The following is a 144,179-nucleotide window of genomic DNA, read 5'->3' on the forward strand; positions in this document are numbered from 1 at the left end:
CTATGTTACCTTCTAGGAGTTTTACAATTTTGCATTTTACATTTAGGTCTGTGATCCATTTTCAGTTAATTTTTGTGGAGAATGTAAGTAGACTGTTTTTTTGGTTTTCTTTCTTTCTTTTTTTTTTTTTTTGTATATGGATGTCCAGTAGACCCAGCACCATTTGTTGAAAAGATTATCTTTGCTCTATTTTATTGCCCTGCCTTCTTTGTCAAAGATCAATTGACCATATTTTTGTGGGTCTCTTGCTGGGTTCTCTATTCTGTTTCATTGATCGATTTGTCTCTTCTTTCACCAATACTACAGTGTCTAGATGCCTGTAGCTTTAAAGTAAGTCTTGAAGTTTGATACTGTCAGTTCTACAGTTTTGTTCTTCCTTAATATTGTATTGGCTATTCTGGGTCTTTTGCCTTTCCTTAGAAACTTTAGAATCAGTTTGTTGATAGCCACAAAACAGCTCGCTGGGATTCTGATTGGTATTGTGTTGAATCTACAGATCAATTTGGGAAGAACTGACATTTTGACAATACTGAGTCTTCCTATCCATGAATATGGAATAGCTCCATTTATTTATTCTTCCTTGATTTCTCTTATCAGTTGTATAATTTTCCTCAAGGAGATTTTGTACATATCTGATTAGATTTAAACTTAAGTATTTCATTTTTTAGGTGCTAATGTAAAGGGTATTATGTTTTTTAATTTTACTTTCCACTTGTTCATTGTTGGTATGTAAGAAAGTGATTGAATTTGTATATTAACCTAGTATCCTGCAATCTTACCAGTTGCAGAATAATTGTTTATGAGTTCCAAGAGGGTTTTCTTTTTGTCAACTCAGATTTTCTACATAGACAATTATGTCATCTTCAAACAAAGTTTTATTTCTTTTTTCCCAATCTGTATACATTTTACTTACTTTCTTGTCTTATCACTTTAGTTAGGACTTCCAATATGATGCTGAAAAGGAGTGGTGAGAGTGGACATCCTTGTCTTACTCCTGATCTTAGTGGGAAAGCTTCTAGTTTCTCACCATTAAGTATGATGTTAGATGTAGGGTTTTTGCAGATGTTCTTTATCAAGTTGAGGAAGTTCCTATCTATTCCTAGTTTGCTGAGAGGTTTTGTTTTGTTTTGTTTTGTTTTGGTTTGGTTTGGTTTGGTTTGGTTTTGGTTTTGGTTTTCTGTTTTTACCATGAATCAATATTGGATTTTATCATATGCTTTTTTGGGTATCTGTTGATATGAGCATGTTATTTTTCTTCTTTAGTCTTTCGACGTGATAGATTATATTAATTTATTTCCAAGTGTTGAACCAGCCTTGCATACCTGGGATAAACACCATTTGGTCATCGTGTAGAATTCTTTTTATACATTGTTGGATTCAATATGCCAATGTTTTGTTAAGGATTTTTGCTTATGTGTTCCTGAGAGATATTGATCTGTAGTTCTCTTTTCTAATAATATCTCTGCCTGGCTTTGGTATTACAGTAATGCTGGCCTCATAGAATGAGTTAGGGAATATTCTCTCTGTTCCTATCTTCTGAGATTGTAGAGAATTAATGTAATTTTTTCCTTAAATGCTTGGTAGAATTCATCAGTGAATCTATCTGGCCCTGATGCTTTCTGTTTTAGAAGGTTATTAATTATTGGTTTAATTTTTTAAATAGATATGGGCCTATTCAGATTGTCAATTTTTCTTGTGTCAGTTCTAGTAGATTTTATCTTTCAAGGAATTGGTCCATTTCTTCTAGGTTACGAAATTTATGGGTATAGTGTTGTTCATACTATTCTTTTATTATCCTTTTAATGTCCATAGGATCTGTGATGATTCCCTTATTTCATTTTTAATATTAATGATGTGTGTCATCTCTCTTTTTTTCCTAGTTAGCCTCGCAAGAGGCTTACTGATTTTATGGATCTTTTCAAAGAACTAACTTTTCATTTTGTTGATTTTCTTCATTGATTTCCTGTTTTCAATTTCATAGCTATCTGCTCTAACTTTTATTGTTTTCTTCCTTATGCTTGCTTTGGGTTTATTTTGCATTTTAGTTTTGTAGGTTTCTATTGCCATGTCGTCAAGCTCAAATATTCCTTCCTCAGCCATGTCCAGTCTACTAATGAGCCTATCAAAGGCATTCTTCATTTCTGTTACAGTGTTTTTGATATCTAGAATTTCTTTTTTATTCTTTTTTTAGAATTTCTGTCTCTCTGCTCAACATTATCTGTCTGTTCTTGCATGTTGGTGACTTTTGCATTAGAGCCTCTTGCATATTAATTATAGTTGTTTTAAATTAATAATCTGATAATTGCAACATCCCTGTCATATCTGAGTCTGATTCTGATGCTTACTTTGTCTCTTCAAACTGTATTTTTGCCATATAGCATGTCTCATAATTTTTTGTTGTTAGCCAAACGTGATATACTGAATGAAAAGATTTCCAGTAAATAGGACTTCAGTGATGTGCTGGTAAGGTGTGGGGCCAGGTAAAGTATTTTACAGTCTGATGATTAAGTTTCAGTATTTTAATGAGCCTGTGCTCATGGACCATAAACTTTACCAGTGTCTCCCAGTCCTCCTCCCTCATCTTAGTTATGACAGGATGGCTGGGCCGGGGTGGGGTGCTGGAGCTGGGTACTCCCCTTCTCCCTACATGGAAGGCTAGAGCAAACTGAAATGGAGTATTTCCTTTCTCCCAAGTCAGTCAAGCTCTGATAAAACCCCAATAGGTTAGGCTCTGGTGAAATAGATTCTCTAGAGGGCAGGCCTTGTTAAGAACAGAATGCTCTGGCCTATTTAGAAATAGTTACTTTTCTCTTCCCCTTCTGGAAACCTGAGGGGCTTTTCCTCTTTTCTTCACTTTAAGGACCTGGCAGAGCTCCAGGAGGTAAAACTCACAAAAGTGTAGGGTCCCCTCTGGATTTTTTATTTTTTATTTATTTTTAATTTTTTTTTAAGATTTTATCTATTTGACAGAGAGAGAGACAGTGAGAGAGGGAAGGCAAGAAGGGGGAGAGGGAGAAGCAGGCTTCCCGCTGAGCAGGGAGCCTGATGTGGGGCTCGATCCCAGGACTCCGGGATCATGACCTGAGCTGAAGGCAGACGCCCAATGACTGAGCCACCCAGGTGCCCACCCTCTAGATTTTTTAACTCTCAAACTTGTCCACACACTAAGCCTCCAGTAATTCATTAATTACAATTCATGTTTTTCTACCCCAGTACTGGTTACTGTGGAGATTTTTGCTTTGCAGATCTTAGGTAAGTCGTGATTCTCTGGATCTGCCTGTCTCTCCAATTCTGAGGGCAACATTTTGCCCCGAGATCTTGCTTTTTGTGGATCTAAGAAGACTTATAGGTTTTTTAGGTTTGTTTGGCTTTTGGCTTTTTGTTAGGATGGAGTGGTGACTTTTAAATTCTTACGTGCTGGACCAGAAACCAGAATTGCCTGTTGTGTTTTTAATGCCACCTTTCAATGTAGACATTATCTCTGCCATGTTGAGATAAAAATTTTAAAAACAAATGGAAGTAATATGATTTGCATTAGAGTGAATTGCTTACTGAAATATTGGCAGGCTAGAGAGATAAGCACTTCATTGGTATTAACTGTACAATTGATATAATTGTACAAACAGCTATTCTCCCCAGGCAAAGGTTAAGTTTTCTGTACGAAAATGACTTTAACTGTAATGGGTGGAGCAATAATGGTTCACTTTCAGAAGACAGGGATGACACCCCAAGCCATTCCTTTTTATGTTTACTTTGCTCCATATCTGCATCATCATCACCTCATCACATACTTTTGAAAGATAACACAGTTGGCAGAGTCCTCCACGTGTGGAAGGGTGACCAAAGAGTCTTGTGAGGCAGGCAGTCCTCTCTAAACTCCTGCGTGTTGGGAAATCTAGGTGCCATTTCTGTGGCCATTCAGTTTATAGCTCTAAAGTTCTATCCCACTTTGCAGTCTGTCTCACCCAAACTTCCTTCCAACTCTTCCCCAACGTGAGTCTTCTGCTCCCATCAGGCCAGTCTCCAGACTCTCCTTGATGTGCCATGTTCATTTTCAGTTTCTACCCTCACTCATATTGACTCTTCTAAGGAGGCATTCTGCTATCCTCTCTGTCCTCCTTCAGTGTCTGCCCAGTTCAAATCCAGACTTCGCCTCAAAACTCTCCATTACTCTTGCCTTTTTGGACTTGTTCTGACCCTTCTAGTCAGCACCACTGCATTTAGCCCTGTTTTGTTTTATAGCTTCCTCTGATGTATGTATTCAAGTCTTGTCTCCACAATAATAGATCAGCTATTATGTCTCTTTCACACCCTCCTCAGCACTTAGTACTGTGGAAGGCACACAGTGGCTTCTGCTCATTGATGACTTGCTTGCTTGTTGTTTTCCACTTTGCCGTGCCTACTGCTATGGATGTCTGAAATTCTTTGGTAATGGGAAGATCCTCAGAGCTTTGCTTTACTTTAACTTTAAGGCATTTTCTTGGGGAGAGTGGCCTGCCTGTTTATAGTTACCCAAATTGTGCTTGCTATATGGAAACTGTTGAAATGTGCATTGGGTTTAGTATAATTCCACTTAGCTTCATTCTAAGACCTCCTTTTTTTTTGGTGATCCTGGTGTTTCATCTGACTTAAAGATGATGATGCTATAACTATTAAAGAAACACTAGACCCAACTCTGAACACCTCTGCATTGATCTAAAGACTGATGTTGCTTTACCACTATTTCTGCTTACTTAATCTTCTGAGACATCAATTTTATAATTTTGGTTTTCTGCTTTCTCTAGATAGCAGGATTTGTCATTAGTTTTTGCTTGTCTATCGCTCCAAATAGCTCAGGATGTTTTGTATCATGTCTGTGATAAAGTCCAGTATATGACCTCAGTACTGTTCCTATCTATTTTCTTGATCCTTTGCTTGTCATCTTGTGAATATTTTCCATTTTACACCCACAGATGACAGGAATACTTGGATCTTGGATGAATTACATGGTAATTGAGAAGGAGATTAGAAACTTACTCCAAAGACCAATTTCCAAATTCCTCATTGAGTTGTTAGTCCTGGTTGCAAAAAATAAAAACGAACCTACTACACAACCTTCTTTCATATCCTTAGTGATAGAGGGGAATGGTCAGGATTCCAACATCTACAATATAAGACCATATTATTATGAAACCTTAAGTGGATCTTATATGAATCAGCAACAAGATATGTGGCTAGGGTCCAGAAAATTTGTGCTAAGTCTTTTGTCAGTTGATAACACAGTCTAGAAATCTTTATGTTCACTTAATTTTTTTCTGTAACTGCCACAATGCAAAGAGCATGAATGCTTCTTTTCCATGTTGACTAAACAGTTAAAAAATGAGACAAAGAGCAAAATAATGTTATACTCATCCAAGAGTGACAAGAGTCTAGATTATCAGTAAAGTAATGCTTTGATGAGACACACTTACACAGAAAGAATCACTGGTCATTGAAAGAAGCAAGGGGCTCCCTGTGGGAAGTGTTTATAAAAGGATATTTAGAGCTTACCAAGATGGATAAAGCTAAATGACTCTTCTGAAGGAAGAGTGTCCATGCTGACTTAAGAGACTATCTCAGGAAGACTAACTCTAGGGAATTTACAGAGGATGAGAGCTATAACCAGTTACTATGATGTTAGATAAGTCAGCTCAAAGGGCTCAGTAGAAACTGCAGTAGGATTCCTTTAGATCTGGGAGAGGACTGATGGCTTAGACTTGGAGCAGTATTCTTCTATAACGGATGTAGGTTTAAGAAGTCCTAGCTCTTATTAGAAGTGAGCCCTAGAAAACAAGAATTATGTAACACTAATATTCCAGACTTTTCCAGCTGGTGAAATGAGATCACATGAACTCTACTATCCAAATTTCATTAGCTGCAAGGCCCCACCTGCTCGCAGAGGAATTTAACCCCATTCCAAATACACTCCAGTTATTGCTGATCATTCTCAGCGGGGTAGGGGTAGTGGGGGGGTTACCACATGTGCCTGTAAAATTCTCACTCACATTCTTATAGTCGGGACTACTAATCAAGGCACCTCCTCATTGCTTCCATTGCTGATGCCCTTTCTGAAAATAGCACAGAGCTTCCAGTCTTCGAGGTATTGAGATCTGGGCCCCTCACCCAACTTTCTATGAATTTTGTGACTTTGGCTTGAAACAGCATAATTTGAGCCCAGAATCACAGAAGGGTCTTCATGAAAACAGTGCCTTCAGGTTTTGCCTCTCCCTTCCCCACTGGGCCTGAAACCCAAAGGGCTAGCCAAAGCATCAACACTCTGCTTTCCCTCTATTCTTTCCATATCTTTCTCTTTTCTGTGTGCTCCAGAAAAAAAAAAAAGCCAACTTATTACTCTTCCTTCAGCCCAAATTCCAAAGTCTCCATGCATATAGACTTATGCCAATAGGTAAAGGAAGGGAGAGGGAAAACAATCACCTGGTCTCTTTCAGATGAAGTTCTAGCACCAACTTCAGCCCAGTCAAGATTCTGTTATGCATATAACAAAAACATAGACTGTGTTTCTATCAGGGCCTGAGTAGGAAGGGGAAGAGCATATCTGAAGAAGGAAACAGTGATATAAAAGGAACCACCATCTCAGAAAGAGAATTAAACCTTCAAAGAGTCGCTGACTCCCTTTGTCATTCTTTCTTACTGCTCTTTTTAATTTTCTGAGGCTCAATTTCAATATTGAGTCCAAGTCTTTTGTTCCTTCATCTTTAGATCCAGAAGAGGACAGCAATTAATTACTATTCATGGCTGAATAACCACTAACTAAGGTGGGTTTTTTCATCGCAAAATCCTATGGAAAGTGATTGATGACATTGAATTTGGCAGACCCCTTTTCCTTAAATTAATTCTATTTCATATCCAAAGCTGAAGACTTCTGTTCCATAAATCAGTGGAATTTCTCCAGGTGAAGCAGCCTTAACAGGAACACAATATCACCTTCAAACTACAGTTATGGCAATGGTGAAGAAGTGCAAGTAGCCCTTTTTAATTAGTCATTTCACTATGAAGATTTTCAAACCGTGAAAACCATAAAAAAATAAAAGAATAGGCCAACTATTGAAGTAGAAGAATTTACAGACCTGATTTATTAGATACTGTTACCCATGAGGGAAATGACAATGAACCCCACTTCAATTGGTGTGTCGTGAATTGCTGGACAAAATTAGGGAGGAGGAAATTTTTGGAAACTGTGGGTGATGACTCAGGGGATCTAGAAGTCATAAGAAAAATCCTTGACCCTCAAAAGTTGCTGAAAGCGTGGAGAAGAACCTGGAGTTGGTAAAATATAGAGGCTGAAAAGTGCTATAATGAAAACGCAAATGGTTTCATGGACCTAGAGCAGGTGGCTCTCAACTGAGGGAGATTTTGCCACCTAGGGGACACAAGGCAATGTCTGCAAGCATTCTTAAACAATAAACTTTTTGATTTTAGTAGATTTAGAACTATAAAAAGTTGCTAACTCAGTACAGCGGCTTCTGAATACCTGAACTCAGTTCCCCCTACCGTTAACATCTCACATCAGAACTATATATTGTTACAATGAAATAAACAACATTGACACATTATTACTAACTGAAGTTTATGTCTTATTCAAATTTCCTTAGTTGTTACCTATTATCTTTTTCTGTTTCAGGATCACATCAAAGAAACCACACTGTATTTAGCTGTCATGACTCCTTAGGCTTCTCTTGGCCTTGACAGTTTTCTCAGACTTTTCCTTGCCTTTGATGACCTTGACAGTCTGCAGGAATATAGGTCAGAACCTTTGTAGAATGTCCCTGTACTGGGATTTGCCTGATGTTATTCTTGTGATTAGAATGTGGCTATGGGTTTTTTAAGGGGAAGGACAATAGAGGTCAAGAGCTCTTCTCATCTTATCATATCTAGGGCTATCAACGTGACTTATCACTGATGGTGTTAATCTCAACCACCTGTCCAAGATAGGGTTTATGAGCTTTCTCTGCTCTAAAGTTATTTTTCCCCCATTCCATACTCTCTTCTTTGGAAGCAAGTCACTATGTGCAGCCTTTACTTGCAGGATGAGCAATTATGCTCCATCTCATTGAAGGGGAAATAGCTACATAAATTATCTGGAATTCTATGTGGGAGATTTGTCTCTTCTCCTATATTGATTTATTCATCATTCATTTATGCTAGTATGGATGCCTGGATATTTATTGCAGACCTTTTAATTTTTTGTAAGATTATGTTTTTTAAGTGACCTCTACACCCAGCATGGAGCTCGAACCCACAACCCCGAGATCAAGAGTTGCATGCTCCACTGACTGAGCCAGCCAGGCAGCCCCCACCCCAGGCATTTTAATCTTTATAATGGGGTCTGGGGAGGGTGATTATGGCATCTAGTGGGCAGAGACGAGGGATACCTATAATGTGCAGGATAGATCCCCACAACAAAGAGTTGTCTGACCCCAAATGTCAATGGCACCAAGGTTGAGAAACCCTGCTCTAGAGCCTCTGATGTTCTCCTCTGTTAGATGTTGCATATGGAAATACGACTCCAATTTTATAATTGAAGTCAGTGAATAAAAGTTGTGTTTTCAGAGAACTTTGTTGCAATGCATAAAATGAGTAAATCTTTTGGTGTCATAAGAACATAAAGTAAGAGATTTAGTACCTCTAAGGCTCTGTATAACCAAAATGAGCTGAAAAGTTGAGGCAGCGACCAAGACTATTCAAATGCAGTGGTATCCTGCCCCCACCACCCTGCCATCGAAGAAAAATTCTGGCTCAATGTGTACATATTGGTAGTCTGCATTGAATGAATTTGCTGAGTATTTACTTAGCACCAGTGTATGAGTTTGGGGAATCAAAGAGAGGCTTTGAAATGAGTCTGGAGGTAGGAAAGGTGAAATCAAAAAGAAAATGCCATTTTCTTCAAAGTCTGCCTTCTCTCTACATGGCACCTTTTCACTTCCTTACCCTGCACTAGAGCAATGGTACTCAACCCACGTCAATATTTCACCCTTCCCCCCCCGAAGACACTTGTCAATATCTGAAGATGTTTAGGAGGGATCACAACCTTGGGGGAGGGGTGCTAACTAGCACCTAATGGGTAAAGACCAGGGATGCTGTTAAACATGCTACAATACACAGGACAGTTCCCCAAATAAAGAATTCTCCAGCCCCAAATGCCAACAGTGCCAAAGTTGAGAAACCCTGGACTAGAGAGGAAGAAAACAGTCTTCCAGATTGATCACATTAATTTCTCATGATCAGAGAGAGGCATAGTTGTCTTGATATATCCCCTTTTAAGTTGTGTGTGTGTGTGTGTGTGTGTGTGTGTGTGTGTGTGTGTGTGTGTGTTTCAACAACCCCTTTTAGCTCCAGCTTTGGCCAGGTTACTATTGGTGTTGAAGGACATTTCAGAGCATAGGTATACCTGAGTAAAATCAAACTTTTTACCCTAGCTTATAAAGCTCCGAAAAACCAGGCCTTCCCCACCTTTGTGTCTTCTTTCCATGGCCCTCTGCCCTTGGTTCTCTTGACCCATCCAGCTGCCCAAGGCCCAAGGCCAGACTGGCTTTATGACCTTTGCACTTGATGACCCCTCTATCTGGACTACTCTTCCTCTAGACCTGGGTGGGCAAGGCTGGCTCTTTTTCATCATTCTTATCTCAGCTCAAACATCATCTTCTCGGCAAAGTTAATCGCCTAAATCTAAAGTACAGTCCCTTCCCCTACACACACCTATTTTGGGTTTCATTTTATTTTGCCCATAGCACTTACCACTTTCTGAAATTATCTTGTTTGTCTGATACATTACCATGTAAGCCTCCTAGGGGCAGGGACTTTGTCTTTTTAGCTCAGCTTGGATCTGTGTGCTCATACCCAGTCTGGCACAGAGTCCAGGTTAAATAAATATCTGTTGAATGACTGAATGGACAAAGGCAGGGGTTGGGAGTAAATACTTAAAATTTCTTGAAATTCTGAATTCATAGGGAATGTTTTGTGCTTCATTAATCTCTTAAGAAAAAAATGGAAATTGGGGAGTAAAATCTCAAAATACGGAATGTTCTAAAAGAACTATTTGATCATAGGGGAAGAGAGGAAAAAATAAAACAAAATCAGAGAGTGAGACAAACCATAAGAGACTCTTAATCATAGGAAACAGACTGAGGGTAGCTGGAGGGGAAGTGGGTGGGGGATGGGGTAACTGGGTGATGGGCATTAAAGAAGGCATGTGATGTAATGAGCACTGGGTATTATGTAAAATGATGAGTCCCTGAACTCTACCTCTGAAACCAATAATACGTTATATATTAATTAACCGAATTTAAATGTAAAAAAATGAAAAAAAAATAAAAGAACCATTTGTAGTTTGAATGCCCCCTCAATTAGGAACATACTACATAGTTTATTAATTTCATTAAATCACAAAATGGTTACAACTTGTTATATTGTATGTCAATGAAGACTTTATTCAAGTAATTCTGAATTTGGTATTCCATTAAAATTTTCTTCCTAGATTTTTTCCCATATAAGAGAAGCAGAGAAACCAATGAGGACAGAGGAAAACACCACTGCTGAAGCCATTAGGTTTTAGGACTTAGGGTTTCACACAGATATAGAAAACATTGTCCTAGAAAAGGAGCCAAGAGAAGTGAGCAAGAAAAACACCCTGCCACTCACCAAATATAAATTTTACCCCCAGGGAACTTTGTCTACTCAGTTTTATTTTCTGAGATATTACCATCAGCAGTGTCTTCTTGGACGCTTCATTTCGTGAACTTTTGAAAACAGAAAGTTCATAGTCATTTTTTTAGCTCTTATAAATAATGTTCCTATGAACATGGGTGTACATATGTTTGTTTGAGTACCTATCGTCAGTTACTTTAGATATATACCTTAGGAGTGGAATTGCTGGATTATACTGTAACTCCACAGTTCACTTTTTGAGGAACGGCTGAGCTCTTTTCCACAGCACCTGTACTATTTTGCATCCCTGCTAGCAAGATGGGAGGTTTTCATTTTTTCCCATATCCTCGTGCAATACTTGAGATTCTACTTCTTTTAAAATAGCCTTTCTAGTGGATGGGAAGTGGTACTCCATTGTGGTTTGGATTTAAGTTACCCTAAGGACTAATGACGCTGAACATCTTTTCATGTATTTATTGGTCATGTTCAATGTAGACTATTTCTGACGTTGGACAATTTCTGAACTTTTATAGTTTCATTTAGATAGTGCGGAAGATAGAAAGATCAGAAGCAGACAGGAATGAGAGGGCTAGCGTCACAAGAGTCTATTTGGCAGATGCCCCAAATGCCTTCCTGGCCCCCACCCCTGAGAATGTCACATTTTCCACAACAATGGAAAGTTCCTTTCTGATAGCAAGTCTTACAGACCTTGAATATTTGCTGATACAGTTAAATGAAAGAGCGGGAATGTCATAAAAGTGGCTGACAGGAAATAAGGAAAGCAATGGTAGACAGGACAAGTTGACTATCAAGTTCGTATGGGTAAAGAGAAAATTATTTTTTCTCTTACCAATGGGTAAGGAGGACATTGCAACCCAGAAGGGACCTTTGTAGAGTAGACTGCACACACGCAGATAATTAACAAGTGTATTAGAAAATTTCTAATGGGGCTTTTTTTTTCCTTAACAAAATAGATAAAGGAGAAAAAAAATCTTTCCCATCAAAATTTCTGTTTGCTTTCTCAGATATGTTCCACATAAATTAAACAGATCCTATTTTTCTGTTTTCCTTAGATATTCCTGATTTTTTTTTAATCCAAGCAATTCGGAGCACTTTAATAGGTATGGTTTTGGTAACTGTGCTTAAGGTTAGATTGTCAAACCTCTGGGAAATCAATATGAGGTAGACAATGTGGCAAAATAGGATGAGCTCTGAGCTGATAGTCAGGAGATCTGTGTCCCAACCCTCAGTTCTGAAATGACTAGTTTTGTAATCTTGAACAAATTACTTAACCTTTTGGAACCCCCGTGTCTTCATTTGTAAATAAATGAATGATTGGACTCTTGATTATCTTTAAAGTCCTTTGCAGCTCTGAACTTCTATTTGAGAAGTTCATGTGTTATGTGCTTTAAATTTCAAAGGTAGATGCGTACTCTTCCTTTGTTTGCACATACAGAAATTAAAACTGTTACCTCAGTTCAAACCTGTATCAACAGAGTAAGTTTAAAAAGGAACAACAACAAAAAGGCCCAGGGACCCAGACTTCTAAGTTCTGAAACCAGGCTCCTCTTTGTGTATTGGCTGAGAGCCTCAGTACACATATATATGTGATAATCTGCCCTCTGCCCTGAGGTTTCTTAATCTCTCCCTGTTTTGCAATGTGTGTCATAGATGTTTGTTTATCAGTGTAACTGACTCAGACAGGACATTGCACTATTTCCTAGTCAGTGACTCAAGAATTTCTCATCTGAACTTTCTAGTCTTTCACTCTCTAACTTCTGTGACTTCAAATAAGGGTACCTTGACTTTCACTTAATCCGATGATGCATTTTATTTTCTGCAGGAGGATACTGGGTTTTGAAACTTTTGCCCCTCTTCACGTGTAGGAAAAGTTGTAATAAATGGTAAGGTGATTCTGCCCTGCCACCATAGGGGCCTCTCTCCAGACTGTCTGACACAAGTTCCAGGGAGCTCTGGGTCATCTTGTTGTCAAAAGAGAACAATTAGCAACTTCAGTCCCTGATGAGTGGTCAAGGATTTAAGATCTATCTGGGAAGGGTTAGGTTACATTTGGGTACGACATAGCAGCCTGAGCTGTGGCAGGGCACTTGCTGTGATGAGCACTGGGTGATGTATGGAAGTGTTGAATCGCCATATTGTACACCGGAAACTAAGATTACACCATCTGTTAACTGGAATTTAAATAAAAAACCTTTTTTTTAAGTAAAATAAAATAAAATAAGTAAAAGAATAAATAAAATACAGAGCCAGTGGAAGCGAGGAAGGTATGATCTTTGCATTAGTATTTCTTTCCGATTGTAGAGGTTTTCTCAGGTTGAAAACAGCAGGAGGTAAGATAAACGTTCTATCAAAACTTATGATCACAGAACTTGATCAGAGAACTGATCTGACCTGCATTATCTGAAGCCCTGCTTTTGATATTTGTATTACCTCTTGGTTATTTCTTTTCTGTTAATTTGCAGGCATACTTTGCTTTTGTGCTTTCCCTGGGTTTCTTCTGTATTTAGTGTCTCTTTCAGCCCAAGATCAGCTTGTTTATTTCCCAAAAAGGCAGCTGCTTCTGCAAAAGGCTAGCAACAGGATAGAGTATGAGGTGTGGGGGAGGGAGGTGTAATTGAAGCTGAAGGGATTCTTAAAGTTAGTGGGATCTCTTCAATGAAACTATCTCTCCCCGACTTTTTTCTCTGGGAGAATGTCGAAATGCTGTACTTTTGCCAAAAAAAAAATTCCCCAAATTCAAATCCTAAACAAAAGAAATAACCTCTCCATCCTGAATCAAATGCTATTTTGTGTTGGTGACCTATTTCAAGAATCATTATATTTAATTTGATTTAAAATTACCTTTATGATTTTGCAGCAGATCAGTGTATGCATTTGCTTTCTTACTGGGGTCTATTCATCAATGGGACTATCATTACAAATTACTATTTTCATTTTCTGTTGAAAATCAGAGGAAAGATGTTTTGGTGATATGAAATACCTTGAAAGGTATCATTTGATTCAGCAAGTCGACATCTGAGAGTTATTTTAAGACACTAATTAGAGAGACATGGTATCCAAGGATGTTCATAATGGCATCACTTATAGTACTAGAAAAATTTAGAAACCTAAATGCCCCCCACACAATAGGGGACTGGTTAAATAAATTATGTAACAGCCATATGCTGGAATATTATGCAGCCCTAAACCTGGTTTTTAAATAATTTTTAATAACATGGGGGAGAGCTCACTTTAAGTGTCAAGTGAAGAAAAGCACACAATACTATACTGTTGACCCTTGAACAACATGGGCTTGAACTCTATGGATCCACTTATATGTGGAATTTTTTCGATAAATACAGTAGAGTACTATAAATGTATTTTCTTTTCCTTATGATTTTCTTAATAGCACTTTCTTTTCCCTGGCTTACTTTATTGTAAGAATACAGTATATAATATATGTAACATAAAAAATATGTGCTAATCGACTGTGTTATCTGTCAGGCTTCTGGTCCAGCAGCAGCCTATTAGTAGTTAAGTTTCTGGGGAGTCAAAAGTTATATGTGGATTTTCAACTGCATGGGGGATCAGCAATCCTACCCCCCATGCTGTTCAAGGGTCAACTAGACATATGAAATGGTTCCAATTTTGGAGAAAAATATACATAAGAAGAAACTAGTTAAAAAATATACCAGAATATTCATAGTGCCTCACTCAATGCAGCAGAATGGTGGATTTAAAGAGCATTCTTTAGGGGTGCCTGGCTGGATCAGTTGGTGGAGCACATGACTCTTAATCTCTGGGTCGTGAGTTCAAGCCTCATATGGGGTATGGAGCCTACTTAAAATTAAAAAAAAAGTAGAGAGCATTCTTTATATATTTTTGGTGCTTTCTGTTTTCTATAATGGTTATTACTCTTAGAAAAATACATAAAAATTTCAAACATTTTAATGAAAGGAAATTAAACAATAATGAGATAGCATTGTTTCCCTATTGGATTGGCAAGATTTTTTTTAAAGATTTTATTTATTTATTTATTTATTTATTTATTTATTTATTTATTTGTCAGAGAGAGAGAAAGAGCACCAGCAGGGAGAGCACCAGGCATAGGGAGAAGCAGGCTCCCCGCCAATCAGGGAGCCCGATGCGGGACTCGATCCCAGGACCCCGGGATCATGACCTGAGCCGAAGGCAGACGCTTAACCGACTGAGCCACCCAGGAGTCCCGATCGGCAAGATTTTTAAAGATTGATAATATTCGATGTTTTCAAGGATATGAGGAAAATGGCACTCTTGCATACTCTAAGTAGGAGTGTAAGTTGGTTTGGTCCTTTTAAAAGACAACTTGACAGCTTCCTTTAAAATTTCAAATGCACCTAGCCTTTGACCCAACATCATTTCCACTTACAGGGCTAACCTATATAGAGATGCTTGAACAGATATGCAAAGATACTTGCACAGGGATATTAATTGGAGTATTGTGAAGAATTAGGGGAAAATTCTGAATGTTCATTAATAGGGATATGACGAATACATCATGGTACATCCATACTATGGAATACTGGGTAGCAGTTAAAAAAAAAAAGGCTTACTTAGATATCTACATACAAACATAATACCATGGAGTGATGTTTGTGATACATTATTAAATGGATAAAAGTAATTTGTAGAGCAATATGTATAATACGTTCTCATTTTGAAAAATAAGTATGTGTTACCGTGTATGTGCATGGCAAACATTTGGGAAGATGTGTATCAGCTTGTTCACAGCTGTCTTCATCTCTATAGAGCAGGACAAGAGACCCCTTTTACTTTATATGCTTCTATTTGAACGAAAGAAGTGAACATGAACTTCTTTTATAAGAAAAAGAATAATAGAGACAAGCAGTAGAAAAGTGGGGCTTACAGTATGAAAATTTGCTTAAAAGTAGTCTTCCAGGAATGTATTCATCCGAGAACAGTGATGCATAGCTACAAAGAGTTTGGACAATTTTACATAAGGACTCATTTGCATCATGGTTCAATTAAGAGAGAACCGATTCATGAGCTGATTTGGATTGCCCAGTGGCAACAAAATCAGATTTGTTGAACTCTTTCATAAATACTATTGAAATGAGCTCGTCGAAAGTTGAGGTTAGACCCTGAATCTGAAAGCTTCCTGTTTAGATGGTGTGGATTAGATACATAATCTAGCTAAAAGTGACTCAAAATCTATGAGTTTACATTCTGGATATTTGCTTTCAATGTCCTTTTGTAGGAGGGCTTCCCCTTGTGTCTAATACAGAAGTAGGATGTTCCAAAATGAGAATTTCCTTCTCTTTTAAATGGGTTTATGTGATAATGAAATGGGTATGTGAAATGTTACTTATTCAGCCATATGCACATTTTCCTCTGAAATAATAATAGTATCTACCTTGTAAGCTTACTGTGCAGGTAAAATGAAATAATGCATGTAAAATCTTTGGGGCAGTGTCTGGCACAGAGTAAGTATTTAATACCTGGTGGCCATTGTTATTTAAACATGTTGCTAAAGATTTTCCATTTGAATAACAATAACTTAGCCTGGACTGGGTGCCACATACGATCCAAGTGAAGGAGACAGTTTTATTATAGCATTTTAGTTTGGAGAAGGATTGCTTTGAATAAATGTTCAAGGCTTAAGCAGAATGAATATGTAGGTATAATGAAGGGGTTTGTCCATTTCACAGAAGGCATTAGCAAAGGGCATATTTAGAGGATTGAAGGGAATGGAGGTTAGCATGCGGGTTACAGAGTGATTTAGTAAATGAAAGTGAAGGTGGTGGTTGTAGACCACTTAAGGAATTTAGCCCTCGGCTTTAAAGAAAGTCATTCAATAAACAGGAGAATCTGGAGAAAGGCTGGTGTGGTGTAAACGGAAGGATGTGATTTTGGTACCAGCTTCCTTTTTTTCTCATCCATAGAATGAGGAGGTCAAACTCGGTAATTAATAGCCATTGTTTTCTCCACACTTGTCATAAACCAGGCTTTTTATGAACATGGTTTCATTTAATCCTCCCTCAGAAGAGCCCTGATGGGGGGACCATTATTAGCCCCAATTTAGAGACGAGGAGGCTGAGGCTCTGAAGACATTATGTAACTGGGTCCAGGGTGGTCCACGTCCAAAGCCCACATGGTCTCCATGCTGCTAGTCTGCCTCTGAGTGGCCTCCCAGCTCTAGTAGTCAATGATTCCGAGTAAGGGACATTTGAAAATGGTCATTATTTGCCTTGTCTTTTAAGAATGGAAGATGAAATCGAATGTTCTTGTATGTGAAAGGGAAAGGAAAAGGAAGAGAGATTGAATATGAGTTATGATACTGATGACATTTCTTTTTTTTTAAGATTTTATTTATTTATTAGACACAGAGAGAGACACAGTGAGAGAGGGAACACAAGCAGAGGGAGTGGGAGAGGGAGAAGCGGGCTCCCTGCTGAGCAGGGAGCCCGATGCGGGGCTCCATCCCAGGACCCTGGGACCATGACCCTTGCCCAAGGCAGACGCTTAACGACTGAGCCACCCAGGTGCCCCCGATGACATTTCTTTTCCCCTAACATTATTGGGCTAGAATGACTACAGAAAGTGGACAAAAATATACTGAAGGTAATTTCCATGCCGTTCCCATGACACCCACCGCCCATTTCATTTGCCTCCTGCCCTAGGGATAATCTGAATATTTTGTTCTTTCTGTCCCTTTTGGGGAGGTTACTAAAACAATTTGCAAGGACACTGGAGGATTTTATTTAGAGGGGATAGGAGTTCACTTTTAAAAGGACGAAGAAGGAATTAGTAAGAGACACTGAAGTCAAGTTCCATTAAAACCCTGCTGGGATTTTGCTTTGGACTGCATGGGATTTTATCGATTAATTTGGGAAGAATTGAGTCTTTATAATCCTATCCCTTTCCATTCAGACGCATGGGGTGTCTTTCCCTTTGCTTTGGTCTTTCCATGAATATAAAAACCTGTCCAATGTGCAGGAATGAAAATTAGTTCTTTGGAAAGATAAAAGGATCATTTCTCAAACAACAACATCTAGATCTAACTACTACACCTCTGACCAGTTTTAAATAGAGGAGCTTGGGTTATTATTTATGTTCACAGTAAGATCACCTCCTGTCTAGGTTTCTGATTTCACTGGTTGTTTCACACACGCCATTGAAGACAATCTTTGGCCTGGTGATTGGGCCTGAAATAAAGAAGGCCTTGCTAATGGCAAAGCATAACATAACTTGTCTATGCAAACATTATTGTAAAGTCCCGCTGCTTGTAGTTGGACCACAGGAGGAAGTTATTATTTTATAAACCTGTGAAATATGTTTAACACGCAAAAGCTTGTTACACGGTCAATGAAGAACAGTTGTTTTCTGCCCTCCCATGAATTACTAATGCCCAGGAGTAGCCTGGCTATCAGTTTCAGCTTTTTAGGGCAGGAGAGTAAAGTGAGCAAGGCCTGAGTATCAGTACCAGCTAACGGAGTTGTCGCGTTTAATTCCACCCGGTTTCAAACAGCTTCATTTTTCAGGCTTTTCTTGCTTTTTATGTTGTAGTTTGAATCTGTCGACCGCACCGTCTGTTTTCCTGTTTTCCATTTCCATGTTTATCTCTTCGGTTTCTAATTGGGTTGGCAGTCCTGGGTAAGACTTCATTCGGAGGAAGCCTGATGTCGTGGCTAACGCCGTCATCCAGCAGTCACGAGAACCGTGGTAGGAAATCCAGGCTCTGTTACTAGTTAGCTGGGGGGACTGGACAAGTCCTTAAACCTGGATCTATTTCTCCACCTGTAAAATAGTGATAGTAATCCCCTATTTTCCTAACTGGTAAACAATTGTGCAAATGTTCTCTCTAAAATGCCAGGCAGCTGGCTAGGGGACCGTTTTGTTCCTGGGTAGGAGGAGTGCTGGAGGGTTTCTGATGACAAGAAGTTAAACAAGGTTTGTTTTGACCTTGAAAAAATGAGAAAGGAAAGCTAGAAATTATATGGAGCCACTTGGTTTCCTTTTTGGAGATGTAGCATTTCTTCCGTCTTCGTCCTGGGTGTGGTTCACTGTAGAGCAAAGGGGAGATATGGTCTATGATAAAAGGTAGTGTATCTCTGAAACAAATAATACATTATGTGTTAAGAAGAAGAAGAAGAAGAAGAAGAAGAAGAAGAAGAAGAAGAAGAAGAAGAAGAATATAGCAGAAGGGGAAGAATGAAGGGGGGGAATCGGAGGGGGAGATAAACCATGAGAGACGATGGACTCTGAAAAACAAACTGAGGGTTCTAGAGGGGAGGGGGGTGGGGGGATGGGTTAGCCTGGTGATGGGTATTAAAGAGGGCACGTTCTGCATGGAGCACTGGGTGTTATACGCAAATAATGAATCATGGAACGCTACATCAAAAACTAATGATGTAATGTATGGTGATTAACATAACATAATAATAATAATAAAAAAGGTAGCCAGAACTGTCTGCGTTAATAAATAACTTAAGTGATAAAGATCCTGAAAAACTGAAAGAGTTTCTGGATCTGATAAATAGATCTATATCTACATTATACACATAGGTACATGCAGAGGCATGTATGTATACAAAGTCATACATACCAACAAAAACTGATAGCTTCAGGCTCTTTCCTTGGTACCTTTTAAAGTTGAAGCAACTTCAGTAAGTTAAGGGCTCAGTGTTCAGAGGAGATTACCTAGTTGAAGAGGTCTGGGCTTAATGACAGTGAAGAAAATGGACAAAAGTACTCTTTATTTATTTTTTTAGAGAGGGGCCGAGAGAGAATCCTCAAGCAGATTCCACGCCCAATGCAGGGTCGTCGTGGGGCTTGATATCAGGACCCTGAGATCATGACCTGATTGGAAATCAAGAGTCAGAGGCTTAACCGACTGAGCCACCCAGGCGCCCCAACAAAAGTACTCTTTAATTGTAAGTTCTTTTTCTTCCCGGTCCAATGGATTGACTTATGTGCTACACTGGGTCTGTCCTGTGTCTGTGTTTTAATTCCATGACTAGACACTAAATTTGTTGAGGGCAGGGATGATCATTCCTTCTATTTCATTTGTGTTAACCCTGTTATGGATGACAGTGCTCTGTACACTGCAGGTACCCAGTGAATTATATAGCTGACAAATGATTACTTATTTCTGGTATTACAACAAGATCTCATAAAATAAACACGACAAACTCGTTGTTTGAAGTCCTGAACTTTCTAGGTCAATCTCGAAAAAGGAAGTTCTTGACTGCCATAGTAATATTTGTAGGCATATTATAGGTAGGTGGGTGGGCCTTTTGGAAATTGGCTGAGTAATCCCACTTCAGAGTAAGTAACACGCAAGAGCTGTAGCTCTATGCTCTCCCAACTGTGGGCTTCCGACCACGCATAGTGCCACCTGGGATACTTATTAAAAAATCAAATTTCTAAGACCCACTCAGATCCTAACCACAGTATCTGGAGGTTGTAGCTCCAGGCACCCATATTTTTTTAAATTTTATTTTATTATGTTATGTTAGTCACCATTCATTACATCATTAGTTTTTGATGTAGTCATATTTTAACAAGCACCCGAGATTATTTGGATGCATACTAAAGCTTAAGAACGACTCTAGTCTGTAATCTGAAGGGGTGACACACACATGTGTAATTCTATGGGAAGATGGAAAACAGCAAGAGAAATGAAATGTCCACTACTAGCTGGAAGAGGAAGCTAGTCCTCCATTATGCATCAGGGAACTTGGAAGAATATTGGTGCTTTACTTCTTCTGGTGATACATTCTTGGCAGCTTGTCGTGGCTCATTTACAATTATGGTCTGTCCCTTTTGCAGTCTGGACAGTTCACCAGAATCTTACTTTTAACAGCAATTTCTTGAATCTCTTGGGAATGGTCTTTGTAGGGCTGGCTCCTAAGCTACGATCGATCGTGGCCAGTGAACTGTCACAATGCTGCAGGGACTTCTCCTTATTAGTTGTGGGCTCTTTGGCCATGACCCCGGGGTGGAAAGGAAAGGCATCAAGTGAACCCCGCCCCCCCCCAGGCATCCTTGTGATATTTCACGAACGGGAGGGAGCGGGGGTCTCAACGCAGTGAGAGGCGAGGTAAGAGGAACCGGGGGCAGTAGCTCAGGCTTGGAGGAGCAGGATGCCTTTAATCGAAGACTAGAATCTCCGTCTGAAAAAAAGAGTAGAAGTCCAAAGATGAATATCTCTAAAGGGCAGCTGGAAGATGACCCGAGGGGAACTTTCCTCTCGGAGCTGAGTCCTAGGAAGCGAGCACAGGTGCGGGCGTGGGAGCGCTCCAAACCTCTCTGAAATCAGATAGGCGCTAGGCCCTTCCGAAAACACACTCGATAAGGTGACCGGCCGGCCCGCCCAGCGGCACAGAAGCCGGAGCGAGAGGTTGCGGCGAGGCTGCGACGAGCCGTTAGGCGACGCGGTTCGCCCGCCGTGCCCCTCCTTCGCCTGGCGAAGCCCGCTGGGCCCCGCCTCCGCGGCTGACGTCTGGGGCGAGCGGAGGCGTGAGCGTGGGTGGGCCGAGACGTCGGCCGCCCGCGATTCGGCCGGCTCAGCCACACCACCGCGCGCCCCCGCTCCGCCCGCCCCTCCGGGTGCGTCTATTCCGGGCTCGCGCCGCGCCGCGCCGCGCCGCGCCTCGTCCCGCCTCCGCCGGCCGTCCGGGTGCGCGCGCGTCGCTGCGGCTTTTTCTCCGGCCTCCGCGGCGCGCCCCTCCTCGCCCCAGCGCTAGCGGGCACGCGGCTCTTCCGCAGGCTTCCCGACTGCCAGGCGCGGGCCGGCTGCGAAGACACCGTGGGCCGCGTCTCCGGTGAGTAGCCCCAGCTGCTGACGCCTGCCGGAGTCGGCGCCCGAGTTCCGGCGGCCCCGCCGTCCCACACCTGAGCCCCGCGGAGGTGGAGGGGACGTCCCAGTTCCCGGAATGGGCTCCCTTTCTCCTGGAGCCCGGCCCAGCTACCTGCCCAACTACCTGCCCACCTGCATCCCCCCCCCCGGGGGGCCGGGAAGGTTTCCCGGGGTCTCTGCATCTTCTCCGTTGAAGCCCGGCTTGCCTCTCTTCCTGCGGCCCACCGCCCCCCACCCCGCGAGGGCCAGAAGCATCCTCCCGACAGGGCTCCTGTGCTTTGCCGTGACCCTTTCCGAAGAAGCACCTCAAGTGCTCGCCAGACCTCCAAACGACCTTTAGGGCGCCCCTAGACCTCAACACCATCTTGTCCCCTCCGGGTCGGTCTGGCTCCGAGGGCTAGGGGATCTCTCTGGCCCTGGCAGCAACCGCCCTTTGGATTTGAGGGATGCCCTGGCTTCCGCTATCCTTTTAGCTTCCGTATTTTTAGGTATGTTAGAAAACGACTGAATTCTAGCAGAAGCATGCTTGTATTTTTTTCCTGTTCTTTCTATCTACATCCCTGTCCTCACGAATGCTGTATATTTAGCATTAGCTTTATTCACTTCCTCTTCCTCTCAGTTGAGTACCCTACAGAAATAATTGCGGCCAATGTCTATAGCACATAGAAAAATCGAGGAGAATATGATTCATTGCTGAACCCCCATCAAGGGGTTACATATTTTAAATAGGACGTCATTTCTCCTCTGCACTCCAGCATCTCCTCCTTGAAAGGCATTTTTCCACCCTCTTGAAATGAATTTTGCTCTTGTCTCACCTTCAAAATAATCAGTCATTGCTCCAAGAAATGACGGTGAGATGCAGAATAAGGGCAAAATGGCATTTGAAAAATGAATCCCTTTGACAGAGTAATAAGCAGTCTGCTTTATTGGTTAATGGCTAAATTGACGCCTCAGTTCATGTACAAAAATGAGGATGTTGGACTAGAGCACAAATAAGGTTCCTCTAGTGTTTTGATTCTAGGACTTCTAAATTCATGCTTAGTTCCATATTGCTGCGTGATGGAGATTTAACCTAATTAAAACCCCATTTCCCGGTAGTTGCTTGTCACTTTAGTTTTTCTTGGATTTTGCCTGTAATAGTTGTAACTGTTCTTGATACATAAGGCTGTGCGCAAGTGGCGATTCAATTACAGTACCGTCAACGAGCATATCAGTCAGGCTTTTTATGGCATAAGGCCTCTTCCTTGAATTGTAAAGTAGCTCTCTTTTTCAACTGAAGCCACTATAGTGTAAGACATGTAAGACTCCTGTTAGAATTAACACCCTCGCCACCATTTAGGTGGAGGATGACAGTAGACCGTTAGTATACTTGCACCATAGGATAAAGTACCATTTTGTTCTGATATGGGAAGTAATTTGACACTTAAAAAAATCCGTGGGAAGGTGTAATGCAACAATTAAAAGCTTTCCCCCTGAAAACCCTATTAAAAAAAATAAGTGATTCAGATGAACATTTTTGTTTGTGTTTCGGGTAGGGGTGGGATAGGTGGAGGAGAAAGGAGAGTCTTGCCCAATTCAATAAGAGGAGAAATGAATTGGGGCTCTGGAGAGGCTCTGGATCCAGCTCTAGCTAATTGTATAACCCTGAACAACTCACTTAGCCTCTCTTCATTTTTGCATCTGTAAAAGTGCTGTGATGATTGGCAGAGTGAGCCATAAGCCCCCTAATTTGAATTCTTTGTTCTTCTACTGAAAAAAAATACATATATAATGAATCTGTATATGTGATCATATGACGTAAGTTGCATTAACGCTGTGCTGTAAGTTCTTAGTTATACCAGTTGCCTAGCATGTTTTTTTTCAAAGATCTGCATATATTTGTTCCAGTGTATGTGTGCACAATTCTTAATTCATCCTTATCAAATGAGTGGAGACTATATGTGGAAGTCTATAAATTGAGAAGCATTTTACAAAAGTCAGGTATTGTTAACTTCTGCTTGCAAGTGAAATGTGTGCATACCACACTCTTTAAAAAATGTCCGTGGCTTTTAGAAGTTTGAAAGTGAATGTGTACATGCTGCCTACTGCCTTGTAACTGTAATTGACTAGGAACTTTGAAGACTATGCTGGCATCTCATTCATTCATTTATCACTCATTGAGCTTATCTCGTTCCTTCAGCTGTCACTTATTTTGTGCCAGGCCACCAGGACATGATGGTGAAGAAGACCATCTTTATGACTTTATAGTCTGGGATGGTTATGGGAGGGTTGTGAAGAGATAGATGTATATACAGTTTATTTTTATTAACAGCAACGACAGCATTCAAATCAGGGACATAAACAAAATCCTGGGGACCTCACAGCTCCATAGGGGAGGAGGAGATGATTGTATTAATTGTAGCCTGTAGCTTCTCTTCCTGGCATTCCTTTTCTCTCCCTTCCTTGACTTTCAATTCCTGAGACGTAGCAAAAATAAAAGCTTGATTTTTCCACTCCTATCACTGGCTGGTGTTCTATACTCTTTTTCATTCTTTGTCTTTTAACCATTCATATTGAGGTAGCTGTAGATTCTCATACAGTTCTAAGAAACAATACCCTTTCTCTAATTTTCCCCGGTGGTAACATCTGCACAGCTGTAGTATAATACCACAACAAAGAAACTGAAATAGATACAATTCATCCACCTGATTCAGAGATCACCAGTTATCCGTGCACTCATTTGCCTGTGTGTATTTAGTTCTGTGCAGTGTTATCATATGGGTAAATGCATGTAACCACCTCCAGGGTAAAGATACAGTTGCATCACCATGAGGATCCCTGGTGTTGCCCTTTTATAGCCACAGCTATCTCCCTCCCTCGCTGATCCCCGGCAGCCACTAATCTATTTTCCATGCCTATAATTTCATCATTTCAAGAATGCTATATAAATGGAATCATACAGTATGTAACTTCTGGAGATGGGCTTTTTTTTTTCTTTCCCTCCATTTAGGGTGGTTCCTTGGAGATTCTTGTAGGGAGTCTATCTTGTATCCAGTTAGTTCCTTTTCACTGCTGAGTCATATTCGGTGTGTATACATGCCCCTTTGCTGTGTTGTATTCCATGGTGTGGATATGCCCCAGTTTGTGTCACCATTCACCGATTGAAGGACATCTGGTTGTTTCCTGGTTTTTGTTCTGAACCAATTATAAATAAAGCTCCTATGAACGAGTGTGTACTGGTTTTTGTGTGAACACAAATTTCCATTTTTCTGGGGTAGAGGCCCAAGAGTGCCGTTGCTGGTGGTAAGGTAGTTGCGTGTTTCCTCTTAAAAGCAACTGCCTAACTGTTTTCCAGAGTGGCTGTACTATTTTGTGTTCCCGCCAGCAGTGTATGAAGGCTCTTCATCTTTGCAGCATTTGCCATTCTTACTGTCTTCTGTTTTAGCCATTCTGATTGGTGTCTAGCGTTATCTTGTCACAGTTTTAATTTGCATTTCCTCAGTGGCTAATGATGTTGAACATCTTTTCATGTGCTGATTTGCCATCTCTGTATCCTCTTTGGTGAAATGTATGTTCATGTATTTTGTCCATTTTCTTGTTAGTTTTTTTTTTTTTTGTACTGTCGCGTTCTGAGAGTTCCTTATATATTCTAAATACTAGTCCTTTGTTAGGTACGTGGCTTGCAAATATATTCTCCCAGTCTGTAGCTTGTCTTTTCATCCTCTTCACAGGGAGTTTCAAAGAACAAAAGTCTTTAATTTTGATGAGGTCCAGTTTATCAATTTTTCCTTTTACGGATGGTGCCTTTGGTGTCAAGGGGTCTTCTGTGCCTTTGTTATTTAATTTTATTCCTTGCTGTTCTGTATAACATTCAATATTTCTGTAAGCAGTGGAACATTTTTTCATTTCAGCGATCCTAGAGCTCAAATGTGTTCTGTGAACAAGTGGCCTTGATGGCTTAGAGTGTGAATACATACTCACACGTGCTCTTGCTATATTAAAATGGCTGCCATCTTTTGTGCCTTGAAAATATAATTTCTGCCTTACCAGGCTGTGAAGTGTTAAAATTAATATTTTAAAATTAAGTGGATATGATGTGCCAAGGAGATTTTTGGTTTCATTTTCTAAATTAAAACTATTTTGGCAAAACTGTATAGGTTTTTTGTTTTTTAGTCAAGGTTTTTGGTAAGTGATCCAAAGAACAAATCTCTGTTCTCATTTAATGTTTCCTTCTGTGTTTCAAGTAGTGAGGTCATGACTCTTGACCATGTATTTAGTAGGCTTTTTATACTCAGTGTTGATTACCAGAATAAGGAATAAAAGTATGTCTAGACTCTGTATTTTCCTTTTAGAGTAGTTACTTAGTGTTCATCTTCATTTTCTTTAAAAATTATATTTTGAACAATGGACGTGCTCCTTTTATGAGAACTTATAGGAAAAGGTTAGTGAATAATTTTGAGAGTATTCATTTCTGTAAGATGATACTGAAATTATTAGTTGTCCCTTCTGTGTCACCATATTTGCTCAAATAAGTGTACAGCTAGGGTAGAGGGTTCCTATTTGATAAAGATCAATCACTGGTGAAAGGCAAGGGCTGGCAAAATACTGCTGGTGTCCAAATCCTGCCCACTACCAATAAACTTCTCTTGGAACGCAACCACATCCATTCATTTATACTTTGTCTGGCTGCATTCAAAACACAGTATCGGAGTCAAAACAGAGAATGTATGGCCCCCAAAGCCTATTTACTCTCTGGACCTTTCCAAACAAAGTTTACCCAGAGATAGAGCAACCTTATAAATTATTAAGTCCCTGTGTTCTGAAGGAAATTTAGCAAACTTAACTTTGACTTTTAGTACCTTTTATTTTATTTTATTTTATTGTACCTTTTAGTTACATTTCCATGGGAAGCTGTGGTTCAGAAGAGTGTATTCATTTTCTTTACTAAGTCTATAAGGCGCTGTGGTCTAGGAGCAGCAGTAAGGAATGGATGGAGGGTTGGGAAAGTGGATTTTGTTGTTTTTCTTGTTAAGTGTGGGCTATTTCACCATGATGCAGATGTTCAGATATGGCAACTGGTGAGATTCAGCAAGAGGTCTATGCATTTGTGATGGCCTTCGGAGATTCTAATTGTAAGCCAGGGTGCTGGTGACAGAGCCAGGTACAGCAGTGCTGTCGCCCCTGCTCCCAGCACTGCTCCCAAACCTTTAAATACATAGTAGTCTAGGCCTATCAAGCCGAACTCAGACTGTTGGTTTACTGTTTTGTTTGCATTGCTTTCTTTTGTCAGTTCGAAGTTGACACTTTAGTTTTCTTAAATGCCCTATGGATGATGTTGAAAATGGAAATTGAGTGAGGACAGTTGGCTCTACATCAGGAAAGAAATGGATCCCTGCCTCCCATCATATACAAAAAGAAATTAAGGATGTATTAAAAAAATTAGGTATATATTTTTAAAACTTCTGGAAAGTATAAGACAACCAGAACAGAGTTAAAATGCAAGTGACGGGACTAGGGGAAAATACCATTTACATATGCAATAGAAGCTTTAATTGACTTCTACCTAATTGACTCACCACATGACATGATGCCCTTCGTTTCCTTTGTAAAATGCACTACACTGAACACTTGCTATTAGTAGGCTGATCTCCAGTATGCCAGTATGCTTGAGGACCCACCATTGGAACAGATGCTTTTGTTACTTAACCTATAAAAATTTACAGATGAAATGATACGATGTCTGGGATTTGCTTCAGATTTTGTGGGGGATGGGGTGGAGGTGAGGAGTGCATAGAGATGTAAAAAAAAATAAAATTCAGCACGTGTGAATAATTGTTGAAGCTGGGTGATGGGTATAGTCAAGTCATTATAACAAAACGAATCGAGTGTTTTGGAGAGTTGATGAAAACAAGTGACTACTGTCCAGTTAGGTGTGGGTAAGACGACAAAAGATTTGTATAAAATAAGGGAAAAATCTAAAGTTTTCTTCACTCATAGTGCTTTCTAAGTGCCTTTTAAGTTATTTGAAGTTATACATTTTCTAAGAATTCAGTTTAAATTGCTTCATAGTCAGTGGGCCCGGAGTTAAAGAAAAAGGTCTTCTTGGCCCTCTTTCAAAAGTTTGAGGAATGTGTGTACATTTACTACTGATGAAATGTTTGTCATGTGCATATTTCTTATGATTGTTTACCTTAATTGACCTTTTCAATGAACTTATCAACTGTTCCAAATAACATTAGATAAAAAGGCTTCTACTATATACTCTGGTTTCTCTTCAGTTCGCATAAATCTTTCACCTTTTACTAAAAAATTCTTCTGTATAATATCCATGATATATAAAGAGCTCCTACAAATCAATAAGAAAAAGGCACACGTTAGAGAAAGTAGCAGAGGGTTATAAATTGGCGTTTCCCAGAAAAAGAAAGAAAAATGATGAATAAGAAGAAAGATCCTTAAGTTCCGTCTAGTAATTAGGGAAATGAAAACCATTTTTCCCCAAATACATTGGTAAAACTAAATATAATATCCACTTTTAGCAAAGAAATGGGTACTATCATACACTGTTACTGAGAGTGCAGATTGTATAGCTTCTTGATAAAAAATACCCACATCCTTTCATTTTAAAATGTACGTATGTTTTGACCCAGCAATACTGTTAGGAAACTAGGGAAATATCTGCACATGTGTATGAAGGATACATACAAGGTTTCACTGTAGTGAAACTGGTCATAACAGTGAAACCTTCAGAGCAACCTGAATGTCCATCAATAGGGGAGTTATTTAAATAATATGCTGTTCTATGGAATACCATAGGGCTATTAAAAGAAACCCTCAGACCTATATAAACTGACAAAGGAGTTCCAAAGTACGCTGTTAAAGGAGGGAGGTTCAGAAGGAGGGAGTCAGCCCTGTCCACCATACCACGATTCCACTTACCTAAAAACAACAGCGGACCTTTACTATGTGTGTGGATAATACAAAAAGGTCTGATTGATACATACCGTCTCTGGGGGAAAAGGGAGTGTTGTTAAAGGAAGGCATACTTTAATTTTTTACCCTGTACAGTTCTAGGGTGAGTTTCTAAATTTGTGATCACTATTTTGACAGTGATTATACGATGAATAGTCTGACATATTTATACCCTGGAGGATACTTACACTCCTTTTCTCGATATTGTGCATTATATGATGACACTATGCTAGAAATGCAGTGCTTTGTGTTTAGTGAGCACTCGGTACTTTTTTGGTAATTTCTCCCTTAGTTAAAGTACTAGTTATATCTTTTAGATTTTCTACACTAAAAATTTAAGTATAAAGAAGTATAAAGGCACTGTAATTCCATACCCAGGGAGATCTATTGCCAACTTTTGGGTATATATGTTTGTGCACACATATCTGTGTACACACACATAGGGGCACTTGCATGCACACATACGCACACATATGCACATGTGCAAACGTATCTTTGTACAAAAACGGGTTCTTACTCTATATACCGATTTGTAACTTGGCTTCCTTCAACTTGGCATTATATTGTGCGCATCTGTCAGGATTGGTAACTACGAATAAGTGGAAAAGACCTCTTGGTGGGAAAGGAAAAACACTGCTATGTAAATACAGTGTTCTAGTTAAAATAACTGGTTTCTAGGACAAACTATAATCTTACCAAAAAAAAAGTCATGGTCACCAAAAGTAAATAACCAAGGAATTTAAAAATTCTCAATGTTGAATCAGTTCAGTTCTGTTTTGAATTTAACTATGAGCATGTTCTTTAAATTGTAGTTACTAGTAATGATGTATAAGTGCAATATATCACAATGTCATTAGCAATCTGTTTTGGATTGAGTTTTTTTTTTTTTTTTTTAGAGGGGGAAAGAGGGGTGAGGCACAGAGGGAGATGGAAAGAGAGACTCTTAAGCAGGCTCCACACCCAGCATGGAGCCCAACTCGGGGCTCCATCCCCCAACCCTGAGATCATGACCCGAGCCGAAATCAAGAATCAGATGCTTAACCAACTGGGCTACCCAGGCACTCCAAGGAGTTTGATTTTGACAAGGACTTTAAAACTGAACTTGAACAGTTACTTTGATTCAGAGAAAAAACAACAGTTCTAATTTTTGGTAAAGGTATGGGCATATTTGTATTCTTTTACAAGTTATAAAAGTGAAGAAAATCTATGTTTTCTGTAGCAACATGAATCTTCATCTCTGATATCTCCGTCTGTAGTATATAAAACTGAATATTAGAACTGTGTTAGAGGATCAAGTTTGATTTGGGCAAGTACATATGCATTCTGCTCTCATGTCATCTAGAGGCATTTTTTAAAAAAGTTTATTTAAATAATCTCTACACCCACCGTGGGGCTTGAACCCACAGCCCCAAGATCAAGAGTCGCAGGCTCTTCCGACTGAAGCAGCCACAAGTCTGTCTAGAAGAATTTATTAGGTACATCCACTAAAGATTCATTATAACCTCTTCCGGGTTTATGCTGTGAACTTAAGAGGTGAAAATTTTACCTTTACGTTACACTGAATACTTTTTGATACTTTAACTATTTTTAATGAATTCAATAGAGTACCAAAAGAGTCTGCCTTGCAGACAGTGGTGTGAATGTGAAGACACATGGTAGCTGCTTGTGTTTTTGCTATGGCGATTGAAACAGTGTCCCTGTTCTCCAAAGCTGTGCATCTTGGTTTTTTGGGACCTGATTTTGCAATACGAGGGTTTTTCTCTCATAGGTGCTGTCAAAGGAGCAGATTTTACAGAGGAGTCAGGATAGAGGTTCTGTATTTCCCACTTGATTAATGAGAGGGGCATGTGAGAGTCGACTGTTACGGAGGTGTTGAAAACATTAGTGGTAGATTCTAGCGGTTGTGAGGTGAATGCAGTGGAAGGCCAGGTGAAATACCTGGTTTCTCTTAGGTATTCTGTGTATTGTCTTGAATATGTGGTTAAAGGATTTAAATACGATTAAAAAAGCAGTGACTGGGTGGCTCAGTTGGTTAAGCGACTGCCTTCGGCTCAGGTCATGATCCTGGAGTCCCAGAATCGAGTCCCACATCGGGCTCCCTGCTCAGCGGGGAGTCTGCTTCTCCCTCTGATCCTCTTCCCTCTCATGCTCTCTATCTCTCATTCTCTCTCTCTCAAATAAATAAATAAAATCTTAAAAAAAATAAAGCAGTGATAGGGTTTCGAAGGACCACTCCCCTGGAGGTACCCAAGTGAGGAGTCATCAAAGAAAATCTGGAGAAATGAGCAGAGCTGCTACCGTTGAGATGGGGATCATTCACTATGCTAAGAATATGTTAGTCGTTTCTGCTTCTCAGATGAACTGAAAGCTCAACGTTTCCCTCAGACAGGAAACAGGAACTTGGTGAATGAGCTTAAAATTCAGCTGTGGCTTTGAAAACTGAAGAGAAGTGAGAGTTAGCACTAATATCTCATGGGATGAATCCAAATAAAAGATGCTATGTTCCACATGACCACTGCAGATACGGAGAAGTTGCTTAAAAGAAAAATCCTAACTTGACCGAGGGGTCGAACTGGACAGAACTAGCTATAAACAATTGTCAGATGAATGTGTTTTAGGCAAACAGCAGAAAAGAGAAAAGCAGGCTGGGGAAAATGGCATTCTTCTAACTGGAACCACAGAAACCTTCAGGATTTGGTCAATTGCAAGGTTGGTCTAGGATGGTTTGAAGTGTTTGGTAAAATATTTGGAATTCCCTCGGTACCCAGGCAGTTCCTTACAGGAGTAGGTTAGAATTTCTGTGAATAAGTAGTTTCCATAACCAGGAAACTAGAAAAGATGCAGGGTTCAGGCTCATTTTTGGTGAATTATAGCAGCCCACAGATGGGAAGCTATGTGGTGTTTATTTCCCCAAATAGAAAGAAATGTAAGCATTAGCATATTCATTCAAATACAGTTACATTACACATTTTTAAGCAAAATGATTGAACTCATTGGGATGTTGTACAACTCAAATTTTCCCCCAGAAAGTTTTGGATTCCTAGATTTTGTTTTTAGTGTCAAGTATAAAGGTCAGGATTTTCATATGGAAGCAGATTTCTAATTTATATACATATTTACATTAATTTTAATATTGTCTTGACCACCAAGACATTGTTGAGTATTAAAATGTTTGTAGGGTGGTAGTTTTCTTTAGGAACTATCCCCCAAAGAATTTATTCTTTACAGGTGGTATCCCTTAAAGTAGTTTTAGAGGAGACAGCTGCAAAATGGAAACCTTCATGAACCCCCTGCTGCCTTTTTATTCTTGTTTTGAATTGGAATCCCCCCACCTAACTTTCACAGCATTTCTTTGGGGACTACGTGGGTAGAAGTGCATGAGGGATGATTCTTGACTCCAGGCATACAAAATATTCGGTGGGTTTAAAATGACATCTAGCTCGGGGCGCCTGGGTGGCTCAGTCAGCCTGCCTTCGGCTCAGGTCATGATCCCAGGGTCCTGGGATCGAGCCCCGCATCGGGCTCCCTGCTCTGCGGGAAGCCTGCTTCTCCCTCTCCCACTCCCCCTGCTTGTGTTCCTGCTCTCGCTGTGTCTCTCTCTGTCAAATAAATAAATAAATAAATAAATAAATAAATAAATAAATAAATAAATCTAAAAAATAAAATGACACCTAGCTCAGTGGGGCCCCCCCTGGAGCTGCTGTAAGCATAGGTGTCATACAAGGTGGCACCCTGGCCCTTGAGACAAAGAAGTGTCAGATGTGTCAGTGCCCAGATGGCTCCCCAATCCCTGTCTCATCTCTGTGGTAGCCTGCATCTATGTCCTTGTTCTTTGCTTATGTGAAATGATTGTGTGGAGTGATTGGCCTATGGTTGCAGTGATAACATTTGGTGAAATGGGAGAGCTGTCCCTAACACAACTTTCAGACAGCTGATCTTGTTCTCAAAAAGCCCCTGGCCCTAAAGATGGTGGGTTTTGTTTTGTTTTGTTTTGTTTTGTTTTTAAACCTCATAGGGAGAAAGGGCTTGCGTACAATCTTGTTTCTCATTGTCCTCAACTGAGGAAGATGCACCATCTCCCTGCCTGTCTTTGATTGAAGGGATGTGTTGCTTTAAGGCACAGCAGGCAGGAAACAGGAAGTGGGTGCTATACTAGGGCATTACCAAAGGAGTAGGAAGTGGCAGTGAATATATGATCTATACCCAGAGTGTATGTATCTTAAGGTTTGAAAACCAGGAATCTCAACTCGAGTTTGTGCTATGAAGACATATTTCAAAAACCAGTTGTAGCCTATGGGGTTCCTTAAGCTAAGAGTATATATATTGAGAAGGCCTGCCATGTTTAATTTGATGATACCACAGTCTCCAGTGGAAATCTGCAAAATTGAATCAAAACTCTTTATCTTTTTCAAAGGTGGGATCATTGCTACATAACACATGTTACTTTAATGACCTCAGTGAGATGCAAGCAACTCATTTTTATTGAATAGGTAATTATGATCTATCCTTTATTTTGTTACTTTTCTACTGAAGTATAGTTGACACACAGTATTCTCTTAGTTTCAGGTGTACAACATAGTGATTCGACATTTGGATACATTGCAAAAATGATCACCACAGTGTATACTTACCATCTGTCACCACACACAGGCAATTCTTTCTGAAGCAGCTAATTTGGGTTGCAAGAACTGTTTTTCAACCTAGAGTTGATTTCTCTAATTTTGCACCCTTCCTAGCTAATGTAACACTGTGGTAGCTTCCTTCGTCCCTTCTCCTCTAGATATTACAACATTTTGTCATGAGATCATGAGAAAAAGTTGTTTTTTTAAAAAAAGATTTTATTTATTTGACAGAGAGAGACACAGCGAGAGAGGGAACACAAGCAGGGGGAGTGGGAGAGGGAGAAGCAGGCTTCCCGCCGAGCAGGGAGCCCGATGCGGGGCTCGATCCCAGGACCCTGGGATCATGACCCGAGCCGAAGGCAGACACTTAATGACTGAGCCACCCAGGTGCCCCAAGAAGAAGTTGCTTTTTGCATTGGGTAGAGTGACTCAGAATTTGTTTAGGATGCAAAATCACTTCTTAGATTTGTTACCTCTGCTGCTGACCTCTACCTCCCGTGTGTAAGGAAATCAGTAATGTTTCAAAGTGGCATGGTTATTTGAGTTGCATAAAATTGTTCTGTGGGATGACCTTCTAAACATTGGGAATTTGTGTTGAGTTTGGTACTTGGCCAGGTCTTTGGCCACATCCTGCTATTGCTAGACCTTTAAAAAAAATTTTTTTTTCCTCTGGCTTTTCCCGGCACTGCCCCATTGCCGCTGAAAGATCAGGATGTTGCCTGGGCTTCGCACCAGGTGCAGAACCTCGGGGCCTTCCTCTTCTACTCACTGGCACAGCAGCCCTAGGAACCCTAAGATGGAGATGTTGGAACTGTTTTGATAATACCTTTTCTTATTCTTTAAAAATCTGGCCAGTAAGCCACTGTCACATAATCATCAGACCTGAAGATATATAGTAACAGAGGACTTTGGCTTTCAAACCTTCCTCTGGATTGACCTCGGTTTTGCTTTTGAGGAAGAGTAAGCAGCAGATTGGCCCATATTCCTATTAAAAGCAAAGCGCCTTCTTGCCTTTTACTGCTGCTCACATTGGTTGCAGATGCTTCAAAGAGGGCTGAATTGTAACCTAGTTTAAAGACGATATATTTTAGATTAAATGTTCACAGAAATAATTGCAATGGGGTGTCTTCTGGGCAAATGACATTGCAGACTCTGCAGAAGTTCAGTGCTTCAGGGGTACGTGGGTGAGATCTGCTAGTAGGAAATAGCAACACTGTTGACATTGTAGCAGGTTTCTTGGCTGACCTTTGTATGGTACATACTCCCCCACAAACAGCAGTGTTTCATGGAGATGGGACAAAGACTCCTGCTCTTCTTAGGAGTTTCTAGTGCCTTGGTGCTTCTCTTTAAATCTGTTTTTGAAGTTCTTTTTGTGGGTCTCATCCTGTGCAAAATTGCCTTATATTGAGGCATTACTTCCAAGTAATAAAACCTCTGTTGGGCATGTTCCACAGTGGAACTAGCCTATTCCAAATTTTATGCTGCTTACCAGAGTAGTGGTGTAACGCGAGGGCAGTGCTGTTTGTAAGTAGCTGGCTAGTGGTCTGCAGGTGAAATTGATCACGACATTTTAGTTCTGGGTTTGTGTTTTCCAGCTCTGCATTTTTCCTTTACTGTTTTTCAGAAACTCACTTTCATACTTTGGCTTTGCAAACTTTTCCTTGCCCCGGTATTTGAAGGAAGTTTTTAAAAAGAACATTTTAGGCAAGCCAACTATGACCTGAGCAGTAACAGGTATAACTGGATAATCCCAGAGGATAGCTATTATTATTATTAGCTTTTTAAAGAGTATATACTTGCCTGGTTGGGCTATTATTATAGGGTCAATGGTTGCCTCATGGGTGACCCTCCTTTCCTATTTTACCTATATGTCTGCTCTCTGTGTTAGTCCACTTACAGTATTATCTACTGAATAGTAAGCTCCACAAGGACAAGGCATAGTGTGTGCTCACTGAATATTTTTTTGAACAGACACATGGGCACACACCTGTAACTGCCCAGGATTTGGGAAACTAGGTTTTGAAAAATATTACAAAGGAAATGGGTCGTTGCTGACTGTACTTATTTTTAATTCCTTTCCTCAAATAGAAATGTTAGTATGGTGGTAAGTCTTCAGTAATGATGATTATAAAACCAAAGAAAAGAGAGACTTAACCATTTGTTTCCTGCTTCAGTGAGACAGTGCCCAATAGGGTGACATCACTTTCATATTTAGGAGAGGCCATATTGTATGACAGCCTTTACACCTTTCTGTTGTCGTGCTACAGGGCATAAGGAACTTCCTGTCAAAGAAGTTTTATTTCAATGTATTCTCAATTATATATAGGGATCTCTTAACCAAATGGATTCCTTCTTTTAGATTTTTCAAATGTGATCTTAGTAAATGGCTTATTTTGAAAAACAAATGCTTCATTTGGAATAATTTTAGATTTACAGCAAATTTGTAAAGATAGTTCAGAGGTCCTGTACATCTTTACCCAGCTCCCCCTTAATGTTAACGTTTATGTAACATTAGCATAGTACTGTTAACTAAAAACTATAAAATTTATTTGGATTTCTTGAGTTTTTCTACTGGTCTTTTTTTTTTTCTTCTGTTCCAGGATCCAAAATTGTTAACACATGTTTATTTTAGAAAACATGTAGATGAAAAGACAAAGTATGGGTAATCCTCCCTACTCAGAGCCAGCTCCTGATATTTTTAGTACACATCCTTCCATATTTTTTTCTATAGAGAATAGAAATCTGTCCCCCCACCAAAAAAAAAACTATTTCGATTTTCCTAAAAGACAAGTCACAAAAATGTGTTTTATATACTGTTTTGTAATTTTTTTTTGCACTTAATATAGCATTTTTTTCTGTGTACATCTTCCCTCGGCTGATGTTTTTAACATAGTTTAATCTATTCCCTTCCCTTAAGACATTTTATTGTTTCCATTCCTGAGCTTAGTTAATTCTTCATGACCTAAGGCCAAACTATGCATGTGTTCTCACCCTCCCCCTGCCATAAACCTGAGAAGTATGACACACTCTTCTCAGTAACAGTGGATCATTAAGCCAGTGATTCCAAATACCTGTGTATTAGGTTGAACCATTTGAAATTGCTGTTTGCTGGCATGTAGCAGGTTTTTGACTATATTGGCAATTTTGTATGGGTCATCCTACTAGTTTGAAAAAGCTTTCTCAATTATTCTGATCTCTTCCCCTGCCATTCTCGTTCCACTGAGAATCCCTGGCCTCTCACTCTACTGAGTATCTCTCCATTTGGAATGGTGAGCTGACACCAACATTTTGTCAGGCAAAAATGTTGACAAATTCCCCTTCCAGGTGTCGCTGATAAACAGGATCCTTAAGATGTATGCCTGTGTTGGTGACATATGCAGAGAACTTGCCTCCAGTGAATTGTATCTGCCCACCTGTATAAGGAAAATAGACTTCTGAACATTCAACCCAAGCTTTATGCAAGATAGCCCGATGGCTCGCTCTCCTGGTTCCATACCTGTATGGATACCTGTATAGGATAGCCAGGGATACTGGTGCCACCCAGTGGTACCTTATAGAGGAGCGGCTGATGTTGCTCTCCCACTATCCAGCATATCAAATACTTTCATTTTTTCCCTCCCCTTTCTTTCATGCACTTCCGTGTTCATTATCTCCCCTTCCTTTCCTTCCCTCCACCTATGCCAGGGCACTTGTGGCTTTCATTTAGCCCAGCTGATAATATTCAGGGAGATACACTAGCCATGTAATTTTGCTGTGATAATCCTTATTTAAATAAAGGCTTTAGAACATGAGACATGAAATGATAAGTAACACACTGAACAGACTGTTATTTGCTCTGCTTATGAAGGTCATGATTCCTACCCCAAAAGGGCATCGAGTTTGTATTCTGTCAGAACATGGCATTTGTCACGTTTAATTTCAAGCTTCTTAGTTATAGGAGAGGGAAGCACTTTTATATAGCTCAGATAGGAAGAGGCGTACACGTCTACCTCAGAGGGAAAGATTTAACTTGGAAATCACTTTTTGGTTTCCTTCATGCTTAGTATGACTGGTTAATTCATCCCATGTTCATTCCAAAACTGTTGGGTAAGCACCTACAATGTCCCTGTACTGTGCTCGGTTCTGGGGATTATACTGAGAATCAAGACAGACGTGGCCTCTGCCTGTAAGGAGCTTACCAGCCCAGCAAGGGAACAGCAACTTGAACGAGTTTAAGTGCCGCGGTATATGGGTGCCCACAGAGCAAAAAGCAGAGGCACCTGACATAATGTGGGGAGGTCAAGGAAGGCTCTTTAGAAGTGCCCTTTTAACTAAGACGTAAAGGAAGCCAGGGAAAGGGAGAAGAGAATGTTCTTGGCAGAAGGAAAAGCATGTGCTAGACTCTAGGTGAGAGATTAAGCTTGGTGCTTTTGAGAAACTAAAAAGTTTATAATGGCTAGAGCCCTGAGATCAGCTTGATTTAAGCCTCACAAAAGTCCTCTCAAGAGGGAGTAATATAGTATTCCCTCCATTTTAGAGTTGTGGCAAATGAAGTAAAGAGGTTAAATAACTTGCCTGAGGTCACCCAATGCTAGTAAGGGGCACAGCCAAGAGCTAGACCCAGGCCATCTGGCCCCAGCGTTTTGGCTCCTAACTACCATGGTAGACTGCCTCTCAGCAGGGCACTGTATTATATTGGAGCTTCATTGTCTATTTCTTTAGCCTTCGATGAAGCGTAGGACCTTATCCTGTTAATCTGTGGTCTTTTCTTCGAACTGGCCAAGTTAAATACAGTTTTTCTTAGTAAACTGAATGTTAGGCTCTACTAGACATGGACTATTCCGAGAGCTGGAGCTTATAATGTGGGGGAAAATTCCTTAAGCTTACAGCATCTGGGGTAGCCCAGAAACTCTCCAGTTTGCTTTGGTCTTACATCATTGATTGGAAATCAAATACTTCATTTGATATGCAACTCTAAGGTTGCTAACCCATATTTTCCAGAAAATCATAGATGGGAAGTTACAGTTAGTTGTATTTTTTTTTTTTTTTGGTAAAAAAATGAGTAATATGTATTCCCTGCAAGGCTAGAATTTTTGCCTGATTGCTAAAGTTAATTTGGCAATATCTTTCTCTCTGACCTTTAAGTTAGTTAAAGGGTAAATACAACTTCTTTAAAAAAAATTATTTATTTAGAGAGTGCATGTGCATGCAAGTGGGGGGGAGGGGCAGAAGAAGAGGGAGAAGAGAATCTCAGGCAGACTCCACACTGAGCATGGAGCCTGATGCTGGGCTCAATCTCATGACCCTGAGATCATGACCTGAGCTGAAATCAAGAGTCGGTCGCTTAACCAACTGAGCCACCTAGGCGCCCCGGGTAAACACAACTTCTTAAATAGGATGACAGTCTTTAAAAAGTTGTATAAATTAAGGACCTATAAATGGAGATATTTTCTTACAGTGGATCTGATTTATCCTTTTATGTACTTAAAATACATGTATGTGTTTTATTTTTTTTAAAAGATTTTATTTATTTATTTGAGAGAGAGAGAATGAGAGAGAGAGAGCACGAGAGGGAAGAGGGTCAGAGGGAGAAGCAGACTCCCCGCCAAGCAGGGAGCCCGATGCGGGACTCGATCCGGGGACTCCAGGATCATGACCTGAGCCGAAGGCAGTCGCCTAACCAACTGAGCCACCCAGGCGCCCTCACGTATGTGTTTTATAAGTTGAGGAATTGACTTCAGTTTGAATTTATCCATTAAGTTTTTTTTAAAGGTTTTATTTATTTATTTTAGAGAGAGAGTTGCTCGAGTAGGGGAAGGGGTAGAAGGAAAGAATCTTTAAGCGGACTCCCCGCTGGGCTCCATGTCAGGACCCATAGCATCATGACCTGAGCTGAAACCAAGAGTCTGACGTTTAAACTACTGAGCCATCCAGATGCCCCTCAGTTAAGGTTTTAGTCTAGATTTTGGAAGTTGGATTATAAAGATTCAGTTGTATGTAAACTAAGGTTGTCATAATTTTGCATTGTTGAAACACTTGGAATAAAGAACTGTGTGTGTGTATGTGTTTGTATGTTTAATAGCACAAAGCTGGTACTTTCATTTACTTACCCATTTGCATATGACAGTGGATTCAGTCGAGAGTTAAGTATTTTTCTCTGGGAGTGAAGGTTGGCTTTGCTGATGTAGCCATATGTTCTTGCCTTTTTCTTTTGTGGGACAGAGTTAGGGTTATCACTAGAGTCATCACTAGGGATGTTTTGCCAAAAAAAGGGGGGGGTGGGGACTCTGACAATAATTACACTGGGCCAACAGGTAAACCTGGGGACAGTCTTTGGCAAACGGGCAAGTGTGATCATCATCATTTTAAACCAGTTCGTACAAATTTGTGAGCTTAGCTTCAGAGGCACTGGTCAACCCAGTTGAATTAACCAGCAGCCACAGATCAATTTCCCTTGACTTTGGAGTAAAAACATTAATTTTCAAGAATAGTATGTATATCAATGAGCTGTATTCTTTTTTTTTTTAAGACTTTATTTATTTGACAGAGAGAGACACAGCGAGAGAGGGAACACAAGCAGGGGGAGTGGGAGAGGGAGAAGCAGGCTTCCTGCTGAGCAGGGAGCCCGATGTGGGGCTTGATCCCAGGACCCCGGGATCATGACCTGAGCTGAAGGCAGACGCTGAATGACTGAGCCACCCAGGCACCCCTCAATCAGCTGTATTCTTTGGATAATTTTTAGTGTTGTGAACTCTGTGCTGCTAGGCCCTTTTGAGGTTATTACAGGACACACTCATAGCTGTCTGGGGCCTTACAGGAAGTAAGATTACTTAATGATATGGAATGTCTGAAGCAAGATAGTCTTAGGTAAGGTGATACACTCCGAAGTTCAGAGTAGTTGGTCCCAGAGTTGAGGTTGTAAACAAGTGGATATTGATGGAGAATTAACCTCTGAAATGCCCTCCCTTCAAAATCCTTCTTACCACCCGAGTGGAAGGCAAAGAGATGATACCCATTAGGTGCCTTTTGCTTGTGATACTTTCTCTGAGGGAAGGCCTTGATTCCCCCTAGGGTGCTGATTCTGGTCAGATGAAAAACCTTTTCCTTGGGCAGAAGAGTTGGCGAGTCTGAGGTGCCTATTAAATCTTACGCAGATACCATCTGACACTTGAGTTCCTGTTTGTTGTAGTAGGATAAGTGAGCGGAATTCTGGGCTTTAAAGAAATTATTTGTATTTCAATCCGTGTGGAACCCTTCACGATTGTCTGGCTTTTTGATATCCTCTATTCACTTGCCAGAGGTAGTCAATTTTTCTTAGTCACATTTTGGCATAGGGAACCACAAGGACAGCTAGCTTTAGGAAACCTTTAACACTGTATTTATAGCAAGAAAAAAGAAACTTTGTTATATTTTGCTTCATGGATTAATTTTAAAGATTTTATTTATTTGAGAGAGAGAGAGAGAGAGAGAGAAAGCACAGGCACGGGGAGCAGCATGGAAGAGGGAGAAGCAGGTGCCCTGCCGAGCAGGGAGCCCGATGCGGGGCTCGATCCCAGGACCCCGGGATCATGACCTGAGCCGAAGGCAGACGCTTCACTGACTGAGCCACCCAGGCGCCCCGCTTCATAGATTATATTGCATGAAAAAAGTTTCTTTTACTTTGAGACTAGTTTAGAAACGGAAGTGTCTAATCTTTGTGTAGTACAGTTGAAGTCAACTTTTGGCTCCTTTTACAGTGTCCCTTTATCACTTGAGTAGCGTCTTATTTCTTAGTGTGCCTTAGGGGCCATATTCATTGTCACTTATCCACACACACACAAACACAGACACTAGTATGAACTGAAAGACTGATGCTATTTTCCCTACTTATTTATTAAATGATGAAACTAATATGGTCACTGTAGCAGTTTCAGGAAGTGTAGGAAAAATATAAGGATAAAACTAAAAATCACCAATAATTCTCCAGCCTAGGGGTTAACATTTCAGCCAGTAGTCTGCCTGCATATATCTGAGGAAGTTGCTATTGTTCTTTAAGTTACCTCTCAAGCCAATTAAGCTCTGCATATCTTGAACATTTTCTCATATCCTTGAATATTCTTTGGCACTGCTGCGTTTGATGACTGTGTAGCATTTGATCATATGGATGCATCATTATTTCATCAATCTCCATTTGGGCATTTGAAATTTGTTCTAGGTTTTCTGTTCTCTTTATAACAATGATGACTCTTATCTATATTTTTGTGTGTGCGTTCATTTCTGATTAGTTCCTTAGGATATTCCTAGAAGTAGAAAATGAAATTATTAGGTGGGGAGGTATGACATAAGAACTCTTGATGCATATCGCCAAATTGCTTCCTATGAGTTTTGTACCAGTTTACACTTCAGTCAACAGTTTATAAAGTGCCTTTTTGTGTATATTTGGCAGCACTGAGTAATTTCTTGATTCTTAATTGGCACTCCTTTTGATGGAACTTCCACGCATTGCTGTTCTAGTAAAATAAAAATTATTCCTGGTAAATGAAGGTGGGAATGTAATATTAACAGCAGTACTGCAAGAAACTGGTGGCCCTGGATACTCCCGAGAACCATCGAAACAGGCCATGTTTTAGCTCCAAGAGTCTGTGTTTCTAAAAATATATTTTTCCTTTCTCAAGCAGTTTCTCAATCTCAACTTGAGGGGTAAGTGCTAGTTTTTTTCTCCTAAAATTATTGCTCCATGAGTGCTTATTGTCTCTAACTTAGGCTTTTCTGTGCATTTATTAAGACTCATGCTTTTGTTGTCTTTAAAAACAAAATGTGACCTCTGGCAAAAAACATGCAGATTTTGGAAAGTTTTGGTTGTCACACAGGCGTACTTTTTTTTTTTTTTTAAGATTTTATTTATTTATTTGACAGAGAGAGAGAGAGAGTGATAGCAGGAACACAAGCAGGGGCAGTGGGAGAGGGAGAAGCAGGCCTCCCGCCGAGTAGGGAGCCTGATGCAGGGCTCGATCTCAGGACCCCGGGATCAAGACCCGAGCCAAAAGCAGCTGCTCAACGACTGAGCCAGCCAGGCACCCCCGTACTTTCTTAAGGTAACAAGCACTCTGTTCAAGTATTCTTCAGGTCCTTGGTATTTGAATGAAAGCCTTATAAATTCAGAATCATCCATGTATCAATACACATCTTGAGTAAACTTGGAAGGAAGACATTTGGTAAGTCCAGTGTTTGATATGATGCAACCTATTTGGCCAAAATGTTTAAGAATCGGTGTCGTAAGATTGTTGGTCCCAAGTCAAGAATTACCAGTGTGACAGCAATTTTCATCTATTAAAACTTTCTTCCTCCCAGTGGGTGTTTCATAATGGCAAAGCTATACCTTAGGCAGGCCTTACAAGTGGGATTTATTGATGTTTGTGACTTAAAAAAATTCTTATTTAAATGTGATTGACAGATCAAGAACTTTTAAAGAGAATTTTCCCTCTTGATGCTGTTGTTAATTTAATTCTAGGTATGAGAAAGGATAGGACAGTGCACTTTTTTGCTGTTTTCTAATATTCTTTGTTTTAAAGATTTGTTTTTTAGTAATCTCTACACCAAGTGTGGAGCTTGAACTCACAACTCTGAGATCAAGAGTTGCAGGCTCTTCTGACTGAGCCAGCCAGGCGCCCCTGTTTTCTGATATTCTCATATTCATCTTAAGAGTAAAACTAATCAATACTGATTACAAAGAAATTTTTAATTCTGTATAGGGAAGCAGATATTTTCCTAATGTTCTGGAAAGTAGACCCTATTTTAGCTCCTATGGTCATTGGGAGGGGAGAGAGAGAGAAGAATTTATTTTTAGAGACTAGTTCACTACTCCTGTCTTAAAGCCTATTTTGGCTCTGAAAGTGTACAACTTTAGGGGCACCTGGGTGGCTCAGTCATTAAGCATCTGCCTTCGGCTCAGGGTCCTGGGATCGAGCCCCACATCGGGCTCCCTGCTCAGTGGGAAGCCTGCTTCTCCCTCTCCCACTCCCCCTGCTTGTGTTCCCTCTCTCGCTGTCTCTCTCTCTCTCAAATAAACAAATAAATCTTTAAAAAAAATGAAAGTGTATGACTTTATAAGTAAGGAGTGGAATTTATATACATCTAGTTTATTTTCCTGTCCCAAGTGAAGCCTAGTACTTACATTGTAGGTTAGGTACTTGTTATTTTTATATACACAATTTACATATATATGTGTATATAATATGTATACATGTATAATTTACCATACTGATGGTAAAACTAAATGTGTGCGTGTGTGTGTGTGTAAAGATACTAATTATAGGGGGAGAGTTTATATAACAAAATGGGTGGTAACATAATTCTAGAGTTGGGAGTATTTCTGTTGGCATTGAAACTAGACTCTGTCGTCAAGCTTGGGTAAAGACAATGGGTGTAGCATAGCATACGTAAGCATTGCTTCAAAACAGAAAGCAAAACAAAGAAACTACCCCAGAATACTGCACATTTAACTATGCGAAGAAATATCCATTGTTGTCATGGATATGCAAGTGATATGTTCTTCCACTACTAACAAGAATAATTTTTGAGGGGCGCCTGGATGGCTCAGTCATTAAGCGTCTGCCTTCGGCTCAGGTCATGATCCCAGGGTCCTGGGATCGAGCCCCATGTCAGACTCCCTGCTCGGTGGGAGGCCTGCTTCTCCCTCTCCCATTCCCCCTGCTTGTGTTCCCTCTCTCACTGTGTCTCTGTCAAATAAATAAATAAAACCTTTAAAAAAAAGAATAATTTTTGAGTTATGAGTAGAACAAAGGACTTTCTGTTTGGCTAACATTGATTATCATCATTCTAAAATATAATGGTAGTTTTTTGTTATAAGTATTTCCCTCAAATATCTGAAGACAATTATGTAAACAGAAATTCTAGCTTAAAAACAGTATAGAATTGTCAAACTACTATGTTGCACACCTAAAACTCATATAACACTGTCAACTATAGTTCAATTTATTTATCAATAAATAAATAGTCACAGATAAAGCAAAGGCTGATATTGTGAAGGAAAAAATGACTTCAACCAGCTGTATTCTCTGACAAGTGTTAGATTTTTTTCTCTTATCCATTCCAACAAATATTTGATGCTATTTCTAAGCCAAAGTGCGATACAGAGATAATAGGATGTAGTCCTTTTCCTGAATGAACTTACTGTTTAGATAAGTGATTAAGATAAATTCATAAATAATACAATTAACTTCTGAAATGCCCTCCCTTCCAAATCCCTTCTTGTCACCTGAGTGGAAGGCAAAGAGATGATACCCATTTGGGTAATGTAATACAGGTTTCAAGCTGTTAGTGAAGAGCTATGAAAGTTCAAAAGAAGGCAAGAAATGTTAGCTCAAGGTATCAGTGAAGATATCCCAGAAAAGGTGGCTTTTGAGCAGAATTCTGGGTAGAAAGAAGGACATGAATAAAGCCTTTGACACAGGAGAATTTCAGAGGATGTCAGTGTGACATAGTTTTTTTTTTTTCAAGGTGGTAAATGGTTTCTTTTGGGTAGAATATAGGTATGGGAGATGTTTTTCTCATTAAATTAAAAATTTATGGTAAAATATTTAATGCTGCCGATGGGAGTATAAATAGGTCCAGCCTTTCTGGAAAGTTATTTTATAGGTGTGTATCAAGAGTTTCCTTTCCCACCCTTCCCACCATGCCCCAGTCTATCTTTGACTTGGTAATCACACTTCGAGGAAATCTGAGGGAAAAGTTTTTATAATCTTGAGGAGGGAGAATGACCCAGAAGCCACAAAGGAGACTACTGATACATGTTATTACTTAAAACATAAAAACCAATATTTGGTCCAAAGCCCCCAAAGCAAGAGAAGAGCTATACTGGGAACAATATTTGTAGTATGTCAGACAAAGGGTTTATTTCCTTAATATAAAAAGGGCTCTTATGAATCACCAAGAAAATATGATTAATGAAGTGAAAATATTGGCAAAGGACTGGATTCATATTCATTCATATAAGAAATTTAGATATAGTGAAACATTTTAATATATTCATTGAAAATTATCAAAAAAGTGTTTCTGGCACCTGTTGAACAGAATTCAATTCAGTGTTGGAGGGGATGTGGAGATATGGGCATATTTTTTTAAAAAAATTGTTTATTTGGGAGAGAGCACACGCAAGTGCTTGGGGAGGGAGGAGGGAGAGGAAGTGAGATAATCCTCTAGCAGACTCCCCAGGACCCTGAGATCATGACCTGAGCTGAAATCACTTACTCAACCAACTGAGCCACCCAGGCACCCTGAAATGGGCATATTAATTTTGGTGGGAATGTGAAATGGTATATTCTCTTTTAGAGGGCATTAAAATTTGGGGAGGATGTGAATAAATTTTAGACTTTTACAAAAGTGTTGCAAGAATAGTACATCATATCCATGGACCCTTCCCCTACCTCCTCCTAGTGTTAACATTTTACATAGTTATAGTACAATTAATTAAAACTGAGAAATTATTATTGGTATAATACTATTAACTAAACTATTCAAATTTAATCAGTGTTTCTATTAACATCTTTTTTCTGTTCCAGGATCTAATCTAGGCTCTCACATTACATTTAGTTATCATGTCTCTTTAGTCTCTTTTTTTATACTTTAATTTTTTATTTTAATTCCAGTTAACATACAGTGTTATATTAGTTTCAGGTGTACAATATAGTAATTGAACACTTCCATTCATCACCTGGTGCTCATCACAAGTGCCCTCCTTAATCCCCATCACCTATTTCACCCAACGCCCCACCCACTTCCCCTCTGGTAACCATCAGTTCTCTGGAGTTAAAAGTCTGTTTCTTGGTTGGTCTCTCTGTTTCTCTCCCTTTGCTTGTTTGTTTTGTGTCTGAAATTCCACATATGAGTGAAATCCTACACTATTTGTCTTTGTCTGACTGACTGATTTTGTGTAGCACAAGACTCTCTACCCCTCCTTAGTCTCTTCCATGAAAATTCCTCAGTCTTTGTCTTTCATGACCTTAACAACTTTGAAGAATACTCGGTACTTTATAGAATGCCCCTAATTTGGGTTTGCCTAGTATGCCCCTAATTTGGGTTTGCCTAATGTTCTTTCTTGGTAGCTTGAGATGATGTAATTTGGGCAAGAACACCACAGAAGCTATGTTGTGTCCTTCTCAGTGTGTCCTGTCGGGAGTATGTGATGTTGATGTGCCCTGTTATTGGTGAGGGTAACCTTGATCACCTGATTAAGGTGATCTCAACTGTGTTTCTTGACAGTAAAGTTGTCATTTTTCTCTTGGAATTAATAGGTATTAAAAATACTTTATTATATTGTATTTTTTAAATACATTTTTGGAGGTGATACTTTGAGACCATGCATATATCCAATTTCAACTTTAAACTTTCGCTCACCAGTGTTAGCATCCACCAGTGGATTTTGCCTGCAGCCAATTATTGCTGTAGTGTTCTTTTTTTTATTTTTAAGATTTTATTTATTTATTTGAGAAAGAGAGAATGAGCAGGGAGGAGGGGCAGAGGGAGAAGGAGAAGCAGACTCCCTGCTGAGCAGGGAGCCTGATGTGGGGCTCTGTCCCAGGACCCTGGGATCATGACCTGAGCCGAAGGCAGACGCTTAACCAACTGAGCCACCCAGGTGCCCTTACTGTAGTGTTCCAATGGAGATTTTCTATTTCCTTTATTCCTTCCACATTTATTAATTAGAATTTTTGTATAAGGAAGTTTTGTCCCTTCTCCCTCCTGTACTTATTTATTTGGTCAATCATTTATTTGTATTAGTATGGACTCATGGATATTTCTTTTATTCTTTTGGATATGATCTAATACTATCACTTACATTGTTGGTCAAATTGTTCCAGCTTTGACCATTGGGAGCTCTTTTGGGTTGGCCCCTTTGTCCCTTTGGCATATCCCCATCTTTTTTTTTTTTTTTTTAACACTTCCTTACTTTCTGGCACCAGAAGATACCAGGCTCAGCTGGCATTTTTCCTGCGCTGGCTCTGGAATCAACTACTTCTCTAAAGGGCCCTGGTTCCTTTTACTGGGGAACGGTAATTGGAAACCCAAGATCTGGGTGCTGGATATGATCACTGACTGCTACTGAGTATCTTTGCTTCTAGACCTGGAGGGCAATTTTAATAGACTAAAACCTAAAATGGTCACATACCCTTTTGACCCAGCACTTCAACTAGAAATATATCCTATAGACACACTGGCATAAATATATTGTTAAGGATATTCATTGCTGGAATACCATATAACTGTTTAAGAGTATTTTTTTAAAGATTTTATTTATTTATTTGAGAAAGCCAGAGAGAGAGCACCCCCAGAGAGGAGGGGCAGAGGGGAAGGGCAGAGGGAGCAACTGACTCCCCACTGAGCAGAGATCCCAATGCCAGTCTCAGTCCCAGGACCCCTGGATCATGACCTGAGCCGAAGGCAGATGCTTAACCGCTTAATCCACTGAGCCATCCAGGCGCCCCTAACTGTTTAAGAGTATTAGGTAGATCTGTGTATTCTGGCATGGAAAGACATGTAAGAGAGTCATATTTTTTTTTAAAAAGTTGCAAACCTGTATAGATAGTATGATTCAGTTTTTGCTTAAAAATTGTGTGTGTGCGTGCGTGCATGCGTGCACATGTGTATTGGACTCTGCTTACAAAAACATCTCCAAGGGCACTTACCATACTATTAAAAGCTGTTATTTCTGGAGGATTGAATAAAAAAGACACTTTCACTTTGTATTTTATATTTTGTAATGTTTGTGTTTGTTTTTTAAACACTTTATTGAGATACCATGAATATTTTTAAAACACATTTTGTTTTAGGTTACCTAACTTTTCCATGAATCAGCCTTCTAGTCTCTGACAGCCTAGAATCATCTCCATACTTTTTACACTATTACATGATAGATTTTGATTAGTTTTATTATTTAGGTTATAATATTTGTTTAATACATTTTAATGTTTATGAATCAAGTGACCTACAAGCCTATGAAACATTTAAGACTCCTGAACCACTCATACTTTATATATTCTTAAGGGGAAAAGAAAAGATTCTACTATAGCTTAGATTCTGAGCAGTACCCTCTAGTAGTTTGATTGGCTTATGATAGTCATGTAGGCCTGTTTTAAATGTAATTTTCTTCTTCTTTATGACTTTTTAAAAATCATTTTAAAATAAACAATATTTATGGAAATTTTGGGAGCTATTGAAATCAGCAGAAAGAATACTAAAGTATATAAGACATTAAAACAGAACAAAAAGTACTAAAACATAAAATTCACCTGTAATCCTACCACACAGCAACAGCTAGCATTAATATTTGGTGCATATCTTGCTAATTTTTCTATGAATGTACCCACCCAAATATATATGTATATAATGGAGTCATACATACTGTTTTGTACCTGTGTTGTTTCTTGATTTCAACATTTCTAACCTTTGAACTGTATTATAGTTATGGTAGTTTTTATCCATTAGCAAACACGTGACCTACATGCATCTATCTGAAGCAAGACCTATAAAAGACCATTGCTGAGGAGATCGTTCTATGAGGGACTCACCAGAATTTACTTTTAGATTTGCACACTAAATGCTCAGGACTTTGTGAATATTTCCCACTCTTTTTGAAACATTCTCTTTTAAACGTACTAAGCTTGGTCCTTGAGACATTAATTACAGGAGGAAGATTGATCGTGCTTTAAACATTTCCAACAGATGTTATCACAAGTTGAGTATTGACTTTACTTTAGAAGAATGTTTTCAAAACATTGGTTAGCAGACTAACTTATTTGCAAGAGGGCAAAAACTAAACACATTAATGGTTTGTTTTGAAGTCTGTCTGAAAATATGAGGGTTGTCTGAAGTTGAACAGCCCTGCTTCGTATTTGTGGTTGCTTTTTCCTTAATCACCGTCCTGTTAGCTGCCTGGACACTGTTTTGCTTCATGGTATTCAATGAGTAAGGCTTTCTCAGGGCCGCCTCATTTCCTAATTGAAAGACGATAAACTCTGGATGCTGTATTCTCTTTTTTTCATGCCACCAGGTGATCATTAAGTAGAAACAAACTATATTATATGCTTCAGTCTGTTAAAAATTTGCCTTGCGAAGGATTTCCAACTTTCTTGTGCTAACAAAAACTTGCATATACATGTGAAAGTGAAAAGTGTGTCCCAAATTTGCATTCTCATTTCAGCCAGATCATCCCTAGTCCCAGTCATTTGTAAATGGAAGCTGTGCGGTGATCATCTGCTTAGTTCTTTTATATGAAATTGTTTCTTCAATTTATTTTAATAGAATGACTTTAAGAGCAGGGTGCTTTTTTTGGGGGGGGAGGGTAGGGGAGAGGTTAAGTTCAAGGTCAGTTTTTCCATTGTATAGAAAAAAATTAGATTAGGAAATGTGATTTAGTTCTCTTCTATCTGCTGGGCAGCAGTTGCTTTTTTTGTTTTGTTTTGTTTTTTAAACGTTGAAAGAAATGTCCATTAAAGGTACAGGTGCTGAAAAAAAATCATGTCTGTCTCTTGTATTTAAGAACCTCCTAAATAACCTCCTAGGGCGCCTGGGTGGCTCAGTTGGTTGGGCGACTGCCTTCGGCTCAGGTCATGATCCTGGAGTCCCGGGATCGAGTCCCGCATCAGGTTCTCTGCTCAGCAGGGAGTCTGCTTCTCCCTCTGACCCTCTTCCCTCTCGTGCTCTCTATCTCTCATTCTCTCTCTCTCTCTCTCAAATAAATAAATAAATCTTAAAAAAAAAGAACCTCCTAGAGTTGCTTTGCCTTGCCTGATTGATGGAGGACTGTGAGACTGGAAATGAGTAGAAGGTTGAAGCTGGGGCTCTCATTCAGCTGAGAGAATTCTCTGACACTTGATTCTCCTCTCCATCTTCTCCCTCTGTAGTACCAAGGACCAAGTGTAAACTATCCTTTGCAAATATTTATGGATGAAATTATTTTCCAAATTAAGCAAGCTAGTGGATAGTTTTGTATTCCCCCCCCCCCAGCCACCCATAGGTCTTTAAATGATTTTGTAGAAAGTTGGTCTTTGTCATTTATCAGTTACCTGAGTTAATCTGTGGGGGGAAATCTATCCATTTGTACTTAGAAATATGAAGTTTTTCTTCCCCAACCTTCTCTTTTTGAGCTCTTTGGACTTTATTTGAGTATGTATATGCAGAGATTTACTTTCCTTATGTTAATATCAAATGTTATCCCTCTGGGAGAAAAACAAAATGTTAAGTAGCATGCCTTCTGTTTATAAGTAGTCTTAACCATGTGTTCACACATGTGCTGATACTGTCCCCAGCGCACCCTCCCCAAAAGTAGATTGTGGATATTCACTTGAAGTGGAGAAGTAGTTCCATGAAACAAAACAAAAGGCATGCTCTGTTAGTGATAGGTCTGGGTATAAATCATTCTCTCCTTCATTGTTCTGTGGGTAGCAAAAGAGAAAATGAACTGTTTTATTTACCAAGTAGTTAGTGTGGTCATTATTCATATGGATGTTTGCGACTTCCATTGGACTGTCTAGATTTTTTTTTAAAAAAGTGTTTGAAGGGTTTTTCTCATAGTCCCATGCAAGTACTACTGAGTACTACAGCATGGAGCTAAGACTTCATTTCTTCTTCAAAATCTTAATCGTGCCCAGGACACCCCCGCAGTGCTGGAATGTAAGTAAGTGATGTCAAATTACGGAAGGGCCTTATTTTACTATTCTGAGTATTCAGATGATAAGTCATTTTCTCCTGCACTGTACAAAATAGGTTAATCCTCAGCTGTAAACTGACCGTAAACCTTCATAGCGTATATATATCTTCAAGAGCATCATAAAACTGATCTGTATATTCATTGAAGGAGGATGAAAATATCTCTAGGTTTTTGACTAGAGCAGTGCAGTATTTTGATTTGGAAAGAATCTTTCACTGTTTAAAGGAAATTATTGATTTTGGATTTTGATGGGAAAATCGGTAGGCGCCTGCAGGCACTTGAGGTGGGGATATCTGGGTAGATTGGCTAGTTTCCCGTGGTCAGACTTTATCCCTGAACTTGACTCCTGTCCTGATGGGGGGTGGGGGGGGATAAGAAGTACAAATAAAACTATTAACAGCATGACTCTTGCTTCTTGCCATTTTCTTTTCATTTTACTTTAAAATTTTTTATTGAGATATAATTGATGTATAATATTGTGCAAGGTGCACAACATGTTGATTTGATACATTTATATATTGTTACGATTACCACCTTAGCTTTAGCTAACACCTCTGTTGCATCACATAATTATCATTTTCTGTGGTGAGCACATTTAAGATCTAATTTCTTAGCAGTTCTGAAGTATATGACACAGCATTGTTGACTGTGATCACTGTGCTGTGCATCAGATCTCCAGAACTTACTCATCTTCTAGTTGCAAGTTTGTATCCTTTAACAACGTCCCCCCTGGTCTCCCCTCCAGGCCCTGATAACCACCATTCTACTCTGTTCTTATGAGTTTGGCTTTTTTAGATTCTACAAATGAGCGACATCATGCAACATTTGTCTTTCTCTGCCTGGCTCATCTCACAAAGCATACCCTCGAGGTCCATCCATGTTGTTGCAAATGGCAGGCTTTCCTTCTTTCTCATGACTATGAGTATATTCCATTGTATGATGTACATACCATATTTGCTTCATCCATTCATCCATTGGTGGACACTTAAGTTGTTTCCATATCTTGGCTATTGTGAATAATGGTGCAGTAAACATGGGAGTGCAGATCTCTTTTTGATATCCTGTTTTCATTTCCTTTGGCTGTACATCCAGAAGTAAGATTGTTGGATCATGTGATCATTGTATTTTTAATTTTTTACCCAACCTCCATACTGTTTTCCAGAGTGACTATACCAATTTACATTCCCACCAACGCTGCACAGAGCTTCCCTTTTCTCCACAAACTCGCCAACACTTGTTATCCCTGGTCTTTTTGATGATAGCCATCCTAACAAGTGTGAGGTGATGTCTCATTGTGGTTTTGATTTGCATTTTCCTGATGATGAGTGATGTTCAGTACCTTTTCATGTGCCTGTTGGCCATCTGGATGTCCTCTTTGGAGAAATGACTATTTCTCCAAGTGTAAATTTAGTTTCTCTGCCCATTTTTTCATCTTGCTATTTTCCCACAGAGTTTTGACTACTGTTTCTTAGGCTCAGTTACTTTTCTGCAACCCTACACTACTTTTAGCCAGACGATCATCTCTAATCATTTCTTGTTTTCCCTTTGGTACCTGGCTCATCATGAACTAAGGTGCACAGGTGATGTGAAACAACACTTGAGTGTTTTTAAAAGGGTTTTTTTCTTATGTTACTGTACCCATAAATGTTGTCTTTTATTACAGATTGAAATCACAAAAGATATACGTGTTCTTCTTAAGAGAAAAAGGAAATCTGTAAGTATTCTTCGAAAATTCTAAATTTGTAATTTTATCAGCTTTTGGAGGAAATTAAGTTTTAAACATACTAACAGGCATCTTGACTCTTTTTGTAGTGGAAAAACCCTGCCGATCTCCATGTTTGTGTTAAAAGGGCAATATTTGGAAAAGTAAAATGGGAAAACTTTTTACCCTGTACAGCTTCTAAAATTTAAACCATCACCACTCATTTCTAAAAGGGGAAGTGATAGTTGAAATCTAAGTAAAATATTTTTCCTTAAGCAGTTACCGAAAAATGGAGTCACAGATTGGAGTTGCAGTTCTGACTGTTGAGGCTTACAGGCTGAGAGTCTTTGGCAAGCTATTTTGCTTCCTTTTGCCTCAATTTTCTAATCTGTAAGGAGGTTTATTATTCTTGATGACATGAAGTCTGTAGTAGTGGATACTCTCCCTAATAAATTGAAGCTTGTTCTAGTTAACTGGTTCGCAAAACTGATTTAAATATATTTCTGATTTGCAGAATTTTAGGTATTAGCCTTGTCTCTCACCGAAGCATCTACTCTAGACTATAGCATGGAATAAAAGAAACACAATAGCACACTTAAAATTAGAGTCCTAGTGTTTGAGTCTTGGACCTTGAAAATTACCCAGTCCAGTGTTTCCCAAACATTGATGTTTAGACCAATGCTGGTCAGTGAGGAGTTTTTAGTGGTCCAGGGTGAAGTGAGGAAAGTAAGGACAACAGGCCATGCATTTTTTAAGATTAAACTCTTCCCATTTAAATGATTGCTTGTTATTATAAGATCTGTCCATCTAATTTGGGGGCATTAAATACATTCTGTATTTTAGGAAATGGTGGTGATAGCAAGTGGTAGGGTTTTTGGTTTATTGTTTTTTTTTTTTAAATGCCCATACCTGTCCCCCACCCCCCAAGGCAGCTGTGTCATTCCCCTCACCATCCTTCTTTGCTTTTAAAACTTTACGGGCCTGTGCTATCTTAAGATAAGAATCCAGTTTTCTCATTTTACAGATGAAACAGACAAGGGGTTATTTAATTTGTTCCAGATCTTACAGTTCAGCAGGCTCCTGAACCAAGACCAAAACCCTGGATACAATGCTGCCTCTCTTGTATTTCTGGTCTTCTGAGAATTGCTTTAATTATAATAGGTTATAAACTTGAAACAGAAGATCTAGTAGTTCTTATGTGCTAATAACTATTTTTGAATTCCAAGTGTAAAGAAATTCAAGACTTAATGTTCTTGTGTAGCTTGGTGCTAAAGTCTACTTATTAGCCTGCATGAGAAAAATCTTAAACATGGCCAGAGATTTTCATCAGCAAGCCTGAATTAGCCGTCTCTGAATTCAGCTACTTAGCACGCTACCCCATGATTGATAAAAGAGGTAAGGTATCAGTGAGGTTAGTGTTTCCTTGGGGAAATAGACTGTGGTGCCATCGTGAGGGCAGTAGTATTCACGCTTCTATAGTTGATTTATTTGTCCACAGAGAGTCTGTTTCCTCTCTCTCTCCCCCCTCCTCCCACACACATGCACACACTTGTGCATGCACACATACACACACACACCCTATAAATATAAACATTTATGGCACTCGGTTTACAGCCCTTCTAGATATGTAAGAGAAGAGTACCAAGGCAAAGAGTAGGAGTCGCCAAATGCATTGGCAGAAACATATGTCTAGTTTTGTTCAGGAGTTTACAAGATTCTTTGGAGTGTCTTTGACACTTCAGAGACTCCTCTTCGACTGGCCTAGCTGGGCCTTGGCTGTCCCAAAATACACTTCAAAGCAGAAATACTTAATTCCCTGATGCCCCTCCCTTACTCACCTTAGTGAAGCATGCATGGGCCAGGGAAACAAATGAACGTGAAGAGAACAGAATGGAAAGTATTCCTCATCCCTAGTATGGAGACATTAACTCAAGGAGTACTTTTCCATGGCTTCTTGTATTGAGTGTCACATGGCTTCCTCCTTTAGTGAAGAATTCTTTAATTCCTAAAATGTCAGGTACAGCCATAATGAAATGCTAAGAATAATAATAACAAAAAAAAAAAAAACCATTTTGAATTCTCCCCAGTCTTTGGAATATCTGTGCTCTTCTTTTTACTAGTGCTAATATTTGAGAGTTGACTGAATGGCTACAGGGTTTCAATCTTCAACAGATTTATCAGTCTTTGAGTTCTTTTATTAGTCTCACTTATAAAGGTATATTTAATACTGAAGAGCAGAGTGAGCTTTTTAAAAAAAAAATGCAGTTTTACATGGTGGCCATGTGGCTGAATTGTAGTGACTTATTTGGCCATTTTGTAAGAAATGGCTTAAGACTACATTGTTGCATAATTTTTAACAGTATAAAGTACTGGGAAACAACATTAGCAAAGAACTAACCTGTTGGACTGGCTCCTCCTCTAGCAAATGTGGAGGGTGGGTCATGTGGCAAAAATAAATAAATAAATAAAAGGTATGGTTGCAAAATTCTCCCTGTTACACAAAGTTGTTACTAGGGGAAGTATTATGCTGGTCACAGATTTTTTTTTTTAAATTTATAATCACGGTTGGCAGCCTGCAGTTTGTATTACTTTATTATTAATAAATATATAACATGACAGGAGAGAGACCATCTCTCACTTGGACACAATACATTTATTATAACTGTGAGTTAATTTTAAAGTTACTTTGAATTATTTTTGATTAGCTTATATTAAAACCATGACTGTGTTCCCCTAGAGAAAAAATACCTGGGAAATAGAAGTCTTTACAGACAAAATTAAAGTCTACCCCATGGCGCGATGTGCCCTCTAATTTAGCAGCAGGGTTCTGTCTACAGGGATCTGTAACAGTTCATCTTAAGCAGTAGTCTAGGACATTGAAATTGGCACTGAACCCTTTTTATTTCTCTCCAAATACATACCTCCCAGAACTTAGTTTTCCTCCCTTTCTCCTGATGTCTAACCAAGTTGGATCATAACATCATGCTTTGTCAGTAGCTGCCACTTCTAGCTTGGTCTATCCTCAGAAGTCCTTAAATGTAAACTTTGGATTAAATCTATACAGCCAGCTCCTGACTTTTGAAAGCTTCATATTTAAAAATGAAGCATGTTGTGATCACTTAAAATGAGGAATAGGTGCATAATTATACACAGTGTATGTGAAGTGTGTAGGCAGCAACATTGGCTCCTAGATCTCTTCATTTCAACACATAGATAGGATCCCAATTATAAGAACGTATGACCTAGAAAAAACATAATCTGATGCATGCTGGGGATGTTCTTAAAACATTATGGGAGGGGACTTTTGCTACAGTGTGAAAGAGCATCTTCAACATGGCAGCTGAGGTGTTTTCTTTGCTGGGAAAAGCTGGGAAGAGACTGGCAGGATGGCGACCTCAGGGGTTAATAACTTTCCAGGTGATGAAGTAGATGGGCTCGGTTAATCTTGTTAGAGACGCACCCAAAGATCTGTCGTAGTGGTGAGAGGTTTGTCGTCAAAGTAGCTAGCTAGGCACAGGTACAGTGTGTTATATGTTCGCCCTAGGTTTTTGTTTTTGTTTTGCTTTTTCAGTTTTCAAATGAATGTATTATAATTACTGTGTATCGGGTCTAAAGTTTGATTGTACAGACTCTACCATATTGATTAGGTTGGTCTATCAATTTGAATCTGATGAGACAAAGGGGCAGATGAATATATATTTCACATAGTTATTCAGTCTTGCAAACTAACAGCAAAAGATCCTACTAGCTAACCTTAATGCCTTTTATATTCTTAAAATAGTAACATTTTTAAAGTTTTCATATTAAAATGTGAAGTTTATTATATTGTAATACATAGCTCCTGTGAAGTTTGATTTCATTAACCAAATGCAGCCATTCTTTGAACATCATATTTGAGCTTTCTCCTCTGTATTTTAAAATCATTTGGAACTTTTTAATAGTGTGTGAGAGAAAAGATATTTTTTAAAAAAGCACTCCGCCCCTTTATAAAAGTCTTGATGCAATATTTATGTAGAGATATGATCTTTTAAAGTGCCGCAGATATGTTATCTGTTTAATCTCTTGGAACTTTTATTTATTTTATTTATTTTTATTTTATTATTTTTTAAAGATTGTATTTATTTATTTGAGAGAGACAGAGAGCACAGAGAGTGAGAGGGAGAAGCAGACTCCCTGCTGAGCAGAGAGCTCCACACTGGGCTGGAACCCAGGACCCTGAGATCATGACCTGAGTGGAAGGCAGCCATTCAACCGAGTGAGCCACACAGGGCCCTGCTTGGAACTTTTAAACCTGTTTTCTGATTTAATGTTGAGTGGATACAGAAGGCAAATTGTCCCTTTATTTGGTATTTAAATTACCCCTTTTAATGCTGTGTGACTTGAAGATGCAATTTCTTAAAGTAGCATTTACATAGTTAATCATTGATTTTCAAATTGATGCCTTTTATATTTTCATAAGGTTGTTTGTGAAGGACAGATGACATTAATCTGTCCTTATTGTGTGTTTCAACTTGGCAAATGCATGGATCCTTGCTTGGTATAGTCTGTTTTCTCAAACTTTTGGGACAAAAAAAGTCTCTGTATTAATGGAGTTCAGTTTATTAGTTTTTCTTTTTCATTCTTAAATTGATGTGGTGTCATGTGCTTCTGGGGGAGATGATTTCTTTTAAATTCAGACTTTAATCAATATGTAGTGTTTGTTTACTTTGTGTACTAGAGCTTAAATGTATCACTAATGCTTTTTTGTGTTTAAGCTAACTATCTCAGAACGTTTGAAGTAACTGGAATGAAATATTTAAAATTAAACCTGACCTCAAGACAAAAAGTAAAATTTTATCTCATTTTCCCCTAAGACTTCTAGGACTCACTCGGTACCTAAAGGGCATTTTTCCACCTATAAAAATGTCTCAGGTTGTAGGATGGATCAGTGCTCAAAATTGCTGCCAGGATTTCTACATACACAAAGTTTATCACTGTCACCTACTTAGATTATACCAGTATGACCAGGATCACAGACAATAGAGCTGAAAGCATAGCTTTAAAATCTATTTAAATCTACTATAATCTATTTGAAATCTATTAGACCTGGATCAAAATCCCTACTTCGCTGTGTCACCTTGGGCAAATGATCTCTCACAGACTGGTTCTATCATCAGTAAAATGAGGGTACCACGTCAAAGGGGTTTCCTGAAGGATTCAATGAGATAATATATCTAGAGGACTGAGCACAGTGCCTAGCCCAGAGTCAATGCTCAATGAGTGGTTATTCATCTGATCTCTATATGAAACAGTAACCATCAACAGGAACAGTGAACTGTTTCATGACCGAAGGTGATGGCCTGCTCTTTCCTGGAGGCCATACAAATGAATTTCTTGATTTCAAGGAAGCACAGCTTCAAGTTCATGTCCTCCTAATGGGTAGGGCAGCAGGTATCACTCTTCATACACGGACGACAGCATACCTTTGTGAGAGGCATGGGTGAAAAAGCACATAGTCCCAACTGTGTAGCCTTCATGCTTTTACAAGAGCAGTCTTTTACTTCTGTGCAACGGGCTGTTTTTCCAGTTTCATATTTTCTATTAAGCAGCTAAAAAGAGGTTCAAGTTTATTGTAGGGATTTTAAGAGGATACCCTGTCCTAGAATGTCAACACGGATGAGTGATTTTTTTTTTTTTAAGATGACTAAGGTTGGTAGCTTTCAGGCTATTGTACTTGGCATACATTTTTACTTTATTGTTCCAGAGCAATGCCACATCGTTCTTATTTCAGTCACCAGATTTATGGCACTGCTAATGCACAGAGGGACTGTTGTCACTGAGTGTTCAGCAGCAGACTGTAAACTGCCTCATGGAGCTTATGTTCTGATGAGGACATCAATAACAAATATGAAAAGGAAAGCATGTGTCGTATTGGTGATAGGTGCTAAGGAGAAAAACAGAGCGAGAAAAGGGACTGGTGGTATGGGGGGACCTTCTTAGGATGGCTGGAGAAAGTGATACTTGAGTAAAGACAAAAAGGATCTGGGAGAATAAGCTCTCCAGGGGTCTTAGAAGAACATTCCAGGCAGAGAGGAAAACATGTTCAAAGGGCCTGAAGTAGGATCATGCCTGGTGTGTTCCAGAGACCACAAGGGACAGGTTGAAGTAAAGCAGAATGAGCCAGAGGAAAGCATGGGAGATGAAGTCAGCAATGCAAGAGGGAAGGGAGAGATCCTCGTAGTCTCATACGGCAGAGTGAGAGCTAACTTCTGAGTGGGCCGTATGGGGATTCTTCAAACGGTTTTGGGCAGACGACTGACCTAATCTACCTTACATTTTAGCTGGAGCACTCTGGCTGCCGAGTTTAGACTCTGTTATAAAAGTGGGAGCAAGGAGATCAGACTGGCAATTGCATTTCTTTTTTTCTCTTTAAAGATTTTATTTATTTATTTGAGAGAGAGAGAGAGAGAGCACATGAGAGAGGGGAGGGTCAGAGGAAGAAGCAGACTCCCTGCTGAGCAGGGAGCCCAGTGCGGGACTCGATCCCGGGACTCCAGGATCATGACCTGAGCCGAAGGCAGTCGCTTAACCAACTGAGCCACCCAGGCGCCCAGCAATTGCATTTATTTTAGTGAGAGATGATAGTGGCTGAAACCAGGATGGTAGTGGTGGAGGTGGTAGGCAGTAGTTGAATTTGGTACGTGTTTTGTAAGTAGAGCTGGTAGGATTTACTGCTGCTGAGTTGGCTGTGGAGTGTGTGTGTGTGTGTGTGTGTGTGTGTGTGTGTGTGTGTGTGTGTGTGTGTGTGTATGAGAGAGAGAGAGAGAGAGAGAGAGAGAGAGAGAGGGAATCTCTAAGGTTTTTGGTCAGAGCAGCTGGAATTACTGAGCCGGGCAAGACTGGGTGGGATAGGTCTGTGGGAGGATGATCAGTGGCTCAGCTTTGACCATATTAAGTCTGAGGTACTTGACCGAAATGGACCTGTTGAGGAAAAAGTTGGGTCTACAAATCCGGTGTTTAAGGAAGACCTCCAGGCCGGGCGGGGAGAGTAATCAGCGTATATATGCCATCTAAAGCTGTGGGACTAAATGAGGTCACCATGGGAGTGAGTGTAGAGAAAGCCCAAAGGAGGTTCGGTGACTGAGGACTGTCGCAGTTAGACGTCAGGGAGATAAAGAAGTATCAAAGAAGACTGAGAAGGAACAGCTAGGGAAGTCCGAAGAAAACCGGAAGAAGTGCCCTCTCCTGGAAGCCAAGTGAAGAAGTTTCAGTCAAGAACAGAGGGGTCATCCAGGTCAAAGGCTGCTGATGAGTCAAGGGATGAGGGAGCCTTAACTGACCTGGGGATGTGAAGACATGGAGGTCGTTGGGGCCCTCGACCAGAGCAATTTGTCGAGTGGTAGGGGGTAAAAGCCTGAGTAGTAGGTTCAAGAGGAAAATAGGGGGAGACAACTGGGAGAGGAAGTGCATAGGGGACTCTCAAGTCCTCTCAAGTCCCATGCCAAGAAATGGGGCTGTGGCCAGAGAACATTCAAGAGGCAAAGGTTTTTAAGGTGAGAGAAAGACTAGCCTGTTATGATGCTAATGGGCACAATTCGGTGGAGCAGGGCATGTTAATGGGGCGTGAGAGGGAAGAGTCAGTAGAGCGGCCCTGCCAGGGAGACACCGGGCCCAGGCGGAGACAGGGCCTTGGAGCCCTGGTGCAGGACTCAGCCCTGGCTGCGCGGCACTGGTCCACGGGCAGAGTCACGGGAGAGAAAAGAGCATGTGGCCGCAGACGCACGAAGGCGGGTAGGTGCAGTGGTGGGAGTGTGCGCAAGTTCTCTCCAGACTGTTGCAGTTGTCTCAGCGGAATGGTAAGCCAGCCCAACAGCCGAGAATGAGGACGGAGGAGGGGCAGGCGTCGGTGGGCTGGCCTGGAGAGCGAGGAGCAGGCAGGAAACCCAGGAGGGCAAGCCAGTGAGCGGAGCGGTCCGGCGCAGTGTGGTTTCTGCACAGCATTGAGGGCCTGCTGGAGGGAGCTGGCCTGGGCATGGGGCGAGGGGTTCAGCACAGTCCAGCTTTTCTCCAGCCAAATTCAGCTGCGTGGGTACAGGTGCACACTTCAGTGGAGAATTGGATTTAACCAGGTTGTAGTTTCGCCGAATAAGTACAACAAAGTGAAACGGGGCGAGACAGTTTATTCCAGGGACTGATGATTATTGTCCGTGGATTACAAGCTGGCTGTGGGGAAGGGTTCTGCCAACAGTGCCATGAAGTAGATAATGCAAGCAGCATTCCTGTTCTGTACACGATGCCACTGACCCAGAGCTCTTAAGTGGGAGGTCACTGGACTTGGTCAGAGTCCTGCTTAACAGCACATGTGAGGTTAGACCCGGATCTCCTACCGTAGTTTAACCCATTTACCACCCAGGAAATCAGACTTTCTCTTCCGTAGAGAACAGTTCATTTCCCCCTTAACACAATAGGCAAGTGTGTTAAGCAACTCAATCTTGAGTTGCTTAATCATCGTACACATGTGTCTCAGAGTAGAGCTGCATGCTCGGAAAGTTGGCTCTGAAAAAAATGGAATTTTCCCATTGACTTAGATCCCAAAAGTGGAGCAACACTTCACACGGAAAACATTAAAGCATCTGCTACACTACTTGCTGTTTCTCACATCCATCCTGCCCTGTTTTGCCTCCATCCATTCGCTCATCCATTTGTGCTCTCTGCTAGCACTGTCCTCATTTTCCAGTTGGTTTGTCTTCTGAAAACATACCATCCTTCATGCCTACCTCAACTGCTGTGTTTTTTGTGAAACCTTTCTGGATGGTTCTATGTCCTCCTTCCTCCATCTCCTTTTTTCCCCCCAAACTGGATGCAAATTCCCCCCTCCTTTGAATATGTTTAGCATTTTGTTCTTATGGGATATATTTTTTTTTAGTAATCTCTACACCCAACATGGGGCTCGAACTCAGGACCCCGAGACCAAGAGTCACATGTTCTTCCAACTGAGCCAGGCAGGCACCCCTCTTATGGAATCTATTCTACATATTTGTGAACTGATCTCCCTGCCCTCTACCTTACATATGAACACATATGTGCATGCATTTAAAAGACTGAGGGCATGCTTGACTCCTCTTTGTATCAAGTGCTCAAAACTTACACGTGGTGGGTGTCCTCATCTTTTTTTGAAATAAATTTATCAATAGGTGTGAGTGGCACCTTTGGCAAGGAAAGATTTTAAGATGACAGGCAAACCTGGGCAGAAGCTGGCCAGTGGGCTTGAAAGAGCACCGGACTTGGGGATGGTTGTCGGTTACAAGGTGCACTTGGCTACTCATTCACCAACATCAGTGGATCAAACATTCAGCTGAACTGGGGGTTCCAAGAAGTCTGGTCAGGGGCTGTCAAGCCTCTCCCACCAAAGCAGCTCTGCTTTTGGCTTTTATCTATAAATATATTTGTGTTTTCCATGTTCACATAATATTTTATTCAAATGGATGACCCATGCCCCTCTCACCACCGCCAGAAAGAATTTCAAAATGCCTGGAGTAAATGATGTCTCTGATCTCTCCTCACCTGAATGTTCTTCTAGGCTTGCCTACTGTGTGTGTGTGTGTGTGTGTGTGTGTGTGTGTGTGTCTATATTATGAGGATTAAGTAGAAGACATTTCCCTACCTCCAAGGCTTAAGGCAAATATGTGTAAAAGATTAAGTGTATATAACATGAATGACTAAAAATGTATAGTACAGTTAATCCAATTAGATTATAAACCCTTCCAAAGCTGTCTTCTTTATATATCTTCAGCCCCAAGTCTGACAATTTCTCAATTGAAGCCAAGACTTTTTTTTTTTTTGACCTTCTGGTATTGTCTCTGAGAATTTATATATTGAAATAAATATAATTTTGTCTTGAGTTAATTTCCTTTTGGTATTCCTTTCTATTACCAGTAGGGAATTATTATTTTTTTAAATTATACACATAAGTAGGTTATCATCTGTGACTACCCTTTGAGATTGATAACAGAATATTACAGGATATTTGTTCTAAGAAAGAGGTGTTGGGTTTGATAGGGTTGAGAACTACTGGTCTCTGCTATATACTTAGGTGCTTAGATGTTTGGTAATATTGGTAATTTAATCAATCAAAATCAGTGGGAGACATTTCAAGTGATGTAGGAGGTTAGAAAAAGGAAGGATTATTGTGGATTTGGGTTGTCATGAAATGGATGATGGAAGAGAGGATTGTTAGAGGGGTTCTTACATACTGAGGACCAGACACCATGATAGACACTTGACGTACCTTATCTCGAAGAAATGAATGACCAGACTTGTCAGACCGAGGAAGCAATTTCTACGTAGGGTAAATCACACAATTTAAAGTTGGAAGGACGTCAGGAAATCATCTAGGCCAGCAGTTCTTACTTCGGGGTTGGTGTCACCCTTAGAGGTTTGTGGATGGATTTCCAGGAACCCACGAACCCCCTAAAATTGTAGATACCATTTTGTGTAGCTTGGATTTGTAGTTCTCCTTGGAACCTCTAAATGGGGTTCACCACCTCTAAGAAGTTAAGGGCTACTGATCTAGTCTGATCTTAAGCTCAGATCGGTTGTCTGGCTCAACCTTACCCAGCCAGTTAGTGACCGAGATGGGGACCGAGACCCAGGTCTTTCCACTTATAGTTTCTTGCTCACTTTACCCCACTCAGTTGAAGGACATAAACAAAAACCGAGGCTGGATTAAGCTACCACTTTATGGTAATTGGTGTAAAAACAGACAATGGTCCTCTGTTCGATAGTCTATTTCTACAAGAGTTGCAGAAGGACGGGGTTCAATCTGTCTCCTCCAAGTGCACTATTATTTTAATTTTTATAATTGAAATATGCTGCCACTCTCCAGAATAGCTTTCTTAGCTGAAGGAAGGCCAGCTCTCTGAGTGTTATCCCTGAGGCTGTAGCTCCAGTTCCTCTCCAGTTGGCACTGTTTTCCTGACCTGCCACGGCTCTCAGTTTTGTGCCTAATCAATTCAAAATCACTTTGTTCTGTCAGACCCTGTACTCCCCTAGCCTCTCTAGCCAGCATGCAATCACTCTGTGCCCCAGTCAGGCTAGTGTCCTTATTATGGGCACTCCCTACTCCCCCAAAGCCCTTTCACCCCTATCTCTGTGTCTCTCCATGTGGCTTCTCTGCCCGGAATGCTCTCCATTCTTTTCCTCCTTTGCCGGGTCCAGTTTAAGTCTCATGTCCACAGAGCCTCCCTTACCTACTGGTGGCCATTTCACATTCCCTCTGGACGCCTGTTGCATTTATTTTTTGTACCGCACACCACAGCTCTTGGCTCTTCCCACGAGGCTTTTCTCTGGAAAAGCTTCGGTGGCGGGCACTTTGGGAGTGGGGTTCCGGGAAGTCCGGGAGGCGTGCTCTGGATACCCCCAGTCTCCCTAATTCAGCCAGAGCAGTTCCACTTCAGTTGCATATGTAGGAAGTCTGCATGAGTTTTTATTTGAAGAAGCGGTTTAGCTGCCCCTCTACCCCCCCCCCAAAAAAGTTTGAAAGACAGTGGATCTGACTCATGTGTTGACTGCCTCATAAGTGTTAAGTGGTAATGGGCAAGGGCCAGGACTGGACTGACACTAGTTGAGACCTGCTACTACTATTCCCGGGCACCGGGTGCGATTTTGAGCACAAAATGAACACAGGAAATGACTTTACAATTGTATTGCTCAACAGTTTTTGGGATAGGAGATCGTGAACAGTGTTACCTCAGAAATAGTATTTCTGGGTTGATCGTTGAGAAATAAACCTACATTTGTGGATTTCTCCCATTTTGGATATAAAACCTAATCCTATTTAAAACTACCTGTTTTACATTTACGTATTTAGGAGAAACCTCACTATTGGCATTCCCAAAGTTCAACTGAACTTCAATATCACATCCGTACATTCGTGTAAGCATTAAAGTAGTGTCACTCAACTGACTTGCGGAGTGATGTTCAGAGGAGAGTATACCTAAACACCTAGACATAATTAAATTCAGAAGTTTATGGCAATGCTTAAAAATGGAAAATGCCAGTCTTTCAGACCAGTTATTTCAGCTTTCTGTATCAGATCAATTATATAAACTTCTGAAGACCTGAGTATTTAAATCAGTGTTGCTATCAACTTGTTAATACTCTTGTTTTTTTTTGTTTTTGTTTTTTTTTTTCCCTGCTCTCTGCTGGCTCATTGTCTTCACCTACAGGTGTCCTTTATTGTCGGCTTCCAAAGATTACTAACTTCTATCTGTATCATTAAACTTGAACTGCCTTGGCTATACTGCTACTCTTAATTGCTGCTTCCATTATTGCCTTCTTCAGCAAAACAAGGCTTTCTGCAGCCAAAGAATAACAAGAAATACACACCACTGTAGGAGCCTTGCCACTATGAAACTTAGGCTAAACGTGCTCACCATTATTTTGCTGCCTGTCCACTTGTTAATAACAGTATACAGTGCCCTTATATTTATTCCATGGTATTTTCTTACCAACGCCAAGAAGAAAAACGCTATGGCAAAGAGAATAAAAGCTAAGCCCACTTCAGACAAACCCGGAAGTCCATATCGCTCTGTCACGCACTTCGACTCGCTAGCTGTCATAGACATCCCCGGAGCCAACACTCTGGATAAGTTATTTGATCATGCCGTGTCCAAGTTTGGGAAGAAAGACAGCCTTGGGACCAGAGAAATCCTAAGTGAAGAAAACGAAATGCAGCCAAATGGAAAGGTTTTTAAGAAGGTACAGCATTCTCGCGCCTTTTAATTTTTCTTTTAAGGGGAAGGTACGCATCCCTTGATCATAGATCAAATGCGTTTTAAATATGCTGCCATTCCACTTAAATATTCTGTGTAACCAATTCTCAGAAGGTGCTCACAGCTTCTGTATATTCACTTAAAGGCAGTTTTAGAGTTCTATACTTGGAATAGTATTTTAACTGCTTATTTGGATAAATATACTAATATTAGAGAATGTCTCCCTTTAACAGTTAATTCTTGGGAATTATAAATGGATGAGCTATCTCGAAGTGAACCACAGAGTGAATAATTTTGGTAGTGGACTCACCGCACTGGGACTGAAACCAAAGAACACTGTTGCCATTTTCTGCGAGACCAGGGCCGAATGGATGATTGCGGCCCAGACCTGCTTTAAGTACAATTTCCCTCGTAAGTGCCTTGTGTTTTTGGAGGGGGAGAGAAGGGATTTTAGTAACATGTGAAATTGTTCTGTGATGCTGTTGTTTTCATGGTAGGTGTCCCTTAGCCATTTTTCTGCATGAGTTCTATCCGTAAAACAGTACATACTGTAGTTAAAAGATCTCTGATCATTCCTGTTAAAGAAAGTAATTTCTAAGCACCAGTATGGGAATTGGCAGCTTAATGGATAGAATTTAGAGTTTTACGTTTCAGTTGGAAGTGAATTATACATGAAAGGTTTGGGGCTTGGGGGTGTTTTTTAGGGCATGACATACAAAATAATGATTAAAACAAACAAAAAAAAAACGATCATTGCTTAGGATCATTCTAGTTTATTGCTTTACTTCGAGGCCTTTTCTTTGACCTCTTCCATTTTACATGTGAAATGAGCACATAACAACTTGAACTGACATTAGATATGTTGGCCAGAAAATAAAGTATAGGGTATATTTCTGATTCATAAGCATTTGTTTTTGCCGTTGTGCATGAAATTGTTTTTAAAAATTTAAAGCCCAGAACAATGCCTACCACATACTGGGCACTTGCTTATTTACTGAATTAAGAACACTACAAGTGTAGTATAGTAATCAAGAATTTGTATCTCAAACAAACAAAATGAATATGAAATGATCCCCTATGTACCCATCACCCAGCTTCAACAATCAACAGCTTGTGAAAAGTCTCTGTTCTTAACTACGTTGCTGTTTGGGTTACCAACCTAGAGCTGAATTTCCAATCTGATTAAAGTTTAGCAAATGCCCCTTGATTCTAACTGATCTTGGTTTCAGCTTATGTTTCCTTTGTCTGGTAGCTCCTAAAGAGTAGATCTCCTTGGCCCACCCATTTAAGGCTTGGAGGTCACCAATCAGCTTGGACATTGGACCCACTAAAAAAACTCCCTAGAAGGAGTGAGGACATGATTCTATCTTGAGATCCTCAATCTGAAGATTCTCAAGGACTTATTCATTCTTGGTGCTATGACCAATGAAAGAGCGTATCACAGGGTAGTTCTAGGTGGGCTAGCTCTGACTTAAATTAAGAGTTCAGCCAGAAGCTTATTGGCCTTGAGAATCTCGATTGACTAATGTTTGAACAATTATGCACTTCCAGTATTCCTGGGTTTCCTCAGGTTTAGGATGTTAGAATCCTGAGAATTTGTAAGGAACATTTGGGGCTACCGGGAAGTTTCAGGCAACATTTAAAGGTAATAGCAGAGATTATGAAATCAAACGACATTATAAAATGCTTTGCATCCATGAGTGTACCCATCACAAAAGGCTAACTTAATATAGCTCATAAATGTTTATCATTTAACATATGTGTTTATTTTTTATTATGTAGTTGTGACTTTATATGCCACGCTTGGCAAAGAAGCTGTAGTTCATGGGTTAAATGAATCTGAGGCTACCTACCTGATTACTAGTGTTGAACTTCTGGAAAGTAAACTTAAGGTAAATCAGAATTTTTCTTTGAATTCATGGTAGTGTTCTCTGACAGGAGAATGTCCAATGATAGAGTTCATTACAGGCCCACATGTAATAGCTGGATCTTTTTTCTGCTCAACAGACTGCATTGTCAGATATCAGTTGTGTTAAACATATCATTTATGTGGACAATAAGACTATCAATAAAGCAGAATACCCCGAAGGATTTGAGATTCATAGCATGCAATCAGTAGAAGAATTGGGATCCAAGCCAGAAAACAGTAAGTAAAGCAGTGGAAACAAAATTTATTCATCTATTTAAGGTTTATTTCAGTAGGTTAGGAAAAGAAGTAATGCAAATGAAAACCGTAAAATTCTTTGATGTAAAAAAAATTTTTAATGTTTAAACTATCAAGACCATATATGATTGATTTTTCTCTCCTTTTCTCCTCAAAGGTAACCACTGTTTTAAAATTTACTAAATAGTTAATGTATTCAATGGTTCAGGCTTATGGTAGTCTGAACTTTTTTCAAGTAACCCGTTGTAACTTTCCTACCTGGACCCCAGGTAAAGAGAAGATCTCAGGCCTTCCATTCAGTAACCTTTTTTTTTTTTTTTTAATGCTTAATACTAGTGATTTTAATGATGTCTCAGAGGATGCAGAAAACTGTTGGCCAAGCTCATGCTCCGATTTATTCTACCACTGAGGTGGTATTTGGTATTTCATTTGAAACCAGTAGATGCGCCTTGTGGCAAAATGTCAGTTGGCCATCAGGACAGAGGGTTGAGGAAATTAAAGACTCCGTTTCAATAATTTCTTTCTTCCCGTCTAATGTGAAGATCGCGATAGTCTACTAGATGAGGAAAGGATTCACTTTGGTAGGAGAAAACGTTGCTTGAACCCCTGTTCAGCTTCTGAGTATTTGCCCATTAGGGACTGAACACATTTGCACTGAGCAAGATTGACTGTACAGTGCTTTACCCAGCGTGGAGAATGGCACAGAGTCTGAGCTTTCACGCCACTTGGAAGCAAACAAGTGAGCCAGCCACAGCTTCTTGGAGGCCTGAGACTCCTGGGTCAGAGGTGAAGGACAGTTTTTTTATTCATGGCGAAAGCAGTAGCCAGGCAGTCAGCATCTGTGTTGCTTCCCCGCGCTCCGGTTTCCACAGGGCAGTGGGAAGAGGGTTGGGATGATACCTGTACCCGCAGCGAGTCATGTTACATGAGAGCGGCCGTGACATGAGGGAGCCCAAAGCTCGTAGAGAGGGTAGTATGACTGCCCTTTGCCTTGGAGAGAGAGAGAGAGATTATTTCTATTGTACTGGACAGGAAGCACATTTACTCTTTTGCTCTGGAGGTAGATGCTATCTCCACCTTCCAAGGTTGTTTAGAACCCGGTCACTGCCTCTGTTCACAAGATTGTGCAGAAAGAAACTCAAGAGACCCATGGAGAATTGTCTCTCAACACCAGACAGACACTGCAAGATTGAGGTCACCTGGGAGGTCCTTATCAGTAGTGATCTGTTGCCAATTCTGTTGATTCGCCAAAGGATTTTGGTATGAAACTATGGGGGTATTAGTCCTCATAATTTTGTGTAAGCAAGAACCGGATAGACCACATAGCCCGCCTAGTTCCATTTATCTCTACAGTAATGAGACACATGTATTTTTTGATGATACTTTACCTTAGTTGATAGTTATGATAACAAGTGAAGCGTCCCATTTTGTCCTTGGACTGAGAAGAGCTTAACATATCTACTGCTGGCTGCTTCCATTAATCATCAGAGAAAGGATGCAGTTCTTATTTGCTTCATTCTATAAACTGGCAGTAGATATCTTTGTTTAAGTTGTATTTATTTAAGTCACTTCTGCACCCAGCGTGGGACTTGAACTCATGACCCTGAGATCAGGAGTCACATGCTCTTCCAACTGAGCCAGCCAGGCGCCCCAACAGTAGCTATCTTTAAGGAGCATTAGCATGACGCAATTTAAGTATAACTTTATCTTTGGTTATTTCAGTGGTAAATCACACTGCTTAAATTTTTAATTTTAACTGGTCTGTAAAAATACAATTCATTTTTGTAAACTGATTTTTAAAAAATAAAGTTTATTTTGTAGAGCACTTTTAGGTTCCTAGCAAAATTGGGGGGGAAGGTACAGAGGTTTCCCATACACTGCCTGCCTCTACAATGCATAGGCTCCTCCATTTACCAACATCCCCCACCAGAGTGGTACATTTGTTTCAGTTGATGGATCTACTCTGACATCTCATTATCATCCAAAGCCCATAGTTTACATTAGGGTTGACTCTTGGTGTTGTACATTCTGAGGGTTTGGACACATGTATAATCATTACATCACCATTATAGTACCTCCACTACAGTCTCCCCATCGTAGTGGTACCATTGTAGTACCATAAAGAATATAAACTGATTTTTAAAAATCCACCCATCTTATGAAACATTTATTTAATTCTGGTAATATATCTGTGTATTCTGGAATGGAAAGGAGGTTACTAGGTCACCACAGTACCCCACCTTGAAAATAGAAGCCTCAGTATGCTGTTTAAAATTAGCATGTTAGAATTGTAGAGTGGAAGAAGTCACTGACAGATCAGGTCAACAACAACAACAGCAACGGAACCCAAGGAAACTGAGGGAGATGATGGAGCGAGGTCTGTTATCCTGATCGTGGCAATGGTATCACAGGTGTATGCATATGTTCAAATCACCAAATTGTATATATTAAATATGTGCAGTTCTTTGTATATCAATTATACCTCGGTAAAGCTATTTTACTTTATTTTTTTATTTTTTATTAAAAAAAAACCATAGGAACGGTTTAGATAAACATTATCTCTTCTATGTAACACTTGTTAGTCCAGAGTAGATAAATTAACAGAAAAACAAATTTATGTCACATTAAAGTTTTAAAATATTGATATATACAGTGTTTGCTTAGAGTGTGCATCTAGGCACTTAATAAATGGGGAGTTTTGATTTCACTCAACTGTTTGTTAGTATTGTGGGGTGACAAAAAAGTAATGTTGTTAATAACAATTCTCTTTATTGGTAGGCTAGAAGATACTTTCCAAGTAACAATATTTACAGTTTTTCTAATTTGCTTCCTATAACCTGTAACATACCAGTTAAAATAAAAAATTTAAGCAGTGTGATTTACCACTGAAATAACCAAAGATAAAGTTATACTTAAATTGGGTCATGCTAATGCTCCTTAAAGATAGCTACTGCCAGGGTGCCTGGCTGGCTCAGTTGGAAGAGCATGTGACTCTTGATCTCAGGGTCATGAGTTCGAGTGCCACTGTTCTAATTATATTTATTGAAATGTAATGTGTTGTCTATTTAACCTAAACTTTTTAAGCTCGTGTGTTATGTCTTTTTATTTCATTTTTCCATGAATGCATTTTTATTGTATTTTCCAAAAGTGTCCATCCATAAATTATTAGGTGGGGAGAAAATGTCCTCACCACACATAGTTTGAAAAGCACGACTGTAGCGCAGAGGTTGGTAAATTATAGCCTGCTGTCTGTTTCTGTAAATACAGTTGGACTGGAACACCATCACAATTGTTTAACAAACGTCTATGGCTGAGTAGTTTTGGCAGAGACTGTATGGCCCTCAAAGCCTAAAATATTTACTGTCTGGTCCTTTGCAAAAAGAGTCTGCTGACCCCTGCTCAAGATGGCTGAATCTAATCTGTCAGGAAGACCTCTCTATTTTCTGCTCCCAGTCATTCAGTAAGCAAAGATAGCTCTGGAGCTCAGGACCCTTAAGATGATTAAACAGCCCCCCCTTCAGACAGAGGGCTAGAAGAAGTGAAGTTTAGATACTATCTAGATAATACCTTTGATAGGGAATGGAGAGCTTATAAACCCCTCCACATGGTCTCTCTCAGTATCTGGAAATTCCTGTCTAATTTTGATTCCACAGAATCAAAGTATGATCCAATCCAGACAGGGCAATAAGCACTAAATCTGGAAGACCCAAAAGGGTCCCGAAGCCAGACACATGACAAGTGTTCTGACTACAGGAGTAAGTGAGCAAGTGAGTCAGAGAGAAGGGACCTCTTACGCCATTATTTTTATCTAACTGCACATTCAGTACTTTGAAAAAAAATGATTTCCTGTACAGATCGCAAGAAGCAATGATAAAAACAGTGGAAAGGGTAATTTTGGTGGTGTTCTTTGGATTTTACTTGCTGCTTGGAATCTAATCTTAAAATAGCCTGTTAAATGTATAATGGTTATCTAATTCAGTTTCCATGGTTGAGTTATGGTAAAATAAAATTATTTTTATAAAAAGTTAAGAAAAAGATCAAGTCCAGTGGTTTCCAGTCAGGGGTGTGTATGAATGTCACCTGTGGAGCCTTTGCTCCATCCCAGACACAGAATGTTCCGAGCTAGGGACCAGAGATAGAGATGGTATTTTGTTTAAGTTTCACAGGTGATTCTCATGCCCACCAGCTGTTAAGAACCACAGTCAGGTCCAACCATCTCATTTTAAAAAGATGAGAAGACTGAAACCTGAGGAGTTTGCATACAATACTCTGTCCTTTCAATTCTCCACAGTCCTGGATAGCTTTCCGCAACACTAGAAAGGCAGGTGTAGACAGGGATTAGGGTGAGCATCCAGAAAATGGGCCAAATCGAGTTTGAAATTCTCACTACAGGTAACCAGAATTTGATCGCCGTTTTTGTGTTGATTATCAGTAGAGAGTATTTGTTTTACGTAGTTTATCACTATGCAAAAATCTAAAAATCTTGGGGCGCCTGGGTGGCTCAGTCATTAAGCGTCTGCCTTCGGCTTAGGTCATGATCCCGGAGTCCTGGGTTCGAGCCCCGCATCGGGCTCCCTGCTCAGTGGGAAGCCTGCTTCTCCCTCTTCCACTCCCCCTGCTTGTGTTCCCTCTCTCGCTGTCTCTCTCTCTCTGTCAAATAAATAAAATCTTTTAAAAAAAAAATCTAAAAGTCTTCATCTTTGTGTAGCAATTTTACTTTTAAACTGAAGAAAATGCCGTGCTTTTTTCTTTCATTTAGTGAGCATCCCTCCAAATAGACCGACCCCTTCGGACATGGCTATTGTCATGTATACCAGTGGTTCTACTGGCCGACCTAAGGGAGTGATGATGCACCATAGCAATTTGATAGCCGGAATGACAGGCCAGTGTGAGAGAATTCCTGGACTGGGGTAAGAGAGAGTTATTCCACTTTCTCCTTAGAAATCAGAGCCCATGTTTGGCCTTCTGTAAACTCAATCTATATTAAAATGACAAGGCTATTGATGTTCCTAATTACCGCACCTTTTTAAGAATGGCTAAAATGTTTCTCTCATTTTGTTTTAGACCAAAGGACACATACATTGGCTACTTGCCTTTGGCTCATGTACTAGAATTGACAGCAGAGATATCTTGCTTTACCTATGGCTGTAGGATTGGATATTCTTCTCCACTGACACTCTCTGACCAGGTGACAAGTTTTTCACTATATTGGCGTGATCATATTAAGTTGCATTGTTTGGCTGACAACATTTTGCTGAAACTTGAGATATTTTAATTCTGTGAAAGCTTTCTCCTTGACTTCAAAAAGAGTTTCCATGAGCAAATACGTAGTTGTGGAAAAGAATCTTGTCGATTTTTTAGCATTGCTTCATCTACATCTTTTTAAACAATTTTGAAACTAACAGTGCATCTTGTCTTTATTCGATTTTGATTCTGGATATAGCTAGGACAGAGAATATAAAGGCTCTGAGCCTTTTGGACGCATTATCCATCAACAGTGGTAGGTTTTGGGGAGGAGATGTGGTGGTAGGATTGGAGCCCGGTTTTACACTGAGTTTTCTCTAGCACTGTGCTGTCGACTGCAGTAGTCCCTAGCCACATACTGAAGTAGAGATAATTAAAATTAGATGAGAAAAATTTCATTTCTCAGTTGCTGTAGCCACATTTCAAGGTCTCAGTAGCTGCATGTCACTGGTGGCTACCCTGTTGGACAGCACAGGTACCAAACATTTCCATCATCGTGGCAAGTTCTATTGCCTATCCAAAGGCAGGCCTCAGCTTTGTGCCCTGAGTCCAGGTTCTCCCTTCTCCCTGCTGTAGGAAGGCCAACAAGTACATGGGCTTTAAGTACATGAGTTAGAGCTAACTCATGTACTTAAAGCCCATTTGAGATTACACATCCAATACCCTACTGATAAATGAGACTTGATCTAGTCACGTTAAAACAGACCTGTGAATAAGCCTGGGGCTTGGATCGTAAAACAAAATTTTTAGAAAACTTTGTAATGGTAAAAAAAAGAAAAAAAGAAAAATCTGTGATGATTACATTTCAGTGCACTGTAGTGGGTTTTTCTTATGTTTAGAAATGTTTTCAAAATGTGAAAAACATTTCAATAGGCTTTGAGTGTAATTCCCCCCCCCCCCGCCCCGAGAAGTTCAGAAGTCAAGGACTAGCAACCCTTGTTTTCACTGCCTTTCTGAAAACAGTCACCTCTGTGTAGGGAAGGGGGCAGATGGAGTGAATGCCCCACCTACCTTTTTAATGAACTTTACAAGGAAGAGCCTAAATCTTACCAGGGATCTAAAACCCAGGAATCTCCCTCACATTGGAGATCCGAAAAAGGGGGAAGATTAGAGGCACTGCATGTGAAGCCAGCAGAGAATTGTGATGTCCTAACAAGGGTTCTTGTAATTGTAATAAGACAAGAGAAATGATACCATTACTGAGAGTAATAAAAGTGAGGAAGGGCTCCTTGTGGCTACTGCTACCCTGGAACAGCTCTCCAGAACAAGTGGTCAGCACCACATGGAGGGCAGCTCTTTCTCGAAGGACGTAAGAGCCCATCTTTCTCTCTACAGAGCAGCCCTCCCATGTGTGGTGCGCATGTGCGGGGGTAGGTTTCCACTTGCAAATGTACACGCACTTGCACATACATAAAACAAGTAGTTATTTTATTTTCTTTATCCATCTTAAAGAAAAGGAGGATAAAAGCAATTGAGTTCTACCAGCAGAACCTTCTGTATGACGAGGCTGTGCTACCTGGCAGATCACACTGTTTCTTAAGAGCTGGTTTTCTTCCCACCTGTGTCGGCACAACTAACACAGCCTACATCTAAACTTACAGACTAATGAACTGCATTGTAGCAGGTTCTTATTTTCACTTTTTATTTTTAAATTTTGTTTATTTTTTTAGAGAGGGGGGAACAGAGGGGGAAGAAGAGAGAGAATCTTAAGCAGGCTCCACACCCAGCACGTGAGCCTGACGTGGGGCTCTATTTCACAACCCTAAGACCATGACCTGAGCTGAAATCAGGAGTCGGATGCTTAACCAACAGAGCCACTCAGGCGCCCCAGCAGATTCTTATTTTCATTTCCCTTTTTCAGTGGGCTCCTTTATCATTGTTTCTGCATGCTGATTTGACATTTGAAATCCCAAACAGTTATTTATGTGTGTGAGAAGTAAAAGAAAAGAAAACGAAAGAAAGTAGTACGTACACATTGACATATGTATGTGCATATCCCCACATAGTGGTAGTGTCTTCAGTATCTTGTCAACGAAAATGTTATCAAATGAATATTTTTGTATGATGTTAATTGACAGCAGTGACTTTGAGAGGTGGCTTTACCATTTGGCTCATCAAAGAAAGTTAAAAGTATCTTCAACTTTGTTTTAGCGCTCCATCTACCTTAGTTGCGGGCTTCTGTTTTTCCTTTTTTTTCCCTAATGGATGTTTTGTGCTGTGGTCGATATGTCATAAATAGGAATGCTCCATTTACCAAAATATCCCATTCTCCTTCATTCTGAATCAGCATTTCTCCTCTAAAGAAGGCTGAAATGTGCTTGAAGAAATAATCTATGGACTAAAGCACTAAAACATTTACACTTTAGACTTTTGTAGGTTTTGATGGTTCTAACCGATAACTCCCAGAGCAGTAGAAGATCAAATTCCATGTGTAAATTTCTGTCACTGTCATCCTTGATATTCGAATTACAGCATTTTTTGTGAAGGTTGGTTTTCCTGATCCTGTTTACTTTGTCTTTGCTGTAGTCCAGCAAAATTAAAAAAGGAAGCAAAGGAGACTGCACTGTACTGAAGCCTACACTCATGGCGGCTGTTCCGGTGAGTACAGAATGTAAATGTCCTTCGCTGCTAGCACTTGGGCTTTTTTTTCCCCACGATTTTATTTATTTATTTGAGAGAGAGAATGAGATAGAGAGAGCATGAGAGGGGGGAGGGTCGCCGAGCAGGGAGCCCGATGCGGGATTCGATCCCGGGACTCCAGGATCATGACCTGAGCCGAAGGCAGACGCTTAACCAACTGAGCCACCCAGGCGCCCTTGCACTTGGACTTTTTAAACGGTAATACCCTTAGGGATTTGTGTACGGTTTTAAATTTTAATTTTACTGTGTTGAAATTATGGCAGAAGTGTTCATTAGAAGTTTCGGTAAGTATTGGGGAGGATGGGATGGCAAGCTTCTGCAACGTATGCCTGCTAGTGTTGCCGATACTTGAAAATGAGGGGCTGAAAATGACCTGAGTTCAGATCACCTTGTATGAGAATTGGTCATAATGTTTCAAAGGTAGAAGGTTATCCTACAGACTGTTTTTGTTTCATCACAAATTTAAAAAAAACAAAAACTAAAACTGAGGGAACATAGGCCATCCCAGAGAGCTGAAGCAGCATATCCAAGGTATGGAACTGAGTCTCGGATCCGAGCCTCCCGACCCTTATGGTGGATGACCAGGAAAACTGGCCCTGGAGAGAGCTTCCAAAGAGAAAAGATGACTTTTAAATATTTAAAATCCTTATGTGAAATAGTGCCTTTTACGAAAAGGAAGGCATTACAGTTTTTTGGCCTTTTTTTTTTTTTTAAAAGATTTTATTTATTAGAGAGGAGAGAGAGAGCACAAGCGCGGGGGGTGGGTGGGGGGGGAGGAGCAGAGGGAGAGGGAGAAGCAGACCCCCCACTGAGCCCGGAGCCTGATGCAGGACCCCGGGATCATGACCTGAGCCGAAGGCAGACGCTTAACCGAATGAGCCACCCGAGTGCCCCATTTTTTGGCCTTTTAATAATAAATTCTGAAATATTTAACACAATGTTTCAAACTCACATAGTCAAATATATTCTAGCACTTTTAGGGTTGGAAACTCCAGTGGGACTGTGTATCATGACTTGCTTGTTATTATCAGATTTTAAGTCTTATCCCAATATCTTTCTCAGAACTATTTTCGCACACGGAAAGTCAGAGATTAGATCACGAAGTGTTCAGCCCAAGTTTTCTAAGAATTACAGATGGAAGTTACTTTGCTTTTTAAGCTTCTAATTACAAAATTACCAAATAACTAAAGAATTAGGATAGGTCAGAGTGGCCTTTGCCTTTTTATTTAGAGGTGCTGTAGAATTCAGCATGTTTAGAAACAGAAAGAAGCTTCTCATTAAAGCGTAAGAAAGTGATGCTAAAGATAGGTTCCAGGCACTGTGCTAAGTGCTTTAAATGGATTATCTCACTTAATTCTCCCTAAGACTCTGCTAGGTGGGTCCTGTTTTTCCGGGTTTATAAAGGAAAAAACTTGCCTGAGGTCACAGAGCCCATACTTGCTAAAGTTCAAGTGTGAACTGAGTCAGTCTTAACTACTATGCTTATCTATTTAAGATTGTTTCGTTTTGGGAAACAGTATTTTGGCTTTATTACCCAAAGTACAGGAATCTCCAGTAAACCCTATCAAAGAACATAGGGAAGGAAAAGGGCCAAGGACTCTAGGAAGTAATGTCTGAACTTAGGCCTAAAGGCCGTTGTCCATTCGTCTTTACTTTGTGTCTTGGAAGGCTAGCTTCTGTGGATGAATTACCAGGGCTTGCTCGCCTTCCGATTTGTGGTTGGGTTCAGCCAATTATTGGCACTCAGGAGAGATCACGGGGCCGGGAGGCAGGGGTGGGGGGTGGGGAAGGGTGTCTGCGTACTTTGCTCCTTCCCTGCTGGGCTGTGGTTTGGGGAAGTTGTCAGGCGCCCATTGGACAGTCTCTTCTTTCCCACTGGCTGTAACCAGGTCTTGCCCAAGGCTATAGTCCTTACCGGGCTCCAGTGACTTCTTCAGGTCTAGGGATAATAAACAATCTCCCATGTTGCTGGTCCACTGATGCTTCACCCAACTTTGTTGGTTCCCTTAGCGCTTCCTACTCCTCTATACATAGGCCTTAAAGTTCAAAAAATATATGCACCTATGAAAACATACATATATTATATATTTATATTTGGCATTTGCATATTATTACATGCTATTATAGTACCTGTGTATTATTAAACATTACTATTAGTTATTAAATTATATAATACATATATATAATAGATGTTAAACTTCTTGTTCAGATAATATATTACTTATATATAGTAGGTACTCAGTAAAAATTATTGATGTAAAATAAATGTTAGTTTCATGATATGACCTATATTTTCCCTATGTAGGTACAGTTTTTCTCTGTTTAACCCTATCAGTTCCTTTTAAAAACTCATTTCATCTATTATTAGAAGATCCAATAAGAGAAGATGCAAAGTGTAATACATTTCAAAATTAAAAATTCCTTAACATTTTCTCAAATTATATTTATTATGCCAATGTTAATATTTGTAGCACTAATTATCATTTAATAGTAGATATTATAGTTTATAATGGATTCTGATTCAGTTAGATTCTATAATTAACAACCTACTCAATTACCCCATATTAATCAGACTTTAGTACATCAGATATAATGGCTAAAACAAATTATTTATATTGGGGTTGAAAAACTACAAGCAGATGAAAACAGCAGCTGTCCTTAATAATTGGATATGATTTTGTTTTATGTGTTTTAAATACATTTTTAGATTTTTACTTAAGTGCTTATTAAATGAGAAAAAATAGCAAAAGAAAAATCTTTTTTACTGAGAATTGGTAGATTCTATTATCTGAGTTAGTTTCTTTCTTGGGTCAGAATAAAAGATCCAGTTGGTATCGTATATTCACAGAGAGAATTTAGAATAAATTCTCCTTGTAAGCAGTGACTCAGTTGAACATCATGTAATTATTAGGTTGAACTAAAGTGTGGCTTAATGTGCTAACAGTAAATCCTACCAACTTGTTGCAACTGTATTGTTTGTGTTCCTTTCTCACTGAGGCCTTTCTGTGCCTATGACTCGTACCTACTGGAAGGAGCAGTGGAGGCAGTTCTCAGACATCTCTCTCACTCCCATGTTTTTTTTCCCACCCAACATCCCATTCACTTTTTTAAAGAGGGATGGTTCTAGGATGTTAAAGTCCTTTAGGGGAACTTTTGGAATTTCTCAATCACAGATCTAGACAAATATTTCAGTTCTATAATAATGATTCCATCTGGGGAAATGGACAAAAGAATGCTGTACCATGCTTGAATGCTGTGCTGTGCTCTGCACGCCCCCCCCCCCCAGCTTTGTTAAGATACAATTGACGGAACATTGTGTCAGTTCAGGGTGTACAATGTGATGGTTTTATATATGTATATATTGTGAAATGATTACTGTAATAATATTACTTAACACACCCATCACCTCACATAGTTACCGTGTGTGTCTATGTGTGTATGTGTGATGAGAACATTGAAGACCTACTCTTCTAACAACTTTTGAATATACAATACAGTCTTGTTAGCTATAGTCACCATGCTGTGCCGTACATTACATCCCCAAGACTTAACTCATCTTCTCCCTATGACGTGGTACCCTTGGACCAACATCTGTCTATTTCCCCCACCCCTAGCTTCTGGCAACCACCAGTCTACTCTCTGTTGCTGAGTTTGGCTCTTAGATTCCACATATAAGTGAGATCATACAGTATTTGTCTTTTTCCGTCTGTCTTATTTCATGTAGCATAATGCAAGAGATGGTTTTGTTGTCTTCATTTGTGAATGGCTCTATTCTGATACCGAAAGAGCCATTCCTAAAGTCATTCATTGTAGCACAACTGAATTTATACTAATTGCTACTTTAAATATTTAAAACCGGGTATTTATAAGTAGATGTGCTTTGTGTGACAATTCTTATTAATTTGTGCTAAGTCATTTCAAGAACACATTTAGTGATAGTCTGGGCTTTTTTGCTTGTCTGTTTTGTTTTTTGTATGTTATCTTGGGGGTCACTATATCCCAAACCTAGTCCCACTTTTAATTTTCCAAGGAGCTGTGAGCAAGAATCCTATTCTTTTTTGTTATCTTATTTGTTATTTTGTTATCTTAATTCTTATTTGTTATCTTTTTTGTTATCTTTTTTGTTATCTTTGTTCTCTTGACAGGGAATCAAAATACCTAAATTATAGGGACATAAAACTCTAGAAAACTGTGTAAGTAAACTCTTTTAAGAAGCTCTGTAAATCTCTCTGCCATGCTCTAAGAGTCACAAGGTAGTAGTGACAAAAACACCAGGATTAGATTCAACATAGTTGGGTGTTCTGGTGCTATTTGAAAATAAGTGAATATATTTGAAAGAAAAGAATCAAAGGTTTTTATGTGGGAGGTGAATGAATTATTTACACTCTAGTTAACATTTAAAAAAAAATTTTAGGTAAACTTAGTGTATAGAACTGAAAAACCCCTATACTTGTCCCTAGTCTTTTTGAAATTGTGAACAAGTAAATTCAGTGAAATTAATTATATAATAAAAATATCCATTATACTGAAGACTTTTACCTAAGATGTTGTAAACAAGGTATCTTCAACTAAAGACTGTCTCAGTGTTGGTGTAATTCTTTTCAGATTATTGACTATTTTGCTTACCTTTTAGGAAATCATGGATAGAATTTATAAGAATGTTATGAGCAAAGTCCAAGAGATGAATTATATTCAGAAAACGCTGTTCAAGATAGGGTATGATTACAAATTGGAACAGATCAAAAAGGGATATGATGCACCACTTTGCAATCTGTAAGTACATTTCATAGACTATCTAGTGTGAGCCTTTAGATCTTGTGTGTTTACATCCGGAAGCTGAATAAGTAACTGGCAAGTTAATTTGGGGTGAGCATTGCTGCCATCATCATAAGGTTGTGTTTCTCTTTTACTCACTTCTAACCCTCACTGCTTACACAGTCAGCACAGAGGACCCCGAGCTCCGATCGTGGCAATTTAACAAATTTTAATAATCGAGTAAATATTTAAGACTCATAAAATTTGGTCTTGTGAAGAAAAACTAGACTTTCGAATCAAGACATTTGAGTTTAAAAAGGGTCATGTCCAACTGAAAGTGATACTCAAGATTTTATTCTGCATGAAGTTTTCTAATTTATTGTCTTCTTAAAACAGTATAATAAGCATATGAATATAACAGCTATTTAAAATGTGCTGGGGGAGGTGGAGATGGGAAAACTTTTTTCATTAAGAGAGAGATAAGTCAATAACTAAATGTTCTAAAGAGAGCTGTAATTTATTTTCCTTTGACGACATCATTTTCTTCCATTTACTGTATGTCAAAGCAATTTCCAGACACTGCACTCTTTTTTGCATTTTAAAGAGTTTTTCTGGCGTTTTTAAAAATTAAAGTACAGTGGACACATAACTTTCCCTTAGTTTCAGGCATATCACATAGTGATTCGACCCCTCTGTACGTTATGCTGCACTCACCACAAGTGTAGCTACCATCTGGCATTTTCTGGCATTTTTTTTCAAAGCGTTCTTAGTCGTCACTTTGTTAACCTCTCATTAATTACCACCATGGTTCTCAAACTTAGGTGTCCAGCCAAAGTTGAGCAGTCTTGCTCAGAGCTTATAAATCAGGATGTCACCAAAAATAATGTATGCATGTATTAAAATGATCCCCCTCCCCCCTTTTCCATTTTTTCAAGGTTATTGTTTAAAAAGGTGAAGGCTTTGCTGGGAGGCAGTGTACGCATGATGCTGTCTGGTGGAGCACCACTGTCCCCACAGACACACCGATTCATGAATGTCTGCTTCTGCTGCCCAGTGGGTCAGGGTTATGGACTCACAGAATCGTGCGGTGCTGGGACAGTTACTGAAGGTAAGTATTGGGCAAACCTGAATAGTTTTAGTAACTTTTAATTGAACTATCTTGTGTGCCCTTTATTTTTAAGCCTGGTAAACATTTATGCCATTTTGTCAGTTCTCAGAATTCTGTCACCCTGGGCCTTTAATCTCCTCTCCCTAAATGATTACTTCCTCAGAGAACTGCGCTCTTGGAATAAAGTATCATTTTTATGCTCCCTCTTGAATGTATCTTCCTGCTCTGACTTCTTGTTTGTTTTCTCTTCTGTTAATTTTCATCATCCTATGGCAGTGTTTCTCAACTTCGGCACCACTGAAATTTTGAACCAGATAGTTCTTATTGTTCGGGCTCTCCTGTGCATTATAAGATGTTTAGCAGCTGGATGGGTGGATACCAGGAGTAACTCACCCCTCCCAGTTGTGGCAGTGGAACGACTGGAAACATTACCAAATATCCCCCGAGGGGCAAAATCATCCTGGGTTGGGAAACGCTGGGCATAGTAAGATTTTTTTGGATCATCCCACTTTCACTTTAACTTACTGTGTCCAAACACCGCTTCGTTCTTGGCGAACCAAACTCTCCAGACATCTTTGATCTTGTGCCATTGTACCTGTTGTTGTTTTCCATGATTTCCCACATCTCCACGTACCTGGCTCTGCTCTCCAGACAAGCTGGTCTTCTCACTCTTTCTCATATGGGCTTTCTTGCTCTCACGTCTCTGTATTTTCTGTTCCCTTCTCTTGGAATGCCCTTTTGGCTAACTGGTCACAGCCACCTTTTCATGCCCAACTCTTCAATTAAGTCTTTCCCAATTTTACATTGATCTTTCTGGTCTCCGAGGTACCGTTGTGCTTGCTTCTAGTACCGTGCAGTTGAGTATTTAAATGTGCTCTAAATTGTTTCACATGCAGTTTGGCCCAGGTAATTTGTTAGCAAGCTCATTGAGGGCACCGTCTCCTTATCCTTTATGTGTTTTCTCTTTTCAATGTTTAATATAATGCTAGGTACATTACTGGCTATCTATAAGTACTTGATTATGGGACGTACTGCTCTCTATCACAAAGGAGAATATCGTCGTCGTCATCATCATCATGATGGTTGGTAATGACGGCTAACGTTTATCAAAAGCTTAGTTTGTGCCCGGGAGTGTTAAGCCCCTTCCACACATCATCTCATTTAATCCCGACAACATACTCCTGTTAAGAAGGAGGTTTTCTTACTATCCCCATGTAATAAATGAGGAAATGGAGGCTTCAGGGGGCTAAGTAATTTGTCCGAGTTACCACAGTGAGTGGTAGAGAAGGAATTCCACTCCAAATCTGTCTTACTGGAATCCGAGGTAGATAATGGCAGAGCCAGCTCTCCTCCTTTACCAGAGGTGTTTGTACTTAATTATCTGAAACATAGCCTGCGAGAAGCAAAAATGATGTGACAACACTGGAATTGATTGCACTGTTGAAATGAAGTTGAAATATCGAAACCCTGACCACGCTTTTCACTGCACTCATGATGGCCTCTCTCTTGTCATCTGTGAGACTCTGGCTCGGACTCCAGTATTCCTGGTCTCACATGGGTCTGCAATGTGGTATGCTAATATCTTTGTTGCTTTTTCCCCTCCTAGTTACTGACTATACTACTGGCAGAGTTGGTGCCCCTCTCATTTGCTGTGAAATTAAACTAAAAGACTGGCAGGAAGGTAAGAATTTGATGACAAGTTCTACTGGTTCTAGATGTGCTGAAAACCACCTTGAGCCTCAAGATAACCAGTGTTTAAAGTGTTAGGTTGTCTGTGATAGCGAGTGAATCTTTGCTGTTGCTCGTTCCCTGTGCTTTCTTTCTCCTTGGTAACATCTTTAGGTTCCGAAGACGAAAAGAAAATCTCTAGAATCAAGGCATGGTGCTTCTGAACTTGAGAATACTTGATGGTGAAGAGGAAATCATTCTTAGTGGGCCATTCCCTGGGTTTGGAGAAGGAGCCATATCTTTTATCTTTTGAAGCTCCACTTTGCTAGTGAGGAGGGGGCTGGGAAATGAAACCCCCAGATTTTTAGGGGATAGAGTGACTCATCACACACACACACACACACACACACACACACACACACACACACACACACACACACACACCAGTCCCTCAGCTCTTCACCCCAGCAAATGTTTTCACAGTTGAGACTCAATTCTCCAGCTATTTGTGTAATTTTATTTTTATATGTGACTACAAAGGGAAGCCTGCACTTTACAGACTTTGGCAGTAATCCTTTTTATAAATCAGCTGAAGGTAGAAGTAAACCGGTCTTCCTGATGAAATTGTGAAAAATACTAAATATGTGCATTACCTGCAAAATAATTAACAGCTTGGCCTTGCCAGATAGAGCAAAAGTAATTAAAAAGCTTACAGTTTTAAAAGGGAGTATTCACCTTGGGATAGAGCCATAGACTGAAAATTTAAAGGACCAGTTAGTTACCTTCCAGGACAATTCCCCTAGGTTGTTCAAACCCAAGAAAATGAATGGGCTTTATCTCACATAAACTCGAAGTCCCTAAAATTGTTCCTTTTCTGTGACTTTCTTATGATGTGCATTATTGTCGGTGCCCCATGAGCAAATGGCCACTTCTTTTTAAAAACCACATTTAAAATCCAGTTGCATTCCCAAGAGTTTTGCATCTTGGGAATAAATCCTCCCATGGTCATGCCATTCCAATTCTAGGATGGAAATCTGAAGAGAATATAGGGAATATGGGTCTGGCTGTATTGAGTCTCAGCATCACTATTTTTTTATTAGACGGGTTATTTATGAGGCAATGAAATCAGAGAAACAAGGTGTATCACTACAACTTGGTAAGGCGAATTTTGCCTCTAATTTTTATTTTCTGATTTTCTGGTCTTGTGCCTTAATGTCCATTTGGGGGAGTAGGTCCATTTTTGCAAATGTATTTGGAGTTTTCCTTGCTACGAAGGAAACTTTGCTTTCTGAAATAGGAATGATGTTAATGTTTTACGTACAGTGGGTTTCGTCCAATTCAAATACTGACTAGGTTAAAAATTTTAAGAGCAGCTTTAATTCTTTTAGGACATAAAATCCAATCAACATCTCAGGTTATGAATTCAGATTTTTGTCTGTTTCCCTTAAAGCAAGATTTTTTCAACAATAAATAGATGAGTAGTGGTAAGATATTTTAGTTATTGCCAGTTATTTCAGTGTTCTAACTTTTGAAGTCATTACTGGTCATAGGCCAAGTTAAGAAAATAAAGTTTCCTTCCTGTTTCTCCTAACCTCCCTTTCTCTCTCACTTAGTGGTGTTGCCTTTGGTAGGCACTTCCTACCTGCTCTCTTGTATTAAAACCTTAAGAGAGAGAGGGAGGTGCCTGGGTGGCTCAGTCAGTTAAGCGTCTGCCTCCAGCTCAGGTCATGACCCCAGGGTCCTGGGATCAAGCCCCATGCGGGGCTCCCTGCTCAGTGGGGAGCCTGCTTCTCCCTCCTCCCCCACCACGCTCGTGCTCTCTCTCTCGCTCTTTGTCTAAAATAAATAAAATCTTAAAAAAAAAAAGGAGAGAGAGAAACAAACCAAAAGAGACTCTTAACGATAGAGAACAAACAGGGTTGATGGAGGGAAGTGGGTGGGGGATGGGCTAGTTGGGTGATGGGTATTAAAGAGGGCACTTGTGATGAGCACTGGGCATTGTGTGTAAGTGATGAATCACAAAATTCTGCTCCTGAAACCAATACTGCACTGTATGTTACTAACAAAAATTTAGAGATGATGGACTCTGAAAAACAAACTGAAGGTTCTAGAGGGGAGGCGTGTGGGAGGATGGGTTAGCCTGGTGATGGGTATTAAAGAGGGCACGTTCTGCATGGAGCACTGGGTGTTATACGCAAACAATGAATCATGGAACACTACATCAAATACTGATGATGTATTAACATAACATAATAATAAAAAATTTAAATAAAATTTAAAAACAAAAAACAAAACCTCTTTAGAAAAAAATCGGAAATGCATGGATATCAGCATATTAGTAATTTACTTGTAACACCTTCAAATGTTCCGTTTCTTGCGGGTACTTTAGTCTTAACAGAGCTCTATGAAGCCCATTTCTAAGTGTGAAATATTTTGGTCATTGGGAAAGTTGGACATAGTTGGTGGTTGGTGATTATCACTGAGCCTTCTTTGGTACTTCTGAAATTATAGTGACTCATGATCCTCACATCAATGTGAATAAATATAAACTAATATTCTCCCATAAAGTGATGTAACATTTGACCCACAGAAACATATTAGTATAGGAGTTTTAAGAATGAATACAAGTACATTCTGTGTTAGAACAGTAACTAATTTCATTTAATGACTTTCAGGTGGTTATACAGTTCATGACAAGCCAAACCCCAGAGGCGAAATTGTAATTGGTGGGCAGAATATCTCCATGGGATATTTTAAAAATGAAGAGAAAACGGCAGAGGATTATTCTGTGGATGAAAATGGCCAAAGGTGGTTTTGCACTGGTGACATTGGAGAATTTCATCCTGATGGATGTTTACAGATTATAGGTCAGTGTATTCTCTTTTTGGGAGAAAACAAAGATTGCTCAAAGAGGTATTTTTTTGGTCAACTACACATGGTCCTATATGACCATCTTCTGTAACATACCCTACCTAGAATATCATAGAATACCACAGAATAGAATCCCTCCCCATTTACCTCCGCACTCAGGAAGCAGTGTGGACACATTACTTTACAATAATTACATTATTACTATTTATATAGCCCCAGCTAGCCTCGAACCTTAGAAAATTACAAATCCTCAACAGCAATCCATTCTTCTGAGAATGTCAGTTGGTTTGACACTGCCCTCAGTGAGCCTACTGAAAGAGACTTTTAACTCCAAGAGAGCCCTTATGCTATTCACTTTAAGCAGACAGAACCTAAAATGAAAATTTGCCTAACTAGCTGGGAAGGACCAGTCTGTAGGGTCCCAGTCAGGTCCTTTTCAAGCCATAAAATTTCCTCAGTCATATCTCTGGTGATCCATTAAATCTGTCCCTGAATGTAGTTAGAGATTTCCTGGGAAAAGTGGTTCTTCATCTAGAAGTTAGCTCTGCTGGGGAAACCCCCAGTGAGCATGGCTCAATCTAGAACCAACCCCCTCCCTCCCCTGCTTTTTTTTCTTAATCCTTATTTGCACTGGAATCAAAAGTGGTTTCTGTGGGGATGTAGAGTGGGTTCCCAGGCTAGAGGTAGGCAAGCCGGCATGCGTACGAATGTTGTAAGGCACCTGGTGATACTCAAGCCAGGCCATCCTGTGCCAGGAGCACTGTCATTTTAACAAGATGAAGTCAAATATGGAAAATGGGGGATTCACATTTATTAACCACGTTCCCTATGCCGGACGTTGTGCTGCATGCTCGTATCAGTATCTTTGAAAAAATTAAGGGTCGGAGAGGTCAGCCGACATGCCCAGGCTCACGTGGCTTGTAATGGGCAGAGCTACCATTCAAATCGAATGCTCTGAGATCCTGTTAAGATTATAACAAGATACCGAAGCATTCTGTATGGGGTCTAGCATTTTAGCCAGTACCTCTTCAGCATGGTGTTTTCTTTTTAACTGACGTGTATGGGCGAGCATTATATATAAGAAGATTTTCGAAGAAGTCTCTTGGTCAATCAAGATGAAGGCAGTGAGAGTGAAAGAAAATCAGGGCTGTGCATACCTTAAGAAGGTGGACTGTGGGTGACTTAACATTCCTTATTCTTCATCTTACAGATCGTAAGAAAGATCTGGTGAAATTACAAGCAGGAGAATATGTATCTCTGGGGAAAGTAGAAGCAGCACTCAAGAACTGTCCACTTATAGACAACATCTGTGCGTTTGCCAAAAGGTAATTTTAAAAGTTGCATTTGTGCTTCCTTGTCCTTACAGTAAAAGGACAACTGGAAATCATTTTGATCATCTATAATCATAAGGGAAACACCAACATTTCATCAGCACTGGGGAGTATTACACGTTTCTGAAAGTTAACCAGCTTGAAGATCATTCGAGATGATTGAGACATTTTAACTAATTCTTCGACACCTACTACGTCTTGCTTAATACTTAGCTGTGCCACAAAACTTACTTCATTTAACACCCTTAACAACTAAGTTGTTGATTAATTTTCCTAAGAAGTTCACACAGCTAGTACAAGTTTTCTAAATCAAAAACCTTCGAGATTGGACCATTTCCTTTATGTGGTAATAGGGTTTCTTTTTAGGGGCTTAATCACACCCTTTAAAAATGTAAGTATAAAAAAAAAAAACCCACAGAACATGAAAGTTACCATCTTAACGATTTCTCAGTGTATAGTTGACTAGTGTTATGTATATTCACATCATTCTGCAGTCAGTCTCCGGAACTTTTTCTCTTGCAAAATCAAAACTCTCTAGCTATTAAACAACTCCCCATTTTCCCTGGCCCCAGTCCCTGGCCCCCACCATTCTCCTTCCTGCTTCTGTGAATTTGACTAGTCTAGATACCTCATATAAGTAGAATCATACAGTATTTGTCTTTTTGTGACTGGCTTCCTTCACTCAGCATAATGTCCTCAGGTCTCATCTATATATTGTAGCAGGTGTCAGAATTTCCCTTCCTTTTTCAGGCAGAGTAATGTTCCACTGGATGGGGGCACCTGGGTGGCTCAGTTGGTTACAAGTCTGCCTTTGGCTCAGGTCATGATCTCAGGGTCCTGGAATTGAGCCCCGTGTTGGGCTCCCTGCTCAGGAGGGAGTCTGCTTCTCCCTCTTCCTCTGCCCCTCCCTCGGCTTATGCTTGCTCTCTCTCTCTTTCCCTCTTTCATCTTTCTCAAATGAATAAAGTCTTTAAAAAAATGTTCCATTGGGTATACAGACCATATTTTGTGTATCTATTCATCCATCAATGGACAACTTTTGTGGCTTCTACGTCTTGACTGTTGTGAATACTACTGCTATGAACATGGTTATACAGATATTTCTTCAAGATCCTACTTTCAGCTCTTTTGGATATATATCCAGACGTGGGATTGCCAGGTCTTATGGTAGTTCTATATTTATATTTTGAGGAACCGCCATACTGTTTACCACAGCAGCACCGCCACCATTTTTACATTCCTACCAACACTGCACAAGCGTTCACATTTCTCTACATCCTCACCAACATTTGTCTCTGTTTTTTGGTAGGAGTCATCATAATGGGTGTGAAGGGATATCTCCCCGCTAGTGATTAGTGATATGGAGCATTTTTTCATATACTTGTTGGCTATTTGTGTATGACTGCTAGAGAAATGTCAAGTCCTTTGCTCATTAAAAATTTGTTCTCTCCTCTTTTCAGTTATACAATATAGTGTTATCCACTGTAGTCACCATGTTTTACATTAGACCCTCAAACCCTATTTATCTTCTAGCTGAAAGTTTGTACCTTTTACCAACCTGTTCCTGTTTCCCCCAGCCCCTAGCAACCACTTTTCTATTCTGTTTCTATGAGTTTGACTTTTTTTTTTTTTTTTAAGATTCCACATGTAAGTGATACCATGCAGTATTTGTCTTTCTCTGTCTGGTTTATTTCACTTAGTGTAATGCCCTCAGGGTTCATCCATGTTGTCACAGATGGCAGAAGTTTCTTTCTCATAGCTGAATGACACTTCCATTGATGAACACAGGTTGTTTCATCTTGGCCTTTGCGACTAATGCTGCAATGAACATGGGAAGGCAGATATCCCTTCAATATCTTTTCATATCCTTTGGATTTATATTTCTTTGTCCAAGCAATTAAATTGCTAGATCATACAGTAATTCTGTTTTTAATTTTTTGAGGGACAGCCACACTGTTTTCTGTAGCAGCTGCGCCAGTTTACACTCCCACCAACAGCGTGCCATGTTCCTTCTCTCCACATCCTCACCAACACTTGTTACCTCTTGTCTGTTTGATGATAGCCATTCTAACAGCTGTGAGATGATATCTTATTGTGGTTTTGATTTGCATTTATTTCCCTGATATATGAGTGATGTTGAGCACCTTTTCATGTGCCTGCTGGCCATTTGTATGTCTTCTTTGGAAAAATGTCTTTTGTCTACGGCCATACCACCCTGAACGTGCCCGATCTCGTCTGATCTTGGAAGCTAAGCAGGGTCGGGCCTGGCTAGTACTTGGATGGAAAAAGTGTCTTTTCTCTTTCTCTGCCCATTTTTTAATTTTTTGTCTCTTGAGTTGTAGGACTTCTTCATGAGTTTTTGATATTAACCCCTTACCAGATAAATGATTTTCAAATATTTTCTCCCTTCCTGTAGGTTGCCTTTCCTTTTTTTTTTTTTTAAGATTGATTTATTTGAGGGGCGCCTGGGTGGCTCAGTCGTTAAGTATCTGCCTTCGGCTCGGGTCATGATCCCAGGGTCCTGGGATCGGGCCCCACATCGGGCTCTCTGCTCCGCGGGAGGCCTGCTTCTCCCTCTCCCACTCTCCCTGCTTGTGTTCCCTCTCTCGCTGTGTCTCTCTCTGTCAAATAAATAAATAAAATCTTTAAAAAAAAGATTGATTTATTTGTTTAGAGGGGGAGGGAAAGAGAGAATCTCAAGCAGACTCCCCACTGAGCATGGAACCCGATGTGGGGCTCGATGTGGGGCTTGATCCCATGACCCTGAGATCATGACCTGAGCCAAAATCAGGAGTCAGATGCTCAACTGACTGAGCCACCCAGTCACCCCTGTAGGTTGCCTTTTCATTTTGTTAATGGTTTCCTTTGTTGTGCAGAGCTTTTTAGTTTGATATAGTGCCACTTACTTATTTTTGCTTTCGTTGCCTTTGTTTTTGGTACAAAATCCAGCAGTACACATTTTCAAGACTGATGTCAAGGAGCTTACCCCATACTGTTTTAGGAGTTTTACAAGTTTTAGGTCTTTGGCCATTTTTTAATTGGGTTTTATTTTTTGCTATTGAGTTATAGGAGTTCTTTATATATTCTGGATATTAACTTCTTATCAGATATCTAACCAATATTTTCTACAGCTCCATAGATTGACTTTTCACACTGTTGACTATGTCCTTTGGTATGTTGAAATTTTAAATTTTTGTTGTACTCCCATTTATCACTTTTTTTCTTTTGTTGCCTCTGCTTTTGGTGTCATGTCTGAGAAAGCATTGTCAAATCTAGTGTCATGAATCCTTTCCCCAGGATTTTCTTGTAGACATTATATAATTTTACCTCTTACATGTTTAGGTCCTTGATCCATTTTGAGTTACTTTTTGTGTGTAGTATGGGCTAAAGGTCCAACTTCATTCCTTTGCAAATGGATATCCAATTCTCTGAACACCCATTTGTTGAAGAGACTGTCCTTTCCCCATTGAGTGATGATGGCACCCTTGTTGAAGATCATTTGACCATATGTACAGGGGTTTATTTCTGGGCTTTCTGTTCTAGTCCATTGGTTAAATGTCTGTCTTTATGTGAATACTATGGGTTTTATTACTTCTTTTTTTAAAAGATTTTATTTATTTGACAGAGAGTATAAGCAGGGGGAGCGGCAGGAAGAGGGAGAAGCAGGCTCTTGCTGAGCAGAGAGCCCAACGTGGGGCTCAGATCCTAGGACCCTGAGATCATGACCTGAGCTGAAGGCAGATGCTTAACTGACTGAGCCACCCACAAGCCCTGGGTTTTATTACTTCTTAATGAAACTGTAACACTTAAGAGAAATACGTATTTGGAATTATGTGTACTGTTTCAGTCATTAACATAATTGTTCTCAGTGTTTAAATTTCCATTTTGTGTTTTCTAATTTTTTTAGTGATCAGTCCTATGTGATTAGTTTTGTGGTTCCTAATCAGAAAAGGTTGACACTTTTGGCACAGCAGAAAGGAGTGGAAGGATCTTGGGTTGATATCTGCAATAACCCTGCCATGGAAGCTGAAATACTGAAAGAAATTAGAGAAGCTGCCAATGCCAGTAAGTAAGAAATTGTTTGTCTGTTGAAGTCCCTAGAAGTCATTTAATGATGTCCTGTGCATTAGGCTCTTTGAGATGTCTATCTAATTATTTTGTTTTCATAATAAAATACAGAGTTTTTAAAACCTGCATCTTGAAAAAAATTACATATATATATAAATTGTATATATGCATGTTATATATATATACATTATATATTATATTTTAATATATACATACATATTTGCATGTTGGAAAGATCCATAAATGTCATATAGTAGAATAACTTATCTAGTTCTTTATTGCATGTTACAACGTCCCAGCTAACTGGTCAGCCTCTGTTTGGAATGGTCCATCTTTGTTCTGATAGTTCATGATGAGGTGCCCTGGTGTGGATCTCTTATTGTTTTTCATTGCATATAGTAACTTGGTGTGGGACCTTTCAATCTATAGATCTCTGCCCTTTAGTTATGGGAAATATCCATTTATCTTTTTTTGTTTGCTTGCTCGCTCGCTCCTTTTATAGTTTTTCTCCCCCAAGTTCTGCGTTTGTGTCTTTATCTGGGACTACTTTTATATGGCTGTTGGACCTCCTGCTTTCATCCTCTAGTTTTAGTATCTTTTTTTTCCCTTTTGTTTTCTATCTCATCCTTTTTGTTTTACATTCTGGCAGGGTCCCTCCACTTTATCATCTCTCTGTCTATTGAATTTCCAACTTCCAATATCAGAATTTTAATTTTCAAGAGCTCTTTCCTCTTTTCTCCATGCTCTTTTAGTAACATCCTGTTGCTCTTTCATGAATGCACCCAGTGTGTTGTCACTTACTCCCCGAGGATGTTCAAGGGATTCCTTTTCTGACATATTCTTCTCATGTTATTGTTCGTTTCCTCCAAGTCCCACTTCCTGCTTGCTTTGGTCATATCCTCTCCTGTACCTCTGGATCCCTGTCTGTCCATTCATATTTGAGAACGAGGCACTAAAATACTGTTTGGAAAGCTTACTGGGTTTCACTGACTGGTTATTCAAAGTTAGTATCTTAAATCATCCCATTTCTGCGAAGAAGACTCCTTGAGTCTCTTGCCTGGAGGATAGTAGCCTGACTGCCTATTCGGGGACCCAAAAAGAGGAAATTGGAAAGGGGTTGGGGGCGGGGTGGGTGGCTCTTACCCTCACAGCATCCTTTTGTTTTCAGCTCTACTCCCTCCTTCTGCCGTACCTAGTGTCCTTGGAGTCCAGAGTCTCTCTAGTTCACCCTTTCAAAAGTAAACCTGTTGCTGGCCTGCTTGGGGAAGGCGAGATGAGGGAGAAGAACTGTCTTCTGAAAACAGTCTGAGGGCCAGCACTCTTTTTTCAGTGTATCCCTCATCTCTGTCTTCAGAGGCATGGGCTCAGGAGGTCCACTTGTCTCTCACTGGTGTCCTCTGTTGGCAGTTAGCTTTTATGTCTTTATTTATTTTATTTTTTTATTTTTTTAGTTTTTTGGCAGTTAGCTTTTAGCTCCCTCAACTCTCCATCAGTTACCACTAGTCCGTTCGCTTTGGGTCTTCCAAAATTTTGTTGAACTCTCACCCAGTGTCCTCTTTCTCTCATTTCAGCTGTTTCCTTGTGGTTTTTAATTTTAAAAATTATTTAAAACTGTTTAAATTATTTTCCAAGGGAACAGAGAGAAACTGTGAACTCTTCCTGTTTAATAGGAAGCTATTTACCCAGTTTTAACCTTGTTGCTTCCCCTCCTAAAAAATGAAAGCATCATTTTCCTGATCAGGTTATGTATATTTATTGTAAAATATTAGCGCAAAAAAATGATAAAGGAGGAAGTAAAAAAACCACTTTCTCGTAGTTATCTTTATCTTTGGATGATGTTACATTGTTTCTGGTATACATAACTAACCTGTCCCCGTCAGTGACATGTATCTACAGCATCAGCGACATGTATCTAAATCAGTAGATACAGAATTGCATTGTCATTTTTAATCACTAAATAGTATTCCAGTATATGAGTATCCACTTAAGTCTTCGTTGGACTTTTAAGGTGAGTTCCTCTCCCCCCCACACACACACACTGTAAACAAATATAACACCTATCGTGTATACTCAATTATTTACTTAATTATTTTTTTAGTATGAATCCCTGGAAATGGAATTTCCGAGTCAAAGAAAATGTACATTTTAAAGGCTTTTTTCCACTCTGTTACCGTATAACTTCCTCGCCCCCCAGAAAAACTGTAGACTAGTTTATGCTTTTATCAGAGATATACAAGCACCCCTGTTTCCCTAACTAGGCTACTATAACTTATTCTTTTAAATTAACTATTTAGGTTCCACTTATTAGTTTGTAATATTAGCTACCAGGTCGAAGTTACAAAACTATTTTTCCCCAAGAAGAACTTTCTTTTTTTAAGATTTTAGTTATTTATTTGAGAGAGAGAGAGCACACACAAGCAAGGGGAGGGGCAGAGGGAGAAGGAGAGGGAGCCTGACGCCGGGCTCCTTACCAGGAACCTGAGATCGTGACCTGAGCTGAGGGCAGATGCTTAACCAACCGAGCCACCCAGGAGCCCCCCAAGAAGAACATTCTTAGAGTTAACTCTGGACACTACAAAGTTCTAAATAACAGATGGATTCTATTACATAATCAGATTCAAAATTAAGTTACTTTATGACCATAAAAAGAGGGGCTTAATGTTTTGTTCTTTAAGATGGCTTTGTCACAGTATTATTGATATACCATACTTTCTATATTACTGTCATTGGGCTACTAGAATTCTCTTTGATACAGATCCTAATCTTTTAATGTAGTATTTCAAAAAGTATTTTAGCCAATAGGCTGTTATTCTTCATCACTCTCTGAATGTACTAATGGGGAAAATGCAACTTAAATAATTTGTCATTGTACATTTCATTTCACTATGTAAAAGCAATGATGTGGAAAGTCAACCTAGATCACAATCAGGTGAAAAATGGAATAAAATTCTAGGACCTGCTGGGTCCTCATAACGAACAATTAATGATTTCGATACTATACAATAATCATGAGCTTCAATGTATAAATCCTAGTTTTCGTGCCACAAAATATTTATCTGGCCAAACTTTTGCTTCTAATGACAATTTCAGAGACTGAATGCAAAAAGTATAAAATAGTCTTGATTGTGTTCAGCTAAATCTTCCTGAAATCATGCATCTTTTATAGATGGCCTCTTCATATTTTAAACAGAAGTGTGAGGTACTTAACCAGACCCAACTTTGGGTGCTATCACACAACAAAGTCAATCTCTGAGACCTGGAGTATGCAGCAAAGAGAGGGTTTATTTTGGAGGCAGCCAAACAAGGAGACAGGAGGGCAAGCCTCAAATCCACCTCCCCAAAGGGGGAAAGGATGGGGTTTTTTCCTTTGTTTTTTGTTTTCTCAAATAATCATAGTGGTTAGGAATACATACATATTGAGGGAAAGGGCGGGGAAATGTATGACTCTTAATGAAGACAGATGGAGCTTGCACACTGAGCAAACATATGTAATAATACATCCCATTTCACTTTGGGGTAGAGACTTAACATTACAATGAGACAGATTTGGCTTCTGCCTTCAGGAGGTCATCTTAGGACAGGGTGAGGGGCTAGGAGCCAGCTCCATGAACCAGTATAAACTGGATGGGGTCTTGGGCTCCTTGATCTCAGGGAAGGAGTGTAGAGCCTTGCTTGTTCGTACGCTGGAACCATACCTGTGACCTTCAGTTTATGCCTCTGCAGAGGGGGCTTAGTGGATTCGTTAGTGGGGTCTGGAAAGAAACAGTAGCTGATTCGGGAGAAATAGATCTCTGAAAAACAAGCTTGAAATTTCCTGTTAGTTTCAACCTCATTGACCTTATGGGCATGGTTTCACTTTCCCTTGCTTTATAGTCATTCCTCGATCTTGAAGGAATTGGGACAGTGACCACTCTGGCTACTTCCTGCTGGAAAAGGGCACCATGTCTGGATTTGAGTAATGACGCAAATTTGTATTTTGTTAGAAAATTCCCTGGTACTTGGCTTAATGGACATTTGGCACGACCAAAATATTAGCTCCTTTTTTGATTGTTTCAGAACAGCATTGGAAAGCATATTTGATTATTACGTATCTAAATAATGTAGAAATAACCCAAATCTTAGTAGTCCCTGTAACATTGACCTAATTCCTTCAGGGATCCAGGAAGTGTCCAATAAACCAGTCAATTTGTCTACACACCTCTGGGGAAATTCACTGTAGCCAAGTGGCATGCTCTCTGATTTTATCTAAATGAGTTTTACTTAGAAGGATTTTATCAACACTGCAAGTTGGTTAGAAATGGCACATATCCTAGCCTGTTTTACAAGGATATTATAATCCAGAGCAATGTGATGATCAAATACGACCTTGGCTAATGAATCTATTTTCTTTTTGGTGGGCAACAGTGACCAGAACAGTTTTGTTGGTGAACACCCGTGAGGTGATAGAAAGATTCTTCAGCGTGTGTTCATGAGCCCCGATTCCCCACCAGGGTAAAATGTTCTCAACAAACATCAAATTCTATTCTCCTGCTAACGAGGCATGTTAACTCCCATCTGCTGTTGATTCCCTTTTTGTTTGATAAAAAGGTTTAAGGGGGGTTAGTGCAATGACTGGATTCCTTGGGATTGTGACTAGAGAAAGGGGGACCAAATTTTTAAATCAGTAGATTTATCTTCCAACTGCCAAGACATGGCTCCCCCAGGGCTGGTTAGAAGAAGTGGGAAGACCTCTCTTTTGACCAAGATTTTTCTTAGGAAAACATCCCACAGGTCAGCACTGTTCCCTTGTAGCTGGAGTTCATTCAGCTCTTCTGGACCTTAGGGAAGAAGTGTGCTCTGTGTCTCAGGCGCCAGTCTTAGTCTTGAGATGAAGTTCAGTTAAACCGCTGTCCCGTTTCCGGAGGCGGTGGTGCAGGGGGCTCTCAGGCTTAGGCCTATATTGTGCAAGCAATCAAGGAATTAATGAGTGGCATTTCTATGGAAACAAAAGAAAAACCCCTGTTAGTGGTTGGGGCAAATTATAAACCCAAAGTCTTGAGTGCTGCCAGTGAGATTCTAGATGTCAGGCGTGAAGCACCTGTAGCTGGAGGGAGGGCAGGTTGTGGTCCCCAGACAGATTTTCCTGGCTTGTGGTTCCGATGTCTCTGGGGATCTATCTGAGCAGCCCACACAACAACAGGCAAGAAGAGTGTCTAAAGGTGAGCTACTGTGGCGGTTTTGCTGAAGTTCACTTCAGGTAGCCTGGCGTCAGTTTGTAGGGCTTTAGGAAAAGGGCGGTTTTCATTTTAAATGATTTCAAGTCCAGGGACTGGGAGAAAGTTGGAAGCCTTGGTTTGAAGATTCATAGCCAGATACCCAGGGAGAGCAGGAGAATCCAGTACCCAGCCGAGTTTTATAGGGAAACAACAAACACTCAAACAACAACAACAACAACAACAACAACCAGTTAATTAGAAGTAGCATCTAACATCCACAAAGGTTGTTTTTTATTTTTATTTTTTCAATCTTATTTTAATGCCAGTATAGTTAACATACAGTGTTATGTTAGTTTCTAGGGTACAATATAGTGATTTCATAGTTACAGACACCTCGCCGTAATGGAGCTGTAATGTTTCAGCAGGTAGAAGTGGTTAATTTGAGCAAGTTTCACGTTCTTTTACTAACTGTTCAGGAGAGGACAAGGTGTTTTGGTTTTGGTTTTTTTTTTTTTTTTTACATTTACAGGGGTTGGGATTACATACATACTGATGAAAAGGGCAGGGAAATTTATGACTTTTTTTTAAATTATTTATTTGAGAGCAAGTGTGTGGGTGGGAGGGGTAGAGGGAGAGGCGTCTTAAGCAGACTCCATGCTGAGCAGGGAGCCGGAGGTGGGACTGGATCTCACAACCCTGAGATCATGACCTGAACAGAAACCAGGAGTCAGAAGCTAAACGGACTATGCCACCCAGGCACTGGAAACTTACGATTCTTAAATCGAACATGCACTTTGAGCAGACATTTGTAACCTGCATCCTGTGTTAAGGGTAGAGACTTAACATTAAAATGAGACAAATTTGGCTCCTGCCTTCAGGAGGTCATCTTAGGACAAGGTGAGGGGCTGGGTGCAAGCTCCGTGAACCAGTATAAACTGGATGGGGTCTTGGGCTCATCTTGGGGAAGGAATGCAGAGCCTTGCTTGTTCATATGCTGGAACCATACCCGTGACCTTCAGTTTATGCCTCTGCAGAGGGGGCTAGTGGATTTGTTAGTGGGGTTGGAAAGAAATAGTAGCTGATTAGGGAGAAACATGTCTCTGAAAAACAAGCTTGAAATTTTCTGTTAGTTTCAACCTCATTAACCCTTACGGGCATGGTTTCAGGTATAGGTAGTATCTATCATAAGAATACAAACTAATAGGGGCGCCTGGGGAGCTCAGTCAGGTAAGCGTCAGACTCTTAATTTGGCTCAGGTCATGATCTCAGGGTCATGGGATCCAGCCCCAGGTTGGGCTCTATGCTAGGCCTGGAGCCTGCTTGAGATGCTCTCTCTCCCTCTCCCTCTCCCTCTCCCTCTCCCTCTCCCTCTCCCTCTCCCTCTCCCTCTCCCTCTCCCTCCCTCTCTCTCTCTCTCTCTCTCTCTCTCTCTCTGCCCCTCCCCTCCCCCCCGCCCACTTGTTGGTGGGCACGCGCGTGCGCGTGCTCTCTCTCTCTCACTCAAACAATAATAAAGTCTCATTTAAAAGAGAAGAATACAAATTAGTAGTTTTGTGGTGATTTGCTAAGTACCAACGGCTTGAAATGTCGACATTTACTGCCACCTGCAGGCTATATTTCATAATGTACATAATTCCAATAAAATGCCGTATGTAAAATACTATTCTTCCCCCTGCTCTTTCTCACTTGCTGGCAGTGTATCCTGTTTATAAGAAACTGGGTGATTGCCCATTGTTCTCTAAAGCTTGTGGTACTCAATAATATTTAGGAGTTCCCAAAATGAAACCTCTCATGTAGCCTTTTTCTCCCTTTGAATAGGAATTTAGTTAATAAAAATGAAATATAGTGACTTTTATGAATAGGGCCTATGTAAATAAGGAAAGTAATATGAAATAAAAGGTTCTGGAGCCAAAGCTATACTTGAGAATATGTGTTTCCTTGAGAACCAAATGTGACCTTGGGGAGCAGATGGCCTTATTGTGGACCCCTCGGACCCCATAACTGAGCTGTGATGTGTCAACAGAGTAGACGTGGTGAATTTGAGCAAGTTTCATGTTTTTTTACTGCCTGGTCAGGGACTACTATTTGATTCTACATGATTTGAGAGATTATTTTTCCACACTTAGCTTTCTATTTTTCTCTCATTTTAATGAGAAATTCAGTAATCGAAGCAAGCTTTCCTAAACCTCCAGACCAGTATTAGGTCAGAAACTTCCATGAATTTGAGGTTTTGGCGCCTGTCACGGAAACCCAGCTGTTTCTGAAGTCACCTGGGCTGTTTAGTGGTAGATTGCACACATGCAGGTACATGCTCCTTCACCTCATTGCGTGCAAAATAAAGCTCATCTGTAGATTGACATTACTGTTAAGGGTCCTTCGGGATTTTAAGGATGAGCTTGTATTAATAGTAAGTAGCTTGAGGGAATATAATTGAATTTGAAATTACGGAGTGCTCTATTGATTGATTCTGTGGCCTTACTTTCTTTCCTCTCTGCACATGTTGGGTTGTTAAACTCAGATGCAGTACGTACTGTCTCCCATCCTTATCCCGTTGAGGTGTGAAATTCACCATCCCCCTTTTGATTCTTCTTTGAGTGTCGAACAAAGCTCCTGAAGAATAGTTGCCTAGAGGCGTAGTTTTCTGCAGAATGAATGAATATATATGTACGCGTTTATTGAGGGCTCTTGATGGCAGAGAACAAAAGACCCCTGCTTGCATGGAGGAATATGTGACCTGCTGGGTGGTGAGAAGCATTTTGAAGAAAGGGTCTGGAAGGCCTTCTCGGAGGAGAGGCGTTTGAGCAGACACCCGGACGGAGTAAGGACGTGAGCCATGAGGCTACCACAGGGAAGACCAGCCCAGGCAGAGGGAACGACAAGCCAAATAGGAGGACTCGAAAGAGGAGGGTGTCTGCACATACGGTGGGATAAAACAGAAACAGAAACAAAAAAGAACTGTGTAGGCTAAAGCTACATGCAGCTGAAACAATCAATGTACACGTCGAGAACACTGCAAGGAAATTGAAATTGTAAGGTACTGGTACCCTTAATTAACCAGCCCCTTCCCTCTCCCCTGTCTCTCCCCTGTCTCTCCCCTGTCTCTCCCTCTCTCCCCTCTTCTCATTTCAGTGAAATTGGAGCGCTTTGAAATTCCAATCAAGGTTCGCCTAAGTCCAGAGCCATGGACGCCTGAAACCGGTTTGGTCACTGATGCTTTCAAACTAAAGAGGAAGGAGCTGAAGAACCATTACCTCAAAGACATTGAGCGAATGTACGGGGGCAAATAGGATGCAGGAGGCGGCCTGGGGGGTTTTCAGTTCGAGAGTTTTAAGCCTTGTTGAGCTGTTAGAATGTAAGAGGCATATCATGCTAAAGACACGGTAATTAAAAAAAAAAAAAAACAAAAAACCAAAAGTGATTAAAATCGTCGTGGAGTCTACTTTAACTTAGTTTTGCCTAGTTCTCTGTGCCGCTGAAATTGAAAAGTTGTTTCCCTTTAGCTGTGTTATTCATTTTAGAGCAAAAATTCCATTTTTAAAAAGTAGCTTAGGATACACTTGTTTTCTTAAAGGAAAATATTTAATGTGGAAGAAAATAAATTGGAGTTGGAGTAGAATGTAGTTTGCGACAGTTTGCATCTTCCAATGTCTATTGTCTTCCTAGTTCAGAAGAAGCTTAAAATATTAAGCATGACAAAAAAGATATGTATTAACACTACTCAAAGCAGAAGTTCTGCAGGGCTTTAAAAATCTCTTCCAACCATTTATCTTGAAGGCAAAATTCAATCATAATAATATAGAATCAAATAGTAGTACCTTGGAAACCATTTTAGGATTCATAATTGTCGGCGTAGCTTAGACATACAATCATTGTAATATTGTGAATAATTACAGTGCCCGAAGTCTGAATAACAACAACGTTAAACACACCAAAAATATTTAGTAATATATTTTTAAAGGGAAATTGAACTGCAAGCACCAAAACTTGGAGGTCTTAAAATCAGTAACTAATTATTTGAATGATTAAGGGTAAAGTACATTTTAAAGACTGCCAAAAATTGTTCAAAAGAAAAGGCTGAGACCAAGAGTAAGACGATAGAAAGTGAATCCAGTTTTAACAGGAAGCATTTTCTTTGTTCAGAAAGGTGACGGCATCCTAAGTGTTTAGAATTCTGACCCTTGCGTAGCACTGAACCTGGGAAAGGATTTCGATTCCGAATTTACCTTTGATAACAGGGATTGATTTTAAAATGTCCTCGTATTAAATTACACTTGGAACTGAAGGTCTGTTTGCTGTTGCTGATTTGATTCTTGATCTGTAGTTTATTTCAGAAAGCCTTTCATTTAGCTTTAATTTGAGCAAAGCGGGTTATGATGACTGACTTCCCCAATATCTTGTTTGAGTCTCTGAGTGATGACCTAACTTGGATGAGTTTGGGGAATTGAAAGGGAAAGAACACACTGTTAACACTATTTTCCTAATTGTGGGAAGAGTTTAGAAACTGGAAATGCTCGATTTGGGCAAAGGGAAGACAGTAAGGGACTGACATACTTGTGCAGTAATTTGGCATGTGGGCTTCTTTTTGAATATTTCATTAAAATCTGGGATTCTATATCTGACAGGTTTTCACACTTGAACCATAGTTACTGTAAAAAGCAAAAATTCTTAATACTGTTATTCTTTGCACTTTTTTCTTAATCATTTTATATATATATATATACATATATATATGTTGCTTACATTGCTTTGTACAGATGTGGGCCACCACTGCAACAAAATACATTCTTTTTGCTCTAAGATATTTATAATGAAAATATTTAAATGTTATGTATATGGTGGTGAAAAGGAAAAAATAATCCGGTGTTGTTATAAGCAAGAATGAAGGTTTTTGTAAAGATTTCTGTTCAGTGTTCTGCAATGTCAAATTCGAGGCAAGTTCTCTCTGAAGTTATATGTATGTGAGTATTCTCATTCTTCCCAACTTGCCTTTGAAGAGTGAAAAACCACTGTCATCAAGTAGACTACTATTCAGCTTCTACTGTTCTGGCCCACTGTTGATCCTTCAAGGATGATTTCCTTAGATTTTTTTCAATATGTGAATTGTTTTCCCATTTGGAATGGTGATTTTAAATATGTGAATGCATGCATACTCCAATGTTTGCACGCCTGCCCATTCCCATCTCCTGAAAGCTAGAACACTGCCAACTAATCTGTTGTATAGGTCCTTTAGAAACATGGAATTAACAAAGTTGGGTGCTGCTAATTCTTTGCGAAAATCCAAATATTGTTAAGGGACCAGGGAGATGCCACTACCCCGATTTTTCATCGGAAAAAAAAAAAGTACATGGTTATATAAACCGATCTTTCCATATTCATAGTGACTTTTTAAGTATTTGAGCCTAAAGATTTTAATCCTACATTTTTATACCTGTTTAAATTGTTCACTGTTGTTATGACATGTCAGCCATCAAATGAAGTTGTACTTTAAAAATTTACTACAATTCTATACATTTCTAAGTCAAACACTTGTGACTTTTGCTTTACTGACATGAAAGTATCTTGCCTCCTTGATACTCGTATTGCTTTCTTTTTTTTTTTTTTTTTTTTCCTAGAGCAGAGGTATCATTGTATAGCTTTTCAGAACTGAGATACAGGTGAATGATTCAAAGAGTCAGAAGTTAAGGAGAGTAATGTTTCTTTCGGGCATAAAGACTGATTAATAATAATCCTTGCCTATGTTTTCCTGATAGCACATGACAAATGTCTCTGAGGTGACAGGATGAGAACAGGTTAATGATTGTGTGGTATTTGGAACTCCAGAGGAATATTTTAATTTTCAAATGTAATTACAAATTAGAATGTATTCATATTTTGTACTTTCTGTTAAAATGCATGATCATGGGATTGTTACTTCGATTTTTGTGTTTATTCCTAATGAAAAGCTTGATTTGTTCTTGTTTTTAAGTTTGCACTCGAATCTTAAATAAATCCACCCATGTTATCAAGCTGAATTTTTGCCTAATTGATGCGCCAACATAAAACCTACAGGTTTGAAGACTATTAGCCAGACTTTATTTCTTCATTCATTTTAAATTAGGTGATTTTTAAAGTTTAGTTATTTAAGTAAGCGCTACACCCAACCAATGGGGCTCAAACTCACAACCTGTGATCAAGAGTCGCACGTTCCTCCAATGGAGCCAGCCAGTCACCCCTAATTAGCCAGCATTTTATTTTTTTTGAAGATTTTATTTATTTGAGACAGTGCGTGTGGGAGCACGAGCCAAGGGGAGTGGGAGGGGTAGAGGGAGAAGCAGCGGGACTCGATCCCGGGACCCTGGGCTCATGACCTGAGTCCAAAGGCAGACGTTTAACTGACTGAGCCACCCAGGCGCCCCTTAGCCAGACTTTTAAACACATATTTTAAAAGTACTCGTCTGTAGGTTTAATGGAATTGTACTGAGCTGTTAACCTGGCCTATATACATCCCATCCATTCGTTCGGAGCGTTTGAACCCAAAGCTGTTAAATTGATACAGTTAAGAGAGTAGAACTCTTTGCAACACTGATATTGTGGAATAAAACACAGTCCTGTTGTGTGGATCATTAGGAGGTGCTACTGAATGGAAACTGTCACCTTTAGGCTACCGAAAATTTAGGGAGAAGTCCATTTATCTGAGTTCCATGTGGGTGTATATTAAATAGTGTTAGAGCCCAGGAACCGGACTGCCTCAGTCTATTTTCTGGCTCTGCCCCTCAATCGCTGTATGACTGTGAGCAAGTTCATGAACACCCGTCCCCTGCATTTTTCCATCTGAACGAATGGGGTTGATTGATCTTAGGATCGACCCCACCGGGTTGTCACGAGGATTAAAACGCATTAGTCCATGTAAAGTGTTTGGATCAGGGTAAGCCTATGTTAGCCAACATCATCATTAGTGTAGCTAGACGATCGTCATCAGCGAAGTGGTTGCAAGTATTGCTTAGCACACTGAGGGCTTTGAGGCTTTAAGGCTTGCTGGTCCCTGAAGACTGTGGAGGGTTCTGGATATAGAGGTGAGGAGGCCTGGCTCATTCTATCACTAGCTTTGTAACCCTGGACAAATCTCATGATACCCTCCTAGCCTCAGTTTCTTCTTCCTGTATTAAATAAATAAATAAAAAGACCGAACTTCAAAGAAGATACCCTTTGCAAAAAGGGAAAGGCGAACGACAGAATAGGGAGTGTACTGTGATGTTGCCTATAGGGTTGAGCACATCTAGCTTCCCATTGTGACTGCACCGTCCCAAGGTGGTTTGTTAATGCCGCCCTAGGTCCCGAAGTTTCCTAGAAGGATATGAGGCTGTGGATGATGCCATCACAAGAAGTGAGGATTCTCCTGGGTATAAGGAGTCTGCCACTCTCTTGTTCTCTCTCTTTAAAAAAAAAATCAGGGTTCTGCCCACATAATTTAAAGAAGTGCTTTCAAATTTTTTTTTTTTTTACTGTGACTCACGATGCTGTGCCCACACACTGACGTGGATGTGTAACAGTATTCTGTGACCCTGTTTATGTGAAAAAAAAAAAAAACCCACTATGAGATGCTCACCGGCTTTCTATATCTAGTTCATTTATTGAAATGCTGGTTGTGACCCTCCCAACTGATTTCACGGCCCTGCAAATGAGTGCTGTCCAATAGAGCTTTCTGTGAATTTAGAAATGTCCTGGATGTCTCCTTACCCTTCCAGTAGCCAATAGCCAACGTGTGGCTGTTGAGAATTTGAAGGATGGTTAGTGTGACTGAGAAACTGAATCTTTAATTTCATCCTCCTGTTAGCACGCCTCCAGGGAATTTGCAAACCACAGTTTGGAAAAAACAGGTTGTTCTTTTAAAAGATTTGATTTATCTGAGAGAGAGAGCACGAGCAGGAGAGGGGCAGAGGGAGAAGGAGAAGCAGACTCCCCACTAAGTAGAGAGCCCGACGCGGGGCTCGATCCCAGGACCCTGAGATCATGACCTGAGCCGAAGGCAGACGCTTAACCAACTGAGCCACCCAGGTGCCCCGCTTAGTTTTCTATGTACGTATTTAACCCCAGACTCTCCACCAGTAGTCCAAACCTCCTTTCAAGATTTGCAGATAGTAAGAATTGGAACAATTCTTCATCTCTGCAAGGAGTATCTCCTAGAGCCTTCTGATCAATCTCAAGCTAGATCATTCACCTTCCTTAACCGTAGGATTATCCCTCCATTATGTTAGACTCTAACTTCACTCTCATTCTGAGAGTTCCTTTCACCTTTATCCTGTGTTGCACTTCCTGTTTCCTGTATCCCATGTCTCTTTCCTACTTGGATCATTCCCTCTTACTGATGGAACGCATCCTACCATAGCTTCCTGAGAAGGGATATGTGGGAGGCACATGTGAGACCTTTAATTGATCATTTGCTCAGGTGTAGAATTCTAGATGGAAAACTTCCCCTCCATGCTGAAAGCATTATTCCACTGACATGATTAAGCTTCCAGTGTTAGTTTGGGCAGTTCAAAGCCATTCTGATTTCTCCCGTCCCTTCTATACGACTTGATTTTCCTCTCCGAAGCTCATAAGGATCTCTCTGTTCTCTGAAATCTCACGATGATGTGCTTTGGGGTGGGTATGTTTTCATCCGTTGTGCTAGGCCACTTCAACCCAGAAACCCATGTTCATCTGTTCTGGGAAATTTTCTTGAATTATTTAATTGATTTCTTTCTGTCTTTGTTCTCTCTCTCACTTCCATTATCCAAATGATGAATCACTTGGGCTGATCCTTTAATATTCGTTTTGTTCCCATTTTTCATCTTTTAAAAAATTCTATCTTCTGGGAGATTTCCTCTACTCGCATTTCTTTTTTTTTAAATTTTTTTATTGTTATGTTAATCACCATACATTACATCATTAGTTCTTGAGGTAGTGTTCCATGATTCATTGTGCATAACACCCAGGGCTCCACGCAGAACGTGCCCTCTTTAATACCCATCACCGGGCTAACCCATCCCCCCACCCCCCTCCCCTCTAGAACCCTCAGTTTGTTTTTCAGAGTCCATCGTCTCTCACGGTTCGTCTCCTGAATTTTTTATTTCTGCCATCGTGTTTACAATTTCGAAGAGCTGGGTTTGTTTGTTTGTTTGTTTTCTATATGTTCCTTTTTTGAAGCTTTCTGTTGTTGAGTGGTAGTTTGTAAGTTTTTCTTTTTAAGCTTTCTTTCCTCTGCAAAGCCAATTTCCTTAATTTGCTTTTTTTTTTTTCCTGCTTGCTTTTGTCTCCATTCTTTAAAGGTTTGGTAATCCTTGCCTTCTCACTTAAGAAGAAAGTACTAGAAAGCTGACTGGAAGGTCCAAGAGTGTGGCCGGAGCTTATTTAAAGAGTTTTGCAATAAGGTGATTTTGGCTGGGCCATTTGGCAAACCCCACAGCCGTGTCTGTGGAGTTTCCTTCTAGGGCCAGTCTTATTCCGAGAAGTCTCTGCCAATTTCTTGTATGGAGTGTTCTTGGGGAACACGTACAAGAAGGTGGGGGTGGAGGTGGTTGTTTCTACATTCATCACACATACAATTGCTTCATTACCCTGTTTTTTACACAGTACCCCTGTGCTGTGCCCAGTGTCCCCTGTTCTTTCTGCTTCAATGTTCTGCTGTGGTGACATGAGGGGCGATCATCACCCCAGCAGGTATGGGTAAGGCAAGTGGTTAATGGATCCATAGTGGTGGTGGTGGGGGGGGTCCTAAAAACAGCTGCCTCAGGCGTGCCTGGGAAGCTCAGTTGGTTAAGCGTCTGCCTTCGGCTCAGGTCATGATCCTGGGGTCCTGGGATCGAGCCCCGCATCAGGCTCCCTGCTCAGCGGGGGGAGTCGGCTTCTCCCTCTCCTTCTGCCCCTCCCCCCACCCCGGCTTATGTTCTCTCTCACTCTCTCTCTCATATAAATAAATAAATACAATCTTTAAAAAAAAACTCGCAAGGAGGACACAAACAGTCTGTAACAACAGCTTTCAACCAGTCCCGATTTGGGCTCCAGCCTCTTTACCTCCCCTTTTTTATTAAAAGATTTATCTTAGGTGGGGGAGGGGCAGGATGAGAGAGAGGTTTTTTTTTTTTTTTTTTTTAAGATTTTACTTATTTACTTGACAGAGAGAAAGAGAGAGAACAAGTGGGGGAAGAGGCAGAGGGAGAAGCAGACTCTCCACTAAGGGAGCCCAATGCAGGACTCGATCCCAGGACCCTGGGATCATGACCTAAGCCGAAGGCAGATGCTTAACCAACTGAGCCATCCAGGTGCCTCAAGCGAGAGAGAGTCTTAAGCAGACTCCACACTGAGTGCAGAGCCCAATGGGGGGCTAGATGCAGGGCTTGATCTCAGGACCCTGAGATCACAACATGAGCCGAAATCAAGAATCAGACGCTTAACCGACTGAGCCACCCAGGCGCCCCTGTCCTGTATCTTTTTCTTAGGAGCATCCTGAGTAGGGTCAAGCATGCCTGGCACGGGCAGGTAAGATGGAGAGTATAGTGCAGACGTTTGGGTACGTTGGGGGTGAAAAAGATGAACCAATTAGGTTCATCATATTCTGTCCAGAATGTGCTATAATCCTCAGAAGGATCAGTCTTTGGAACAAGTGTGTTTAGGTAAGGGTGCAGGAAAGCCCGAGACTCAGGTAATGGGGAGCGTCTTTGTGGGCCCAACTGGAAATGAGCAGTTATAGAATAACTATTTATAATAATAACTATTTATAAAATAAACAGAATCTTAAAAAAGAAAAACCTGCCAAACTCTTGTATACCACTATAAATGGGTACAGCCACAGTGGCAAACAGTATGGAGTTTCCTCAAAAAGGTAAAAAATAAAGCTACCATATGATCCAGCAATTCCACTTCTGGGTATTTATCTGAAGTGGAATTCAGGTGGCTGGGTGGAATTCAGGAATATCTGGGTGGCTGTGAAGCAAGGGGACAAGACCACTCCAGTGAAGTAAAACACTCAAACGCAGATGAGTATATTTCAATGTTGGCCCCCACTTGTAGTTTCAGCTGGGCTTAGTTTGTGAGAGACATGGCATCTTCACGTACCTACAGTTCATCTTATTCGCTTCCTGCTATTACCACCCTAGATCAGACCCTCAGTCCTTTTCCCCTAGAACTACACACCGCGACCTCCTAACCAGTTTCTTGGCAAGTCTACTCCTTCCATCACTGCCGGTCTACGCCTTCTCATATATAAACCTGCCAAACTGGGAGCGCCTGGGTGGCTCAGTTGGTTAAGCGTCTACCTTTGGCTCAGGTCATGATCTCAGGGTCCTGGGATCGAGCCCCACACCAGGCTCCCTGCTCAGCGGGGTGTCTGCTTCTCCCTCTTCCTCTGCTGTTCTCCCTGCTTGTGCTCTCTCCCTGATAAATAAGTAGGATCTTAAAAAAAAAAAAAAAACCTGCCAAACTTACCTTGCTAAAATACCACCTTGCTGATGCTATTCTTACTGAAATCACAAATGTCAGCGTGGTATGTGCACTTCAAGAATCACGTGGGAAGATGAACGCTAATGACAACAAGAAACCCAAACAAACAAAAAGCACCTCTTTTTATTTTTTTATTTTTTAAAAATTTTATTTATTTATTTGAGGGAGAGAGAGATTGAGAGTGAGCATGAGCAGGGTGAGGGGCAGAGGGAGAAGCAGGCTCCCCGTCCAGCAGGGAGCCCGATGTGGGGTTCGATCCTGGGACTCCGGGATCATGACCTGAGCCGAAGGCAGATGCTTAACTGACCAAGCCACCCAGGCCCTACAAAAGCGCCTCTTTTTAGGACTAAACCACAAAGTAATTCACAGAGGAGAGGCTGGTCTTCCTAGGTTACCAAGGAAGGAGGCTCCTGGTTACCTATTGGCTCCCATAACCCTCTCTTATTTGTACGAGGTTGATTTTTCTTTTGCTTTGGCCGACTATTTCCTTTGATGCTTGAAGCCTGAGAGGTTCCGAGAGAATGATATCTAAAACCAGGATGTTTCTCGGGAGGCATTCCTAAGGGTATCAAGAATCAGAAACAGGGTCTAGTGGTGGGGCCACCTGGAAGTGCTAAACATCAACTTTACCTAATTCATATTTTTGCCCTGGGGTTGTAAGAAATCAGTCAAGCAAAAAAGGTCAAGAGACTCCCGTATCTTGTATCTCCCCAGAGTGACTTTTGCAGCAGAAATCTGAAAACAAGTCTTTCGAAGTCAGGTATTTCTTCTGGTGCCTGGCTCTTGGCCAGCCCACGGAGTTATGGGAAGCTCAGGATCAGATATACACACATATATATACATATACACACATTCCTATTACGGACATGTCCAAATATATCTTCTTCTTCACGGCCAACAGCCCTACCTTAGCTGTAACTTCCACATTCCTTAGGGCACTCCAACGCCCACGTTCAATTTGGGATGGTGAACTGCACATATCCTCACAGGAGAGTAGTAACATAGCTCCCCAAGAGTGGGCGAGGGACAGGGCCAGAGAAGGAGGTCCAGGGAAGTCTTTCTGCCCAGACAGTGACTGTTGGAAGCATGAACGACTTGAGGGAGATAAGAGATGAGTCAAAACTCTGTTCAGTTTGATCCCCAGCCTTCCTCAGGGTCACATCATTTCTAATCCAGATCTGCATTACATTAGCCATCAGGAATCCTGATGGCGAAGCATTAACCTCCTTCAGGGGGCCCGAGTGAAGGAAAGGACATGAGGTCTCCTGTTTTATTTCAGCAAGAGCCTTTGCTTTGTCTGCAAGAGGTCCCTTGGGCTCTCTCTGCTTGTGAATTCTTCCCCTGTGCTTATGATATAAACAAGAGCTCTCGACCCTATCTCCCAGGGTTATGGGATATCTTGGTTGGCCTTTGGTTTCACTCAGAGAAGAAAAACTCCAAACTGGCCCGGAGCTGTGGGGATTCAGCATCCTGTCTCCAGGACGAAGGCTATAGGACTTTATCCTCTTACAACTTTGTAACTTTCTCTCTATAAAGTTTTTAAAGGTGGGTTGGGTGCTGGACTCTTCTTAGAGAGTAAAGCCATTTCTGTTTTCAGGCCCTCTTCAGTGCCAATGACATTTCTCTTGTCTTAAAACATGACACTTAAGAAGTACTCCAGAGGGGCACCTGGGTGGCTCAGTCGGCTAAGCATCTGCCTTCGGCTCAGGTCATGATCACGGAATCCCAGGATTGAGCCCCGCCATCAGGCTCCCTGCTCAGCGGGGAGTCTGCTTCTCCCTCTGCCCTTCACGGCGCTCGTGTTTTCTCTCTCTCACTCTCTCGTTCTCTCTCAAATAAATAAATAATTTTTTTAAAAAAATCTGGGAAGTACTCCTGAGCTCTCTCCTGTTTGTATGGCTAGGTGCTCTAGGGGAGGCGAAAGAAGGTCTTACGCTGTCAGCACTCAATATCAGACTCTGGGGCTCCACTAGAAACTGAACTGTGAGCTGAAGACTCTAAGTGCGTAGGAATTTGGAGAAGGCAGAGATCCCTTTAGGCTTCAGTCGTCTGGGAAGTCTTCCTCAGAGCCCCCAGTCTGAGCCTACTGCTGAAGAGGCACGAGTGACTCCTTACCAGCTTCTAGTTAATAACAAAGAGTGTGTGTTCATCTGTAGCAGAATCCCTCCTGTGCCCATCGGCCTGCAAGGACGAAGTGGGGTGAGAGTGACAGCGATCTCATAGCTTGAGATCCTAGACCAGAGATCACCCCAAGATTTCACATGTGCTGAGATATTGATGCCCTCTGCCCTTGGGGTGGCCAGGGCTCCCTGGCAGGTTGCTGTCTTACTCATTCATCCCAGGGCATCACAGATGTTATCTGTGTGTGTGATGTGGTGAAAACCATTGGCAATACGCTTCTAGACATATCCCCTGTCATGGAAAGCATTGGTAACATGTGGCCACGATGCTTTGTCTTCACTGAGCTTGTAGTCCCAGGCAGACTGTCGGGTCTGGGAAGTTAGACAGTGTCTGTCTCATTCACTGCTCTATCCCCAGGGCCTGTCATTGTGCCTGGCATGCAGTGTGTTCTCAGAAAAAAATATTTCAAGCAAGTGAGATCCATGATGAGATATCGCCATCACACCTGTCTGAAAGGCTAGTAGCAAAAAGTGTTGGTGAGGATATGGAGAAAAGTGGACTCTTGTACACCGCTATAAATGGGTACAGCCACAGTGACAAACAGTATGGAGTTTCCTCAAAAAGGTAAACAATAGAGCTACCATATGATCCAGCAATTCCACTTCTGGGTATTTATCTGAAGGAAATAAGACACTAACTCAAAAAGAGCTCTGCACCCCCGTGTTCATTGCGGCGTTATTTACAATAGCCAAGATATGGAAACACCTGAGCATCCATCGATGGATGAATGAATAAAGAAAATACAGGAAGTACACACACACACACAGAGGAATATTATTCAGCTATAAAAAGAAGAAAATGTTGCCATCTGTGAAAATATGGATGAATCTTGACGGGCACTGTGTTAAGGGAAATGTCCAGAAAGAGAAAGACAAATATCGTATGATCTCACCTATATGTAGAATCTTAAAAAAAAAAAAAAAAAAAAGCTCATAGATTCAAAGAACAGATTGGCGATTGCTGGAGAGGGCTGGGTGGTGGGTGGAATGGGTAAAGGGGGTCGAAGCACACAAACTTCCAGCTATAAAATAAATAAGTCATGGGGATGTCACATCCAGCATGGTGACTAGAGTTAATAGTACTGTAATGCATATTCAAAATTGCTAAGGGTGTAGATCTCAAAAGTTCTCGTCACAAGAAACAAAAATCTATAACTGCGTATGGTGTATGTTCACTAGACCTAGTGTGATCATTTCACAATATATACAAATACTGAATCATTACGTTGTATACCTGAAACTAATATGTCAATTATGTCTCAATTAAAAAAAAAAGAAAAGATTTCATGAATAAATGAACGAGAGAGTCTAGACCTTGGAGGATGAGTAACATCTGGATAACACGGAAGGGTTAAAAGTTTGCAGGGAAGAACAACGCAAATAGAGTCATACACGGTCATGGTGTGTGCCAGGCACAATTTGGGAAAATCAGCTGAGGGGTCGCGACTGTTGGTGTTTGGAGGCAGTGGGAAATTAGCAAGCCCCATCATGGCTATTCAGCATAATGTTGGATGAAGAAAGAGCCACTGAAGCATTATTGCCCCAAAGCAAAGCCAAAAATTAAAACAAACACATGGTAGTTGACACAACTGGTCTTGATTTTTCTATTAGCATCTAATTTTATGTCAAGCTGTGCCTACTCAACTGTGGGAACCAATTTCTCATGTGGTCTGGGTCCCAATTCCTGTGATTCCTAAATGTTCCCAGATCATCTTCCAGCTCCGAGGCGCCCCCCCCGAAATCCCTGGCACACACCACCCGCCCCCCCCACCTCCAGCCCCGAAGCAAAGGCTGTTCTGCCATCCCCCGTGATGCAGGGGCAAGGGGAGGTGAACCCTGTTGCTTCACTTACCCGTATATTGCGGCCATGGCTTTGCACATGGAGAAAGGGTCCGAGAGGCTATTTCCTACTCAAAACATCCCGAGTGTCACATCCTCAGGGACGTTTGCCGGGAGCACTTTTATTAGTATTTCCATTTTACAGCAGAGGCAACCAGCACAGAGAGGTTGAGTGATGGCTCCTGGTAACACAGCCAGTAGGTGGCCAAGCCAGAATTAAAATGCCGATTTGTCTGAAGTTGGAGCGGCTGCTCTCAACTACCATACTCTATTCTTTGCCTTTTGTAAGGTCTTTCCCACACCGCGTTGCAATGGTCTAGGTAGCCCTTGACCCCTGGAAAGTGAGCTCTGGAGTAGAAGGAGCGTCTCCTCTGGATCCCCCGCGCCTAACCTCCTAACGCAGCACCAGGCCCAGAAACCGGCATCAAATGCTCGGGGTGAAAAACATTCTGAAACCAAGCGCAACGAAAACCTCAGGCTTCCACCAGATGGCGCTGTGGGAGCCCAAGAGAAAAGTGCCCCCGGGAGGCTTCCTTTTCCGCAGAATACCCCAAGCATCCACGTTGTTTTCTTTCCCTTTCCAGAGAAAACTGAGTGGGTGGGAGAAACATTTTTGAGATAAGGTCGAGGCATGTATTGACACAAATTTGACAATTGACTTTACGACCTTGTGTTTGGGCCCCCAAAGCAGGGTTGCTCTTCCGCCACCCTTTTAGATTCATGCACTGCTTTGAAAGACCACAAAGTGGTTTGCAGACTCTTGTCGCCATTAAAAAGCTAGAAATAAAATCTGACTTGCGTAAAGCATTGAAGGGGGCTGTGCAGTGGAGTGGAAAGGACTCTGGGCTGGATTCAGATGGCTCTGTATGAACTGATGGGGGACTTCAGGCAAGTCCCCTCTGCCTGGACCTCCGTGTCCTCTGCTGCAAAATAAGGGGGTGGGATGAGTCTTCCAACACGGAAGGTGTTTTTCCCCTTAGCCTCTGTACGAAGGACTTTATACATGCCGCATTAGAGCATGACAGTAATGAAGATTACCGACCCGGGTGCAAATTTCAGCCTGGCCACCTGCATGCTATGTGGCTTTGGGCAAGTTATGTAACCTCTCTGGGCCTCAGTTTCCTCGTCTGTCGAACAGGAATGGAACTGTACCTACCTCACAGGGTTCTTGTAAGGACTGAGTGAGATAATGCCTATAAAGTTCTTATCCCAGTGCTTGGTACACATAAGCTTTCAGCGAAAGCTGTCCTCACGCACAAATGAGTCTCACATTTGAGCAACTTTATCTACAGTTTGGCTGTACATTTAGTACTCAGCAAAACGGTGGGAAGGCTTTAAGTAATAAACTACAAATAGTCAGGCCAGACCCTTTCAGAAGTATAAGGGTAAATGCATTTCATCGGTACAAGGCAAGGCTAAAAGTAACCACAAATTGTGGGAATCCTCATACATGGTCGGTGGGAGTATGAGAAGACACAACCACCTTGGGAAACAGTTGGGCTGTGTCTTCTAAAACTATCTTCCCTGTGACCCAGCATTCCCGCCCCTAGGTATTTACCCAAGAAAAAGGAAAACATATGTCCATGAAAGGATTTGTAGGAAAACATTCATAGCAGCTGTCTTTTTTTTTTTTTTTAAGATTTCATTCCTAAGTAATCTCTACACCCAGCATCGGTGCTCGAACTCACAACCCCAAGATCAAGAGTCTCATGCTCTACCCACTGAATGGATAATCAAACTGCACTATGATCACATACAATGGAGTACTCCTCAACAATCAAAAGGAGCAAACCACTGATGTATGCAATGACATGGATGATACTCAAAAACATCAGGCCGAGTAAAAGGAGTCTTATACAAAAGAATTCATACTACATGTTTCCATTTATATGAAGTTCTGTAACAGGCAAAACTAACCAATGATGGGGGAAAAGAAATCAGAAGAGTGGCTGCCTCTGGGGGTGAAGGGAAGGGAACGTCTGGGAAGGGACAAGGGGAAGCTTTCTTGAGTGGTGAGAAGGTTCTGTATCTTAGCAGGCAGTTAAGTTACACGGTTACATTTGTCAAAACTCGGCAAATGTCCAGTTAATGTTTGTGCAGGTCATCTTATGCGTATTTTACCTCGAAAGGACAACAGTCATAAGCAAATACTGAATTCAAGTTAAGGCCAGGCATGTGGAAAGGGCTTAGGAGTGAAGTGTGCTGATGAATGCAACTTCAAAAAGAAAAAAGACAATGGCTAAACAGACGGATGGAGAGCTGGCTAGGTGACGGATGGATAAAGCCTGTATGAGAAAACATTAGTGGTGGAATCTACCTAGGAAGTGACAAGATTCCCACTATAAAATTCTTCCAGCTTTGTTGTGCGTTTGAAATTTTGCACAGTGAAGTTTTCCTTGATGGACAAAAACATAACCACCAAGTTTGGCATCCTGCATGGAGTGAACATTTTTTAAAGATTTTATTTATTTACCTGACAGAGAGAGAATGAGAGAGAGCACAAGCAGGGGAAGCGGCAGGCAGAGGGAGAGGGAGAAGCAGCCTCCCCGCCGAGCAGGGAGCCCGATGCGGGGGCTCGATCCCAGAACCTCAGGATCTTAACCCGAGCCAAAGGCAGACGCTTAACCGACTGAGCCACCCAGGCGCCCGACTTTTTTTTTTGAACGTAAAAAGCCTTCATTGGAGGAAGGCAGACCGCAAACCTAGGTAAATATTTCCTGAGCACCTACGATATGCCAGGCACTGCGCCACGCTAGTCGAAGGCTACAAGGAAGAAGAACGTAGCGCCTGCCTTCAAAAGGACTGCAGGGACCGACCATCTGACAAGCCCACATGTCCCTGTTATCCTACTCTGTGGGGATGCTAAGGAGAGTGAAATTTCATCTGGTGGGGAAATGTCTTAATTGTTCTCACCACAAGAAAGAAGTGATAAGTATGTCATGTGGTCGAGGTGCTAGCTCACGCTAAAGCAGTAATCATATTGCAACATATAAATGTATCAAACCCAGGCATTGCATACCTGAAGCTGACATAATGTTGTAAGTCAATTGTGTGGCAATAAAAACATAATAATTACAAAAGGAAACGTGCCTGGTATTGAAGCCATGTGCGTACTTATTGCTGCAAGTATGATTGGAAGGCATTTTCAAACCAGAGCAGAGAGTCTCGAAGGTGATAATTTGGCGATCCAATGGGGGCCCATTCAAGAATTTTAAGCCAACGAGTGACATCCTGGGAAAATTGCTGGGAGAAAGGGGGCAGCTGCAACAGCTATCATTGCTTTAGAAGGGTTGGCAGGCAAAGGAGCTTTTCATGTACCTTGTAATAAGCAGAGAGAACAGACGGAAGCGCCCATGGGGAGGAGGGAGGTGCAGAATGACCCAGGGCGCGAGGCGATGAGATCACCTTCTCTTACTTCTTTGTTCCATGAGATTGTGGCTCTGTGAGGCTAAACTGGTCTGTTCTGATTGGTAGTCTATTCTGAGTGGTCAGTGTCCAAACCCGATTGCTGTTAAATATTTGTGACATCACCCCTACCCGCCTCGGAGGGTTGCTGTAAGGTTAATGAATATAATGTATGGAATCCGCCCGGCACATGTTAAGCATTCAATCCATGAGGCTCAGAGAACCGCATCTGATGCTCCGGTTTGGGGCTTGGATAGAGGGTGACCTCAGCACAAGCCCACCAAGATGCCCCAAAGTCTCTAAAGTAGGCCCCATTCCAACCCACAAGTACTGTGACCTTTATCAACCCCCCGCCCCCCCCCACCACCAAAGACCACACATATTCCTATGGAACAACTGAGAAGCCCCAGTTGGATCCAGGAAATTTCTCATCTGTTCTCTTCCCGCTTTTGAGAATGGACCTGCCGTGGGGGAGCAGGTAGGGGTAGGGCGGGTGGCCACAAGAGTGAGTTCAGACCACTGGCGATCTTCCTTCTTCAAACAAGGCTTTGGACTCTAGTGCTTTAAAACGTGGGTCCAGGGTCCACATTCTCTCCAAAACAGAGCTCTGGCAAGACTTCACGCCCACTATGCATTTCACTCCAGATCCTTCCGCTCCCTGCTTTTTTGCAGCTCCCCTAGTGGCTGTGAGAGTCATGAAGCCACAGACAGTTCACCAGTGTGACTCGTTCACCCACGTGTCTGTAGGACTCAGCACAGCGCCCTGCCCAGTGGAACATGCGATAAATATTTGTCGAATGGCTGAACAAATGAATGATTTTCTCAGTCTGTACTTGGTGCTTCAGGAAGCCTCCTTTCTTCCCCTTCCTCGGAGCCCATTGTGGGTCTGCCAGCCTTCTGGACTCCAACAGTGCTTACCATCTGTGCCCGTCCTTTGGCCATGAGCCAAATCCAACTCCGGTTCAATTCAACCAACTTCCATTTCCTAGAGCCCATGGCGCCTCAATTGTACTTTTAAAACAAACTTGGCATGGAACAGAACCTTTTCCAAGACTTTTTGAAAGTCCAAATACATGCTTATAAATTACTTCCCCTTGTTGACACACTTGATTACCATCTAGGAAATAAGTGAGTTCTAGACGACGATGGATAAACAGATGATTATTTGGCAGGTATGGGGGCAGGTTTGCGGGGGGGGGGGCCGGTGGAAGGGTGGGGAGGAATTAGACCCGATCCTTGTCTGATGGATTTGCAGTTTCATTAAGTGTGGTAGGGAAATGGGGTTGGCATCTCAGCCATTCAGGGCTGGCCTGGGACTAGGATTTGAAGGGATGCCCAGCAGCCCCTTGAGTGAAAAGAAAGCCAGAATCCCCCCACACACACCTGTTGTTTTTTGCTGAGGGTTGGGCCTTTTTAAATTTTATGACTAGTCTCCATTCCTGATTCCACCCCCTTCTCCACATCTCCCGTCCCCCATGCCAGTCTTCTGTAAAGGAGTGATGTGCTCGCTCTCTGGCAATTATTTCATTTAATGGAATTAGAATTAGCTTTGTATGTATTCATTGAAATATTATTTTGAACAGCAAAACCCTGCAAATAACCAGGAATCTTACAACAAGAGCTAACTTAAATATATAATGGTAGATCTATAGTCTAAAATACTGTGCAGACAATAAAATGATTTTTAAATTTTTTTGAAAATTTTATTTATTTATTTGACCGAGACCCATCGTGGGGCTCGATCTCAGGCCCTGGGATCATGACCTGAGCCGAAGGCAGATGCTTAACCCACTGAGCCACCCAGGCGCCCCATAAAATGATGTTATTAGAATGTAATTGACATAGGAAAAATTCACAAGATGTCAAGTGAAGAGATAGGTTGCAAAATAATGATGTGGGGGGAGGGGGTGAGTGCGTGCTCCTGCATGCAGTGGGTGTGCATGCAGGTGTGCATGCGTGTAATGTTGTTTCTTGGCATTTCCCCATTTTCCCAATTTTCTGTATTGAATGCTGAAGTCAGAGGTAAGGCACCACCAGGAGGGTTGCATTGTAAAGACTCTGAGAGCACAAACAGGGCCATCAAGCAAGGCTTCCTCCAGTCAGGGCATTTTGTGGAAGGTGAAAGGCACAGTATATTGGAGAAGAACTCCAGGAAAAAGCTGTTTTTCAAATTCAAGGGGAGGAGATGGTGTCCACTGATGGTGAGGACCTCAGGCCCACCCAAGAAAATTGGTCTTCATTAAAGAAGCAACAGGGAATGACTCTGGGTTTCTGAACATAGGGGTGAATTGGAGGAAGTGGTGTTAGAAGAGAGCGGCAGATGGTCTCCAACTTAGGGTGGCTTGACTAGCAATTCTTTGACGTGGTGATAGTGCAAAAGCGATGCACATTCTTAGAAACTGTACTTCAAATTGTTTTGAATATGGATCTTTTCCCGGGCTGGCTATATGTGCTCTGATTTGCTCTCATAAATAACCGGTACACTCACAGCCATTCTGTTTTCAGTATAGTATTCACTAAGTTACATGGGACATTCGACACTTCATTATCAAATAGCCTTTGTCTTAGATGATTCGGCCCAACTGGAGGCTAACGGAGGAGTTTTGAGCACGTCTAAAATGGGCTAGGCTAAGCTGTGTTGCAGGTTAGGTGTAGTAAGTCCATTTTCGATTTAAGATTTCAACTTACGATGGGTTTATCGGGACATAACCCCATTGTAAGTCGAGGAAGATCTGTATTCTAGCCAGAGCAGGGTGGATTGGGTTATAGGCAGGGAGATCTGCCAGGAGACTCTGCAGTTTGCATATTTGACCTGAGGTAATGAGAGCTTGGATTAAGCTTGTGGCAGCAAAACCAGAAAGGAAAGAGCGGGTGGACTTGAGAAAGAACCAGAGCTAGAGAATCAAATTTGGCTAAATATACACCAGGTGGTCCATGAAACCATGTAAGGAGACAGTTTCCAAGGAAATGGATGTTAAGAGAGAAAAGCTGAGGACTGAGCCTTCAGGGATTCCAACAGTTAACGGGAGGAGGAAAGAAGAGGAGCCAGCAAAGGAGACAGAGAATGATGGGTCAGAGAGATAAGAAGAGAAACTTGAGAATGCATTGCCATGAGGGCCAAGCTACAGGAAGGGGTGGGCGGTTGATGGTATCAAATTCATCCTCGAGGTCAGAGATGCAAACTGAGCAGAGACCCTTGAATTTGGTCAGGAGGTCGTTGGTGAACTTACAGAGAGCGGTTTGGCAAAATGTGCTGGATTCTAGAAGGTTCCGGGGAAAGGAGAGGTGGAGAAATGGAGGCAGCTCGCGGATACTGTCCATGTGGCAAGAGTCATGTGGTAGGACTGAGAAGAACAAGCTCAAACTTTATCCTTCTAGTCCCGCTACTTAACTACTTGAACTTGTTTCCTCTTCTGAAAATGGGAATAATCCTTTTAGTTCATAAAGCTGTTGAAAGCACAACGGGAGTTTAAATGATGACTTTTATGCGACAGCGAAGGGGCTTCTTCCTCGCCCCCACACCCCCCAAACCCTAGAGATTTCTGGGCATGATATAACAGATAACAGAAGTGTTTTAGCCTTTCAGTCCTGTCCCTGGGTTGATACTGTTTTGAGAATTTTCTAGCTGTGTCCCCTGGCATTCGTGCCAAGTCACTTTAACAGTTCTCTCTGAGCCCCTCTGAGGTGAGGACGTTGAGGGAAGGTGGCTGGGAGGGCGTCAGTGGTCAGGGCCAGGTGGAATGCCTCTGAGATCTGTGTAGAAGCTGTTAAGGCTCTCTTGGAGACCCTGGATATAGAGCCCTGGGGTGCCAACCTCACCCCAACGCGCACAAGGCTGCATTCCCTGAAGGGCGGCTGGGGCAGAGGCACCCAAAACCCCTCCTTTATTAACCCATGGCACCTGCAGCCTGAATGGCCTCTGGACCAAAGGGTCTCGAGCAGGCAGCTTGATTCTCACCGCGTGCCTAAAGGCATATCCTTTTTTTCATTCCTTCTATTCTCACTCGGCAACCAGACCTGATCAGCACCACCTCCTGTTTTTTTTTCTACTCACTGTCTACCAAACAATCCTTTGAACACCTTTCCTTGGTGAGACCCAGGCTGTTTGTAGTTTAACATACTGTGGTCTGATCTTTGTCTCAGTGCCTTGTTTTCCCTTAAAAGAAGATACCCTCTTGGGGGGGAAAATGGCTGCCCCCCAACAAGCCGGCAGGGCCTAGACCTGTTACCAAGCCCTGGAGGGGCTCGGGGCTGGGTGCCCGAGGGCCTACCCGGATGTGGAGGCGGCAGGGGCGCGCGTTCTCTAGAAGACGCACTTTTCAGATCCTGAGACACCTAGGGACTGTCGTCCAAGGGCCTTTTTAATGTCCGTGTTCCTTTTAATGGAAGAGCTTGGCTTCATTTCTGGGAAGACGGCTTGCGGGGGGGAAACAGAGTCACATCGTGGAAGGTGTAGTCACATGCTAAGATGTGTAGGCCTCTCTAACAAATGGGATAGGAGGGCAGGGCAGGGGTACTTCCAAGGAGGCTGGGGTATTGTCAGCCACCCTTCTGGGAGACCAGGGAGTCGCCGTCTGCTTCAGTCACCCAGTTTTTCCTGGGCATCTTCTGAGTGAGATGCTCTCCTCCTCGGCGCGGGGGAAGGAAAAAGGGCTGCAAAGATAGGCCAGGGTCCTTGTCTATGGGAGCAGTTGCCATGGGACGTGGACGAGCGGCCTCGGCTGCCCCCGTTACGGTCAGGCAGCGCTGCCGGAATCCCGGGGGGCAGGGCTTGCCTTGGGGGCCCAGATGCTGTGTCGGGGCCAACGCCGGGCCCGCAGGGCAGGTGGCCAGAACTTGGAAGGAATTCTCTTCCGCAGCCCAGGGTCCAGGCTTGGCCCCAGCGAGCTGCCGTGCCAGCCTCCGCTGCCTGGGGCCTCGCGCATTCCGCGCCCCCGCCCCTCCGCGGGCCGCGCCCCCTCCCTTGTCCCCCTCTTCTCCCCCCCCACCAGCTGTCCCCTTTCCCCAGAGCGCCCAGACAGCCGCCGGAGCCTGGGAAGAGGCGGCCTCGGGCCCGAGGGGGCGTGGTGGGGAAGGGGAGGAGGGCGCGGGTGAGGGGATAAGGAAGCCCGCGCGGCCCGCGCCCCCAGCCACTGCCCGCCCCGGGAGCCGGGTGCCGCTGCCGCTGCCGCCGCCGCTCGCCCGCTTCCCCTCGCCCCCGGGGGAAAGGTCAGCAGCGTCCTGGAGCCGCCGTGCCACTCCCCGACAGCCATGAACTGCAGCGAGAGCCAGCGGCTGCGCACCCTCCTCAGCCGCCTGCTGCTCGAGCTGCACCACCGGGGCAACGCCAGCGGCCTGGGCGCCGGCCCCGGCCCGAGCATGGGCATGGGGGTCGTGCCCGACCCGTTCGTGGGCCGCGAGGCGACCAGCGCCAAGGGCGACGACGCCTATCTCTACATCCTGCTCATCATGATCTTCTACGCCTGCCTGGCCGGAGGCCTCATCCTGGCCTACACCCGCTCCCGCAAGCTCGTCGAGGCCAAGGACGAGCCGGCCCAGGCCTGCGCGGCGCACGAGTGGGCCGCCGCCGACGCCGAGACTGCCGCCGGCTCGCCGGCCCAGGGCCGCCGCCAGCTCGCCCCCGGGGCGCCGCCCGCCCCGGCCGAGGGCACCGAGGGGGTCTAGAACCGCCGCCCCGCTGGCCCCCTCGCGCGCCCGCGCGCGCCCTCCTCAGCTCCCGCGTCCCTGGGCGCCGCGCCCGCCTGCTCCTTTCCTTCCCTTCCAGGCGCCGCCTCACCTGAGGCCCAGACAAGGAGAGGCCCGCCGACCTTGTCTGGCAGGTCCTGAAAGAAGCACCACCCTACCCACCCCTGGCCGGCTTCTCCCTCCTCTCCACTCCTCTCCACTCCCCCCTCCCCCCTCCCCCGACCCCCACCCCGCGCCTCCATCCTCCGCCCCGCACACCCAATTGCACTAAACTGCCTCTGCTCTCTTGTCTTCAAACAGCCCTGACACCACCCTCCAGCCCCCTGGGAACTGAATCCACCACGTCCAACACTTGGCATTGAAGTGAAGCAGCGAAGTCTATCAGAACTCTGGGCCGTCTAACGGGCAGCTGCTCCAAGGGCAGCCAGGGACTGTTCGCTCTGCAGAGCCAGCGGGCTTGCTGTCACTGCCAGGCGGGCCGCAGCAGCTCCAGCTTCCTGTTGCCTTAGGGATGGAGACAAAGAAAATCAAGAGACCTCAGACATCTTTCCCCTCCCTCCCTCCCTCTTGCAGCAGGGAGCTAAGCAGGACACTAGGACCCGTCTGTGGGCTAGAACGGACTGAACCGGGGACTGAAGGGGGAGGGAAGCCCCAAGGGCAGGGGAAGACCTATGACCCCGACTGTATGGCTTTCTTGCATCCAGTTGTCATCCCAAAGGTAACTTGCCCGATTTTTAGCAGCTTTGCCGTCTTCTGGTGTGGGTAACCGTTGCTGGGTGTATCATCATCTCAGTACCTCCAAATGCCGCCCCTCCCCGCGCGTGGATTCAGTTGTTACAGCGCTGTCTGCTTCATGTACCATGTACGGAACAGGAGGCTCAGATGTTCCCCTCCTCTGTAACCTGGGGGAGTGTCAGAGGCAGGTAATAAAGGTTGTTTAAGCAATAGCCTAAGACTCTTCTCTCAGAGATGCCAGCCTTGAGACCCAGTACTATGTAGAAAAGGAATCCTTGTTGCTTTGGGAAATGATGTTTAGATTTGAGGGTTGGGTTGTTGCGGTATTTATACCTGTATGTTCAATTCCAACACAGTAGAGGTGATTGTGGGGGAAGAAAATGTTGATATGGCTAAATGGGTCGTTTTCCCAAGGGTTTCAAAAGTTGGAACTGCTTTATTACTTTTTTCCCCCCTTTAATTCTGAAGCACCTTGAAATATCACGATGCGGAGTGAGGATTTCCCACTGAAGCAGTTTTTCGGGATACACCTTAAAAAAACCTCTCATACCTCATGGGGGGGGTGGGAGGATGGGTTAGCCCGGTGTTGGGTATTAAGGAGGGCACGTTCTGCATGGAGCACTGGGTGTTATACGCAAACGATGAATCATGGAACACTACATCAAAAACTAATGATGTAATGTATGGTGACTAACATAACATAATAAAAAAAAAGAATAAATGCCAGGCAGCATTTATATAGTAAAAAACAAAACAAAACAAAACAAAACAAAAAAACCTCTCATACCCATCACTGTCAGCTATTATCAAAGTTAATTTTTAGAAGCCACATTCCTAAGTCTCGAACGTGAGGCTTACTAAAAGAGAAAAGTCATCAAATAGCGTAAAGCACAAGTCGGAGGGACGATGCTTCAACTGAGCCATCTTAACCAATGATGGATAAAGCTACAGGTGCATGTTTTTTCAATTATTCTCCCTTGTCTCAAGAAGGTCATCAGAACGTGCTTGCTTCGGGCTTAAAAGCTTAGATCTGATGGGGGCTGTTCGGGCTTCATTGAACACACAGAAAAATCACCTCTTAGCATTAAGCCAACTTGCTTAAATACAGCTGATTTCTGTGACAGCAAGGCAAACATTATGGGGCACTTCCATGAGCTGATAACACGTAAACCTCATTCAAGGTGTTGGTTTTGACCTTGTAGCCCATCTGTTATTTCACTGGAGCTGTTAATAAGTTAAATGAACTTACTTTCATTCCCAGGATCCACTCCTTGAAGTTCGACTGGCCTTGCCCCATTGGCTGATCTCCAGTCTTAGTTTCAGCCTTAAGGCCATGCAGGTGGGGGTCAGGGATTGGGCAGCAGTCCAAGACAATGACAGGAAGAGAGGGGGTGCTGTGAGAGCCACCTCAGGGCCAGGCGGGGAGGCCTGAATGGGATGTGGGGGGAGGGCAAAGATACCCAGCCATGCCAGGGGCATGTGGGCAGGAACAGTCCCCAGCCCTGTATGTCAAGTACAAGGTCCCCCATTTATCTGGCATGAATGGGGACACAAGGTTGTTCTGATAATGAACATAATCACCGGTTAGGTGTTGACAAATTGGTACCATTTTTTCATAGACTTTAAAAGAGCATACTGCCAATATAGATAGATAGATAGATAGCTGCTCCCAGTCAATGCCCACAATTAACATTAATGTGCCAGCTGAGGGAAAACCAATCCCACCACAAAACTACTTCTGCTTTCAAAAACATTTTAACTTTTTTTTTAAATTTTTTTATTGTTATGTTAATCACCATATATTACATCATTAGTTTTTGGTGCAGTGTTCCATGATTCATTGTTTGTTCATAACACCCAGTGCTCCATGCAGAACGTGCCCTCCTCAATACCCGTCACCAGGCTAACCCATCCCCCTACCCCCCTCCCCTCTAGAACCCTCAGTTTGTTTTTCAGAGTCCATCATCTCTCATGGTTCGTCTCCCCCTCTGACATACTCCCCTTTTCTCCCTCTCCTGTTATCTTCTTCTTTTTCTTTTTTCCTTCCAGTAAGTGGTCACTTCTCTGTTCAGAGAGTTGTTGCTACTCTCCTGTTCGATCTCCTGTTGAGTTCGTAGGTGTTCAGAATGGTTTGATCCCTATTCAGCTGAATTCCTGAGACCAGACGAAATCTAGGTCTCCTACTCCTCCGCCATCTTGCTCCGCCCCCCCAAAAACATTTTAACTTTTTAATGATGATTAGGGTAACTATGAAGAACATGTAGCAAGAGGGGCCACAGAACTCTACCAGTGAGAAAAGTGATGTGGCCGGGGGGGGGGGAGCGATTTGCTTTACTGTCCAGTCGCTTTTCCCAAATACATTCAGGTTGCGACTGTGTCCCAGATAATGAAGTTTCCCAGAAGCCGGGACACTCCAATCTTTCCCAGCCGGTGGGGGTGTCAACACCATTGAAGTGGTCATATTGTGATCAGCAAAAGATAGAAGAAAGGAAAACTGGGGGCTTGGCAGTTTTGATAATGTATTCCTGAATAGCACGGGCTGACTGTCCAAATTGGGGAACCGTCAGCCTTCTCCTGAACGTGATGCTAATAAATTGGAGTGATTTCTTTTCTTCTTCTTCTTCTTCTTCTTCTTCTTCTTCTTCTTCTTCTTCTTCTTCTCCTCCCCCTCCCCCTCCCCCTCCTCCTCCTCCTCCTCCTCCTCCTCCTCCTCCTCCTTCTTCTTCTTCTTCTTCTTCTTTTTTTTTCCAACCCACCCGGCAGTCTATTTCTCCCTTCTGTGTAAGCAGATCCTGTTTTAGGTCAGGTCAGATCTTTGCTCCATAATAATAATAATGATGATGAAGAAAGACACCCATGCTTCCTTAATTGTAACTCGAGGCTTTCAACAGAGCGCAACTAGGAGATATTTGGAGCTCCAAAGTCTGGAAGCGCTCATCGACAGCGCAAAAATAAACGGAAACTTTTCTTCCATTACAGACATAATTCTGTGTTGTCGATTCACTTTTCTAGAGGGCTCTAAATGGGGTCTTTCATTTGTTGGTAGTCACCACCTTCTCCTTTTCAATTTGCCATCTCTTTTAGAAACCAAAGATCTGTACATGATTTGTATCAACAAAGAGAAAAGGGACTGGGCTGCTTTCCAAAGGATCTTGCCCGACCGCTCAACAAATGCGCTGCGGTGCGGTGGAGAGCACAGGACCAGAATCGGGAGAGCTGGGGTCCAGCCCTGGCTTTGCCAATTAGCAGGCTTTGTTTCTCAGAACGAGCTACGAGCTAACCTCCCCGGGGGCCTGTCTCCACAGCTGTGGGGATTTGAGGATCAAGTAAGATAATGCGCAGGGAGGAGGCGGGGAGCTTGAAGTGCAGCTCTGAGAAGCATACGGTGCTAAGTTTCTGTTTCCCTTTTTCCCTTCTTGGGGGAGCGCCTTTGGACAGTTTTGTGGTGGAAGGCGGGCGGGGGGAGAGAAAATTCTCCACTCAGTAAAGTCTGCTCTTACTGCTCAGAGAAGAGGATTGTAGGGACTTGGCCACTAGCTCCCAGATTTCTGAGCCCATCTCCCCCATTCTCAGAATCTTGGATGACTAGGAGTCTGTGCATTAACTGTCTCACCATCCTACTCACAGGCCCCCAGTAACCTGTTTAAAAAAATATGACAATCATACCGTATTTTCAGGGTTCCACCAGGACTGGAGCCTGGACTTTGAAGACACAGGTCAGAGATTGAGGGAGGGCAGAAGGGAAGAGAATGAAGGGAAGGAATCACAGGCTTCATGAGGGAGGCAGGACAAAGAGCAATCTAGAATGTTCTGTGAAGGTAAGGGAGCGTGACTGAGGACCACCGAGGGTGAACGGATCACGTGGGTCAAGAGCCAACCCCAGGTGAATGTGAATCACCTATCAAAATGGCTTTCGGGACGGACGCCTGGGTGGCTCAGTCGGTTAAGCGTTTGCCTTCGGCTCAGGTCATGATCCCGGGGTGCTGGGATCGAGCCCCACATCAGGCTCCTTGCTTTGGCGGGGAGCCTGCTTCTCCCTCTGCCTGCCGCTCCCTCTGCTTGTGCTCTCTCTCCCTCTAGCAAAAAAAAAAAAAAAAATCTTAAAAAAAAAATGGCTTCCGGGAGAAGAAGCCGGACGAGAAGTCTCTCTTTTTCACCTAACACAACCTACAGCTGGTCCAGGAGGACAAATAATGTGATTAAAGCAACTCTTCGTTCTGTGCTGGATCTCAGAGCATAGGACATGTGGAGTACTGAGCTCTCAGAGAAGACAGCCTCTGTCTTTTGGCAGTCTGTCCCTGGCCTTTGTCTTTGGCCCCTTTCTCTTGGCCAGAAGCTTAGCATATTCTGCAGCCTCTTCCTTATTTGTCTTAGTGCACTGTTTCTTCACAGTAATACGCCCGTGTTTGCGTTGCAGGACACATGGGGGTACCAAGACACTGAATTTTGCACACTTTGGTCCTAGGCGACCCCACCGGCCCCTCATCAGCCATGTTCTGAGGGAGGGCAGGGTCTTGGGAAAAGCCGTGGACTGGGCCCCTTCCTCTGAAGAGAATGCACTCAGCGCAAACAGCGGGATACCTCAGATACATTTTTTTTTAATTGTGGTAAAACATACAGAAGGTAAAATTTCCCTCAGCCATTTCCCAAAGCGTACAGTTCAGTAGCATTAAGTACATTCGTGTTCTTGGGCAATGGTGCTTTTTTAAGTCAGAGAAAAAGGCAAGCACCTAAATGACTTTAAATAGGAGCGGTAGGGTGTACTCCTTGTTTCCTGTGACACCCCCTGCAGGGTGTCATTATAATAGATCACTCTATGTCTATTATAATAGATCACTCAGGACAATGTAAAGGTGAAACCCAAGGGCAGAATCTCTAGTTGTGGATTTCGGTGAAATCTGGAAAGAGTGATATCTCGAAAGTTTTGTCCTATGAACCCTGCGGAGGACTCGGGTGGTCGCGAATGACTGGCTTGCACTATGAATTCGCTGAGTTCCCACATACCTGACCCACAAGATGTCCAGCCCTGAAAACACGTCACGTCCCTGAAGAAACAGGGGGCCTCCCCTTGGCTCTCTGAGGATCTCAGGATGACCCAGCAGGCCTGGAAGAGGAAGAGTGGAGACGAGGGGGCACATTAATTTCGTTCCTCCTCTCACGGGACCACTCCTCTGGGGGCACGGTGGTCAGGACCAGCCCTTGGCGGAACTATGGGATTGGTATTGATCTCATGTGCTCTCTTTCTGTTCCAAGCTTCACCATCACTCCCAGTCCCAGTCTTCCAGAATGGTTCCTTCCCTGCTGCCAGGGGCTAATAGTCTTACTCACTTACGTCTCATCTGCTGTTCATCCCTGTGATGACCCAAGGAATCATCTTTTTTGATGTCTGATCTTATTGAGTTGTTACTCTTGGAAAACTCTCCATTTTGACTGGACTCAGGCGCCGAGGGAGAAGCTCTCAGAGAGGACAGCCTCCATCTCTTGGCCATCCGTTCCTGGTGTTTTTCTTTGGCTTCTTTCATTCTCTTGGCCAAAAGCTTAGTATAGTCTGTGGCCTCTTCCTTATTTTGCTTGGCACACTGTTTCTTCCGAGTAAACTGACGTTTGTGTTATAGGACATGGTGGAAGACCAAAGTGCTGAGTCTTGGGCACTTTGGTCCCAGGTTGCTTACCTTCTTTGTTCAGGCACTTTCTCACAACATACTGGTGGACATCATCTTCTTTATATTGAAGAGTTTGTGGATTCTGCGAGATTTGGGGGGCCGCTGGCAAGGAGGCACAGTAGTATCAGTGAGTCCAGGAATATCCTTCTCCTCCTTTTATTTTTATAATAACCAAGTTGAGAGCACTGAGATTGGCACCCACAATGCAACCCCACACGGATTTGTGCCTTCTTCCTCCAGTCCTCCTCGGTTTGTAGCAGGGATGCCCCTTACCCGGTAGCAGGTGGACACGGCTAGGGGTTAAGACCTCCTGCTTCATGGGGAAAGACTTGTTTGTCGTTGCCACTGCTGATTAGGACCCTATAACCCTCCCATTCCCCACTTAGAGCGTCAGCAGCAGCTTCTGCAGCCATGTGCTTCCTCTTCATGGTCTCCATCATCCACTAAAGCAGAACAACGTGGTGCATGTGGCGTGGGCTCTTTCCCCCATCCACTGCAGCTGGGTTATCACCTTCACCGCAGCAATGAGACGGCTTTGTCATGGTCACAAATGACCTGCGTGTTGCCAGTCTAATGCTCAATTCTCAGTCCTCATCTCTATGACTGCTCAGCCACATTTAACGCTCCTTTCTTGAAACTTTCTTTTGACTTCCACAACACCTCAATCTCCTGGTTTTGTCTCCTTTGCCAGCCCTTTCTCTTCTTAGTGTCCTTTGCTGGTTCCTCCTGCCGTTGAATTGCCCGGGGCTCCATCCTGGAACATCGCTCCTCCATCTAGTCTCTCTCCCTTAGTGATGTTGACTAGTCCCAACATGCAAAATATCTTCCTTATACATAAATACCATCTTAACAGTGGTCCCCAGATTTATATTTTTTAAATCCCCAAAACCCCTTCTCTGAGCTCCAGACCTGCATCCTGCATATCTGACTGCCTACTTAACGTCTCCACTTGGGTATCGAAACCTGTCTGAAAGTTAACATGTCCAAAGCAGAACTTTTGAGTCTTTTCCCCCTAAATTTGCTCTTGTACTTGAGAAAGAAAAAGCAGCCCTTGCCATCGGGGAACCAGTCTGACAATTACATCTAGGCATTATTGTTGGTTAGAAGCTGGCCTGGTGTTCACAGGTTGGTCACGTTATTCTCGTGTTGCACGTAATCCATCCCACGGAACGCCAACATCGGATTAGTTTAGTGACAAGACGTGTCTCTGTGATCATGATGAAGTGAGACAAAACAAGACCACTGTGTAACATTATCTAAGTACAGACAAAAACAAGGTCATTGTGAAACTCACAAATTCCAAACATTCTCCTTTCCCAGCTAACTGCTACTTCTCTCCCTCCTTATAGCTTTAGTCTTCCTTCATTCTAGATAAGAGTTGATAAGATACCCAATCATACCCCTCCTAATAGCATCCAATCCAGAGCAAATGATCACTTCCTTGGCCCCTCCCCCAAATCACCTAAGAGAAGCTCTAATCCATCAATAAGTGCTTTCTAACACCTCTTATTGAGACACCCATGGTTCCCAGTGGTATGAATTCTCCCTTGTTGCCATGAGTCTTAAACCCAATTTGTTCAACCACAGGTTTGTTCCTGGTGGTCTTTGGTAGGAGGGCATTGCCCTATTAATCTTCCCTACTTCTTCTTCCCCTTCTCTTTCTCCTCCTTCTCCTTCTTCTTCTTTCTTCTCCTTCCTTCTTCTTCTTTTTCTTTCTTCTCCTTCCTTCTTCTTCTTCTTCTTCTTCTTCTTCTTCTTCTTCTTCTTCTTCTTCTTCTTCTTCTTCTTCTTCTTCTTCTTCTTCTTCTTCTTCTCCTTCTCCTCCTCCTCCTCCTTCTCCTTCTCCTCCTTCTCCTTCTCCTTCTCCTTCTTCTCCTTCTTCTTGTAAATGGTACTACCATTATTTATCCAGCTGCTTGGGCCAAAACAGGAGTCACACTGATTCTCCATTTCCCCTTACCCTTCCACATTCAATTTAGGAGCCAAGTCCTTTCAACTGTACTTCCAAAAGGAATTCTGCATATAACCATTTCTCATGATCTTCACTTCTACCACCCTAGTCTATTACCTCCATCATTTCTTACCTGGTTTAATATAACACTTTCTAACTGTTCTTCTTGCCTTTGCCCTTCACCCCTTGCAGTTAGCTCTTCACACGATAGCCAGAGTAGAGTTAAAGTATAAAGCAGATCATGTCTCATCTCTACCTAAGGCCCTCCATTGAATTACCCACACAATTAGAATGCAATCCCAACTCCTCCCCATGGTCAACAAGACCTCTCTAAACCTCATCTCCTGGATACCCTTCCCTCTTGCTCACTAAACTCAAGTTACGCTAATCTTTTTGCTGTTCCTCGAAAACATCAAGCTCACTGCTGCCTCAGAGCCTTTGCATGTGCTGTTTCTCTGCCTGGAATATTCTTCCTCCATATCTTCTCATGGCTGTTTTCCTTCTCATCATTCAAGTCTCAGATTAAATGCCACTTCCCCAGAGGCCCTCCTTGACCATCCTATCTACAGTTGCTCCTTTCTCCCAGCTCCCACCCTACTCTCTATCCCATTACCTTGTTTATTTTAATTTCACAGTATGAAGCACTGTACCATGTTTGTTTACTTACTGGTTTATTACCATTCTCTCCCATTTAGGCTGTAAGTTCCACGAAGGCAGGGATTTTCTTCAGGCCAATTAAAAAATTTTAAATGTATTTTGATAATTTTGGAGGAGTATAATGAACGTTAAAAAGTGCACACATTTAAAATATACAATGTGAGGGGCGCCTGGGTGGCTCAGTCGTTGAGCATCTGACTTTTGATTTTGGCTCAGGTTATGATCTTGGGGTCGTGAGATCAAGCCCTGCATCGGGCTCTGCACTGGATGTGGAGCCTGCTTGGTATTCTCTCTCTCCCTCTCCCTCTGACCCCCTTCCCCCCTCATGTACTCTCTCTCTCTCTCTCTCCAAAAAAAAATGTTTTAAAATATATAATGTGATTGATTTTGACATATGTATACACCTGTGAAATCAACACCAAAATCAAGTTAATGAATAAGATATTTCCATCACCACCAAAAATTTTCCCTTGATCCTTTGTGCCTTCTTCCTACTGGTCCAGACAACCAGTGATTTGCTTTTTGTCACTATTGCTTAATTCGCATTTTCTAGAATTCTATATAAATCTAATCATGCAGTATGCACTTCCTTTACTAAGCACACTGATTTTGACACTCATGTTGTTGCATGTATTAATAGTTTGTTTCTTGTTATTACTCAGTAATTGTAGGATGTACCAGAGTTTGTTTATCTGTTCACCTGCTGAAGGATATTGGGTTGTTCCCAGTTTTTTTGCAATGATGAACTAAGCTTCTACGAACATTTGTGGGCAAGTCTTTGTGTGGATATATGTTGAATGCAGGGATTTTGTGGGTCTGGTTCTTTACAGCATCTCCCATGCCAGGCACTTGCCTAATATTTATACAGTATGTGGTAGTTAAATATCCTTTGAATGAATAAGTGAGCTTTCCTTTTTAGCTCAGGTCTGCGGGCATTTCCTCTATGCCTGTGCCCACCCAAGAATCCTTCACCTCCCGAACTTTTGTCCTATTTCTGCCTTTCCAATCTGCAGCCCTGGGTGACCCCTCGAAGGTGCCTGTTTCCACGGTTGGCTTGTTGGAGAAACCCTACTCATCGGGTTCACTGCCAATGCATGCTCTCTACCCTAAGCTGGCCCCTCTGGCTGTTCAACAATCCATTCATTCCTCGCTTGCTGACTCCCTATCACATTCCCTACAGCAGCTGCTCCAAACTTCCTGCCCTCTCCTCAAGCCCCCAGCCCTATCCCTCCCCCTCATTCTCAGGAGATGACTTCACCTCCTTCATTACTGAAAAGATTGAGGCCAAATGACAGAAGCTTCTTCAGCTTCCATCCGACCCAACTGCACACAGCCATCTCAAACTCTTCCGACGCTCAGGAAGACGTGCTCCTTCACCTTGCCAAGGTTAAGCTTTCTGCTGGTGTGCTTGATCCTAGCCCCAACTATAATGATCTTAATAATAACAGCCAAAGAAAATGTATTTAGCTCTCGATATGGACCACACACTGGGCCAAGCACTAAGAAAACAACTCTTATATTTATTGAAGAAAATGTCTTTAACATGTACCATTTTTCCCCCTAAGCTTAAAAACCCATTAATTTTTTTTTTTTTTACAAAAGTATTGCAAACACTAAGGACTTGGCATATGTTACCTAATCCAATCCTCACAGCCAGATTGTAGCATAGTACTATTTAAAACAACAACAACAACAACAACAACAGAGAAGGAGACCGGTGATCAGTCAAGTTAACTACCTTCCTTTGGGTCATATAGCTAGTAAGTGGTGGAGCTAGGACTCGAACTAAGATCTAAATCCAGAACTCTCTCTTGCCTTCTTTCCTCCCCCTCTCCCTCTTGCTCTCCCTCTTGCTTTCTTTTTCCTTGAGGTTCAGAGGGTTCTCTTAATCCTACTCCTTAGTCCATGGCCTATTCACACCCTTAGCCACAATATAAAGCAACTATAAGAAAAAGTGAAGTAAAGGAGAAGAGAGGCACACTAGGGAAAGACATGAAGGGTCTTGCCAGACTAAGGAGTTGAACTTCATCCTGTGGGCAGGGATCCCTAAACTTTAAGTAAGCACTCTGTGGCGTGCTTGTTAGTAGAGTATGTCCCTAGGTCCCACCCTCAGACCTACTGGATCAGTGCCTTTGGGGGTACGCAAAAGTGGAAACATCAAAGATCACTTAGGAGGCTCTGATGGTATTCCAGTGGCCCTGACTATGGTGGTAAGCTGTGCAAGTGGAGAGACACAGATAGTTTTCATTATTATTATTATTGTGGTAAAATACACATAAAATAAAATCTACCATTTCAACTGTTTAAAGGGTGCCATCCAGGGGCGCCTGGGTGGGTCGGTCGATTAAGCATCCGACTCTTGATTTCAGCTCAGGTCATGATCTCAGGGTCGTGGGATCAAGCTCCAGCCGGGCTCTGAGCTGAGCATGGAGCCTGCTTGGGATTCTCTCTCTCTCTCTCTCTCTCTCTCTCTCTCTCTCTCTCTCTCCCCCGCTCCCTCTGCCCCTCCCCCCAATGTGCGCTTGTGCTCTCTCTAAATAAATAAACAAACAAACAAATAAATAAAATAAAGTGTGCGGTTCAGTGGCATTTACTCCATTCACGTGGTGCTCAACCACAATCCATTTCAGAACATTTACATGGCCCAGATTATAGAATCTGAAAAGGTAGGACAGGTATTGCTGTGTAACCAATGGGGTATCCATGGTGAGTGAAAGGGAGGGTTTGGATGGCATACTGATACTGATCAGGGTAGTGGCGATCTCCAACAGAGATGAGTAAATAACAAGTGGGATCTTGCGTGGGTAGAAATTAAGGAGACATGAAGGCAATTATGGACATGGTGAGTTTCTTAGTGACCTTCAGGGCAGAAATATGATGCAACCAGTTGGAGTGGATCTGACGTGCAGGTGGAAGTTAGGGCCAGGGGTGTGGGGGCAGACTATGTAACAGCAAACATTTGCATGAGGCTCACTGCTTGTCAGACACTGGATTAGTGCACTATGTACATGATCCCCAGGAGTCCTCATGTTACAGATGAGCAAACAGAGGTACAGTGTAACTCGCCAAAGTTACTAGCATGTGACAGAGAGGAGATTAGAACTCAGGCAGACTGACTTTAGGGCCAGTGCTCATCGCCATTATGCTGTGCTGCCCCTCCCAGAGGCCATTTCATCGGCAGAGGGATAATACTTGAATCCAGGAGGGTAGGGGCAAGGCCCAGGACAGAGTCTTAAGGAAAATCTACATCTATGGGGGAGGGGAAAGGCGTAAGAGGAGTCCACTGGATAAGACAGAGAAGAAGAGATCAGAAGGAACCAGGAAAATGGGGAAATTGCAGAGGCCAGAGGAGCGAGAGTTTCAAGAAGGATGGAGTGCTTGATACTGCAAATGTGTTATAACTGAAGGGTTGAGAAGAGGCCACTGGATTTGCTGGTGATTGTCACTGGTCACCTTCCAGATGGCTGGTTAGTGGGGAATAGGGAAAGGCTTAGGGAGTGATTTGGTGGTAGGAACGGCAGGCAGCTAGTGTGGGCTGTTCTTGAGAGTCTTGGAAATGAATTGAAGGGGAAAGATAATTGATAAAGTTTTGGAAGGAGTCAGCGCAGCCCTTTGGATCATGCAGACAGATCAGACTCCTGTCCTGCCACTTACGTGCCGAGTGACCTTGGGGTAAGTGAGTTAGCTTCTGGGAGCCTGTTTGCTCATGGCAATAATAGGGCCTACCCGTTATAACCAGGTTAGCAAGTGAGAAGATGCATGTACAATGTTCACTGATGAGCTCTGGTTATTAGTTGCTCAATAAATGCCAATGATTCTAGTTCAGCGATCTTGAGTATTCAGGAAATTCTGGAAGCCAGCCTCTTCAGGGTCTTTGAGATCAGTGATGACCAGACAAGAATTGCCAACTGCTCTCAGTAGGAAGACCCTTTTGGGAGTCACCTCAGACTGGAGTCAAGTCATGGGAGTTAAACTCAAATCCCAACAGCTTAAGCTAGATGGTTCTTCAACCCATTACCTCCCGTACAGTGAAATGGGTATAGCTTGTGTGCACTCTGTGAGTGACTAGGTAGAGAGCCAGAACTCTGAAGGGGGGATGACTTATCACAGACCATTCTCTGGCCTAGTTTTTCTAAGCACCTAACGGAGCAAATAAAGCTGAAAGCATCTTGGCATTAGTTGTTTAGGGAGATTTGCCCACTTGCAAGATGGGGAATTCTCTCTCCCTCTCTCTCCCTCCCTCCCTCTCTCTTTCAAGCTTCCATAAACTCAACACAAATATTATGTCTTCTTAAAAGCAAGAATACGACACAATGCATGCAATGCCCAAATCCTCAATGTTACTGATTTTTTTTCTTTCAGTGTTCTGAGTGTGTTTAAGGATCTTGCAAGAACCCAAGGTCAGAAGCATCTGTTGTTCGGGTTGTTATCTCTAAGAGCTGTAGGAAAAAAAAAAAAATCTGAAATCTGCATTGACTTCACGTCATTCCTTGAAAGTTGCTTTCATGTAAAAAAACTTTCTCTCCTGCCATCTTCCTCTCCTCAAACTTTGATGCCTCGTGACCCAAAGACAGACTTGTGTTTATTGGAGATCTCCTAGATGAGGATCAACAGGAGTCCATCAGAGACAGGCCTTCCCCAGGGAAAATTCTGCCCGCACTCAAGGCATACAGTGGCATTCATGAAGCCCAGCTCCTGGGGCTCGCACGTGACTTCTGTGCCCACCTTACAGAGCCACTGAGAACATGTGCTGTCTGAGAAACATGTAGGCTTCTAGGAGTTTCTCCAAAAAAGCAACCGACACGTAAAGGGGATGTTACACTTCTCCTCTGTGTTTCCCTCTCTACCCAACCCCCATTTTTTTTTTTTTATCTCCCTTGTCTTTGTTCTTCTGCTCCATTCCCTTGAGTCGTTGGAGTGACCACCCACGGTTACAACCTTTCCTGCTCTGTCATCTAGGTCAGTGTCAGAACTGATTGCCAGTTGGAAAGCCTTTCTCCCATGGCTGAAGTTGCTGCCTGTGCACATCCGGTGACACTGACTAGAGCTTTCCAAAGTGGGAGACTGTTTCAGCAGAGAACTAGAATCTGAGCAAAATGCCCGGAAGGGGAGATGGCGGGGCGGGGGGCGGGGGGCAAGTGGTTTCTGTAGCAGATTCAGGGAAGCCTGGCACTGAGCCCTCCCTGTCAACTGATCAGAAGGGAGCCCCGGGCTTTGGTGAAACAAGCCCGCTCTTATCCATCTATAGAAAAGCAGCATTTCTCCTCCAAACCCAGACCCAATCCAAATACACTGACAGAGCCTATTTCTCATCATGTTCACTCCTTCAGGGAGCAGAAAGGCCCCTCCACTGGCTGCCGGAGCCCTGTCTTCCACATGCACTGGTCGTCCTTTGGGAAAGAAGAAAGATGTTTCAGAGAGGTAGAGCCCCAGTATCTGAACGGAATGTGAGTTCTGCCTTTGGTGCCTCTCTGGGCAATTGTGCATGGTCCTGTGACCCAAAGGCCTCCCGGCCCTTTCAGCCTTTGACTCTGGGTCACGCTTAGAGTTATGTGCAAGGTTTGTACACGTCCCCATCCCTCAATGGCTCCAGGCAGGAATTTGGCCCCCCCTCCGAGAGCCCCCCACTTATTTCTGAGAATCCCCCAAAGTGATGCCTTCCATGCCCCTGTAAACCACTCTGCCGGTTCTACTCACTGCTCTGCTCTCTCCTTTCTACTCCAGATCCCATTGTCCACTTGTGCTATTGCTGCTGAGGGTGGCCATCGGGACCATGCTGATGTCCTAGGGACCTGTGTTCCTCTGAGAGCCACTGGAGAGCGGAGCTATGGGCCGAGGCTGGACAAACCATCCTTTCTCTCATTCTCTTCCACGCGGGGTTTAGTGGGGCCCAAAGCTAGGCCCGCTTATGCCTCGAGTCTCATAAAGTCACCAGCGAATTGATCCATCAGCCCCTGAACCTCAGCGCTCACCAAGTAGCTTACAACATCTGTGGCTTTCTGTCTGCTTTTTTCACTGGAGGGGCTTCAACGCAGCCCCGTGGGCCAGAAGGGGACCAGGAGCCAGGCCAGTCTCCCAAGTGGATCTCTTCTCTGCTCAGTTAAGACCCCATTTGCCCCCGCCTGTGCCCTCCCCCCGCCCCCGCAAACAGTTTATCTCCTCTACTGCAAGCAATCTTTTTTTCCTCTTACCTTCAGGGCAGGTTATTAGCAGCTTGGCACCGTATACAGGGCATCTCAGACATTTCCACTCTAAGGCAGAGTCTTTGCTTTTATAGCTGCATAATTCGAAGAAGAAGCAACTTGGAGGAGGACCTGGAGTCCGAGACAGGTGTTTGTGTTTGCTTCTATTTCTTAAGAAGGGAGAGGCTTGAGTCCATAGACAGGGAGCAGGTGAAGATGCAGGAGAGTGAAGGGGATAACAGCTGGAGCCAGGTCCGGGGGTGAACGGCAAAGGTTGGGACCCCCTCCCCTTCCCTTGGGGACAGAAGGAGAGAGGGAGCACTAGATGGGGACCCACTGTGTTAGGGGATTTGGGAGGGGCGGGGCAGGAAGTTGAGCATTCCCACCTGATAATTTCTGTTCTGTCTGTGAAATGAGAGAGTGGGAACGGGAGGGATGGCGACCAGAGGTTTGATAAAAGTGAGGAATGTCTGAAATTGTTGTTGTGGGGGAGGTTTGAACGGACTAATTAGGAAACCAAAAGGATCATGGGGCAGCAATAAGGCCCAGTTGAGATCGGTAGTCATGACTGTAGAGTATGGAACCATCTGCCGAGCTGTGCATGTCTCCAGCAGGGCTTGGCAACAGGCATGGAGAAAGAAGTTCTCCCTTCTCTTAAGTGGAAATAACTGTTTCTGCCCTTTCTTGGTAATGGAAAAGGCCCTGGGCTAGGACTGAGGAGACCCGGGTTCAAGCCCAGTGTTTCATCATTATCTGTGTGACCGTGAGACCGTCAATGTGCCCTTTTTACATCTCCTGTCTGATCTACCTCAAAGGGCTGTGATGTGAAAGAAAGACCATGGGGAACACGACAAAAGCCATACACAGAGCAGGAAAATGGCAAAACCCAAGAAAATGGAAAACACTTCCACCATAAACGCTTTGAAAGCTACTTTGTGGGAAAGCTAAAATTAAGAGAAAACATTTGCAAGACGTATTACAAAGAGCATTCATGAATCAAAAGAAAAAGTAGAAAAAATGGGCAAAAAGAATGAGTAAGCAATGAATGGAACTGCAAAGAGCCATAAACACAGAAAAGATGTTCAGCCTCGCTAATACAGAAATTCAAATGGAAACAAACAATAATTGCGTATTTTTTTCACCTCTCAGATTTATGAAAATTAAAACAAATAAGTGATAATGAGTGTCGGTCAAGGTGTGGGGACGCACACATTCTCATACACTGTTGGTGGGAGTGCAAACTGGCACAATATTTTTAACCCAGGAATTCCATTTCTAGCAAATGATGCCACAGGTATACTCGCACAGGTGCACAGATAGCTGCGTAACCATAGCCACTGCGTCAAAAAGCGAGCCGCCAAAAACCCTTGTGGACAACTAGGATTTCCTTCAAAAGAAAATTAATTATTATATAAACATATGATGGAGGGGCGCCTGGGTGGCTCTGTCGGTTAAGCGTCTGACTCTTGATTTTGGCTCAGGTCATGATCTGGGGATCCTAGGATTGAGCCCCACGTTGGGCTCCGTGCTGGGTGTGGAGTCTGCTAGGGATTCTCTCTCTCTCCCTCTGCCCCTCCCCCCCACCTCCCTGCATGTGCACACGCAAGTGCACATGCTCTCTCTCTCTAAAAAAATGAATTTTATGTTAACTTTAACTTCAAAGAAAGTTTGACATCTGTACTCTTCCCAAAACACTTCAGTATGCATATTATTTACCAGATTTCAGTATTTCTTTACAGTTACTTTTTTCCTTTCTGTGATAAAATGTATACGCAATGAATTGCACAAATCTTAAGTGCACGATTCAACAGATCGTGACAAATGGATACACCTGTGTCACCCGAGTGTCTAGCGAGACATTGAACGTTACCATCACCCCAGAAAGTTCCCTTATGCCTAGTCCAGTCAATCACCATCCCACCCCCTTTTGTCGCTTTGAAAATATATAAATAAACTTTGACTTTTAGAATATTTTAAAGTTTCCAGAAAAATTGCAAAGATAGTACAGGGTTTTTGTGTACCTGCACACCTAGTTTCCCCTGCTGATAACTTCTTATATCACTGTGGTATATTTGTCCCAACTAATGAATCGACATTGACACATTATTAACTGGGGTCCACATTTTATTCAGATTTCACTAGTTTTTCCACTAGTTTTTCTGTTCCAAGATGCCATCCAGGATACCGCATTATACTTAGTTACCTCTTTTGGCTCCTCCGGGCTGTGACAGTTTTTCAGGTTTTCCCAGTTTTTGATGGCTTTGACAGTTTTGAGGAGTACCCGTCAGGTATTTTATACAATGTCCTTCAATTTAGGCGTGACTGGTGTGTTTCTCATGGTTAGACTGTGGTCCGGTAACTTTTCCATATTTATAATAATCGTGTTTGGGGCGCCTGGGTGGCTCAGTCGTTAAGCGTCTGCCTTCAGCTCAGGTCATGATCCCAGGGTCCTGGGATGGAGCCCCGCGTCCAGCTCCCTGCTCCGCGGGAAGCCTGCTTCTCCCTCTCTCACTCACCCTGCTTGTGTTTCCTCTCTCTGTGTCTATCTCTGTCAAATAAATAAAATCTTTAAAAAAAATAATAATCGTGCTTAACTTTCGTAGTCGTACTTAACGATACATATTTCAAGGCACAGTGGTGGGTGCTGATGAGGAGGAGAGAGGTGGCTGATGGTAAGTTATTAAAAAGAAGCACTTTGAGCAACTTGGGGAAAAGAAAATGAGAATGTAGAGAGCTATGGTTGCACAGAGTGGTCCAGGCTGACCATGGGTGGGCACGTCCGTAACCTGCCTGAGAAGCTACGGAGGACATGTGAGGGGAGAGATTCCCCAAAGGGGACCGAGATCTTTCCATAACAAATGTCTCCTAAATCAAGAAGCTTTCCTAATCTTGAAGGATTGACTATTCAGCACCCCATCAAGTGAGAATTCCTCACCACCTTCTGGGCAGAGAGTGACTTCAAGCTGGCTAGTAAAACCAGTTCTGGGAATGCTGGGTCTATTTTAGGAACATTTGGACATATTCTGCAGCATCATATTTAGACTCTGGCAAAACAAGCGAAGGTTCAAAGAAATAATCCTTGGCTTCCTCCTTACACCCCACATTTTCGTCTCCAGAATAGTACGTTCTGAGCAGAGACAGAGAGTGTGCGGGCTGGCTGGTTAACCATTATAACACTTGGCCATCCGTGGGGGGTCGACCTGGATTTGAAAGAGCAAGTGCCCATTATGCGGGGTTAATGGGGGCAGAGAGGGATCAAGTCAGTGAAATGTGAGAGAATCAATATGTGGAATGCTTGAGGATAGCACATTCACACATTTCACAGAGGAAGGAGGCTAGGGTTACACCCAGCAACTGCAGATGCTGGATGAAACAACAACAACAACAACAACAACAACACAACCTTAAACATTTGCTATTTGCTGGCTGCCTCCAGCACCCCGAAAGGCCTCGCAAGCAGGTCTTGGTGCCCTTTCTCGGTTCTCGCTGGGTATCTATCTGTGACTTAAGACCCCCCTCTAAAATCCCTCCACTCCCCTCTGATCTGCCAAGTGACTTGGAAGATGGGGGGCTTGGGTGGGTCGGGTGTGCGTGTTTCACTCTCCAAGTGAAGGTGTGCCCCACGGGAATGTGTGGGGGGGGCCCACAGCAGGCTGGTGGAAAATGAGCAAACAGCTGGAGACACTCCAAGGCAAGATAGAATTTTAGTTCCGGCACTGGTGGGGGCAGGAAGGCGAGACGGGGGGAGCGGGTTGGAGATGGTGGAAGGAGATGGAATCTAGGAGCCTCTGCGGCTGTTAAGGCTCAGCACCTGGTCTAAGGCTCTGCACACAACTGACACATTAATTAATGTTCTAATAATAACTAAGATGTATTGAGAACTTAAATTTTCCCAGGCCCTATACACTCGTATACACCATCATCTTAAGTCTCTCTTTTTTTTCTCTTTCTTTCTCTGCTTCTTCAGTACCCCGTGGGAGGGGTAATAATCTTGTCCCCGGTTTACAAATAAGACACCGAACCCCAGAGTGGTCAAGTAGCTTGCCCAAGGTCACAATTAGCAAGTGGCAGGGTTGGGATCAGAATGCGGGGCCTGCCTGCTCAACTTTTTCCCTTGGGCCAAACTCCTGGACCTGGATGGGCAGGGTGGGCTGGATAAGGGTGCTCAGTTCCTAGCTGATGTCTCCAGCTGCACGCTTTTCCTTCCCGGAGTTGGGCCTCCAGCCCTCCCTGGGAGTAGTCCTCCGGTCTCTAGCCCCCTGGCCTGTCCATCCACGGGGTGTGGTGAGAGGAGCCTTCCACCCACTCCCTTTCAAAGGCATAGACACAGACCACAAGCTGGTGGTTGCCAGAGGACAGGGCGGTGGGGGCAGGGGATGGGTGAAATAGACGAAGGGGATTAAGAGGCACAAACTTCCAGTCTTAAAACAAGCCACGGGGCTTTACTGTTAAGCATAGAGAATATAGGGAAGATAATTGTAATAACTTTGTATGGTGACGATGGTAACTGGACGTATCTTGGTGATCATTTGGAAATATATAAAAATAACGGATCGCTACGTTGTGCTCCTGAAACTAACATAATAGTGTGTGTCAATTGTAATTCAATTAAAAAAAAGGGCGGGGCGCAGCGGGCGCCGGAATGGGACGCGCCGGCTTATCGGGTCCTGCTCCCGTCCTGTTCTCTGTGATCCACCACGCGTCCTCACCTCCTCCTCCAGATTCTCACTCTCTTGTAACAAGAGGTACTTGCTGCGTCTGAGCTTAATGGCTCAGGGGGTGGGGGGCGCTTGCCTAGGCAGAAGCAGGATGGGGTGCAGCCCGAGCCTCCGCCGGGATGTCTCCTGGCAAGCCGGCTCCTGCACCGGCGGCCTCCCCACTCCTGCCTTTTTTGCTTTGCTTTCTGCAGCCCCTGCTCCCATCTGCGTGTATTCAGAGGCTTGCTCTCCTCGCCTTAGGTATGGCTTCCGAAAATTTCTCCGCGAGCTCCTGTTTCTTCCCACGTTAGCTGAGCCCCAGTCACTCGAGGCCGCGGCAGGCAGCTGGCCGCAGGCGCAGGGATTAGCAGCTCCCCGGCTGCGCTGAGCTCCAGCACCGGCTCTCCGCGCCCCGCAGCCCCATCCTCCTCTGCCACGCAGTGCTTGCTTTCTCTCCTCTCCCCTCCCCTCCTCTCCTCTCCTCCCCTCCCCTCCCCCACGCAGTGCTTGCCTTCTCTTCTCTTCTCTTCTCTTCTCTTCTCTTCTCTTCTCTTCTCTTCTCTCCTTCTCCCTTCCCTTCCCTTTCCCCCTTCCCTTTCCCTTCCTTTCCCCTTTCCTTTCCCTTCCCCTTTCCCCTTTCCTTTCCCTTCCCCTTTCCCCTTTTCTTTTCCCTTCCCTTCTCTTTCTTTTGTCCCAACCCTCTTTCTTTCTGGCTGGCTTCTGTCCTCCTTTCTCTTCTTCCTTTTTCACCTTCCTCAATTGCTTTTTGCTCTGTGCTTTTTTTTTTTTTTTTTTGGATCACATGCTTCTTATCAATCAATTCAAAGATCTATTTGGAAAAAAGCTTCTCCTTCCTGTGTAAGTTTTGGAGTACAACCCGTGTTAATAGTTTGTTGTCCATTCACACTTTTCTCCATGAGTATAGTAACATGCATGCTCTCTCTCTCTCTTTCTCTCTCTCTCACACACCCACAAATTTAGTTTAAGTTTGTTTTTTTTTTTAAAGATTTTATTTGGCAGGGAGAGACAGCGAGAGAGGGAACACAAGCGGGGGAGTGGGAGAGGGAGAAGCAGGCTTCTCGCGAAGCAGGGAGCCCAGTGTGGGGCTCGATCCCAGGACCCTGGGATCATGACAGGAGCCGAAGGCAGATGTTTAACGACTCAGCCACCCAGGCACCCCTTAGTCTAAGTTTTGATGTGGGCTTTCTTCAGATTGAAGATGTCACCTAAACTGCAGATTGTTCTTGGTTATTTGCAAACTTCTGGCTTGCCACATATCCCTTTCATAAATATATCAGGATAGCCACGGTATCACAATCTTGTGACAGACGTGAAGCATTTTGGTTTGAGAGACAAGGGCACATATTTGCTGTATAAATATTCCATTATAGCTTGTTACACAAACACATTTCATGAACTGCTTTGAGTAGAATTCAGAGGAAGATCTGGGACTAGTATCTGTAATGAGTGTGGATGGATCCTCCCTGAGCTCTACCCAATACAGGTATATATGCACATGGTATATGGCCCCCTCCCCCATAAAAGTACCATCATACTATGCACAGTAATCTACCTCGTAAAACAAAACAAAACAAAACAAAACAGTACATCATGAACAACTTTCCTGGCCAACAGATACAGAGCTATAATTCATGCTTTATTCCAGAATCTCAGTATTCCAGCCTTGGCCGTCCCGTAACTTACTCAAGTTTTACCCTGCTGATGGACCTTCGGATTGTTTTCCTCTATTTATTTCACCAGTGCCAACTGTAGTGAACATCCCCTGGCAGAAGTCTCTGCTCACTAGTAAAAATAACATCTTAGGATACATTTCTAGATGAGAAGTTGCCAGATCAAAGGTTTGTACTTACATTTTCGGTAGTTACTACCAGACGACCTTCCAAAATGGTTGTAACCACTCAGTCTTCTACTTAGAGGCGCGTGTAAAAGAACTGCTATTTCCCCAGATTCTTGCCAGGACTGAATATTATCAATATATGTTAAATGGTGCCAGTCTGAAGGGGGAAAAAAAAAGGGGTTCTGTCCCATCACTTCGAATATTTTATATATCCTTGACAACCTGTGAGGTTGGAAATGTCTCAGATGCTTATTATCTGTATTTTCACTCTTCTATGATTTGCCTCATTGCGAACTTTGCCATAATCTTTGGGTTGGTGTCTTTTTCATAGAAAATTTTATGAATTCTCTCCAGTATGGGGCCACTCGTGGGTTCTACTTAATTGTAACTATTTTCTCTTAGTGGGATCTTTACAGAGTCTTTTGCTCCACAGAAAGTTTTAAATTGCCTTGTCCTTTATGTCAGCCTTGTTAAGTTTCAAATTATGATTGTCATTTTATGGCTTCTGAGTTTCTTAGCTTGCTGACAAAGGCCTCTCCCACTCTGGTTCTAGAAATAATTCGTTTTCTTTGTTTTCTAAGGTTTTTTTTTTTTCCGTATGAAAATTTAAATCTTTAATCCATCTGGAATTTATGGTATGTGTGGCAACAAGGTAACGGTCTAACAATTTGCTCCCAGTTATCTAGCCAAAAGGACATTCTTTCTCCGTGAAAAACAACGTCTGCTTTATGTTACACGGAGCTCTAGCCTTGCAAGCCTGAGGCAACTCAGGGACAGCCCCACACAGGGGGAGTTCCACACAGGGACCACAATAGACATAACATTTCTCATTTATCTTCACTCCTTTGTCTCAGCCCTGGGAGAGACGGGAGGCAGCTCTCAAGCAGGCCTGGAGCATCACAGACCTGATGCGCTTAACAGTATTCCTCATAGTATGCATTGGATTTTGCTAAACAGTCTTATCAGATTGAGGTGGTTTGTTTCTAAGTTTTTTTTTCAAAGCTTTTATTATTATCCATGCCCACCTGGTTGTATCACATACTTCTTAGTTCCTGTTTGATACAGTTAGATAGCATTCATCTCCTTTAATTTGTGGATACAATGAATTATATGGATAGATGGCTTAATTTAACCGTATTTGCATTCGGCGAATATACCCTGCTTCATCAGAATTATGTTTTTAATACTATGCTGGAAGCTATTTGCTGATATTTCATGAAAACATTTTTGCATCTATATTCATAAGTAAAAGCAGTCTATAGTTTTTTTTTTCTTTGTCACATTCTTTCATCACATTTGTAAAAGCTCATGTGTAGAATATATTTGGGTTGCTTTATAGAAGTCTAGGACAGTTTGAGTGACACAAATTCTTCTGTTTTGTGGGTTTTTTTTTTTTTGAAGAATAAATAAACTCAGCAATTTCCTATGTTTTTTTGTCCTTTGCTTACTGGTCTGTTCATGTTTCCTACCACGTCTTGGTTCACTATGATATTCTATGTCCCACTAGAAATGTGTTCATTTTCTTTACATTTTCAACATTGTTGACAACGTTGCTTATAATTTTGTCTTAGA

General features: G+C 41.9%; 2 protein-coding genes and 1 non-coding gene across 6 annotated transcripts; 2 read left to right on the forward strand and 1 right to left on the reverse strand.

Moving 5' to 3' along the window:
• The first annotated feature begins 21,365 nt into the window (after positions 1-21,365).
• On the forward strand, positions 21,366-102,309 carry ACSL4 (acyl-CoA synthetase long chain family member 4). 4 transcript variants are annotated; one of them, XM_028089714.2, is made up of 16 exons: positions 21,366-21,509; positions 52,464-52,514; positions 64,709-65,240; positions 65,488-65,665; positions 67,037-67,146; positions 67,262-67,400; positions 72,178-72,328; positions 72,483-72,606; positions 75,189-75,260; positions 79,936-80,075; positions 80,993-81,165; positions 82,772-82,846; positions 85,509-85,700; positions 86,915-87,029; positions 90,943-91,100; positions 99,428-102,309. In XM_028089714.2, the coding sequence occupies exons 3-16, from the start codon at positions 64,890-64,892 to the stop codon at positions 99,583-99,585; spliced, it is 2,136 nt and encodes a 711-aa protein (XP_027945515.1). In that variant the 5' UTR covers positions 21,366-21,509; positions 52,464-52,514; positions 64,709-64,889; the 3' UTR covers positions 99,586-102,309. The 4 variants fall into 4 exon arrangements, with proteins under 4 accessions (XP_027945515.1, XP_087884815.1, XP_027945516.1 ...); XM_028089715.2 differs by having other exon boundaries at positions 21,367-21,509; positions 65,001-65,240; XM_028089716.2 differs by having other exon boundaries at positions 21,367-21,509; positions 65,004-65,240.
• TRNAR-CCU (transfer RNA arginine (anticodon CCU)) lies at positions 68,993-69,065 on the reverse strand. The gene has a single exon. It is a non-coding gene; the product is annotated as a tRNA-Arg (tRNA).
• Positions 102,310-120,429: 18,120 nt separating the features above from the next.
• Positions 120,430-120,843, forward strand: KCNE5 (potassium voltage-gated channel subfamily E regulatory subunit 5). Its single transcript, XM_028089722.1, has one exon. The coding sequence runs from the start codon at positions 120,430-120,432 to the stop codon at positions 120,841-120,843; it is 414 nt and encodes a 137-aa protein (XP_027945523.1).
• The last annotated feature ends 23,336 nt before the right edge of the window (positions 120,844-144,179 follow it).

Source organism: Eumetopias jubatus, unplaced genomic scaffold (genome assembly GCF_037043125.1).
Source record: "Eumetopias jubatus isolate StellerSeaLion01/CBP00866 unplaced genomic scaffold, mEumJub1_p1.0 scaffold_11, whole genome shotgun sequence".
In the NCBI taxonomy this organism is placed as follows: domain Eukaryota; kingdom Metazoa; phylum Chordata; class Mammalia; order Carnivora; family Otariidae; genus Eumetopias; species Eumetopias jubatus.

Excerpts from the sequence above, each read along its gene's own strand:
- ACSL4 (XM_028089714.2), top strand. The coding sequence starts at position 64,890 with ATGAAACTTAGGCTAAACGTGCTCACCATTATTTTGCTGCCTGTCCAC. Across the intron at positions 82,847-85,508 it reads ACTAAAAGACTGGCAGGAAG|GTGGTTATACAGTTCATGAC; the intron begins GTAAGAATTTGA and ends AATGACTTTCAG. Across the intron at positions 87,030-90,942 it reads ATCTGTGCGTTTGCCAAAAG|TGATCAGTCCTATGTGATTA; the intron begins GTAATTTTAAAA and ends TAATTTTTTTAG.
- KCNE5 (XM_028089722.1), top strand. The coding sequence starts at position 120,430 with ATGAACTGCAGCGAGAGCCAGCGGCTGCGCACCCTCCTCAGCCGCCTG.